At 44.5% G+C, this 134145-nt stretch overlaps 3 protein-coding genes across 15 annotated transcripts; 2 read left to right on the forward strand and 1 right to left on the reverse strand.

Moving 5' to 3' along the window:
* The first annotated feature begins 2798 nt into the window (after positions 1-2798).
* EXD2 (exonuclease 3'-5' domain containing 2) lies at positions 2799-21147 on the forward strand. 10 transcript variants are annotated; one of them, XM_039704792.1, is made up of 10 exons: positions 2799-2931; positions 4246-4303; positions 9602-10006; positions 10903-11159; positions 12203-12329; positions 13084-13409; positions 15876-15982; positions 16213-16348; positions 17083-17439; positions 18190-21147. In XM_039704792.1, the coding sequence occupies exons 3-10, from the start codon at positions 9668-9670 to the stop codon at positions 18404-18406; spliced, it is 1866 nt and encodes a 621-aa protein (XP_039560726.1). In that variant the 5' UTR covers positions 2799-2931; positions 4246-4303; positions 9602-9667; the 3' UTR covers positions 18407-21147. The 10 variants fall into 10 exon arrangements, with proteins under 10 accessions (XP_039560726.1, XP_039560728.1, XP_039560727.1 ...); XM_039704797.1 differs by lacking the exons at positions 2799-2931; positions 4246-4303 and adding exons at positions 7827-8413; positions 9372-9496; XM_039704794.1 differs by lacking the exons at positions 2799-2931; positions 4246-4303 and adding an exon at positions 7067-7613.
* Positions 21148-38207: 17060 nt separating this feature from the next.
* Positions 38208-112831, forward strand: GALNT16 (polypeptide N-acetylgalactosaminyltransferase 16). 4 transcript variants are annotated; one of them, XM_039704803.1, is made up of 16 exons: positions 38208-38569; positions 75634-75809; positions 77859-77957; positions 83894-83961; positions 86395-86460; positions 87511-87632; positions 89639-89726; positions 90737-90821; positions 91841-91944; positions 95975-96101; positions 97008-97100; positions 99181-99264; positions 100275-100416; positions 101634-101750; positions 109109-109248; positions 111640-112831. In XM_039704803.1, exons 1-15 carry the CDS (start codon positions 38366-38368, stop codon positions 109244-109246), a joined length of 1713 nt encoding a protein of 570 aa, XP_039560737.1. In that variant the 5' UTR covers positions 38208-38365; the 3' UTR covers positions 109247-109248; positions 111640-112831. The 4 variants fall into 4 exon arrangements, with proteins under 4 accessions (XP_039560737.1, XP_039560740.1, XP_039560738.1 ...); XM_039704806.1 differs by lacking the exon at positions 38208-38569 and adding an exon at positions 53934-53963; XM_039704804.1 differs by lacking the exon at positions 38208-38569 and adding an exon at positions 69267-69334.
* Positions 112832-127212: 14381 nt separating this feature from the next.
* Positions 127213-134117, reverse strand: ERH (ERH mRNA splicing and mitosis factor). Its single transcript, XM_039705403.1, has 4 exons — positions 133969-134117; positions 130889-130976; positions 129689-129809; positions 127213-127699 (listed from the first exon to the last, which is right to left on the reverse strand). The coding sequence occupies exons 1-4, from the start codon at positions 133969-133971 to the stop codon at positions 127597-127599; spliced, it is 315 nt and encodes a 104-aa protein (XP_039561337.1). The 5' UTR covers positions 133972-134117; the 3' UTR covers positions 127213-127596.
* Positions 134118-134145: the final 28 nt, after the last annotated feature.

The raw sequence follows: 134145 nt of genomic DNA on the forward strand, positions 1-134145 counted from the left end.
CCCCGCCGCCGCCTCCCCTCCCCCGCTTCCCCCCTTGTTATGGTTATGATGATTTTTCTTTAGCCAGCCATGGCAGAGAGGTGTTAGACACTCCGCCGCTTCCTGATCCCGCTGGCTCCTCCCCGCTTCCCTCAGCAGCTGATCCTCAGCTGCAGCCCGCGCCGCCCGGCCCGGCTCTAGCGTGGCGCCGCCGCCGGTTAACTCGCTGCTGGAGCGGCGCGGGGGACAGGCACCCTCGCCCCTGCGGGGGACGGTAACGTTCGCCACTCCGGGCACCGACGGACGCGTTCGCCACTCCAAGGACCTCCTGGGGCAAGGACACATTCGCCGCTGCGGGAACTTGCAGGGGCCGGACACACTCGTCGCTCCGGGGACCTTTTGGGCGAAGGATACGGTCGCCACTCGGAGGACCTGCCGGGGAGCGGGTACGCCCGTGCCTCGGAGGAGCCGCGGGAGGACGCGTCCCGCCGCCGCTCAGCCGGCCCGGCTGAGTGACCTGTGCCGCCTGCAGCCCCGCGGCCGGCGGGAGGCGGCGGCGGGCGGGCAGGTGCTCCCGCGGAGCGGTGAGTGGCAAGGCAGCGCTCCGGAGCCGCGGCCCGCCCGCCTTGAGGCAACGGGCGACGCACCGGAGGGAAGATGAGGGGGAAAACAGCTCAAGTGCGGGGGCGGTTTGCAGTGGGGCTTGTCTTCTGTAAATGCTGAGTGATTTCTACGGGAATTCAAAGCATTATGGCTTTAGAATTTAGTTTGGGGTTTTTATTTTGTTATTTTTGTTATTATAGTTATTATGGGTTTCATAGCTTCCTCGCTCCTGCTCCTTCCCGAGTAACACTGAAAACAGGAGGGCTGCCCCATCACAAGTGAGTCAGTAGACCCTTCTGCAGCCCTTGGAAGACTGCTTGAAGTACAAATGAATTTTCTTCTTTTACCCTGCAGTATCAACTAAACCCCAAAACGTAGCTGGCTAACCAGGTGGAAGTGACCTGTGTTATCCTTCACTGTTTAACAATTCCCCAACCTTTACCTTACTGGAATATCTCTTTCTCAGGACCCTGTACTTCTCAGGTAACATCTGATACCACATTAGACAACAGGAGTGTTATTCAAAGGGTGATGTCCCTGAGGTGCTGCACAGACCTCCAGTCCCACCTTGCAGCTGACTGCATGCTGTCTGTGCACAAAATGAGCAGCTTGAAACTTTCAGGTCTGTATTTCCCCATGGCACCAGTACCTAGGGAAGATACAGTTTTCAGAAGGTGAGAGGAATTAGCCTGACCATCCTGGCCATCTTTGTGTAGCACTGCATCTGCTGGGAATTAGGAGTCCTGAAACTTTAAAATAAGCAGGGGGGAAAACCCTCCCTGACATAAACTGTGATGTGGCAAGGTGACTGAGTGCTCTTAGACTGCTGCCATATTCCAGTGACAGTTTTCCATAGAAATATAAATTATTTCATTATAAAAAGTCAGTTAAGTGCTTTGGGTTTCTTCTTGATTAAGATTATAGGAAGAGCAGCAAATCCTGCATAGACCAAGCTTTTAATTTGACAACCCTATAGCCTTAATTTTAACATATAACAAAAGTAAATAAAAAACTTTCTCTTCTAATTTGGAATAAAAAAATAATGTAAGAAGTTACATTTACAGTGTTAACATTAACAGTGAAACAACTGAAGTGAAAACAAAGCAGTTAATCTCTTCTAATCTGAACTGTACATAAGGATGTTTTCTAGTTACAGTTGTTGATGGCCAACTACTGCAATGTAACATGTCTAGCCACCCCCCAAATAAAGAGGCAAAGACCCTGTCCATCATGGTTTGTGTTTATTGTCTTAGCTTCAGACACGGGTAAGCTTCAGACATTGCTATAAAATCATGTTTTATATCTTTGTTGTTTGCATGCCATGACATTCTGCACCATTGCAATTATATCAGAAACTGTTGCCCACTCAGCCAGATTTCACTTTTTCCCCTTTCCTAAAGTATTGTTCAGATTGAATATCTTTGATTACCTTTTGTTTCTGTACTGAAATAAATATGCAATATAATAAAATCTCTTCTCCACATTCTGGATCCAGTCTCTAGGAAAGCTGTGCACTGAAATGGTTTTGCATAGAAATAAAATTATTTCCTAAGCCCCCAGTTCCAGGATTTTTAAGAAATATTTAACTAAGTTTGTTTTTGTTTTGTTGGGGTTTTTCTGCTTGTTTTTGTGGTGTTTTTTAAATCACATTTCTAAGCAGTCAGAATTTAAAAGAAAAATAATAGCAGACTGTCAATCTGTTCTGATCAATGACATGACCATATAGGTTAAAAACCAGTACTGGTAAGCATTCTTTTCACTCTCTTGAATCCTTTCTTTCAATTAATTTTGAGTATAGCACCTAAGGAAGTTACCATAGCCAATACAGGTAATATCTTCCTTGGAAAATGACCAGTGTCTATGTTAATAAAGCCAGAGTGCTGTTATCTCTCCAAAGCACATGCACTCTTGTCCTGAGTCATACTGAAGTGGCATCAGTGAAGCATCTTTGTCTCCTTTAATGGGAACATTGTGCAGCTTGCAATGGAATCAATCTACTGGCAGTAGTTAGTCAAACAGATCAAACTTCATCAAGTTGCTGTTCTGGGCACATGTCAGCATGGGGGGTGCTGTACTGAGACTGGTTGTCACAACCAAATTGGATTGAACCTGGCCAGACTCAAAGGGCACAGGAAGCCAGAATCTGCCTGCGCACACTGCTTGAGCTGCCTAATTCTGTAGCATGTTCACAGTCTCCTCCATGTCTCAAAAGCAGCATGAAATCAAGCACAACAAATGTTTTGCCTGGAATTTCAACAAGTAGGCAACAGAGTGGAGGAGTCAAGTGGAAAGGAAATGGGAGATAATGAACACGGTGGTGACTTGCTGTAGATGTCCTTGGGAATGAAGGTAAGTAAATAATGTTTGATGCAGTACAGAAGAGGGAACTAGGAGAATCCTTAAAATAGAGAAGTGATGTAGTTAGAGTAATGATCTATGTAAACAATCTTGGGTTGCAGTTTCAGAGTTCTTAATTCCAAGGTTGTGCAGAGCTCAGTCTCGCAGCAGTACTAAATTGATCTGGATGAGATGTGGCCATGGTGTCACATTACTCTCATATTAGCTTCTGTCCATGCTACAGATTTCTTGTTCTGCCTCTGGAAGGACTGACAATAACTGATTGGGGTTTACTGTCTATAACAAAGTTATCCCTTCAACATTTTTCTGAACAAATTTGAATTGGGAGAATCAGTTAAATTGCATTAATTGTTTCCATTTGATGGCTGTGGTCATTAATTTGATCATTAATAGGAGGGCTACAGTCAGCTTTGCTCTGTTGTCAGACTGTGGCGTTTCCATTGGTCAATGGCTGTTGTGTTAGGAGCTGTGTTGGTTAATACTGAAGGAAGAGGTATTAGGGCAGTCTGTATATCAGCAAGAGAACAAGGGTCTTAGCTGCAAGGATGTTTTGGAGGGCTGTTTTGGAGCTGCCACATGGAAGTATATACCCTGGGTGCTAGGATCTACAAAGACATTTCAGTCAGACCTGATAGCTGACAAACAAGTTTGAGTAGCAGATAAACTGGTGATGCTATCCAAGGATACTCACAAAGAAGATAATAAGAGGGCTTTCAGGGAAGAGTTCTAGCTCTGCTGAGCTCTAATTTCCTGCTAGTCATTCACAGAAGAGAGAAGACTGTGTTTTGAGTTTGGACAGGGGGAAGTATCTCATCTGAAATACAAATAAATTAATATCTCTCTACAGATGATTTATGGATCTGCTCCTTTCCCAAGTGCTAATTCAGAGATAATGTAGGAGGGTAACAGAAGACCAAGAATACAGTTCTCTGAGAGTCTGTCAAACACTAGGAAGTCTTAAATAGGTAAAAAGTATTTAAGTGAAGCATGATTGATTGTGTCAGGCAAGAAAGGATGACATTTAAATACTCTTTTTGGGATACTGTTGAACTTTTGGTTAATCCAGAGTGGAAACTGAGAAGTTTGGACACTGATAGCTGGATGTCTGTGGAGTGAGTCAGAGAGACTGAATGCATAATTAGGAAAGTGGAGTTAAATCAAGGCTTTTTATTCATTTATTTATACCAATATTTTTTTATTTTTGAGGGGCAATAGAAAGAAAGAGTAAACCAAGAAGACTACACAATATTTTAGCCATATAATTTTTAAAAAAATAATTTTGCTTGTGTAATTTATTCCCTCTAGTGAAAATTTAGTGGCTGCTGGGCTTTTCTCCTTTTGCTTACTTCAATGGACCAGAAAGGTAGGAAAACCAAGGATTTTTTCCACAAATGTCTCCCCATAGGCTTACTGTTCTGCTATGTAGGTTTAACATACAGGTAAGCCAATCTAATGATTTGTGGCCACTGAAAGGTGGCTTTATTTTTTTGTGGCTCTGTGTTCTGTCCCTTTCTTTGTGCTGATGCTGCTACTTACTGGACCTGCTTGTCTGCCATGTGTTTATTTGGCTCATGGAAATGTCCCAAGGAATGCCAAAATCAGCACAAGCTAGTCTGGAGTGCCCAGCTGGGAGATGACTTTGGAGATGGGGGATGTCATATTCTTAGCAGCCATAAACGGTGAGGCTGACTCAGAATGCCTTCTGGACTGAACTACTGGGGTAAGCTAAGCAGCTCTTCAAGAAACGGAATTGTGAAATTCATCTCTCTATATAAGCAATGAAAAGAGTTGGCAATTAAGGAAGAAATACATTGATGATGATTGATGTTAATACAACTCATCCTCATGGGATTATCTGGCATTTTACACTTCTGAGTTTTTTTCAGATTCTTTGCAAAACCTGCAAACTCTGTCAGATCCCTTCAGTGAGCTACCATGACTCATCTTTTGGCTTAAGATGTAGTTTCACTGAGATCTGGCTGTATGATGAGTTAGTACCAGGAGTTAAACCAGAAGAAAACCCAGTTTTTGCTGTGCTAGCTTTCTGCTCACTTAATTCCTTGAATCAAGCAGGCACCAGTATTTGCAGAATTGAGGCTGAAGAAGAATGCAGACAGGGAGAAGAAGGAAGCAGAATTGCCTTTTCAACAAAAGCTAAACCTTCCATCCACCTGGTTGGAGTGTGAGACTCCATCTTTAGGATGGGGCCTCACAGTTGATTGAAACTGCTCTCATTCTGACTTCTTGAGGAAAGAAACCCTCCTGCCTTCCTGGTATGAACCCTGTTAAAACAAACCCTGCTCAAAATGGCTTGTTTGCATATGCAGTCATGGTGTTACCAGCATCGACAGAAGGAAGATAAATCACATTAGGAATTGAAATGTGAGTTTGGCTTTTTTCTATAGCTTGGGATGGAGCCCCAAAGAGAGTGTTATTAATGAGCTAGTGGGGACTACATGCAGCTCTCTGCTCATTGTCTGCTACCAGCAATTTAAGTCTTCACTGGAGCCTCTCTCCTTTGATATTCCACAATCATTGATTTTCCTTTGAACACTGACTCATTTACCATAGTCTTCTCCCTCCTAAAGGATGAGCTAATGTCATTATAAAAATAATTATTTTTTCTGTGATCAGCAGAACAAGTGAAGCCTGGTTTCCTATGGATTTCTCCTGATGTGGTACTGCTGTGTGGGTTCTCATATGTATACTAAGCAGCATCAGCACATGCTTACCATTTTATCAGTGACAGCTTTATCAGGACCTGTTTCATCCATTTGGCTTTGCATTTCACTTGTTACCTTTGTACAAATTTAGGTGGAATTTAGCAATGGTTTAAACATGCTTTTTTTGGCAAAGAAAGCAGGGGAAGTAATGGGACCTAGAGGCAGAAACAATAACATCGAGTCATTTCATAAGCCTTCTTTTCTTAGGAAATCAGGCTAAAAATTAGTCTTTTGACAGAGACCTCTGCAGAGATCTCATGTCAGGCTACAGACACAGAAAAGTTTACCATGTAAAGGCTTCCAGTTACCTGCTGTAACAGATTTCTTATAAGTAAGACTAAGCCAGCAGTTGCTGCTTATTCACTTGGTTATCTTACCTTCAGCAATGTCCCTATCAGGTTTTGGGAACTTGAGGTTTGTTTGGTTTTGGTTTGGCTTTTTTGTTTTGTTTTGTTTTGTTTTTTGAGGCTTTTTGTTTGTTTGTTGGGTTTTGTTTTGTTTTGTTTTTTTTTTTGCCAGAGTGCATTAATGAGTGAGTTGCTTTCATTTATTTTTAATTTAATCCTTATACCTGAATAAATGGCTATGTAGGTATAAGACAAGCTGTTAGAGACTTGTGGCTTACAAGACTCTGTAATTTCAGTGATGCCATGAAAAATAAAGGTTTTAAATGCAAGCAGGGATACAATCCTCTTACTTGGAGAAAAGCTAGCATCTTCTCTGTGACATTTTCACTGTGTGATAAATATTGGGGTATTTTATTGCATTTTTCTTTATTGTATCTTCACACTTCTATTGATTTAGAAACTAAAATAAACCATTTATTTGCAGGTTTGTTCAGTATTTTGTGCTTATCTTGAGCTCTGACAGAGTTCTCTTAAGGATGTTGCCTAACAGAGTTCTCTTAAGTTCTCTTGCCTACCCCACAGTAGGGCAGCTGGATCCTGGAGCCCAGCTGCATCATCCTCTTGGTTCTTTTTCCAATCACTTGGGCCTTGAAATATCTGTTGTGTCCCCAGGTGTTACCTTTTGTCCTTGAACTAGTTTACATGATCAGTTCCATGATTTTCTGACCCTGTAATTACAGGTATGTGGGTGCTGGAGCAAGGGAGCAGGGAGTGAGCAGCCAGTCACAGCTACAACAGGAAACGTGGGACTATCCATCCAAGTGGCAACACAGGTTTATTCTAGATTCCAATGACCATAGAAAACAAAGCACTCTTACTTGAGGGATATGTGTTGGAGCCCAGCTGCATCATCTTCTTGGTTCTTTTTCCAACCACTTGGGCCTTGAAATGTCTGTTGTGTCCCCAGGTGTTACCTTTTGTCCTTGAACTAGTGTACATGATCAGTTCCATGATTTTCTGACCCTGTAATTACAGGTATGTGGGTGCTGGAGCAAGGGAGCAGGGAGCAGCCAGTCACAGCTACAACAGGAAACGTGGGACTATCCATCCAAGTGGCAACACAGGTTTATTCTAGATTCCAATGACCATAGAAAACAAAGCACTCTTACTTGAGGGATATGTGTGAAGGGAAGAGAGAGAAACGGGCAGAACATGTCCATCTGACTGTGGGAACTCAGAAACCCTCCAGGTTTCTCTCCTGAGCATGCCCATGATGCACCTTTCCTCTGAGCACAAGTCATGTGAGAAACTTCAGAGCAGTGCTAGCTCCTGCTTGGTGACCTGCATTCAGCTGGGCAGCTGTGTTGGTGCATCGGAGCACAGGGGATGGATGGAGAAGCTGGGGCCAGGCTGTGACTGAAAGGGAGATGCAGACCTTCCCTCTAGAGGAGAACGAAGCAGAGACAAAGTGTGAGTTACTGCAGTGACATTGCAATGCTTCGTGACTCAGTGAATTAATACAAAAATGGATAAAAATCTCGCTGTACAGCAAGACTGAGAGGCTTTGCAGAAACACATATGATACAGAAGCTGTAATGATAAGGTATAAAGCATTTGTACATTCAAAATACAGATGCAATCTCGGAGATACTGGGAATTGCAAAGGAATTTGAAGAAATTGGGCGCTCAGATCCTCTCATCTGCAATGGAATTTGGGCTGGAAACTTGTTTGCTTTTTAACAGTGATGGCCTCAAACCTTGATGATGCTCTGGATACAGCAGCCGCCTGCATACTCAGTGTCCAGGTTTTGTGGTGTCACTCTTCTAACGTTCGTATTTCCCCCACACAGGGGGGAAACAATCTCTTGTTATGATTAAGTGACATGTTCCTCTGTTAATTTCTTAAAACTCTCCACTTGATGAGTTCCCTCTTTGTTTTCTTCCAGTTTGCCACTCTGTAGGTGGCTGCGATTTGCCATTTATTTTCCCGGCTACCTTTGTTCTGTGCTTCCCATTCTGCCTGGTCCCTCCTGCCCCAGGGGTTCCCCGGTGCTCCTCGTGTGGGTGACTTCACACCCGCTGCGGCTCGCTCCTCAAGCCCTCCCTAGTGGCAGACAACAAACCGCACTTTTCACTCCAAAAATCTCCTTTAAAAAGAGCTAGCTCTTCAGTACTCTTGACAGCATTTTGCCCGGCCGAAGGCACCTTGGCGCTTGCCCAGCGACACAGCCGCCCCGCCACTAGCTGCCGTACAACATGGCGGCGCCCACCGCCCACTCGCACCGCCGGCACAGAGGAAGCGTCCGCCACTCTAAGGCTCCCGGTGTGTGTGGCGACTGCCCCGCGGGGCGTTCCTGCAGCCGGACGCAGCCGTTCCGCGGGACGCAGGCAGCGGGCGGATCGGTGGGCGAGAGGCCGCGGCTGCAGGCGGGCCGGTGCGCGGGCCGGTGCGCCCGCGGCCTCCCGCACGCTCGCTCCCGGCGTTCGGGCCTCTTCCCGGGGTAGATAATCGCGACCGAGCCGAGAGCGGGCAGCGCGTTCCCCCTGCTGCCCAGCGGAGCCGCGGCCGCCCCCGCCTGCCCCCATCCCGGCGGGGCTGGCAGCGGCCCGGAGGAGCGCTCGGCTGGGATCCCGGGCCCGCCCCCGGGCCCTGGCGCGCCGCTGCCGCCGGGGCTGAGCCGGGCCGGCGCCTTACCGGGGCTTCTGCTGCCCCGGCGGGGGATCCACACAAGGATCGCAGGCAGCCCCGGCTCCCAGAGCGGTAGTGGCTGTTGCACGCAGGGAGAGGCCGTCGCTCGGGCGGGCTCGTTGCAGCCGGCGTTCGCGCTCAGTTTACGGGGGGGCAGTGAAGGACCTGTTGCTTCGGGGGTGCTCAGGCAGGTGCCCCGGCTGTGCTCGGGGTGTTGGGAGCGGCTGTGCAGCATCCATGCTGGAGCAGCACCGACACTTCTCCTTGGTGGGAAGTGTGCGCAAGGGCAGCCCTTTAGAAACAACGCGGTGGGTTGGGATGGAGGAGCAGGATTGCTTTCACTTTATTGAAGGGGTACTCAGCTTCTGTATGATGGAGGGACAGCTATGTTAAAAATAAGATGCTGCTGTTCTAGGGCTTTCCAATGCCTGAAGGGCCATTTGACCCTAGTATGGATGTGAATGTACTGGACAAATAAATGCCTGTTGTTTACTAATGCGTGAACAGACATGCTTATTCTGCAGCAATTTCATTTTGGCCTTGTTTAGGTTGATCTAGTTACAAACTGAGCTAAAAGGTGTTGATAATAACTGTGACTAGTTTATTTTTGGAATAGCAGAGTTTGTGGAAGCACCGAGTTGCACCAGTTTAACTGAATGGATTCCCTTTAAGGTTTTTAGTGGCGTGATCAACAGCAGCATTCAGTCTCCTCTTCCTGCCCAATCCATCGCTGCAGCTGTCTGTCCCCAGGCCCCCAGTCTACCAAAGTGGGAACCTTTTTTCTGCCAGGATTACCAGTTATGGCTAGAACCTTGTTATGATAGCATTGCATGTGTTTAATATCTCTAAACACATTTTATTAAGTTGTCTTTAATTTCTTCCTCTCTTATTTTTCTCGGCAGGCCATGATGAAATCCCACAATGCCGTTTTGAGAGGATGAGGTGAAGGGGGAGAAAGGGCAATAAAAATGGCCAAGCAAACAGCCGTGACGATTACTTTGGCGACCCTGCTGGGTGTTGCATTGGGGGGCCTGGTGTTGTGGAAAGCGACCCAGCATCGGAAAGGAAAAACACGCTGTCGTAGTCAGCAAGAGGAAGCAGCAGTAAAGTCAGGAGATGAGAAACTCGTTAAGGCAGAGGATAAGAAGGTGCTTTCCTTCTTCAGATCTCCCACTTTCTTCTGGATAGAGAGGACCCTTGGTGCAGACATAGTGATAGTTTCAGAGCAGGAGGAGTGGGATCATGTTGAACCATTGCTGAAGACGGAGCTGGAGAAGTGGCCGGTTCTTGGAATTGATTGTGAGTGGGTGAGTGATCAAGAAGCGCCTCTCCTTCCTTTACATTGCAAATTGCTTGGGGAAATCATTGAGGGTGGAGCAATTTGTTGCTTAAACAGATACCATTGTTGACTATTGAAACTGTGATTGTCTGTGAAGCAGATGCTAATTTTGATTCTTCTTACGTTTAAATATGCTAACTTTTTCATTCACTAGATGTATTTGTTTACTGAGTTGCTGTGATAAATCGACTACTATATATAGTAACAGTTGTATGGCTAAATGTAGCACTATGTGTTTTGTGTAACATCTCTTTAAAGGTGATTTACTAGAAGTAGCTTGGGCTTACACTATTTTAAATCCAGCTACATATTTAAGAAACAATATCTTAAGAATGTTAACTCCAAAAAGGAGGGTAATGCTGATACATAGATAAAATTCACTGGGACGATGAGAAAACAAAGTTCCTCTTCTGCTTGTACATTTGCATGTGTGCTATCTCAAACAGGCTTAAAGTAATTTATAAAGCCTGGCTTTGCCAGTGTTTTGACTGGAAATTTATTCACCCCACAGTATAAGCCACAGCTAAACAATATATTTGCCACACACATTTATATAGTGAGTGGCTTTATGCTGATGTGGATTCAAAAATGTTTCTGATTTCTTCCACCAGCTCAGCTATGAAGGGGAAGGGTGAAAGGGGGAAAGATTGTCATGTGGGAATGGGGCAAGAAGTCGCTTGGGCACAGTAATACTGTGAAAAAGACCATGTAATTTGCCGTGAATTTTTAGAGATATATAACAATACTTGACTGTGTAAACTGATAAGTGTTTCCTGCTTTCAGTGGCCTTTTTTGCAATTTGCTTCAGTTCCGGTATTACTAATAATACATTAACCTGGATTCTCATTTTTTATTTCATTACAGGTATCTGTGGAGGGAAAAGCAAATCCTGTATCCCTGTTACAGATGGCTTCTTCCAGTGGCCTGTGCATTCTTGTTCGGTTGCCCAGGCTTGTTGCCAGTGGCCAGACTCTTCCAAAGACCCTGGTGGACATCATGGCAGATAGTGCTGTGTTGAAAGTTGGTGTAGGATGCTGGGAAGATGCTTGCAAATTGCTTCATGATTATGGTCTTCCAGTGAAAGGGAGCATGGATCTCCGGTATTTAGCCATGAGACAGAGGTAGGTCCTTTTGAGGCACCATTTGAGTTGGAAATATATCTTTGGTGATTTGCATAAGCTGAATGATATCACGCTGGTATGTCTGGAATTCTTAGGGTGGCTTTAGAAAATGGGCATTGATAGTGCAGCCCAGGAGCATGTCATGCTTCTATTCTGTAATCTTAATGGAAATGAAATCTTAATGAGGATTTAGTTTGCTAATTGTGTCCGTTAGTCTTCTCTCACAGACTGATACCTTTGTGGACTTCTCTGTGTACCATGCTTCAGCTTTTAAGAAGTCCAGGCACAGTGATGTAATGCAGTAAGAATGAACACTGTGTCAGCAGATGTTTGAATACACTGCCAAGAAGTGTGAGTTAAGTGTGCACAGGACATGTAAGTGGAACTGTTGAATTTCAAGATTTCTTGAAAAATTACTAAATAAACCAGTTCCAGTTTTCTCTTTTAATAACAATTCTTCTATGGAAATGTTACACTTGTGATGCCATTTCCTTATCTTTCACTCTTCCTGAAACAAGATGTTTTACTTGCAAATATTCTTCATGTACAATTATATGCGTGCCTGGGTGTGGTGTTAGGGATCTGGGCTGTGCGTTTGCTGACCTATTGCTGACCTATTGCGTGCCTTCTTAGCACTGAGGATGGACTTGTTGTTTCTAGTGGACAGGATTCTTCTGAGTCATTCCTGGTTCTTGGGCTTCTCAGGAATCCCTCGGACAAGTAGTCCATCAGTGTATGATGGACCTCTTTAGTTCAGAAGGGAGTAGTTCAGAGCCAAACACTTCAGTCTTAAATGTTACTAACTCCCAGCCTCACCTGCTTTGCATATTGCAGGCACGAGATAATTACTAAATCTAGAAGGGACATTTTAATAGAGGGGAGGAGAGGGCCTGTAAGGCTGACAGGCAAACAGCTGTGTGCTGTTTGAGTCATGCATCATGTGCATTGTGTTCTCGCAGGTTCAGGCTGTATGAAGCCATCTGAATTTGCATGAGTGTATAGTTTCATTTTTGATATATTTGTTTCACTTTGTTGAATTGAAGGAAGGATCTACTTCACAACTGCCTTAGCCTTAAGTCTTTAGCTGAAAAAGTCCTGAACTTCCCACTTGAGAAATCTCCTCATGTGCGTTGCAGCAACTGGGAAGCAGAAGAACTGACACAAGATCAGGTGCGTTCTCCACTTCAACTTACTGCTTTGGGAGGAAAAGTAACCTTCCTAGTTGCAAAAGAGGCTTTACAATAGGGAGATGTGAGCCTTTTCAAATTATACCTCAAAATCTTATGTGTGATAGGGCCTAAAGTTAATTTCAGACTCACTGCCTGCATTTCCTTCCTTTTCCATGAAGATAGTTTTCTGCTATTCTCCTTGGATTCTTTACCCTTGTTTTGGTTTAGTCCTGAAAGATCTATGAGGCAAGATCCCTTGAAGAAGTGTTTCCAAAACCTCACTTTTTTATTATTTTCTTCAGTCTGTAGTAGTCAGTGCAATATTAGAGAGACACTGGAAATTTTGTTCACCTTCTTTAGAGTGCTGAGTTTTCCCTGCCTGCCCAGTTTCTTTAGTCATGCTGCACATGCCTGCAGAAGCCATGACCAGCAGAGGGAGTGACAGGACAAAAAACCCCATGCTGAATACTCTTAGCCAGTGGCCAAAAGGGAACATTTTGTGAGGGAGGGATTGGTGGGATATGAGGATGTCTGACCTAAATATATTTTCAGTTCCTTGCAGTTCCTGGGGGCATTACACCAAGTTAGTGGGATGTGGTGTTGTTATCAAAGTGCCATTCAACTAGCAAAACTTCATGTGAACTTCAAAAGGAAATGAATCCAGCTTCTGGTTTTACTGTACTGTGTGCTAAAGACTGATAATGTTGGGAGTATTTGCTGTTTGTCAGTATCTTAATTTCTGTGCTTTTCTGCAGGTTCTCTATGCTGCTAGGGATGCCCAGGTCTCAGTGGCTCTGTTCTTCCATTTGCTGGGATTTACCAGCCTCCCTGCTACATCTGAAGGTGAAAACTCTGTCACTGCTTGGGAGAAAGCACGGGGTAAATGCCAGGGTTTGGTGGATATCCCATTTAGAGGAAGAAAGAGTGGCAGCACAGGAGAGGAGAAGAGTGGAGAGGGACGTTCCCCTCAGAAAACAAAGAATCGGAAATCTTGGGTGAATGGCCAGCCCTCTGGCAATCAGCAAATGAGAGATCCACGGAGGCAGAAGCGAAAGCCTCTGGGTGTGGGATATTCTGCAAGGTGAGTATGTGAGCACATCTTACTCTTTGCATTGCATGTGGAAAGCCCTGAGTGTTGCCTCGTGCTCTAGTCATTAAACAAAGTAGCTCATATGAGCTCGGAAAGGGAACACAGGACCTAGCAGTTGTGGGGGTCAGATCCTGTTTCTGTTTTCCTCATTTTCCTCTAGGCGGTATTGAAAGCGGGTCAGCACTTAGATCTCTACTTAGATCATGAGCAAGTTGAGTTGTTGTCTTTAAATTTTACCCTTCCTTCCCCTGTGGAAGCATTAGCCAGAGTCCTAGCAGGAGGCAGTTGGCTTTCCAGATGTAATTCTTGGATGTCCAGGGTGTCCTGAGCAGGGCTAGGAGTTGGACTCTGTGATCCTGGGGGGTTCCTTCCAACTTGGCATGTTCTGTGATTCTGTGATTCTGCTGCTCAAACAGCTGTGCCCTGTCTGCTCCAAGGAAAAGGGGCAACTGCACAGAGCTTGTCCTTTCATCAGGATCTGCCTCATGGACTGTTGTTTTTCCTTTGCTGTCCCATGTCACCATGGCCCTAGAGATGGCAGGGCTGAAAGCTGAGGTTATCAGGAGTAAGACATGTTATGTGAGGTGCCAGAGGGCACAGGAAGGAACAGCCTGTGGTAGCAGCAAAGCAGTTGGCCAGGGGGTGAGAGGAAAGAATAGTGCTTCTTTAGCCTTGCAGAGAGAGCTATTGCTGGATTCAGGATTACCATCCTTGCAGGTGATTTTTTGGAGTGAATCCTAAATTCTTATGAGCTTTTGCTAGCAAGAGTTCAGTTGTTTTTAAATTGAAAACAAGTTTGAAAAGTTGCTTTAAGCTCAGTGTAGTGGAAGGTGTGGGGTATCTGTATGTTTGCTTTTGTTAAGATACAATCTAATAAAATTTGTCATTGGACATAACTAAAATTACATGTGAATATTATTGGGAAAGAAATAATTTTTTATATTTGTTTTCTTCTTTTTCAGTTTATTGGATTGGCAACAGAGAAATTTTAGTGTAGTCAATAGTATTGATTTCATTAGCAGTGATTAACAGTATAGTGTTTTACAGAGCAAGTCCCTCATATTTCTTTTTAATTTTTTTTGGAGGCTGTGTAATACAAAACAGGAGGACTGCATCTCATGGGAGGATTAAAATTTAAACAAAATTACATTCCAAGATAAATTAAGATCTCCTCATATTTGTTTTTTTGTTTTGTTTGGTTTTTTTGTTTGGTTGGTTTTTTTCCATATTTGTTTTTTTGTTTTGTTTGGGTTTTTTTGTTTGGTTGTTTTTTTTGTTTTGTTTTTTGTTTTGTTTTGTTTTTAACTGTGCTTGACTTCATGAGAGATCTGTAGACTCACTGCTTTTTACAGTATTTACTGCAGTGTGGCTCTGGTCTGTGATAACACTGGATGTGGTTTCAAAAGTCCTTTTTCACTTTTTCTTTCTGTTTAAGTCTGTTTAGTTTTAATGTTTATTCATTTAGAGTTGGGAAGTACTGAAATTATCATGGTGGCTGAGTTGAACTGTGGATGCTCAGTGGAAGGAGATATCCTATGAATCAAACTTTTTAGCTGGTAGAGCTCTGCTGGTAGAGCTCTCACTTTCTTCCCTGCAGTGAGATTGTACAAATCAGTACAATCTCACTGCAGAGAGGAAAGGAAACTTTTCTGCAGTGTATTGTGCCATGTCTGGCCAGTTCCTCCCACGTCGTCTCTGAGCCCAGCCTGCTCCACGCTTCAGTTTTGTTTGAAGGAGGTTGGCAGAGTAAGGAAATGTTTTCTGCAAAACAGAGCCCTTCCACACACTGCCACAAACTGCCAGAGACTGCTCACACAGGACTTCTTGTCACTGCCAAATGTTGGGACCTGTGTTTGAGGGTGTCAGCTCAGCTTTGTTGCTCTCCTGAACTCATCTGTTCGAGTTCCCAGTGCTGAACTCATGTGTTCAAATTCCCAGTGGAGGAGTGGTTTTGGACCATTTCTCTTGGGTGAATAAAGTAATTGCTATTCACATTAAATTTTAGAAAAGTTTTCATAAAAATCATTAAAATCCAGGCTTAGGCAGCTGATTCTTGAAACTACCTTGCTGTAAGTTGATGCTCTCTTTGAGCTTACTCTTAGCTCATCATCCTTTGTGACTTCAATTCTCTTTTGTTTTCTACTTCAATTTTTTTTAAAATGCTGTCTTCAGTGATGGCATCTCTTGAAAACTGGGATTCAAGAGTTACAATTCTGTTGACGGCAGGAGAGCAAAGATACCTTAGAGTCAGTTGGTGAGCCCTGGATAAATTTTCAGATATACTGTTACCCTAAGCAGCAGACTGTGGAGTCTCAGCAGCCTCAAGTTTGTGTTTGGGGGTACTCCTGTGATTCGGAGGAAGTTGCCTGAACTGCAGTGAGGCACTCAGGGCTATAGAAAGCTCTGGGGTTTTTTGCATGCTATTATATCTGCTGTAATACTGGCCTTGTTTCATAGAAAATCTCCACTGTATGACAACTGCTTCCTGCATGCACCAGATGGACAGCCCCTGTGCACTTGTGATCGCAAGAAGGCTCAGTGGTATTTGGACAAGGGGATTGGAGGTAGGCATACCAGTTTTCCTGTTGGAATTTTAAATGCGCCTCTCTCTCCTCTCTCTCTCTCTTCTCTCCTCTCTCTCTTCTTCCTAATGGAGCATGATTTTTTTGGTATCCTTTCTTATTGGAAGTACTGTTGGGAATTCACTAGGATGACTCTTACATTGTAGCATTGTTATTTTAGCTCTCCAATACAATTTGTCTGGAATATTTTCTCTTTGCCTTTATCCTTTTAGAGCTAGTTAGCACAGACCCTTTTGTTGTGAAGCTGCGTTTTGAGCCTTCAGGACGTCCCGAGTCCCAAGTTGATTATTATCTGACAGTCAAAGAAAACCTCTGTGTTGTATGTGGCAAGCGAGAATCCTATATCCGGTGAGTTGTTTAGCGGGTAGGGGAAACATGCATCTTCTAAAACAGGGCTGAGGTCTGCATCAAATTTAGCATCCAGAAGCTTGGTTGGTGACCTGAAACATTGTGCTTGTTCATGTCCTGGATGGGATACTGTTTGAGTGCTCTGCAGTTGTTTGGCTGTGTGAGACACTGATGAGACCAGCCTTTTCTCTTACACAGGCAGGAGGTATTGATCCTAGGAGAGACCAAAGCATATGGAACATGTATGTGCTGCAGTTTGAGTGACAGGGGCAGCAGTGTGCTGACACACACTGGGTGGGTGGCATGCCCTTCCAAAAAGGGCTGTACTATTCCTTCCACTACTTAATCCTTTATTTTTGAAAGATTTAGGTGAACCTAAAGCTCATGAGGTCATAAAGAACAAGATTTTTCTCTTTTTCTTTTTTTCTGCTACTGATTAGTTGAGAAGTATACTTCTCATAGCACATTACTTAATTATTTTTTTCTTTACAGTATGAATCTTTAATTGATAGTGGTGAATTTTTTGAAAGGAAAATAGAGAAATGCAGAAAATCTGACGAGAGAGCTACAAATGAAAAGAATAAAAATAATCACTTTCTGTACTACGCATCCTGGTAATCTTTGCTTACCTGGACTTTTAGTTTTAGCTGACCCTTTCTGGGGCAGGAAGAGGAGGAACTGGGGAGCAGCAGCTCCAGACAAATGCAATGAGCTGTCTGTTTTGTCTTCTCTAGGAAGAATGTTGTTCCTCATGAATACAGAAGACACTTCCCCATCCAGATGAAGGACCACAACTCACATGACGTGCTCCTACTCTGCACGTCCTGCCATGCCATCTCCAATTACTATGACAACCACCTGAAGCAGCAGCTGGCCCAGGAGTTTGGGGCTCCGATCGGCTCCGAGGAAGGTGTGCGTCTCCTGGAGGACCCTCTGCGCAGGCAAGTGCGCTCGGGGGCGCGCGCCCTGCTGAACGCAGACAGCCTGCCCGAGCCCCGCAGGGCAGAGCTGCTGCAAGGCATCAAGGACTTCTATAACACTGACACTGTCACTCCAGAGATGCTCCAGGCAGCAGCTGGTCTGGAAACCAGGTATAGCAAGCCCATCTAGGTTGGATGTAAGGTTTTTGGTTGTTTATATTGCATTTCTTACTGGTTTTGTTTTTGTTTATACCCATCTCCACTCAATTCACCACTGCTCTCTGAACTGCAGCTTTTGTTTCTTTTCCTCTTTCTCTTCCTCCTCACCAGTCTTCTGTTCTTGCTGTCCATCTTCCCCTCCAACATTTTTATACTTCTTCTGAAGGACAGGTCAGGAAAAGAGTGAAGGATAGTCAGATTGGAAGTCTTCTCTTCTTCACTTTCTCAAAGTCTCCCCAAATATCTTTTCTTAATAAGTGTCTAGTCTCTGCTTGAAATGAGTATCTTCTCCTTGTTATGCTCGCTGTTGTTTGTAAAGTGCAGATGTTGTAACACAGAACCTATCCAGGCAGGGAATTCAGTGACAGGCTCAGCACTCTGAAGGGTCATATAATTCTTGCCTTGAGAAATTTGCAGTCTCTTGAGGAGCTTGTAATGGACCTTAAGAGCTTTGTTCAGTGTTGCTCTAAAGAAGAACACTTTCTCTGTTCAGAGAAACCAGCTTTACAGTGTAAGTGTGTTCCAGAAAACAGTCTGGCATTGAAGCAAAGCTTAAAACTCTCCCTCTTGATTAGCTTACGCTTTGTCTGTAATTAAACTCTGCAGCTGAAAGTATCTTCAGTGTCTTGCTGTTCACTGGAGACAGATCTGGAGTCTGACAGCGGGCTTGTGTGAAAATAAATTGTGCTTGTGTCCTGGCAGGATCTGCAATGAGAGCTACGTGCCACATGGACTGAAGGTGGTGCAGTGTTGTGCAAAAGGAGGCCTGCGCTCTCTCATGCAGCTGGAAAGACGCTGGAGGCAGCATTTCTTGGACAGCATGAAGCCCAAACACCTCCCAGAGCAATGGTCAGTGGACCATAACCATGTGAAGTTGATCCAGAAGTATGGGGAGGATCTTCAGATCAAGCTGTCATGAAACTAACTTCCTGGACTCTGGATAGTGTCTGATGGACATGTGTAACTGAAGATGGAAAGACTGTTTTTATTTCTATGTCTCCACTAACACCTGGGGCCTGGCTTTGCAAAAAGGCAGCAGTAGATCTGCCAGATTTGCCAGTTAAAGTTTAATTTGGCAATTTATAGAATTAAATCCATTGACTCGAACCTTCAGGTAGTTTGGAAGTTTAATCCTAGTCTGTCACTTACTAGTTCAGGGCAAGAGTGATTGATATTAAGGGAACTTGTCTTCTCAAAGTGACTATGAAGAATCTTTTTCTTGCTCCCAGGATGTCTGATGCCTCCAGACCATCTCTCATAATAAAGTGAGTTCAGAGAAAGGCAACAAAAGCACAATAGATAAAAGTTTCTAGATTTTTCTGGCATACATTTGTGCCCTTGGCTTTACCTTGAGGCCGGCAGTAGCAGGGATGTCATTCTTCCCCTGTACTCAGGACTGGTGAGGCTGCACCTTGAATGCTGTGTCCAGTTCTGGCCCCTCAGTTTGGGAAGGACCTTGTGACACTTGAGCGTGTCCAGAGGAGGGAACAAGGCTGGTGAGGGGCTGGGAACACAAGCCCTGTGAAGAATGACTGAGGGAGCTGGGGGTGGTTAGCCTGGAAAAGAGGAGACTCAGAGGTGACCTTACAACTTCTCTGCAACTTCCTGAAAGGTGATTGTAGTCTGATGGGGGTTGGTCTCTTTCTTCAGGCAGCAACTGACAGAGCAAGAGGTCACAGTCCTAAGCTGTGCCAAGGGAAATGTAGGTTGGGTATTAGGAAAATGTTTTTTACAGAAAGGGTGATAAAATATTGGAATACTTTGCCTGGGGTGGTGGTAGAGTCACCATCCCTGGATATGTTTAAAAAAATTGAGGTGTTAGGGCTGGGTTGGATGTGATGAGCTTGAAGGTCTCTTCAACCTAGTGATTCGGTGAGGGTCTTCTTGATAAAAATCTTTCTTTGTTTTCAGTGCAATGGTATTCATAAGAGTTCTTTGTAGAGAAGACCCCTTGCCACAGAGAGAAATTCCTTGTATGGAAGAAGAAAAGAAGCTTTATTTTTTTTCAGATTCTGAGCTGTCCCAGCATTGCAGATAGGCCTCAGAAAGATTCCTGGTGGCAGGTGCCTGATGAGAAGTGACACTGGCAGTATGGAAATACCCATGCCAAGTCTTTGGTTAAACAGCTTCCAGTAACACAGCGTTTATAAGAAATGTTTTTCCTAATTCTGCTTGTTTGTCGCGAGTGCACTCACGCATGCAGGGCTGTTACAGAGATGGAGTGGCATAACTCCTGTGACTGGAGTGTTGGAATGGCAGGATGGAGGCCCTTTGGGAAGAACAGGCCCTGGAGGCAAGGAGGAGATGTCACCTTCTGTGTCAGTGATTGGTTGGAGTGCATGGAGCTCCATCTGCAGTGCATGGAGCTCAGCCTAGGGATGGAGGAGGAGTCCATCAAGAACTTACAGGTCAGGATTAAAGGGAGGGCAGGGACAGGTGACAGAGGGGATCTGCTACAGGTAACCCAGCCAGGAAGACTGAGTGGATGAAGCCCTCTGTAGATTTGAGCAACCTTGTGTTCACAAGGCTTAGTCTTCTTGGGGGACTTCAGCCAGCTCATATCTGTTGGAGAGGCAACACAGCAGGCCATAAGCAATTCAGAAGGTTCCTGGAATGCGTTGATTACTTTTCCAGAAAGCCACCTGCATCAGGGGATGCATCAAAAGAGGCATGACCAGCAGGTCAAGGGAGGTGATTCATCCCCTCTATTCTGCTCTTGTGAGGCCACCTGGAGTACTGTGTCCAGCTCTGTGGCCCCCAGCATAATAGAGCAAGTCCATAGGAGGACTACAAAGATTATCACATGGCTGGAGCACCTCTCCTATGACTTTTTACAAGAGCATGTAGTGATAGAGGTTAATGGCTTTAAAGTGGAAGAGGCTAGGTTTAAATTAGGTATTGGGAAGAAATTCTTTACTGTGAGGGTGTGAGGCACTGTAACAGCTGGCCAGAGAAGCTATGGATGCCTCATCCCTGCAAGTGTTCAGAGCCAGGTTGGATGGAGCTATGAACAACCTGGTCTAGTGGAAGGTGTCCCATTCCAGGACAGGGATGTTGGAACTGGATGTTCTTTAGAGGCCCTTCCAACCCAAACTATTCGGTGACTCTTTGAATAGCACTTGGTGAGTACCTTTTCATAACAGACTGAAATAAGGACAGGAGTCTTAAAAGGGATGAGAAGAAACAATTTAAATTAAAGACCAGAAGCTTTTAAGAGATCTGACCACACATGGCAAAAAATGGAAAATCTGGCATTCTGTACCTGGATTTGACGTGTGGTGGTGAGCAGGTTATACTCTCTTCATGCCTGTTTCTCTGTCTCTAAAATGGGACTAATAATGCTTAACTATCTCACAAGGATGTTGTGAGGCTTAATTAATTCATGTTTTTGTAAAATGCTTTGAAAATATAAGCTAGTGTGTGCTAATTATTGTTGTTTTTTAAGATGTGCTGCTGTCTAACTTACTTAAATATTCACGTTTTTTGTCCTGTGCTAGACCTTAGTTAAAGATAACTTTTTAAAAATACACACTCCTTTCTGTACAATCCCTTTTGATGATTTTGATTGCATGATATGAGTGTGTTTCTACTGAATGATGAAGCTATGCTCAACTTTTATACGCCTCTGTAAAGAAGTTTCAGTAAAACCCTTATCTTCACTGCTGTGTATAATGCAGTTGACCCACATTTTTTTATAACATTTCGGCAGAATCCCGGACCTGCTGTGATTGTGGCTGAAACTGGCCCTTATCAGGTAATTTAAGAAATTTCACAGGCCAGGGGTAAAAACCCTGTTTGTAGCAGAGACTGTTTGAGATAAGTAGGAGCCATGGAGAGAAATGGTACATTAATGCCATCGCAGAGGAGCTGCAATAACAGCATGAGGAATCAAAGATTCATGATAAATACTATTTATCACAGAGCTGCAAATGAGATAATTTTCATTATAAGGGCAATCTTTTCCCCTGTACCACTGGCAAGTCTTAAAGAAAAAAATCATCTAGCCAAATGTGGTATGTCTCTGTGCTCATTCACACAGCTGATTATAATCCCAGCATGACCTTCCTGCCTACAGCAGCAGTTTGGATATAACTTTTTCTCTCCAAAGCATTTAGAGCATGTGTTCAGATAGTGCTATATCCTGCCTCCATCTGATCAGGGTGTTGAGAGCTCTCTGCATGACTCAGAAACTCCTTTTCTGTCATCAGGAGTACAAGGTGTCCATTTCACCTCTTTGTTCTGCTTTGTTTTTTCTGCCTTTGTTCTGATATAGGAACTCCTGATCAAACTCTTTAATGGAACTGATTGGCTGACCACAGGGTCAGGTCTTTTCTGTTTGTGAGACAAGAAAGTAATGTGGAGATAAGAACTGGACTGCACATCCTCTATTTTTGTGGAGCCGGTAGTGTCATTGAAGAGGATTTTTTCCGAATCACTTGTTCAGAAATAGAAACTAGCAAGGAGAACTTCCTTCACAAATATTTTCTAAACTAAGATTCTTTGTTGTTTGTAAGATACCCTTAACCTGCATAATTTTAATTCAGTCTGAAAGAAGAGGGGAAGCAATATATTTATTATGCAGAAATAGATTGGCTTTATTTTATTATGATTTTAAATTTTCTACTAGTCTATAGATAAAACTTCTTTGTATGTCTCTGTTGCTAATTGTTACATTCCATAAAAATTTACTCTTTTACCAGACTTACCACTTTTGAAGTTCTCTTGTTCCTTTCTTGCATGCTTGCTTTTTCTCTTCTTTCCTTGTGTCTTACCCAGTCCTTACAGGTCCATTGTTCCTTACAGTAACACCTGGACCTCACCCTCTGAGTTTCCCTTTCTGGTGCCTTCCCTGATTTGTGTGTCAGAGATCAGCTGTGGAAGAGCCCATGCTGGCACCAATCCTGTACTTCTAAGCAATGGGATAGTGAGCTTGCTCAGGTATGTTTGAACAGTGGATTCAGGTGCTGTCCTTGCCTGGTCATTTTTGGTCACGGCTACAGGCCTACATTTGTTCAAATGAAACCTTAGATTTTTCTCAGCCTGAGCATTCATCTAGGTTGCCCAAGTATTTTATCTTAACTGGGACAGTCCTGCACTTAACCACAAACATCCATTTTATCTGTGCAGGGGGAGAATTGGCAATGCTCTCTGTATGGGCTGGCTTTCACAACATGGGGTTTTTCTTTCTGTTGCTTGTCACTTCACATTTTTAAGTTTGTCCAAAGTATGCTTCCAGAGATGGGGGAGAGAAAGTTTCCCTTTTGCCTGGTGCTTGGTGCCACCTGCCTCAAACTGGTTCTTGCAGGTCAGTGGGGAGCACACCAGATCTGCTGAGATCACCAAACCTGTCTTGGCTTATGAATTCCCTGCAGAACTTGCTTCCATCCTTTTTGTTTCATATGTTCTGGCCATGTGAAACAGATGTTCTTCTGTAAGAATACGACTGGCTACAAATTTCCAGAGGCATGCCTCAGGAGTGGGAGAAGCAATGGCTTTGAAGCCCTTCCTCCGTGGGCTACAAACTGATTTCTGTCTTTCTAAACTCTACAGTTTGTGTTTTTTCTTATTTTTTTCAGTCACTTAGACATTATTGCAAGGTGCAGGATTTACCAGCTGGGCAGCATTGTCTGTTGGAGGTGCAGTAGGTGCTGCATTTTTGAGCATGGTCATACATGACATGTTAATTATGCTGCTGACAGTCTTGGCATTTGGAGTGCCTTGGTTTTCCTCCTTTGACAGTCGCTAAAGGTCCCAGCTGTCACATCTGTGACTGACAGGACAGAAGACAACATATCCCTGTGGGCTTGAATTCTCTGTTTGGAATTCAGTAATGGCAGGCATGGGAAGCTCTCTTCCTGTTGCATTTCTATGGCTCTGGCTCCTTAGGGAGTGTTTAAACTCTGCACTGTCTGTAACATGGTTTTGGTGGGAGTTTTTCCATGAAGGCAATATGGTTGCCTCGAGAAGCACCTCACTGCCTTGGCCCCGTGCCTGAATGTCTTGGAGGAACTAGATCTTTTCATGTGCAAAGGGAGCCTCTGTAACAAGGAGTCACCTGCCTGTCTGCAGTGTTCTGTATGGATTTAGAGGCACCTCTAGTGTGAACCAGAAAGTCAATTCTCATCACCTCTCCTTGATCTCCTTCTTTTGGGCCCCCACAGTTGTCCAGACCTGTAAGACAGGCTGCCATCCCCTTTGATGTTTTTTTGGGTGTAGGGGCCATTACAAAGAACTTTCTTCTACTTAGTGCCATACTGTTGGTATAACGACTTTTCCTCACCCTGAGGGGTACATTGTTCTGGAGAAAGGCAGAGGCAGTTTGAGCTAAATGCAAAGAAGACAGATCCAGCTTTCCTTGGGACTTATTAAAGGAGACACAGTGAGCCCTCTCGTATTAGCCCTGCATCAAGGGGGTTTTGTTTAAGGCTTTTACAGGTAAAGAGGGTAATGCAAGTGACACAACATGGTTAAGCTTAGTAGAGGGGAAAAAAGAAAATCCAAAAGCCAACTAAACATACATGGAACATAATTTCTCTTAATCAAAACATATTCCTCTATCACTGTGAATTCTACCATGAAGAGCAGGCAGCTCTGGCAAGGATTTTCTGTGCCAAGGTTACTGCTGCATCCTCTCTTGCCGCTTGACTGTAATGGAACTTGTTTCTGTCTTGAATTAGCCAGTGTGATGATACCTGGGGTCTCAGTGGTGTTGGTCGCCAGGAAACAAAGCAAAACCATCTTTCTCTTATTACTTTCCTTTGCAAGCTATTGGATATGTTCAGCTTTGAGACAGGAGGGAGTAAGTAGAACAGAAAAAAAATAGGATGGAGGCTTTTACTGTAAAATAGAGATGTCGTCTTCAGATAACAAGAAGCCATTTCCTTGTGCAGGAAAAATTTTGGCTTCATCTATAGATGATAGGAAATATGGCTTCTATCTTTCTTTTCTTAAAAAAGTGAAAGATTGTGCAAAAAACAAGGAAAAAAGGAGAAGGCATTTATATATCTTGGTACAAATGTGACAAGCCTGTGAAAAAGGGTACTAGGCAGCTGTCAGAAATGCAGGCTTAAAGGAAAAACTGCCTGTCCAAACTCCCTTCACAAAAAATCCTGCTGCTCTAAGAAGCTGCTTCACATTGTATCATGCTCTGTGGGGATCTGAAATGTATCTGTTTCACAGTGATTAACAGCAAGTCCTTTGCAATTGATTGTTCTTTGAAAAATGTCAGACAGTACTTTGCATTAGCTGAGATCTGCCAGTTGCTTTTCCTTTTTCCTCTGTGCCGTGACTCTGTCCAGGACTTCTAGCCGTAAATAAAAGCAGAGAGACTGTCTGGCTGCTGGGGCGTGTGAAAATATGAGTGGGACTCCCTTTCAGTGAACTATGAATAAAAAAATCATTATCCCTACTTATCTAGCAAGGGCTGTGGAGAGTTCAAATATGAGCTGTAAGCATGTGTATGTAGTTTTATGTCATATTTTTGCTATTTAGATAATGTTTTCCATATGTTTTAAAGGCTTTATGCTATCTCCTGTCCCCCTCTGGTTCTCCTGTGATATATGAGTAGCAAGACTAGATGTTGTTCAGCTCCATGTCTCAAAGCACTGTGCTGATGTTTTAAAGACCAGCTCCATTTTACAGATATTTTCTCCACACTAGAAGTAGAGCTGGTCCAAGCAGTAAAACTGGAACTTAAGAAATCCTTACAGAGCTCTGGAAAACATCAGACTAGACTGCCTGTCTCTTGACAAAGTGTTTATGGGGGAGAAAATGCCTTCAAGTACATCTTCTGTGCACCATAGGTGATGGTGAATGTTAGATCCTCAAGAATATCCAACTATCCCTTTTTTCCTGCCTTGCAGATGGGCATTGGGACTCTTAATGTCACTGGGCTCTGGCCACATTGGCTCCATGCCCCAGTTATGCTCTGCTGCTTTCAAGGTTTCCAGTGTATAGTGAAATATTGGACTGTGTAAGGCCTGCTCCAATTTTGGACAAAGAAGGCAGGAGGTGAGGTAAATACAGCTAGATAAACATAAGAGCTAAAAAAGGTGGGTTATCTGTGTTTCACTCAATTGGAGTAATCACCAATTAAAACCAGAAAGACTTCCTGCTAGCCACCAACCTTTTGCTGGATGTGTTTCACTGCCAGCTGTGCCCAGTCAGTGAGTTCACAGCAAAAGCTTATCCTCATGGTGGGCTGTAGTAGGGGACAAGGAAGAGAAATGGCCATGGCTAGTGGGTTGGCACTCAGCTACTAACCTTGATTGTCTCTCAGCCTGCCTTGCCCTAACCTGTAAGGGAAAGGGGCAGAGGGAAGCCTGAATGGGTTCTTGCCCTCATCACTGCCTCTTTTGCTGAAAACTCATCACTCTGGAAGTGATGTGATGTGAGTCCTGTGCTCTGCAGGGAACATCAGTGGGGAAATGTGGCTTATGAGCAAAGTCTAGAAGAACTGAGTTTGTCTTTTTTAGGGGAAACAATAGAGGGACAAAGAGGTAAATCAGAAACATGTTGTGCTGAAGAGGAGGGGGATTTTTGTGGTGTGCCTTCTAGTCTAGCTAGGAAAGGAGGTTAGGGACTTAAATGTCAGCAAAGGAGATTTGTGTTAGTCATGAAGAAAAGCTTCCTTACTGTATGCACTGCTTCACAACACAGGTCACATTGCTTTCTTAGCAGCACACTGACTGGCTCCCCAGCTGCAAACCATCTGTGCTGCCCACTGACAGACCCAGAGGTGATAAAAACAAAAATATTTTTGCTAACTCTGTGTATGGATGTCCTGCTCCCCTACATGCTATGTGCCCTTCAGTCATCCGCTGCCAAGACAGGCACGCAGAGCTTCTCTCTGAACTACTTTAATTAATATGTGCCTGCTCTGTATTTTTATAGCTCTTAAAAAGTAGCTGTGAATGGTATCTTGTATCAGAGGGAGGTTTTATATCACTGCTGTGAAGCTTGCCATGGCTACTGCTGTGGAGGTGACCTTGGCACGTGTTCCCTCCCCTTCACTCCTCACACTATGTGTTAACATCACACTTGGCACTTCCAGTCAAACGCTTCAAAACAAGACACAGAAGCCAAATGAGGATTTATTTTTTTAAATGAAACTTAGTAGCTTTCAAAAAATCCCTACTTCCTTGAGAAAAATTACAAAAACAGACCTCCAGACCTAAATGAAATTCCCCTTCCCAAGTATGTACTAATTTTTTTTTTAAATCTCAGAACTTCACTTAGGGGAGACAATGGAGTCAGTAACCTCACCAGCCTTATTTTTCTATAAAATTTCTGAGAGTTTTCTGGGGAAATTTCACCACCACCCCCACGGCATGAAGTTAAATGGAACTGCTGTACAAAGAAACAAGTTGAACTGGAATCAAGATGGGAAATACATGCCAGTAAAACCAGCATGATTTTCTCACTTGCCTCCTGAATAAAGATGAAGGCAAAAGCCTGAAAAATACAATGAATTTGAAGGGAATTCCAAAAGCCAAGGGGTGTGTTAGGCACACTACAGGAAAAGTATCCCATATGATCCATGAGGGCAAGGATAGACATGTAGGAATTGCTGTGCTGGACTGAAGCCAAAGTCTAGTTAGTTCAAGACAGTTTCACTGACCTTACTAGTCAGTAGTGTGAGCTTAGTTCTCCCCAGATAGTTTGTTTTTCACACTTCATGTTTGCAGGGTGAAAACTGACTGATAGTTCCTATGGTAGTTTGAGGACAGCTAGGCAGAATTTTTTTAACAAGTCACCAAGATATGGGGCAGTCCCTGCTTTGCTGGGGCTGAGCTTTATGGCCAGCAGGATTTAATTTCACCTTCCCCTCTCTAAATACCCAGCAGTGAGTAGACTCTCAATGAGTTGCCTGTCTGAAAAATGTCAGCTAAAGTGACTGCACTGTTTCTGCCAACACGAATTCCCAATCTGCATTTAGGGTTTGATGAGGGAGGAGAAAGTCCCTGATGATACAATGCTGCTTCAGTTTGCTTCAGAAGGGCTCCTGCACAGAGGAACTGTTGGTGAGTTAACAGAGCGTTTTACAAGGAAGAACTTCAAAGTCTTCATGCAGAGTGAACTTTGAAGTATTCTATGCTGTAGCTGACACTTTGTTTCTTTCAAGGATGGGCGGATGCAGAGAGTAATAGTAAATATACAGTCTGTGGATGAAATTATGGTTCAGGCAGATTTGGTGGTAACAAGCTATTTTGCATGTTTTAATCCCAAAAATTCAGTGCTCGAAGTGTGTTGATTTGATAAGGAAGAGAGGGGCTTCTCCACCCTCCCTCCTGTATTTGTCAGTGAATTGTGGTGATAGTGACATAAAAAGATGTTGAGGAACATTGCCAGAAACCCATAGCCAGCCTTCCCAATTTCAGTGTGTGACACAGGAGTAGAAACTCATTCTCTGTGTGCAAAACTCACTGCTCTGCAGATTTGACATGAAGGAGACAAAAAAGGCATTAGATCTGCTTTTGTGGTCCTTATTGCCCCTGCTGAAACCGCCTGCCTATCAACAGCAGCTCTGTGTGAATGAGACACTTGCAAGGTAGCTGGACAATGAGCCAGCTGGGGAGATGGACATTAGTGGCAAGGAGACAGATGAACACGTACCCTTTGTTCAGGCTTGAGGAAATCTTGGCTGTGTTTTCAGCAGTGAAGTACTGAATGTCACTGGTCTTCACTGGCTATGGCCTGTTACTGCTCACTGAGATGCATCAAGGGCCCTATTTTCTAAGCTAGTACAGACCATCTAGAGAGAACCCTCTGGATGCATCTGTCTCTGCCATGATAGCCAGAAATTCAGACCTTGCATAGTGTTATTAGTTTGATTGGAAGTGCACTTCTGGATGGTCTTTTTGTTTATGTAACTGAAATGTGACCTGATGCTGTCAGGGGGGTGCAAAGGCCTGTTATGTGTTTATAGCTCATTTCCCTGGCAATGTCATGCTATAAACACCTTGAATCCAGCAGCTGGGACCATCCCGAGGAAGCTGCACTGGTTTAATGCTATCAGTATACTGAAGCAGTATTACTTTTGTATCGACAAGCTCCTCTCTATTAGCAGTGAATAGCAGTAGTAAGTAAATTACATTTTTCTGACAAAAGAGGATAAAAGGCATTACATCTGTGTGTCTCCACCTCAGGCTCCGGGCCATGTGCATTTATGCACTGCTGGCAGCCTGGATTCCTGCTGAGACACAGCAGCCTGGTACAAAGGAGCCTGCTAGGGAATTGGGCACTGGAGTGTTACTGAACTGAGGTGGAAGGTTGTCACATCACCAGGGGCCAGCAGGAGCAGAGGAGTAAGAGGCTTTAGCAGGGAATGGACCTCTTGACTTCCATCCCTGCAGACCTCACAATTTCAGCTGTTGCTCCTGTTCCCTGTTAATTTCATATCAAGGGGCCCAAAACACGCACAATGTATGTGGGAAATGTATCACTGCTCCTTCAGGCAGCTCCCATGGGGAAGGCTGTTCTTGTCATTTCTAAAACCTCAAGTTCTTGGAAAGGGGTGCTGCCTCAGTAGCTGAGCTCATACTTCAGCAGGTGGGGTGGTGGTAGGGCATTGCACCTCAAGTGCAGCACAGCTGGAAACAGTGTAACAGGCCTGGAAAAAATTATTCCCAAATGCAGCAGGATATTTAGGGGTTGGGGAGGATAAATAGAGAGAGATTGGGACATTTTGAGGAGACCAAGCTGCTGAACAGAATTTTCAGAGCCACAGCTGATCAGTCTTCAGAGACGGGAGGAAAATTCTTTCCTTAAGGTGTGCCTCTTGTGCTCCACTTCATCATTTCTGACCTCTCTTGCATCTATAAACTATATTCTGAATCTTGCTCCAAGCTGTGAAATGTTGACTTCAATAAATCTCCATCCAAAACATGATGTGTGGGCTGAGATCGAGAAATTACAAATTCAGCAGAGGTATAAAATTAAAAGTACCATCAAACCCTTCTAAATCTCAATGCACTGGCTATAGCTCATTTATTGACTTCTGCTCAGTCTGGGGGCAAAAAATGAATATGCACAGTCTGCCTCAGTTCAGTCCATGGAAGACAGTGCCAGGTCACTGATATCAATGTTTTATTAGTGAAAGAACTGCATATGAGCCAGAAATTAATTACAGGTTTTGTTATTTATACTGTAGTGGCTGGTGGTCTAACTATGGATGGAAATTTGGATGAGCCCCAGCTCATGATGAATGATGATGACCTAATAGTCTGATGTCATCACAAATAATTTCTGTTGCAGATGATTTAAAACAACTTCAGATTTAGATGTATATGGTGCTAGCTGCACCCCAGACAGCAGATGGGCTGTCATTATTTTTATTCTCCCATGGGACCCCAGATTCACCACGTTTTTGTAAGGCACTTTATTCTGTTTTCTTTGCAGTAAGAGCAATCCACTTTTTGTTCTCCCTCTTCTTCCTTATCATACAATAAACGTTTATTTGCTTTTGTAACTGGGCTCCTTCCTCTTTACAGCAGACTTGTTCTGAAGCAGCCAATGCAGTACTGAGTGTGCCTGGGAGAGGAACAGCCTCCTAGATTTTCCCTGTAAACTACAGGACACCTGACTGAGGAATTCCTAGTTTTCTCCAAAATCGCTCCTCTGGTGAACAGTGTCTTTTTGCACCTCCCTCTGGGACTCTGTGAGGCTGGACTTTAATTTCCAGATCCAACTGATATTTTTCATTGTGATTCTCATTTGACATTCTCAGCTTTACTGGTTGAGACTTTTGGTTTCCCACTTCCTTGCATCACAGAGGGCCTTCAACCTGTGATATATGAGTTTTCTATCTAAGGCTGGTTTTCTGCTAGCAAGCAGAAAGCACATCTCTTCCTTCACTGTTGATCACACTCTCAATTGGATTATTCTAAGCTTTTTTTGTTTGTTTGGTTTTTTTTTAATGAAGACTATGAGGAAGGATAAGGCAGGCAGAGGGAGACGGAAAGATGTGGAGCATGTGTTTCTCCCTGCTAAGGGAGGTTGCAGAAGTTCCTGAGGGCTGGAAAGGTATCAAAGCAAACTCATCCTTCAGAGTTTGTTGGGGGCCAAACGTCCCTTTGAATCACATCTGTCCTGTTGAGCTCCTCCCTGTACATGATGATAAAGAGAACCTGGTGCCTCCTTCCTTGTGTCTGCTGCACTCAGCTGCCCCTGGGGCTGCCAAGTAGAGAACAGCTGCCTCCCAGCTCTGGAGACACAGGTGCAGGGGCTGATGCTGCCCAGCTGAGGCAGGAACATGGTGTATAAGAGAGCCCGTGAAGTGCTGTGATGGTGGAGTCTGAGTTTGCTTTGTGCTGGAGTTCAGGCAAAGCCTGTCTGCCTGGCTGAGCTGGCTGCTTGGAGCAGAAACAAAGCCAGGCAGTGAAGCAGGAAAGACCAGTATGACATGTATGCATAACTGTTGGCAGGCTGAGACTGCATGTCCTGTGCATGGGGATTTAAAACTTGGACCTATTGATATGGTCATTTTTGTCTGTATAGATTTTACTGCAGTATGCCATTAAGCAATATGGTTATAATTGTTGCACAGAGCCTTTTCATCCTCTGTCTGTGGGGAAAGGTATGCTGCAGTGGACACATTTGTAAAGGAATTAGTTATTTGTTTGCTAGATATGGCACATTTCTTGGATCTTGCTGTGACCTTCAAACAGAAATGGTTAGGCTTGCAATGGCTCTTAACTCCTGTGGGAGATATTTTCCTCATCTTCAGCCAGCACCAGAGAAAGTGCTATCTGCTGCAAACTTGAGTTAGACTTGAAACAAATCTAAGGGTGTGGAACACATATGCATGCCTTTATATGCAGGTCAGGATGTATCTCTGCATCTGAAAATGGGATGTGCTGAGGTCTCTGCAGGCATGCAAGAGTACCACTTCCATTCACAGCGGCTTAAGCATTTTCTGCCACTTCTCACTCGTTTTTCTGGCTGCTGTGCTCACAGTGACAGCTCGTCATTGCCAAACCATGCATTCAGGTACTGAAGATAATTACAAGGAAAAAATTAGGGGTAATTTTTTAGAGAGTAAAATTTTTTACTTCATAATTTCCATCCCCCCTTCTATACCAAAATGGTGGAGGCCATTTTGTTCAGCACATCTAAAGCATTTACCTTTAGGAGGGGATAACAATATTTGTCCTAAAATATGAATATTTAAAGAAGTATTTTCTAAAGTCAGGAAAAGGACAACAGCTCCATTTCTGTGTGAGCTTCCAAAGAATTTAGCAGCATACTTGTGGAAGCTTAGCAATACCTTGGTTGCTGTTTCTAGAGGAATGCTGCAAGGCTCAGACTGTGCACCTTATTCTTTAACCAGAAGTGGTGTCATACTGTCTGTGTGCCGCCCTGTGAAGCCTTCCAGACTGACATAGCTGCTTGCTGGCCTGATGCAGGTCAGCAGTTCTTAATGGCTGCAATTCCACCACGGCTGTCATTTCAATAAATACTCGTGCCATCCTTGATGTCTGCTTCATCCACCTTCCTGGAAGCAAAGATGTTCCAACAGAACACAGATAGAAATGGTAGAAACTTATAAATATTTAATATTACATTGATCTGCCTCGACTGTGCTCCTGACATTTCAAGGATATCTGATGTCCTCTGAACTCCAACCCCTTTCCTGGCTTTTTTACACATTCCAGGTTCCACCTGGAGATGGACCTGGATCCCAGTAGGCAGATTATGGCATCAGGCTCACTGAAACAGCACTGAAGTGCCTCTGGAGTTGACTGATCCATGGCTCCTATTTCTGGCCATCCTTCAGCCTAAAGTTTCTCATGCTTAGTGCCAGGGCTGGAATGTTTTGGAAACTTTTCCATTAATTATCCAATCTATTTTCAGTGATAGAGCTTCAAAAATAAATATATTGCTGTGATTTTTAGGAAAGCTAGACATTTCTCATTACACTCTATTCAAGCCCAGTCTGCTGTGCAGGGTGCCAGCTCCTTTTATGGAATGTGTGAGAAACTGGGTTGGATGTTTTTCACAGGTTATTTCCCAGATTGTTGTGTTTTCACATGAAATTCCTCTGTAGTGGGAGACAGGAGTTTCATCATTTTGCCAGATGAGCATTTCAAACTGCTTCTCCTTTGCAGCCAAGAGGACTGTTACAAGCACTAACCTGGTAGCTACACTGAGCTGTAAAAGCTTTGAATTTCTATGAGGATTAAATTGCAGTTCAAGTCACAGTCAGGGCTGTGATGGGATGCCAGTAAAGGAGAGCAAATTGTCCTCAGATTGTAATAAAAAGATTTTTATTGTTAATTAATTCTGAGCACCAGAAAAAGTGCTACGTGCTTTACCATGAAGTTGGGAAATAAATCTATGTCCAAGAAAAGATGCAGAAAGGAAGTGAAGCAAATGGCTTGGGGTAAGAAAAGGAGGTAAGAAAAGTAGGTAGGATGGAGAGCAAAAATTTGTATCATGCTCATAAAATGAATCAGGTTGATTCTATGTGGATGTTCAAGTTAATAAGTTGTATTACTATGTAATTATTACAACTTAAATATGTATTTTGTTTCTACACTTTTAAAAGGTTATATGAACTTTGAACATTTTTCTGGGCTGTTGATCACTCCGGCCTGATTCTACCATAACTCCACTCCTAAGGCCCACCTTGTCTTGCGGTGACAGACAGGGGGTTACCTGGCTTACAGGGGATTAATGGCACCATCTCCTATCCTGAATCCCAGCCAAGCACTCTGAAGGCTTTCCTGGCTCTTACACACTGTCAAAGCAGATTCATCTTGTTAGTCTTTTGGCAGATTTTTTTTCTTCATACTTGAAGAGCACAAGTGCAACAAACTGTTAATTACAGCTTATTGTGAAGTCTTCTCTATGCTCTCATTTTCCTTTAAAAAACATGCTCATGGAAGTATGTTAAGATTACAGTGACCTTAACACCACTTAAGACAATGTTTGATTGCACAATTTAAAGCAACTGAAATCCTGGTTCCCAGTTAACTCTGTGCTGCTTGCCTTAACTTTTGCTGCCCTCCACCACCTTACTTGTTTACATGCTGGCCAGAAACAAGGGCCCAGAAGACACTTGTATGCTGGTCAGCATATGTGACACCCCAGACACCTTATCTTCTCTTAAATGTAGAACTAATTGGCATCTACCTGACTGGGCATCAGGACAAATTGAGGCACTCCTAGGGAGTGATTTATCTGACTGGCCTTTTTATGGTTCCTGTGGCACTAGAGGGCTGGAGACTACTTGAACAGTGTCTAGCTCTAGGCAGGACATGATCAAGACAAGCTTTTGGACCTTTGGTGCACCTTGTGGTTTCCCAGTGGTGTCTGAGGCCAGGGATGTGGAGGGTGATATATGACAGCAATATGGATTTTCCAAAGCCCACACACACACCCATGCCCTCTGACCAGTATAAGAAAGGTTTTTCAGACAAGGAGAGTGCTTCAGACAGTGTAGAAATTTGGCCAATGTAGATGAGTCATGAAGATTACATTTTTCTTTTTCTTTTCAACAGCTGTGTAGTGGAGGATGATGGCACACACTGTTATCTTGGCATTACAGTACGGGTGAATGTGTCTCAGAGGTTTTATAGGGGTAAGATCTGGATGAAGAGCATGGTGAGATGTCATGGTCAGACTGTCAGAGGTGCCTCTCCTCCATTAGGGGGCAAGAGCTTTGGCTCTTTCTGTCCATTGAAGCAAATATTTTCCCTTTTCCCTCTCTTTCTTGAATTGAAATCAGAGATGAGCTGTGAGTCCTCTCCCTTCATTTGCTTTCACCCACTCCTACCAACATCTTCCTGACCTGGAAGCAAACTACTGCCCCTGCTTGGGAAAAGATCCGGAGCTTCACCAGGAAGGGTGAGTGTCCAGCCTAGGGGTGGGCCAGAGGAAGGAGTCACTGGGTAGCAGCAAGTTCAGAGAAGATCATCCTAAGATGTCTCATCTCCTTTACATCCTGCTCTGCCCATGCAGGAGGAACTCTCTGAAGAGTTATCTTTTGTGAAAAATCCCTGAAAAGTCCCTGAACTGGGAGTACTCTTCCCTAGATGCAAGGTGGAGCTCAGCTCCTGGCTGGCTGTGGGGAGGCAGAGCTCCCTCTCTCTGAACAAGTCTTCTCATCCCACCTCATCATCATAACATGCTACTCTCATTTCTCTCTGGAGCATGACCTGCTTCAGTCCCTGAACTCTAATGCTAATTTTCTTCAAATGTTCTTAGCTAGACTCTGGATGAATTTATTCCAACACTTTCCAGAGTCCAGACAGACCTTATGTTCCTGTTTCAGACAGCACTTCCTTGCCTGGAGGCCACAAATCTCACAGACCTGATTTCTCAGATCAGAGTAGTGCTAAGAAAAACCTTTTGGTGTTCTCCAGATGTTTCATAGCTGAAAGCTCAGCCATGTTTTAAGTCAGATGACTGCAAAAACATTCACTATGTCTCACCATAACTATAAAGCAGCCACATTTCATTTTTCTGAAGACAAATCTGGATGATGCTTGTCCTTTCCCCTGCAATAACAATCATCTCAATTTTATCTGGGCAATTTGAAACACTATGTGTGTTCTTCTAGATGATGTGACCTGATCTGTCAGCCAAAGACAAAACTGGCTTCTCAAGAGCACCTTTTAATATTCATAGCCTTAGGAGATCTCTTTTCCCCAGGTGATGCTGGTTAGGGCCTTGGTGTTTATTTAAAAAAAAAAGTTCTCAAACCTCACACAAAATTTTCCTTGTAGTTGGTTATATTCCTCCTCTTGTTCTCTGTCTTTATTATTCACCAAATACTTAGTTAGTGCTTATGCTAAAATCCAGCCACCCGGGTTGTCACGAGGTCCCTTATTCCACTGTACAAAGTTTGTCACAAAATAATAAAAGAGTTAACATTTCTATGATGGAACTGAAAAAGAGCAAACCCCGTAATTCTGCTATGGGCTTTGAATAATCTTGATTTGTTTAGTTTATGATATTATGTTTCTCAGGTCACTCAGGGCATATCTTGAATTAGTTGATGCTTTTGCAATGATCATCAATGAAGTATTTGTTATCACTGTTAATATTCATTGTATGTCTACTTTGCCAGTCGTGTGGTGTAGAGATCTCCATGCCAGACTATTTCTGGCATTCTTTTCTCAGATGGGCAGGTGCTAATATCTGCATGCAGCATTGCAGCTTACAGGATAGCTATACCTGAACAGGACAATTTATATTGTCAGAGATCCCTGTAGAATAAAAGGTTAGAAGTGTGCTGTCTTTTAAAAGAAATATGAGATTCTGGAGCAAAGCTTGGTGGTCAGAGATTAAATCATTGCAAGTTCTGGCTGCAGTAAAAGGAACCTTCAGTACCAATAGCTTGGACTTGCAAGCTAGTAATCCTACAGTGAAATATGTGGGCCCTGGAGTTGACACATTGCTGCATTACTTTCAAAGCATGTGGAAGCTTGCTGGTAGGGAAGTACATGCTTTTTCTTCTGGAGCTGTGTTGAAGGTCCTGTCTCCTTCAGGTCAGCTAGCTCTAGTGCCCCAACCAGCACCTCCCAACACTCTTCAGCTCAAATAGGTACCAAAGCTCAGGCAACATAAATCAAGGACCTCTGCAAATCAGGTTTGTCTGTGCTGAACTGGATCTGCTGGCATGGTGAGCTGCTCTGCCACCAGCTTTGAGGGTGGGTAACACAGTCCTTGTGTGCCCTTCACTGTGATTGTGGGCTTCCCTGCCCAGCATTCTGAATGTGTTTCTGCAGGAATAGACCCTGCCTTTTACTGCTGATTCCTGCAGGGAAAGGAGAGTAAAAACATCTTCCCCCTAGGAGAAAGACCTCTTGACCTGGCTTCTGTCTGGGACCCTGCTGAAGCTTGCCTACAGAGCACTCTGCTCGTTTCTGAGACTTCCCTACACGCCACCCCTTAAGAGGCAATGGTGATTGCATGGCAGCTTATAGGGTGTGCTAGCGGGGTGGGGGGGCAACACAGGAAGAAAATTAATGGCTGCAGTGGAAAAGGGAAGCAGCATGCTTGGAAAAGCAGGAGAAGGCAGTCTGTTTAGTTCAAGTCTTGGGGCAGAGGATTTTCTCCTATTTCAGACAAAAGTCTCCATTGTTGTTTGTGATTTGCTTTTCTGTAGTGAATCCCATCAAAGGTGAGAAAAGACTAAGAAGGAGTCAAGCATAGTCTGGTATGGTCTGCACTGTGTGAAAGAGAAGACACTCTGCCTGGCTCTGCTGTCACATGGATATGAATACATCTTACTTCCTGTCTTCCTCTTTTCTGATTTCTTGGTACTGCTCCTCTGCCTCTCTTCATGTGCCTCTGCAGCCCAGGCAGCTGCTGGATCCAAACCCACACAGGAGAGCAGATGCTCTTTTTCCAGTAAGACTGTGAAAGAGATTGAAAATAGTGGGAGCCCAGCTTCCACAGGATGTGGACTGGACAGCTTAGACTAGTTATGTTTTTTTTTGATCCCTTAGAAGACTTAGGTTTTTAAAGGTCTCAAACTTCCCCTTGCCACTGACTATGACTAGTCAGCCTGGGAAACTGTGTGTGGTTGACAGGTCATTGGGAAAAGTATGTAGGAGGATGTGAGATGCTTCCTAACATTTTCTACATCAGGGCTGCAGTGTGCTTTGCAGGGAGGTTGATGTGGAGCTGTGCTGCAGCCCTGGGAGGTGGTGGTCCTGGAAACAGCATTCTGAGTGCCCACAGAACGAGTCTGGCAAATGAATTTTGTACTGTGCTGTACTTCAGGAAGCAAGCAGTGTGCAGATAAATCTCAAAGGGCAATTTAGCAGAGCAGGTTGCAATTACACTTAGAGGCATGTGGTCAGGAGGAAAGTAGGGCAAAATGTTATTTAGAAGCCCTGATGACATTTTCCATACTGTAACACAAATACTCTAATCCACTCATCAGGTGCCTTGGAAGCACCCACGTTTTCTATCTAGGCCTGTTATCAGGTGCCTTGGAAGCACCTTTGTTTTCTAAACATTTGTTTTCCCTGTAAGTTTTCTCGGTACCTCCTCCTGCTCTTTCAAACCTTAAAGCCATAGTTGCTCAGTAGCTGCACTGTGCCTAAATGTCACTTGGTTTCACAAGCTGCATGCTCTGTTGTTTAAGCTGCCCGCAGGGCTGGATTCAGTGAGCTTTTTACCGCTACAGCTTTAGCAGTGCCCTGTAATGTGGAATTGTACCATCGCTGCCTCTCCAGTGCCATGCTTGTCCTCCCGCACGGCTTGAAAGGCCTCGAGGCTGTGGCGCTGGCCCGGGTGCCAGCCCTTGTGCCACTGTGTGACTGTCGCGTGTGGCAGCGATGGCAGCGGCTGCTCGGGCAGCTCCAGTGTCAGCCCAAGAGCCTTGCTCCCGTCAACCACCACAGCTTCAGTGGCAGATGGGCTCATCTCCATGGAGTGTGCCTACATCCCGTGTGCCATGGGCCGCCACGGTGTATTCGCTGGCCGCCTGCCTTACGGGCACCACTGTGGCAGCACAGGCACGAGTCCCACCGGGGCAGCGGTGCGGAGGGCAGGCCGGTGCGCTGCCATGCCAGCAGCCATCTCCCGGGCTGAGCCCGTGCCATCCGCTCCCCGCCACCGGGCCCAGCCGCTCCGTGGCCGCCGCAGCCCCTTCGGCAGCCGGGCCCCGCGGCCCGCGCCGGCCCGGCCGGCAGGAGGAGGAGCAGGAGGAGGCGCGGAGCCCTCCGCCCCCTGCGGCGGAGCGGGAGACGCGTTAGGACCCGGCGGCGGCGGCTGGGCGGTGCGGGCCGGGGCCAGGGCCGGAGCGGGAGCGGTGAGGGGCGGGGGAGCCGCGCCGCCGCCTCCTGCTCTCCTCTTCTTCCTCCCGCAGCCGCCCCTGCCCGTCGAGGCAGCGCTCCCAGGCTCCCCCGGGGCGCTCGGCATGAGGAGGATCAGGGCTAATGCCATCGCCATCCTGACCGTCGCCTGGATCTTGGGCACTTTCTACTACTTATGGCAGGACAACAAGCCCCGCTCGGCGGCTGCCGGCAGGTCCGCCGGGGGCGGTAGCGGCGGCGCCCGGAGCGGGCAGAGGGCGGCCGGCAGGCTGGAGCTGCGCCGGGAGGAGAGGACCATCCCCCTGATCGTGAGTGAGCGGCGGCCGCCTGCATCCCGTCCTGCCGCGGCCGGGAGGATGCTCGGGGAGGGAGCCGCCGGCGCGGGGCTGCGCTTTGCCTTCGGGTTGCTTTCTGTTTATTTTAGCATTCGTGCTTGTCACCATGGCAGCCGCTACAATCGGGGAGCAGGGTGGGCACTCTCGGGGGAATAGAGTAATGCTGTGGGTAAAGTGTTTGCGAGTTGTCTCCGCCGCTCTCAGCCCGGGCTCTGCTCCTCCGGCTGAGAGCGGCTGCCCTTGGCCGGGGAAAAAGGCGGGTGAAACAGCTGGAAGGATTTTAGTTCGCGTTCAGAAGGTGCTCCCATACAGATATGTATCACAACGCATGCATGCGATCACAGTGCTTTCCCGTCAGGAGCGGCTGAGAGCCATGACCTCTCACCAGCCCTTCCTCCGGCCAGCCGGGCTGCGGGCGCCGGGCCGGGGGATGCGAGTGACCGCCGCTGGTACCAGCCTCTGCCTCGTCCCTCCGCTCGGCTGCCAGCGCGGGGACCGGGCGCCCCTCGGGACTTCAGTCAGTTTCACACCAGAGGCAGCAGTCCGAGGCGGGCTCAGGCTAGATTTGGGCAGGGAGATGGCGAGAGCCCCCAGAGCTCCATTCCTAACCCGGGGAGAGGTAGCAGTGCCCTGATGTGCTACTTCAGTTTTGTTGAAAGCACCACACTCTGCCCTCCTTGGGTATCTGTGGGCTCAGTAGGGGGATAAAATTGAGCTCCTGACTTGAGGATGATGACGACCTTTCTGCTCTGTCCGTGGGGGTGATTTGTTCTCCCTTCAGCTTGTATAATAGCACCAATAAAGCTTTCCCAACTCTAGGCAATCGCTTCATAAAAAATAAATCAGCCCCTGGAGCAAGAAGTGGCCCAGCAATACCATTTCCAGGAGTGATCCAGCTGAAGCTGTTCGGGAGCTGCACTGTGTGTCACTCTTTGGCTGTGAATCCATTTGTCAGCTGGTTACGCACACATGGAAGCGAACAAAAGCAGCAGCCCGGTCAGAGTCGAGCAGGGGCCAGGCGCCAGGGCTGCCCGCCTCCCTCCTTGGCTGGCACTGGGATTTTTTGGCCCGTGTCTCGCTTTCTTTCACCTGTAAAGCGGGGATGGGAAGTGTTTATAGGTGTTTGGGAAGCCCTGTGAATGTTTGGAAAATGCTGTCAGAGCAGTCCCAGCCCTGAGGCAGCAGGGTGGAAACTCTTCAGCTGAGCCCCCTGGCCATTGCTTGCAGCTGCTGAAACTCAAAAGTCAAGGCTGAGGCTCTTGGACAGAGCACTCCTGTTATTTGCTGCTCACTAGGGCTGGGGGCTGCCGGCAGTTCAGGCTGCTCTGCTTTGGAGCCTCTGTGGAGCAGGACTGTGGAAGTGAACACGGTGAGGAGCTCTGTGCAAGTGCTGCTGTTGCTGAAGCCCTTTGGGTGCACTGGGAAATGCTCTTAGGCTGGCCAGGGCTGAGTTGAGGATTTGGAGCAGTCCTGCTTTTTTGATTCCACCTTAGTGGCAGAGGAAGCTGCCCCTGAGCCTCTGATTTCTTGTGTGAACTTGAACATGCTGGTGTAGCAGTTTTATTTCTCTGTTCCCCCGCTTATCCCTTCTGGTTTTTTATAGCATTTACTTTACTCCCTCTCAGAGGGCTTGTGAGGTTACATGAATCCATATTGTCTGCCAAGCACCTTAAAATCCTCATGAGGAGGATGCTGTGGCAGTGCCACACGTGATTATGTTGCTGCTGTTTGAGGGGGCAGTATGTGCTCATGGCTAACCACAAAGCCTCTCCTTACAAGATACACTGCTGCACAACAGCCACTCCAAATCTGGTCCTGCTCTCCAAACTGTGTAAATCATTCCAGTGCTGCTCCATGCCTGAAATCCCTTAGCAAGGAAAAGCAATCATCCTTTGCATCTCAAGCCCCTCTGTAACTGGGGTCCTAGGATGTGCCAGCCCTCCCACCAGGGCTTTCAGTAGCAGCTGAGATGAAGGAGGACCATCTCCTTATGCACCTGGTAGTGGGGCATGGTGCAAATTTCACATCCTGACCTGCCATGATGTATTTGGATAGAGAAGGAAACAGGAAGGGTTTGTGGTGTTTGGGTTTTCCCTCTAGCACGCAGGTTTCCCAAGGGTTTGGTGGGTTGCTGTGAGAGGCAAGGTGGTAAAATGCAGTGTGTGTACTCATGTAACTATGCAGTGCTATGGCTGTGGGAGCCTGACAGGCTTAGCAGTGATGAGGCTTGCACAATGAGCTGTCCCAGCCTTGGCCTCTGCCAGCGCTGCTGGGGCAGGAGCAGGGAGGTGACTGCGTGTGGGCACAGGGCAGGAAGGTTGGTGGAGCTGTGGGGACAGCACTGTCCCTCGGAGTGTGGCATCTAGCAGGGTCTGAGCAGTGAGCCTGAGGGCTGGTCAGGCCAGGGCAGTAGCTGTGCAGACTGTCCTCAGCATGTGGCCACCTTTGTTCCCCAGCTCAGTGCACTAGCCTCTCCCAGCCAGCACAGGAAATGTGCCAGTTCCATTGCCCCAGTGGAGAAATAACAAACCTAGAGAAGCAGCTGTCCTTTGGCAGCAGAGCCCTCAACCCCGAGTTCGTTCCCCTCAAAGTCAGATTATCTGATTAATGTACGATGGTGGTCGTGTATAAAGAGCACGCTCGTGCTCTGCGTGCTCTCTATCCCCTGGCTCTCTGCAAAGCCAGAGACAAGCTGCCCATTTGGATTCAGCTTCTGGTTTCCTCTGCTCTGCATGAGTGACGATGTTGGAGTTCAGGTTTGGGCTCATCTGCAAATAAGGGTGACTCATGTGACTTATTGGTCTCTGGAAAAATATTTTTTCAATTTTCTAAAATTGGCTGCTTTTCTGCCTGGGAAAAAGAAAAAAATCTTTCTTTTGGATAAGTGAGTCCAAGAGTTCTGCTCTTGTATCCATGCTATGACATTTCAAATCCTGGGCAAGTGAAAGTGTATTGCATGGGTTTAAAAACTGAAGTGCTTTCTGGGCTTCTGTTTTTCTTCTTTATTCTCTCTTAATGTGAAGAATAAAAATCATCTCAGGTAAACACTGTAGTCAATTGCAAGTCTCAGCTTGAAACAGTTTTTTATTTGTTGACCTCATATTTATTAGCACAACTTTGAACTTAAAATCTGGATGTCTGACTCCTGGAGTCAGCAGGGAAATCTTTGAATATTTAAGCTGAGGCATGGAGCTGTCAGAGATCAGTGTCCCAGAAACAGCTTGTGCATTAATAGTGATCCTACAGATATCTGCTTTATAGATAGAAATCTTGACATGTGGCCTCTCTGCAATAAGCTCTTCACAAACAGGCTCTACAGATGCTTGAAATGAAAATTCAGATATTGGCAAATGGCAGGGTTCTCTTGGTGACATGACAAGCCCCTGCATGCTTCTCCTTCCACTTACCACGGAGAGTAGAAACACAAGTGAGTACCACGTTTTTTTCTCCAGAGCACATCATAGTTTCATATAGATTAGAAGGAGCCCTAAGACCTCTGAGAGTTAGCTTGTGTGTTTTTGGAAGATGAGCTTCCTCCCTGGACTCTTTTCTGTCTTTTCTAGGCAAAAGGTTGTTTCCTGTCTCCAGGAAATTTCCAAAGGCCAGAAGCTGTGCTATGTCTTGTTAGAAGGGCTTTGGCATCATTCCTGCACTATGTACAGGTGGTTCATTGTTCACCATGTGCTGCATATTGCTTTAGGATGGCAGTGATGAGCAGAGCCCAGGGCTCTGTTCCTCCCTGTCCAAAGACTGCAGCAAGGCAGGCTCGCCCAGCGCACTCGTGTCCCAGTGAAGAGACGAGGCCATTGCTGCAGCGTGGGCAAAGCTTGTTAGCGCGAGGGATGGTTGGTAGGCAGCTTTGAAAGAGGGATTTTTCTGTTGGCTGACTGTGAGCTGAGGGTGGGAGTATTTTCTCCTTTTCCCTAGTCAAATGCAGGATGTGAGGTTGCCCACAGGGTTCTCCAGCTTGCTGACTTCTCTGGGGTGGCAGGGAAACAGCAACATGCCTGGAAGGTGGAGATAAAAGTATCATTATTTAAATGCTCTGAATTGTGTTAGGCTTGTGCCCTGTTGCTCTTTGGAGCAAGTATGATGCCTCTTATCTTTGTAAATTGCTCTTTGGATTTTGGTGTGTTGTCTCTTGTCTCCATCCTGCCAGCTTTGTGAGCTGTGTAGCTGCTCTGTGAGCCCACTGGAGCCAGTCTGGCAGTGGAGAGGCCCTGGATTGTAATGCTGGCTCAGGTGACCTGAGCTCAGCCCTCCTGGCTGCTCCCTACCTCTGTGCTCAGCCAGGTAAAATGAGCACTGGGGAGATGAGATCAAGGCACCCTTTTTCCTTGTAGCTAAGGGTTTCTAAATGCACTGCAAACAGCACTGAACTGTGTGTCACAAGCCTGTGGTGAGACAGCAAGCAGGAGACTCCACTGGGATGCTTGGCTCAGAACAGGTGGTGTGTGTAGGCAAAGAACAAGTTGGCGAGGAAAGATGTCAATTGTTTAATTCCCACATCTTGTTTAGCCAGAAAACAGGCAGTGGCTGGGCTTTACCTGCTTCTCTGAATTGCCAAACTGGCACATTTAGCCATGCTTGTATTTGCCATCAAGTAAGACCACCTTGATGTACGCTCTTCAGACCCTGGAACATCTAGTTAACAGCACGCTCTGCTGCTTTTGTTTCGTGTTGCCTTTGGCTCCTGGGTATCTGAACCCACAGAGCAGGTGCTGGCTGATGTTCACCGCTTGGTCATGCATGAATTTATTCTCATCCCTTCATCACATTTCCTCTGTGCACAGCTTTCAGAGGATGCTGTTTTCCTCACAACTGGGATAAGCTGCAACTTTAATGGTTTGCTAAATGATACAATTTTTCAGGGACCTGTATCCCATGAGGCTCCTGCATGTGTGCCTCCCTGGAGGCAGGTCTTCTAGCCTCAGGCATGTAACTCCAGGTGGATCCTTAATAAATAAAAAACCCCAACAAACACAGCAAGAGGGGGATCAGCACTATTTCCTTGCATTGGCATATTGTCAGGCTTAATTTCATGACCTGCTGTTCTGTGAAGAGAAAAGGCCTAATTTTTAATGAGGTGCCACAGTTCATTTGAACAGCTTCCTTACCATTTTACTCACAGCAGGTTGGTCCTTCTGGAGTCTCCTGCCTTTTGGGGTAAGGATCACGCATATGGCTCTGTAGGTTTCTTTCTGCTCTTATGCTGAGTGTCTGTGTTTGAGTTTGCACACGTGGGCAGAGCACGGGAGGCTCTGTGGTCTCCCCAGGGCTGTGATGCTGCCCGTAAGCCAGACCACCATGGCAGCAGCAGCAGCACACCTTGAGGCCAGGAAGGTACAGTGAGCAAACCAGTGAAGTTGCCACGTTCAACAGCTCGCAAAATTGCATCAGCAGCACACCTTGAGGCCAGGAAGGTGAGCAAACCAGTGAAGTTGCCACGTTCAACAGCTCGCAAAATGCTCTTGTTTTCTTGAAACATCTTCCTTTCAAGTAAAAGGAAAAGTGGAGGAAACTTCATCTCTCTTGTCCTACCATCCTGCAAAGCAGCTCTGCTCCCTGTGGCTCTGCAGATATCTGGGCTGTTGGAAATGAGATGGAAAAGAAGCTGCCAGTTGCTGGGTTTGTCTGTGCTGTTCAGCCTGGCCCATTCCACTGCCAAAATCCAGCACCTGCCTGGCTCTTCCCAGCACCTGTATGGCCTCTGCTCTTCCCAGTTTGTATCGGGGTGGGGGACACAGCCCTTAATGCTTGGAGTTTTGTGCCAGCCATTCATGCTGTGGCCAGAACTTTGCAGTACTGATTTTTTTTTTTTTTGGAACTCTGGCATCTCTCTTATGGCACATGGGGCCTGTGCCAGCTCCCTGGGAAAGGATGACTTGGTAACTTTTCTCTAAGCGTATTGCTGCAGGAGGAAGATTCAGTGACAGCTTGACGGTGTAATGTTTTATTTACAATGTTTATGTTTTAAAAATGTGGGAATGGCTGCTGTTTGCCTAAGTGGCAGAAAATTATTTTATATTTAATTTGTCCCAGGGGTCCTTGTGATGCATAAAAATGAAATGAAAATGAAGGAAATTGTTCACAACAGTGATGTTAATAAAATCCAATTGGAACCACTGGCCTTAATTGTTAATCAAAATGATGCTGTAGCTGCAGTGAGGTAGCTGGGGCTTGGGGAACGTGGTGGTCTGGGCAGCCTGGGAGGGTGTGTAGAGGTGAGGGGAGGGCCAGTGCAGTGCTCCTGAACATGATTTATTTTACTAGAGCCTTTTCATTAAATCAGTGGGTGAAGCAGTTGCAAGTTTTAGCGAGCTGAAGCATTCTTTAGTATGCAGCCTCTTCCTCAGTTAGATCTTTGCATATACAAAACTGTCTTAAGATTTAAAACCTAAAAATGTAATGGTGTTGCTGGAAACAGAAAGCTTTGATAGATATCTCAGGTTGCTGTTTGCCATGGTGAAACTTGGTCCAGACACTTTATCCCAAAGCAGGCAGGTTGAGAGTCACTTAAAAGGCAAGGGGAGAAGATGTTTTGTTTCTGTGGCACTGAACTGGGACCGTCCATTTTGGAGCACTGAATACTGACTTAATTATTCCTGTTAGAAAAGCACTCAGAGCACAAAGGCAATGAAACAAACAGAGGCAAATGTACTGGGGATGAAGGATGGGACAGCAGGGGACCCTGGCTCAGCTGTGCACTGTCTCACTTCTGCAGGGGAAGCCCAGGGCAGAGCCCAGCAAAGTGGGACCTCTTGCTCTTCCTTGGCTCCCCATAGAATGCCAGCTGGTTGTTCCTATTCCATGTCACCTCAGTGTGAGTCCCAGGACCTTGCTTTCTCTTTCCTGTTTTGCTCGTGGATGCTGCTCTCATGTGCCACTCCAGCCCTGTCTGCCAGCTCCTGCAGTGGGCTTGTGGGCTCCTTGGGGCTGTCCTGTCAGCTGGCACTGCTGGCACTGTGTCTGGTGCCCAGGCCATGATCCACAGCACTCCCCATACTGTTGCATTAAGGTAAAGATTGAAGCACAGTGAGACCCGTGGAGTAGGAGCTGAGCTGCATTATTGACTGAGCTGAACTCATCTTCCTTACAGGCTCTTCATATGCCTCTGTTTCCCCACAGTCTAAAATGAAAATTTTATCTACTTCACAGGGCTTTTGGGCAGCTTAGCTTGCACATTTTGTAAAGGGCTGGAGATGAGAGAGATAACCTTAGCAAAACATGTGGTTGAGTCGTCCCTTTGTATATCCTCTGAACAAGGAACAGGATTAGCAGAAATGTAGCAGGTCAGGGCCGATCTGCTGCAAGAGGAAGGTGTTGAAGGCACAGCACAGGCTGCTTCATGCACTGAACAATGGGATTTGTTAGAAAAGGCTGTGTATTACACACTGCTGTCTTTTGCCGTGTCTTTACAAGCACATATTCTTGCAACTAATAAAAATGATAAAGGACTGCAGGTGGACTGTCCGCTTCAGATTTCCATGTCCCAGTTGTGTCTGGGGCTGTGGAGACAAGTAAAAAAGAATATAGTGGTCTCTTGGGCCCTGTCTCTGCAGAGAAATTACCCATGTTGTGATGTGCTTGGAGCATATGGGTAATTTCTCAGTGTTGGTAGAGACCAGGTTTCTGATAGGCAGCTGCACGCTCCCTTTGGCGCTGCTTTCTTTCGCCTCCTTCAGGGGCATGGTCCCTGCAGGGACCTGCCTCAGCTGCCTCTGCAGTGCCACTGTGTCCCTGTGCATCCCCAGGATGTGAATGAGGCTGCCACATGCGGCTGCCCCTGGGCTGGGAAGCTGTTCTGGCTGGTGAGATGATGCTTGGTTGGTTGTCCTGCCATGGTGGAGCTGGAGGGTTGACTTTGCAGCTCAGGCTTCAAGGCTGCCATGGTTGGGCTGGGGCAGTGCTCTAACTTCTGACTGTTACAGCATGGTCACTGATGACATTCAGCTAAAGCCACAGAAAATTACCTGCTTTAACCTCTTGTTTTCAATTTTCCCACTTTACAAATTTTTCATCTGTAAGCTGTAATATGATCTTTTTGAGGAGGCTTTGTTTAACAGTAGCAAAGAGAGAAAGCACCTGTGCTGAAATCTGTATCAGACATTTTGTGAGGAAAAAGAAGGACTATTTTTCTTGCCTTTATTGTTTTGGATAACTGCCCTGAAACAGCTAGGGCTTGGCTGGAAAAGTGCTTCTAACCAATGAAAGTGTCTTCAGAGGTTCTCCGAAAAAACCTTTCTGCAGCACAAAACTGGAAAAATAAAGCTTGCTTGCCTGCTGAGTACCCTGAACAAAGTATTTGGTGCCAGAGAATGTCATGCCCAGTAATGCCATGCTGTAACTTTGTGCCTTTTGGTATCAAGTATGCAGTAAAAAGTGTAATGAGTAAGGAAGAGTGTATAAGAGCTTTAAGAAGCAGTGCAGCTCCTTGGGTAACTGCTCAGTTAGTCTCTGAGTACAGGAATCTGGATACAGTGGCAGTAAAAATGGGAGCCATCACATCCACACAATGAAATTGAAATAATTGTGTGCTTCCTATGTAGTTCCCTGTAGTCTTTTGAAATTGTGAAAAATAATGGTAAAGTATTGGAGTTAAAAACTGTGAATGGTGCAAGGGCTCACTGCCAAGTCCTGGTGTGTGTGATCATGCTGTATTTCCCAGGTGCTGTAATATGTCTGTCATTTTTGGTGGATTTTTTTTTCTTTGTACCTTTCAGTGAGATTGATTCACATCTGGTTGTGTGGTAGGAATTACCAGCCACCAGACTGCTGATGGAGTAGGCTGTGTTTGTCTCCCAACCTTCTGAAATGTCTCCATTTGGCTGAACTACTTGTTTTATGCCTAAAGATAGGGAGCAGCCTCTCACAGTGACCTCTGAGGGGTTGGCAGGAGCAGTGAAAAACAGGGGGCATAGCCCTGTTTCTGGCCTAGGGATGCTCCGTTGCCACATCCCTGTTGGTGCTTCACTTGCAGAGCTGGCTTCTCTGTCAGGGGCAGGCTGGGGTGAGCACAGGGTGTTTCTCTCATTGCCCAGGTGCAGGGTGATGTTTATACTGAACTTGGGTTGGCAGCAGAAGGATGGATGCTCTGCAATGAGATAACCCTTCCAAAAATTCTCTTGGAACAAATCTGAATGAACTTGATGTCTGTTTGTATCCTCCCTGCGTTTGGTTGAGCTGTGCCTTGGAATGCCACATTGCTGTGCCATGCCTGCTAGCTGAGTGGCCCTATGGGACATTTCAGGGCATTTCCAGTCTGGGAAATGCATTTCTGGCTGGGAAAACTGGCTGGCAAAACTGGACCACACTGGCTGGGCAGCCCAAAAGGAAATTTGGGAAGGGCTGGGAAATCAGTATTCCATCAGGACTAACTGAATCTATCAGGCCAGGCAATGATGAGATGAGGTCAAGCGAGGTCTGGCCTTGGAGAAGCTGCGCAAGCACCTATCAAAAGCTGCCTTTGGCTGAGTGTGAAAGGATTTTAAGTGAGCAGTTGGGCTGCTGGCTCAGGTCAGGTTCTTGAACAGACATCAGTCTCATGCTGCATGTTAGGTGAGCCATGAGGAGGTAGCTAACAGTGAAAGCAAACACTGTCCTTACAGCACAAGATACAGATTGAGTCACATCAGGTGATAGGAAAAATCTGCTGATCTGCCTGCATCACTCTCCTGACAGTGTTATTAAAAATTATGCATTGTAAATTATTTACTCATTAATTTTCCTGGGCCTAAAGCTTCATTTTCAGGGAAGACATATTGGAGTAGAAAGTAAACATGGTGGGGTGATACAAATCATTGTGTGTGGCAGGGCTAATGTGAAATACAAGTTATGGCTATTCTTCTCTCTGCTGCTGTTCAGCTGTTAATTGTGCATCACTGCCCTGGGTGGCTGGTACCTCTGCTACCCCTTGTATCTGTTGCTCAAAAGGGCTACCTGCGTGCTTCTGCCACCCCCATGGGTTTGGATGCATCAGTCATGGCATGGTAGTGTCATGGCAGTAGTGTTCTCTTGCCCACTGCCAGCATCCTTGGGACAGTGGGTCTCCACTTGCACTGAGGAATTGGAGGGGACAGTGTTCTTGTGAGGATTTTGTGAGACATTTGATGTGTGCAAAGCTGAGCCCTTTAAATCTTGATGCCCTAGTTAACGGGGATTTAGTCCTTCCAACCTGTCACAGTCCATCTCATTTTTCCCCCTCTTTCCTTTTAGTTAGAGGATTAAAATTGTCGCATTGAGCTTAAAGGGGATTGGAATGCTCTGTATTTTTCTTCTGCTTTTGCCCAATAGCTCCTAAGAGACATCATAAAGAATGGCCAAGAATGGATAAACAGGTATTAACACCACTGCAAGTGCTGAAGAAAAGGTGAGAAAACTCTCCCTACCATGTTGTGCCCGCATTATTGCAGGGTCTGAGCAGGACGTTTTCATTAGTCTGTGTCCACAGACTGCCGGGGGCAGGAGCACAGAGCTGGGCAGGACCAGCAGCTGCAGCAGGGGAGAGTGGTGGTGGGAGCTGGGTGTATCAAGGAGTGCCCTTCTTATTCTTCTGTGCCTCCTGTACCCATGGAGCCGTGTAAGGCTGCCCAGTTCACCAGTGTACAAGAGGAACTTGCTCCTGCCAGGGGGCTGCACGTTCAGAAACCCCAGTACACAATTCTGCACAGCTCCTTCATCTTGGCTTCAGAAGAATCCAAGATCTAAACTTTAAATGAAGAATCTTGACTTGTTTTTTTGGGGGGCACAGGAGGGAGGGGTGTGGCTGGCTGGTGCTGTTCACCATGAAAGAATACTTGAAAGTGTTACAAAGTAGAAATGCAGGGTGACCATTTGGATTCCCTAGTTCATGTAGCAGTCAGTCTAAGAATTTAGGAAATAATGCTGCACATGGTGTTTTTTAAACATCCAGGAACTTGCTAAACTAAGTCTTGTGATAGAGTCATAAAGACTAGGTAGATTTTGAGTATCCACAGTACGTCATCAATTTTCTTGTCCAGCTTTCTGCTGGTACTTTTATAATTCTGGTAGAAATACATCTCCCACTGCTGCATTTAATTTGCTGGCCCTGTGCAGAGCTTAAAGTGTGGTCTTCACCATTCTGTGTGGCAAGGACAGCCATGAAACATGTTGCCAGAAGGTTATTTTGAATCATTAGAGACAATGTGTATCTTTGTGGTCTTGAGCAGGTGAGTGAGTTGAATTTGAATGGAAAATATTTCCATTGAGGAATTTGCTTTAAATTTTCTGTTCAATATTTTTCTTCCCAAGATAAATTCCCATATCACTGTCCCTTATCTGAAAGGGATAAATTTAGACGCATTTTGATCAGTGCCTGTCAGTTGTGAGCCATTTGAGTCAGGTGCTGCTTATCCTGGGGTGGGCTCAGCATCTGTGCAATGCAGAGACCAGATTTGCCCTGGGTTGCCATGGGGGTGACTCCAGCCATTACCTGGAACTGCTTGGTAGGAGTTGGGTGAGGCTTGGCAGTGTGCTGAGGGTTCAGGTGCAAAAGGACAGACCTGGGGAGAATCTGTTCTCCATGAAAACTCCTTTTCCCTGCCCTAGGTGTAACTCTGTGTACAAGGGGAGTGCACAGCTCACAGCTGCGTGTGTCTCTGTAGCAGGGTCTTTCTGAATGTGGGGGACATGTTCTGTGAAGAGAGAGTGAGACAGGGAGACCAGTTGAATAATTAAACCATTAGGGGCTACCACAAGCCTGCTTGGAGTTACCAGTTGCCTTGCCATCCTTTTTCAAGCAATTTGCATGTAAGAGTTGTGTGACATCTCTCATTTGTCTTGCTCCTATCCCAGACCTCACACAAGGCCTGTACTGCTGGGTGCTTCCTGTTTATCTGCAGATCGCTTTGACTGTCCAGACTGCAGGCTCTTTTGTGCAAATGTGGACAGAAAAGACAGCTTCTGTCCTGGAGTTTATAACCTCTGTACATGAGTGAGATAAAGAGTTGGGGATATAAAACATTCTTTCCCCCATTCCCCTGATGGAGAGCTGAGGCTAAGCCTTGAGCTCTGCTGAAAGGAAACAAAGCATTATTGAGAGCTGCTAACCTCTGGTTATTAACTCTGATGAAAATACCAGTGAAGCCAAGACAGCTTGGATATTAATTGTGTACCAACATATTAAATGAATTTGCTACTGGATTCCAGTTACTATCCCAGAGACAATTAAAACTCTGTCCTGTGGTAGCTCCTATTGTAACTGGCCATCCCTCATTACATTTTGCATTGATAATATATTTGGATTACCTCCCCACCCCTCATAATTTCTGTGACCAGTGATGTGTTGGCCACCTAAAACCACTTTGGCACATATTTTATGTAACATGAGTGAACTGAGACACCTTGGGGGGAAACAAATATGGGTTGTGGCTGGAGGGAGCATCCTGGGAAATCCCTTCTCCCTGATTACCTCAGTTACCTCAAATGCCACCTTGTGTTTTGGTTGTGCATTTCTTTTTGCACGTTCATTTTCAGGGAAGAAGTAGCATTTGAGAACAAGCTGCCAGGACACGAGACAGGTTAGAAAAAACTTCCTGGTGATGTGTAAATGTTAATCATTAAACCTGTTACCGCGTAGCAACATGACTTCTCATAATGATTAACTTCCTCACCAGGCTGTAGTGGAGTAAATCTCAGGGTGTTTGCTGAGCTCTGGAAGCTTCAGCTTCTCCCACTGCAGCCCAGCTGCTGAATGGGGTTGAAACACTCCTTGACTGGCTGGGGTGATGAACAGCAGGGCTTCTTGGGGCTGATGGTGCTTCTTCATTTCAATTCTGCTTTTGAAGACTTACATTCTCAACCTAATCAGGGTGAAGTGAGGTGCCTTGTGTTACATTGTTTTTAATGCCAAATTACATCCTTAACCACGTGCTTAAACCAGTATTCTGTGTAATTCGCTCTTCTGAGTGGAAAATACACTGTAACGCTTTTAATCATTCTCTCTGCAGGAAGAAAAAAGAGTTTTCATCAGGGAATACGTTCCTGGAGTTTGCAGCACGCACTCGTTCATTGTCTTGCTGCCCTGTTCTTTGTGCAGATAAAAGCAGAGTGCTGGATGCTGAAATTCTTGTATGCCTGGTTGGTGGCATGTGGCACAAGTTGTCACGGGCACTACCATCTGACTGGGCATGTGGCCTTTTCCCCACGGGTTATTAATAGTCAAATGCAAGTGCAGCAACATTGTCTGCTTTTGTAGGAGCAGAATTTTACACGGGTGAATTAGGCTGGTTGTTCTCATTTTCCTTCAGACAGGAGTCTGAATGTCGGGCATCTGCTGCTGCCACTGCAGAGCCAGCTTTGTGCTGAGAAGGGGTGCTTGCCCAGTTCAGGCTCCAGCAGTCTGGACAACATCAGCTGGAAGATGGAGAGTTACAAATGGATGGCCAGGGCTTTACCACTGTTGTTTTGGCGGGTGATACTGGGTCATATTGCCAATAATTCTGTATTGCAGGCAGGGAGAACTTGGCACTCTTAAGTGAGGGGCCCCAGGGTACAGCCTGTACCTGAGCTGGATAACCCGTTCTGCAGCATGCTGGAGAGCACCTCTCCTGATCAGAGGGGTGAGGAGTGATGTTTCTAGGTCAGCAGCACTATGCCACCTCGAGAAAGCTCCTAACAAGCACAAGCAACTCAACATCCTTCAGTAAGTCTGTCCTGTTTGACACAGACTTGCTATTGCTTCTTGAATATCTCCACATGGTGCTGTTGGGGTAGTGGGAGTGGGACAGAATTTGTTCTGCAGAATTGGTTTTTCAGAATGGCTCTGCACTGTAAGCAGAAATGGGCTCTTTGGACTTACTTGAGGGGAAAAGATGGCCAAAATAGACCTAAAGCCTGATCTAAAAGAAATACCTTTGCTTCTGAAAAGGGTGAGTAAAAAATCCCCACCTGTTTGGTAGTGCCATCCAGGCTCCCTAAACGTTGTGCTTCTAGAAGAACTGTGTACAATTCTCCTGCCAGTTCAGTACCTCCAGTGTTACCAAAGTGTGTGATAAACAACTGCATGGGAATGTCTTCAGTGTTAGAGGGCAGCTCAGTGATCTGTTTTCAGGACAGACACCAAGGCTGGCAAGGAGGAAGGTATTTATACTGTGCTTTAGTAATTGTTGACCTGAAAGAACTTGTCACTGTCCATTTCTCAAAAACATGTTTTAAAAAAACTCCATTAGCTTTAATGAAATTGATTTGGTACATTTCTCAGAGTGTGATGGTGTAATGGCAGTATTCTCCTTGATTTACTGAACTAGCTTATCTGAATTGGAGGAGTTTGCTTGGTGCTTCTTTGGGATGAGAAAGATGTTTGAAGAAGTGTGGAGTGCAAGACTTTTTGGCTTTTTTGTGTTCTCCTAGGATAGAGAAAGTGTGGAAGTATTAAAATATATTTAAAACTATTTTAATACATTTTAAATATTTAATTGTTCACTGAAATGTGGACTCTTAATATTGCCTTAAAATAACTGCAGCCTCCCTGCAGATGCTGACTGCCTCCTGCAAAAATGACACCATGGCTTCTGGCTTGCTTTGGGAGGTACAGAAACTATCTGATAGCTCTTCCTTTCCCCTGTTCCATTAAATAGGTTGCCAGTATAAAATGCAGTAAGCACAATGCTATGGTTTTATCTATATTAGTGTATATTGAGCCAGATTGGAACCAGTGTCTGGAACCAGCAGGAAAGATTATCTGAGGATGCTGGGGTTACAGAGCAGAATTCAATGTGACCGGGCTGGAGCTGGCTGCCCTTTAAAGATGTGTGGTTTGGGAAGAGAGGATTGCTCTTAGAGAGGCCTGTCTGCTCCTTCAGAGGTAATTTAACAGCCTGCCTTGCATTCAGGCAAGGGAAATGCTATCAGTGGATTTTTTCCTATTGTATTAAATGACCTGTCTGTATGTCATGGCCTAATTGTGTTACCCCAGAGAGCAGTGGATAGAGGATGATTTTCTTTGGAAGTTTTCTTTGCTGCATTGGAAAGGGGCTACTCCCATCTGATTCAGCTGCCAGGCAGCCAGATTTCTCTCTGCTGGTCAATAAACAGAAACTGTGGTTTTATGCACCAGAAGCTGGGATACTGGCTGCTGTAGTTATGACTTAATTGCTGTCAGAAGTGTCAGATTAGTAGGAATTGGATATTGCATCAAGCTAAGGGTCTATCTACCAGAGAGGTACACGTTGAAAGTGAATCCATATATCTACATTAAACAGACTTGTAGTGGCATCTGTTCTGCCCAATGGTTTTTACAGGGAAAACAGTCCACAGACAATAAGACTGAAACACTTCTATTGGTACTTTCAGTAATAAACATTTTTTGCATTGACAGGTCATGTGCACTTGAGTCTTCAGAAATGTGGTAAGTGTTTAAGCATCTTCTTTTACAGATCAAGAGTCTGAAGGAGGCTCAGAAAGGTTAAAGTCTTGATTTACACTGATTGCTCAGGCTCCATTGACTTTCTCTTTGAATGTCTTTCCCGCTGGGCATTTAACTGACATCCCCTTCCTTGGAGCTTCAGTGCATGTTTAAATAGTCATGGCTCTTCTGCAGGGAAGGCAGGGCTAATAAGGAAAATTGAAGTGAATACACCCTGCTGATGCACAGTGCCAGCATGCTTTGCCCTGAGGATGATGCCTCTCCTCACTGGGTATCTTTAGGAGGCAGCATTCAGAGTGCAGGTCTCTGTTTGCAAGTGGGACATCTTGCAATGCTGCGAGGTGAAGGCCCTTGTAAAAGTGGCTCAAATGAGGCAGACAGTAACGAGTTGTCCAGGAATGGTTCATTGGCTCCTGCCTGGCAGAGGGAAGAGTGTCCCTGTGATTTGTGCTTACCTTGCTATGCAATTGAATTTTATCCTTGAACTTGGTTTCTGGTTCAGACAAAAGCCCTCATGTGAAACATATGCCATTTGCACAGGGTTCTTGATTAGAAGAATTCATCATAAACATGGGCATCTTTCTCTTGTTGTTATGGCAGGGGATAGCGATTAATCACATCCTCAGAAATTCCTCAGAAATGTGTCTGTTCTTGTTTACTATTTCTATATCCTTTCAGTCCTTGATGTCTGCAGAAAGATGAGGTCCCTTATGACATTGCTGTGCTACCATTTAAAAATGTGGGTGTTAGAATGGTAGAGAATTCATGGGATACTATAACCATTATTGTGCTTTTAATTAGTTAATGAACAAGTGACTTTTAAGTTGTGGTAGTTCCACAAGGCTTGCTATCTGTTGATCAGCAAATGCTTAAAACTTGCATATTCAAAAATATCTTTATCTGCTGGGATAAAGGGGGAAAATCACAGCATGCTGAAATCTTAACAGCTGCCCTCTCCTAAAACATCTATGTGCTCTTCTCCCATACTGCCACTAGAAAGGAAGGGATAGAGTGCAAAAAAATAATTTGCTATGATAATTTAAAATTGAACAGCTTGGCTTGGGGTACATCTTGCACCCTGCTTTTTCTCTCTGCCCTCCCTCAGGTGGCCAAGGCATGCCATTTTGGAAGCATTCAAAGAAGAGAAAGTCCATTTTCTGTGCAAAGTTCAAGAATTAGAGGTTCAAAATGGCTTATTAGGTTCTTCTGTGTGAATACTAGCTTCCAGCACCAGGGATTAATTGCTTACCTTCAGGTTTTGAAAGGTCTGTGTCTTTTTTAAAGAATAAAGCAAGAACATCTTGCAGGCTGCAAAGCACATCAGCCTTATTGAAATATTTGCTGGGGGTACAGCAGGGCCCTTCTCCTAAGCTAGGAACTATTGGACTACTGCAGAATTGATTTTGGTGGGTTTTTTAGCCAATAACCCCCATTCATCTCCTTGGGGAAATTTTCTTTTAGCTGGTTTGTCTCCTTTCTTCCCCTCCAGATGGATATCATGGTATTAACAGATGGCTGAGGAGAAATGTTTCCTTCCCTGACTAAAAAGGAAGTGAACGTATGGAAGCTGTCTCAGACATGAGTTTTGAGCCCTCTTCTAACTTGGCAAAGACTTTGTCCTCAGCCCTGGAGCCTTGAGGACCAGTGTGGCAGGCAGAGGCAGATGGGGAAGCCCACCCACAAGGGCGCTTACAGGGGGAATGGAGAAAGTGTGTTTTGAGAAGGCCAGCATTGTAGCAGGTGGGCTCACTTGTACTGTACTGGGCCAAATCCTACTCTGGCTCTCACAGTATGTCAAAGCTGGTATTTTCAGCTGTCCTTTAAGCATAAAAGCTAGGTCAATGTGTTTCATGAAGACCTGCTCTTCAGTGGCTGCTTTGCGCTGCTGGAAGCAGTTAATTAAATCAAACACTGTGGGTTTCAGAATAGCAAGGTCTTTTGGGTGAAGGACTTGGGTAGATCTGGAAGCAGACGTTTGATGAAGCCATTTTGTGCTCTGCAGTGTTCCCTTTAAGCTGAGATGGAAAGGGAGTGTTAATCTATTTCTCAAGGGCGCTGGAAGAATGACTGCAGTCTTGTGAACATCACTGATTGTGTCCTCTAAAAGATCTTTATGGGACCACACAAATGACAGAAGCAGTAGATAGGTGTGGTGGCTTGCTGAAAGAAGTGAGAATATTTGATTTGAGATCCTGCAGGCAAGCTCCTCTGGCTCTGAGAGGGCACAAATCTTATATTTTGCTCTGCAGGTTATGATGAGCAACCTATGCCATTCCTCCAGATTTTGCCAGGTGCTGGTAGAGACACTTTTTGGATGGTTGTGAAATGCAGGAGAAACTATTCTTACCAAGATATCCCTCCATCTGTCTGCAAATAATGCCTGTATTACCTTGTCCCTGGGTACTGCCTCCCCTTTGGGCTGTAAGAGAGGCAGAGGCTGAGCCAGTGCAGTCCTATACCTGCAGGAGATGTGGGCCCTGCTACGTCTAGAGACAGAGGTCATCTTCCAGTAGCTGGACTGAGAAAACACTGAGGGATGTTAGTTGTATTTGGAAGGAGTGTGGGGGGAAACAGGAGAAGCAAAAGCCAGGTTATCTCTATCAGATGCTGGCTGTGGTCCCTGAGGAAAACTGCTTTTGCTCTGTTGCCATGATGTTTGTACTCAAGGTTAAAGCACTTGGGTGGAGGTGAAGACACCATTCTGGTAATGTTTTGCTTCAGGTGGGTTGACTGCAAAGAAAACTCCTGTTGTCAGCCTGGTATTCCCAGGGGGGTATGGGAGGCATGATGTCTGTTACCTGCGTGGTAACATGAAAGTGTGCAGTGAAGGGTAACATAAAGTCATTATTAACTAAAATAAGTTGACAGAGTTCTTCCCCCTCTTGGTTAAAAATTTACTGCTTCACACAGGTTAACACAGTGCTCTGGGGAGAGATTGAAGGGATGAATGTGTGTAGGAAAGCAGAGGGTGGGGATGGGTGTTCTATATATGCTTTTCCCACTTGCTGCTTCCCTACAAAATGTATCAGTCATTTGGAAATTGGTTCTGGCAATACTGCTCTCTATGTTATAATAGGAGGAGTCTGTTAAGGGCATATCTGGTGGGTGAGGGAGTAAGCGTAGGATCTTTCATGTGTGGAGGTGTTACCAGGTTAGAGATGGTTGTTTGCTGGGGCAGTTGCTGCAGCCCCAGCTCCAGCTGAGTGCTGAGTGGAGGACAGGGTGGAAAGGTGCCCCAGTTGGACTAGGCAGCTCTCAGTTCAGCTCCAAGGACAGCTGGAGCAGCCTTGCTGGGAATATCCTGCAGTGTGAGCCACTGGCCTACAAGGCTCCATAACTGAGAGAGAATATTAACCTGTAGATGGAAAGTCTGACAGCCTCTGACTCAGAGCATCTAAGTGATGTGGGATGGGAAGAGCTTGCAGGGGGCCTGGCAGGATGGATAAAGGAAAATAATTTGGAGGGGAAGTACATTGCAAGTAGCGAGATAGGACCAACTTTGCTTTCTTTTGCTTTTCCCCCTGGCTCTAGACTGCAGATAACAGCAGCTATTTAACATTCCTGTAGATCTTCCTTGCTTTCAGATGAGGAAAAAAAAGAACAATTTTTTTTTTTTTTAGGAAACCAAAGATATGGCTACATTCACAGTTTCTGAACTGAGTTGTGTGGGAGATTTGTACATGTTATTTGTGTCTGTATATACTGAAAGCCTTGAGGTTCTTGTTGCAGAGCTTTTTTTCAGTACAGAGGATTTTTATTATCTTTGTACTTACTTTGCTGTTTTGTTCAAAGTACCAATTCAGTTCTATAGTTTCTCCTACTCTTTGAGTGGTACAAACAAAATACTGGCAAGCAATTTGGACACCTGAGCCAAAGCACTGGAGATCAGAATGCCTCCCTGAATTTAACAAAATAATTGACATACCTAATAAGATGCCAAACCTGATCAATTTGGCTGATGCACTTCCATCCCCATCAAGCAGAGGTTTGTCTTGAATACCTTTAGTTTAAAGCCCCAGAGGCATCCTGCAGAAATGGATGGTGGAGCAAGCAGCTCTGGGACCCAGCTGCCTTCCTTCCTCTCCAGCTTCTCTTGTCTTGGGCACCCGTAAGCAGGATTTGGGGCATCCCAGAACTGGGGACAAGCCAGGTTACCCTCCTGTGTGAGGGTGAGCTTGCTCAAGATGGGATCACTCACACATATATCTTTTGATAAAGTCACCAGTGGCTTGCAGTGGGTAGACCCCTCTTTAGCTGGAGGTGATCTCTGAGCCTTGCAGCACCACCAGCCAAACCAATGAAATGCTTTCAACTCCACTGATTAAAACCACAATGAATGAGCATTTACTTGTGATTGCTATGAGAGTTGCAGTACCTCTGCCCATGAGATTTTAATGGATTTTTTAGTGTTCCCAAGTTAATCAGCCTCCTTGAGATAGGTATCTTTTCTCTTGACACTTATCAGCATGTCTTAGACCTGGCACAGTAGAATTTGAACTGTTGACACTGCTTAATGCAGAGATATAAATTGCTATTGCATTGCCTTCACCACAGTGCATGGTCCGTGTCAATTGTCTTTCTCAAAGGCAGCCATTTCTGAAGCAGTCTTTCTCATATTACAATTTTGCCTTCAGTGAGGAAAATCACTTTTCTGCAATGAGAAACATGATTCCTTCCCTAATCTCTGACTAAAGATCAGTGAACTTTTGAGAGGTACCTTTCTGCTGTCTTGTAATGAAATTATTCATTTTCTTGTTCTGCATGGCTGACAGATATCTATCAATTCCAGGCCTTTAGTGTTGCAGTACAAACGTGTGCTGCCTGTGTTTAAGGAATGATTCTTCATTTGCAGGAGCCGTACCAGGCAGTTACCCTCTGTGAACTGGCATACACACGTGGGTTGTGTGCATCAGCAGGATGGGTGTGCAAAAATTGTTCCATTTTATGATGGACATAACTCACAAGGTTTGATGGTGAGAGACAATTTTCTGTTGTTTAACTTCACTGGTTTCTAATGAAGTGTGCTGCTAAGCTCTTCTGCTCCACTAGCTTGGGGCATTGGTTGCTAAAGTGCCAGCTTTCCAAAATTACCCAAATGTACCAAGTGTTTGACTCTTAAAAAAGATATAATAAATCTGCTGGCAAAAGAATGTATTTCTTTCTGCTTCTGGAAGGATTCTCCTGTGGATAGCCTTGATTCTGAACATGACTACATTTACTCCTCTAATTATATTAGAGGAGTAAATAGCTGTCAGTCAGCTTTTTTTGTCTTTTTCACATGCTTTGAGTAGCCTGTAAATGGTATGCTGAAAAAAAGCTGTTGTCCAAGCTGTGTGTTGATATGGCAGGCCTGGAAAACAGTCTTAGGGTAGCTGTTTTAAGGCTTCTGTAGATCACTACCAGACCCTGAAGTAAACTCTAGCATTGAAGAAAAAGTTGGCTTTACGTTATTTGTGATGGCCTTGTAAGCTGCTTTTGGCTGAGCTGTTTGAGTAAGAAGCTGAAAGTGGATGCTCCTAAGAATCCGATGGGTGTTCTGAGAAAAGTTAATCACAAGAGCTCCCCAAGAGGCAAGAAGTGCAGTGATGTGGTGCTGATCAGCGTGGGTAGGAAGCGACACCATGCTGGGTGCAGGCGTCAGCAATGGCTTTGGTGAACGAAGCACACAGAGCCCTGCAGTCACAGTGGGGCTGAGGCAGGAGCTGAGCATCTCCTCCCAGCACCCTGCTCCCAGGCAGGAGGCTCTGCCACATCCACAGCACACTGTCAGCTTTCCTTCTCACACAACTGGGAATTGGCTCTGTGTGCACCGGATAGGGACTTTAAAAAACCCAAAAGCAACAAAACAAGCTAAAAAGCACTGTGGTATTGCTATGGTAACAAACATCTAGAAATGCAGGCAGATCTCTGTATTAACTGTAGGCTTGGGCTTTATAGCCTGTGCCCTGGTGGTTGTATATGCAATCAGAGACAGAAATGTGCTGTAAAGGGAAACTGCAGCAGGTTTATGATGTCTTGGGATCTTTCCAAATATGAGACCTACTGTTCCCTCTGCTTGAGGCAGGCTAGCAGCAGTTGCAGGCTGTTGGTGTGTCACTGTTGGTGTGCTTTTGGTCTGTCACTCCCTGTCTGCTACCCATCCAGGCAATGAGAGATGAGTGGTCAAATGCATTCTGGAGCATTGGAATGTCCTGCAGTTTGAGTTTAAGAGTAGCTTGGGTCTTTCATCTGACATTCAGAGGGCTTAGACTAGTTGGAGGAAATGGGTATCTCTTGTTACTTCCAGCAGCACATTCAGTGGCAGGTCTGGGAGAAGGCAAAGGGAGTTCAGCTTCTTCCCTGGTGTGGTGCTTATTTGTGTGTGCAGTAGTTCTGGGTTTTGCTGTGGTTTCAATCTTGTTTTCCATTTTTTCACTGTTTTGGGCAGTGTTAAAATCCTTCTAGAGGGAAGGTAGTGGAGCACATTGAGTTTCTGGCAGAGATGGAGCAGGCCCTTCTACAACATGCCTATGGCATGGGGTTTCTTGGTAGCTTGGATAGCCATTTCCCTCTCCACAAGCATCCACTGGAAAATACTGCAGGACTGGGCAATAGATAAAGAGAAGGGAAAGAACTTCCAGAATGGCAATTACAGAGGTGTAGGGGACCCTGCTATAATTATGGAGGCTGATGTTAGAGGAGGAAAAGACCTGTCCTGAGAAGGCCTGGCTTTGAAGAGGAGAAAAGACCTCAAAATGACAAAGACAATGAGGGAACTGGACCATCTCCCTTGTGAAGAAACGCTGAGAGAGCTGGGCCTGCTCAGCCTCCAGAAGAGATGACTGAGGGGGGACCTTTTCAGTCTTGAGGACTGTGTCAAAGGCTCTGCTCGATGGTGCAGAGGCAATGGGCAGGAAATGATGCACCTAAACAGGAGGAGGACAAGAGGCAATGGGCAGGAAATGATGCACCTAAACAGGAGGAGGACAAGAGGCAATGGGCAGGAAATGATGCACCTAAACAGGAGGAGGAACTTCTGTCCTCTGTGGGTGACCATCCATATGGAACAGATTTCTCAGAGAGGTTGTGGAGTCTTCCTCACTGGAGATATTCAAGAACCATTTGGCCACAGTCCTGTGCCCTGTGCTCTAGGATCACCCTGCTTGAGCAGGGAGGTTGGACCAGATCACCCACTGTGATCCCTTCCAATTTTACCCATTCTGTGATTCTGTGATAATGCTGCCTCCTAAAATAGAAAAGTCTTGTTTCCTGCATCCCTTCCTAAGGGTCATGCTGACAGGATTCTAGCATGTGTAAAGGAAGCTGCCCCTTGGAATGCAAAGACTTCTCTGGCTTACTGATGCTCTGGCTCCCCTTGAGACCAAGTTGCAGGCCTGACTATGATTTCAGGCTTCAAATTTTTTAAAGCTACAGTGTGTGAGATATCAGTGGGGCCTTGATCTGGACACTTTTGGCATGCCACTTGTTTCTGTTGTACTTTGCACATGATTGCAGGGAAGTAGAGGAAGAACTCCATAGAGTTCAATCTCCTGCATGAGGACACACATTGGCATGTAATTATGTGCAGTCATGCCAGGTAAAGCTTTTAGTGGATGTGCATGGTAGAAGTAGCTTTGTATTGACACTTACAATTCAGGATTGCCCTTTTTGTTGAGTCTCTAACCCTACAACCTTAAATATGGCTTTTTTATATTGGCTTGGGGAGGAAGGGACGAGAGAGAGAGCTGTAAGCTGTATGAGTGACAGCTCTATAAAAAGCTGTATATATTGACATAGGAAGGTCATGTCCTTCAGTCCTTCATCAGTAAATGTTGCTTAAATATCTTAAATAGGGAGAAAGATTGAAGAATGCTGTCCTGGCAGTTGGCTGGAATCTGAGCAGTGAATGCTACTGGGCATGAGAGCTAATGTTCATGTTGTGGTTGCAGGGACCTCACTGGCAGTTGCCTTTGTGCTAATCAAAAATAAGATTTGAGCAGTTAAGTCTGTTTTGTTCCGTACAAGGTGCTCTGCTGAAGAGTGTTGCTCTTTATTGGCATTTGGGTGTGTGGCTGGTCTGACCAGCAGAGAGAAGCTGCCTGGAACGGGGCATGGAGATGAATACACTGCCTGTGTGCCATTGGTCCACAGTCTTGCCATGGGCAGACTCATACAGAACACTTTTCACATTCAACCAGCTGAGGTAAGAAATGCTCATTCTAGACTGTGATGCAGAATTATAAGCTAATTTCTCTTTCTCATTAACCTTTTGTAATGAGGGACAGGCCTCCTACTCCGTATCTATAACAGCCCTTTCAAGTTTTTGTGGGTTTTCAGGGTTTGGAGTTTTTAAAGTTTATTTTAAGATATCTTTGATGCTTGAAAAAACAGTTCTGCTTTTGGTTTTATGATTTTTTTTTTTTTTAAATCTACTTTGAACAAACCTCTAAGCACATTTTTTTTGTTCATGTTTGTTCATTACCCATGTTCCTTTGTGGAGCCAGAAATGCTGAAACCCAACAAGAGCAAGATAGAAATGTGAAGAATGTCTCAACTGTTTTTTTCTGGTTTGGAGAAAAAGCTGTTTTACAGACTTCATACCTCAAGCTGTTTTGCTTTTTATCTTTACATCACCACCACAACTTCCAGCTAGAAATTTATACATTATTTGTCTTCTAGGTAATGAAAGCCATTTACAACATAGTTAAAATGGTTTTAAACAAGAGCCATTTTCCAGAGCAAATAAAGAGTTGTAAGAAAGGGAACCTTAGTGTGCTAAGCAGTTTAATTTTTCTAAAATTCTGAAAGATAGCAGGAAATTGGGTCCTCTGTGAGTGCTCTGTATGTGGTTTTTTTCTCACTATTTTTATTTTTGTTGTAGCTGAATTTCTGCTGATGTCACTGGCAATTTTACCACTGAATTTAGCTAATAATTTACAATCACTCAGACTTTTACACTGTGTTTTTCTGAAGACAAACAATGCCTATGTGCTTCATGCATCTTTGTGTGGAGAGGAGAAAGCAGAACTCACCGAGCAGTCCTCATCCTCGTGAGCAAACCTGTGGGTTTCATGGAGCTGTGACAGGACTGGATGTGTCTAAGTTTATTTTTCATTCATATTTAGGAAGGCTGCTGAAGGCCTGGGCAAGGTTCTTTGACCAGTGGCTTTTTGGAGCTGTTCTCTCTCTTTGGTGAAAGAGGTCTGTGTGGTGGAAAATGCACCTGCCCAGTGCTCCTTAGGCTGTGGGAGGTCAGTGAGGCTGTTGTGTTGCCCAGGGCTGTGAGTGGAGATCACTCAATCCTACTGGTTATACTCAGCCGTCATACTTTGGAAGAGGAGAATTTTTAAAAAGATCAGATCTTGAAAAGGGAAAACTGCCTTCTTGGCAGTGTTGGTTATACTCACACAACACCCTTGAGAAGCCAAAGGCTGGGATCACAGCCCCAGCTATTCTTGCTGTGACCCATACATGAACTTTGAAAAGTGAAATCTTGCTCACAGAGTGGAAACTGCTGAGCTGATCACTGGGTGAGCTGGGTGGCCAGGAGAGGAGTCTGGTATGTCAGGAGTAGTTTTTGGGTGAGAGGGAATTGGGACTTGGTTGCATGACTGAAAGTTTTTAAAAAATGGAATTTGGGCAAAATTTCATTAATTAAATAAATGGAGAAAAATTCCAGATATACCTTTTCATAAATGAGCTCAAAACCAGCAGCTCCAAAATCTGCCTGATCATATGGTTAAGCCAGGCCAAAAGAAACTGCTATAGCCCAAGGTTTCTGTAGTGGTGTTATTGCTGACAAAACATTCAAACATTGCTTGGTTTGAAAATCAAGTTCTGTGTTCTTTACCTTCTGGGTTTTGAATTTCTAGGTATCCAGTTTTTTCTTTTTTGCAACTTTGACAGCAAAAATTTGTCCTATCCATAGAAAAGCTGTGAGTTGTCCTAACAACATAACCCAGGAGTTGTATCTTTACAAGATGTTCTTACAATTCAGAACTTTGAGCATTGTGTGTGGACAATCAGATGATGCCCTTTGTATTGGACAGGGATTGATTGAGTAATAGATTTTAAAGATCCTCACTATCACTGACTTTGTTTTGCTGCAGTTTGCACCTGCAGAATGAGACAAGGGGGTGTGTGAGGGGCTGTGTCACTTTGTGCATGGATGGAACTGTATTTCCATGAGCAGTGGTTGTAGCCATACCTGTCCTGAGTGTATTTTTGTGATGCTTCAGTGTTTCTGCTCTTTCTTATGTGCCCAGCTCTTTCCTCATTGACAGTGACTAAATGCCAGAGCTGAGGGGCTGTTGAGGGAGCCTCTATTATTAGTGTGATTGAAGCCTAGAATGACAGAGGCCTGCATAGCATAACACAGGTGTTTTTCATATTTGACAGGCATATATGAGCCCATTGCACGGTTCTTCATTGGTATGCATCCTTGATTAAATTTGCTGTTGGGGAGGTGAATTTAATGCCTTTGCAAATGGAGACCCAAACAGAAGCAGAGTGCAGCTCTGAGGGTTTTGTCAGTTCACATTGATTGCTAAGTCCTGGAATTGGAGCAATGCAGTCACTGAAAAATTAATCAATTAAAATGGAATATCATTTGGCTCCTAAACAAAATGGCAATGGCCTGATAGTCTCAAATCTTCACGGATGAATAGGCAGTGAGTTTTTCCACTATTAGAAAACAATGTTGCATACCTCAGGGCTGAATGCCTAGCAGAGAAGATGTCTGAGTGAAGAAGGGCTTATACGAAGGGACTCATTTTTGTAATAAATCATGGATTTATTACAAAATAATTTATATTAGTATATGCACCATCACTATTGTCACTACAGAAGGAATGTCTGTACAGTCTTTGGGAGTAGATCTCATAGCTTTAAACCTCCAAAATACAAGTTTACATTGTGAGCTGAAGGTCATTCTTGAAATTCGCTAAGAAACCAGGTCATGATTCAGCAGTGACATGAGGAGCTATATTAAGTCACTCTGCTAAATGTCACTTTGGTTGTTGGTTTACAGACAATTTGCATTTTCATCTTGGGCCTGTCTGACTCCCAAACAATATGTCCTGCCTAAAGTCTTTCTCTATGATGTTCAAAATTTAATGTGAGGAGGAGCTGTGTGTGGGGAGCATTGTGGTAAATTACTTGGCTTGTCAAGGTCAGAAGCTGTTCAGGTGTTATCTCCTGGGAAGACAAGGTCAGTGCAGGCTCTGGGGCTGTGGGCCAGTGTGGTACTGGGCCCAGCTGGCACAAAGGCAGGGAGGAGTGTGGCTCCTGGGGCCAGACTGCACCCGGCTCCATCTGCAGGATGTGCAGTGCTTCTCACCTGCCTGGTGCAGCTACCTGTGAGAGGTGTGACAGGGTCAGTAGGGTCAATTTGGAGCAGAATTGGTTTATATTTAAAATCATGACTGTTTGAGCAACACCTGCTAACAAAAACACATTAGAAAAAAATCTTTCCTTGTTGGAAGACAGGGAGAAATTCCCCCTCCTGCTGTGGGGCTGGCTTTGCCCCTGTGGAGATGTGAAATCTCCTGAGGTGTCCCTTTGTCTTCCTGGCTCAGCTGTGCATGTGCACACTATTTTTGTGGAGTGTGAATGTTGGCTAGTTGCAAAACCGCACTATTTTATGCTTAATCTTCTAATCTCAATTTAAAGAGATTTAATTCATCCTCATCTCTTGAGGATGAATGATTAAAGAGGTACTTCAGCTTCCTTTCTCTAGCCTTAGAAAAAGCCCTTACAGTGTGATCTTGAAGGCAAAGAAAATGAGCTGCAAGCTTAACATAATTAAATACTTTAATACTTTGGGTGAGTGGTGCCCACTTCTCAGTGCCAGCTGACCTCTGCTCATCTCTTAGGTAACCAGTTCACTGCTTACTGTGTTAGCAGCTTAGGAGGCCTAAAGTTGCCTTCTCCTTTTCTGTGAAAATATCTGTGGTGGCATCTGTCACTCCAGACAGTTGTGATTCACTGGGAGGAAAGGACTGAATGTAGGTCACTCGAGTTCAAAGGGAATAGATTAATACCTCAGCAGGCAGGCACATACACATGTTGTGCCTGTGCAGACAGCGTAGGTGGGGGAGTGGGCAGAGGGAGATGCAGTTTATGTGACTGATGATTTATGAAGACATGGACCACCCTCATTTGAGCTGTCTTGTTGGCTTTTTGGCTGTTACCAGGGGGCCATGGGGGCATCATCTTGATACAGAATGCTATATGTGAGTCTGTCTTGATGCAGGTGCTGTAGATCAGGGTTCAGGTAACACCCAAGTGGCCACTGAGTATCTAAGAATTAGAAGACAAATAACAGGATATTGTTCCTTTTTCTTCTTTGTTTTCCTACTTCAAAACCACTGGGAAATCAGAGGCATTCTTTGCACATTTAAATGTCTATGAAGACAGGGATATATTTCCAAAATAAAAAAATGCTTCTTAACATAGCACCTTTTTTACTCTGAAGGACCTCAAAACACACTTTTAAAGATTGTGTAGGTATGACCTTTAGCAGAGCAGTATTCCTGCCTACAGTAAGTAACCTGGATGGCTTTTGCTGAGTAGATTTCCTGTGTGATACTAAACAGATGTCTGAATGCAGACAGCTTCATGTCCGTGTGACCATCTTCTCTGTGCAAAACCTCCATACCCAGAGGCGCTGTGTCCCAGCTACCTGCTGGGATCTCTTTCTGACAGTGCTGCTGCTTTGATGTGGGTGCCAGCATGAGCAGCCTAGTCCCTTAGGTATTCAAAAAGCGTGCTGTCCTGTCTGTCTTCTCCCTGACACCAGATGTTGTCATGGATATTTATGGATACAGGGGAATGTGCTTGGAAAACAAGTGCTGTTTCAAGAACAGCAACCCTACAGACCTCACACTCCCTGCTTGTACTGGTAGTCAGCAGTTTTGAAATCTGTCCACTCACTATTTCTCATGGGGTTTTCTACATTGTTTTTCTCCTGGAGTGGAATACAACAGCATAAAGGTTCCTATGAGGAAAAGTGGCAGCATTCATGTCACAACAAAGTTTGCTGAATGGGGACCAATGGCATTATTCCAGGGTATGAGATAAAGACTGAACAAACATAGAAGCCAGATGTATGTGAGTGCTTTTTATACAAAATCAATGTATGTAAATATCATAAGTATATAAAACCAAAAAATTATATTGTACATTTGCATAATAGACATTTGTGTGCATTAGACTTCAAACTGAGGGAAGAAAGGCACCTTGGCAACTGCATTACCTCATCTGGGGTCTGAATTTCTGTGGTTCTGAGCAGCCTTATTTTGTCCAAGCTGTTTGGAAGAGACTGCCCTTAGGCATCTATCTTTGAAGCCCTTTTTGCTTCCATTGCTTTACTTTATTCAACACTCCTGGAAACAAAAGGCCAGAAGGATACCTTAGGGCATCATGTCCCCTCCCTCCAGCTATGGGCAATGTCTTCCTGCCTCTGGGCATCTGGGCCAGAGCACTGGTGAGGGTGTAATCCTTGTTAACTGCTGAAAGGCTCTTCAGGATTGAACAGCTGGGTCAAAGATGGACACACTTGATAGAAGTCATCTCCTTATGCTGTATGTTATATCTATATATACTATATCTGCCTTGGCCAGCAGCAGAGCAGGATAAAGAGTAATATTGTGCACCTGTCACATGAGAGGTTGTATAATAAATTCCAGATTCTCAGGTAATCATTCTCCAATGAATACACATCATGACTGTATTCAGAGGGGAATCCACATTGGCAGGGTGTGTGCATTGATTGTTGATCTAGGTGGACGTGAAGAGAGCTTAGTTGGTGTGGAAGCCAGTCACTGCATGTGGCAGTAACTTCTTTGCACACACTGTGATGCTGAGCTCGTGTAAGCAGCACAGCAGCAAGTATCCCATGCTCTTTGGGCTGCTGTTTGCAAAATGAGTGACACTGATGTGTGCTCTCGTGCTGGCACTTGTGCACTCTGTTACTTTTGGCCATCCTCCAGTTGTCAACCCATGCTGCATTGCATGTCCTTGAGGTCTGGGCAGAGTGATCCAGCCAGGCTTCCTGGAAGCATCTCTCCCCTCCCAAGGACATGCAGGATCTGGATGAAATATTGTGGGAAGGATGCTTCTCCACAGAGACACTAAAGAGATGGCTAAGTAGGATCATTAGACAGAGGCCACGTGGCTGCCTCAGAAGCCAGACTGTGAGTACTTACACAAGATAGCAAGGAGTTGGGAGTGTGGTGGGACAGACACAACCCTTCTGTGTGCTGAGAAGTTGGATGAGGGTATCAGAGAACCACTGCTCGTGATAGAAGCAGTAATTTAATTACTCAAGGGTTTTTTTTGCTGCTCCCCCTGTAAACTTCCCACACACAGTTTTGCTCTCTTGTGTTGCTTTCTTCCCTTAAACTGCCCAAAAGGCCAGCTGACAAACCGTGGCAAGTCTGCTTGAAGGTTAGTGACCAAACCTTGTCCATCAACACACTGTTGTGACCTGTAAGTCAGCAACATCCTGTTTCTGAATTCTTCACACCAACCACCCATGTCTGCTTGTGGCAGACATCATAGAAGCCTGTGATGTTCACACAATCCATGCTGTAGGCAATAACATGGAGTACATTGTGCCATCTTCTGTATCTCTTGGAGGAGGGTCTGAACGTTGCATCCAAAAATTGCTGGTTGTGGGGAGATCATTGCTATGGAAACCAAACACAGAAATGTAATTGTTTCTCCTTTCTTATCTTGTACAGAATTTCTATCTTTGCAGGTCAGATTCTTGAGGATACTTTCTTTGTCAACAACTCAGTGTCTGGCAAAACTGTGAGGGAAGAAGATAACAAAATAGAAAATATTTGGTGGAATGGCATGACTTTCTAGTCATGAGGCAGGCATAGAGATCTCAGGGCAAAACCAGAAGAGAATTGAGATGCAAGTCTTTCAGAGCTGTCAGAGAATTGCCTCTGCACGCACAGAAGGCAATAAACGCCCAGAGACTATAGGAAAGAATAAGGAGGTAGAGAGGCACTTTGGGCAAACATCAGTACTGGAAAGCAAACCCCAGCAGACAACCTTGGTTTCTCACTTTCACCATCCCATGGCAACTGCAGCTCTGTCACAGAGCCTTGAGTGTGGATGGATGGAATGTAGGAGAATAGAGATAGTGATGAAGGCAATTTCACCCCTAAGGAGTTACAGCTGCACTAATTACCAAGAATTAGGGACAGGCCTGTCCTTAATAGGCCACAGCTAGGTCCAATTAGGATGGGTATTATAAAAGAGTAGGTTGGCTGGTTGAGAGGTTAGTTAGAATTTGTTGGCTGTGCTGTGAGGAAGAAGGAGTCAGTGCTGCAAGGAGCTGCCTATAAGAAATCACAGAGAAGGTATGAAACTTTTGAGATAAGAGAACAACAGTGGAGAAGCCCTGTGAGCTGGTGACTGTGGACTCTTCTCAGAGGGTATTGGAAATAGCTCCTGCTGGGCATCTGCTGCTGGTCTGCAGCTTGGAACTGGCAGCACGCCTCAGGATTGCCCAGTGTTAATGGCAGTAGAAATTCTTTTGTGACCAGCTAAGTGCCATGGGAGCTGATCAAGTTGCTTTACTCTTTCCATTGTGTTACTCCAGTATGTGCAAGCTACAAATGAAACATTCAAATTGGTCTCTGGGCTCTGCTGTCAGCACTTGCACTTATCAAAGAACAGTGATGGTTCTATTTAATTGTAGTAATTTTTTTTTTTAAATTTCATAGTATAAGTTCCATAAGTGCATGGTTCCCAAACCACATTTAAAGTGCTTTACACAGTTTAACAAAGCATGAATAAAATAGGCCCTGTACTGTTAGGCACAGGCTTTTGTCTCTGAGGACTAGGAGCAGTCTTTTGGAGAAGTGTATGGATTTTTCATGAGACATAACAAAAGCCATGTGCACACTGGGATTCCTAGTGCAAACTGGAAATGCAACACACCCTCTAAAGCAAATGCTTTTGCCAACAGGCATTTAGCTCACGTGATCTTGCAGGTTCAGCCCATAGAGAGTAGCTTGCTGCCTTGGATTTTTTGGGAATTTCTGCAGCTCTCAGTCCTTGCCCTGTGATCTGTGCCAGTCGTAGCCCATCGTGTGCAGCGTGTGGGTTACAGAGCTGAGCAGCAGCAATCTCTGTAGCATCCCCAAGCACTGCTCTGCTTCCCAGCATCTCACTGTTGGTGCTTGTGCTGTGCTGGCTTGTCCTCTCCTGTGGTTCAGGTCACTGGACAGTGTGTGGAGCATGTGGAATGAGCCTACAGAGAAATGTCACACCATGCAGGCCCCATCAGCACCAGTGGGGTTTGCAGAGGTGAACCTTTGTCCTGAGGGATGGGGATTTGCACAGCCAGCAAGCTTGTATCTCAATATGATGGGTTGAATTTGGCATTAAACCGGTTCAGAGGAGAGAAATCTGCTGGAGGGTGTTGGACAGGCAGGGCTTGTTGCAAGGGAGGTGCTGGCAGGGTTGTGGGTCATGGCAGTGAAAGCGTGTGAGGCTTGGCAGAGGGGTAAATTGAAGGGGGGCCTCAAGAGGTTTGTTGAAGTTGTTACTCCCTGGCTTGCTTTGCGTCGTATTGGTCAATTAGACCTTCCTGGTCAGTCAGGTCTTCCATGGAAAGACACTTGATGGGGATGGCTTGCAATTGGTGCTTTTCACTTCTGTGGTTTGGCAGAGCTGAGGCAATTGTGAAAATGAGCTTAAAACAAAGGAGAAGCATGGCACCCCCTGCTCCATTTGTTGTACTGGCACTAAATGCTTGTAAGAAGTGCAGGAACTGCAAAGTGTATGTCCTGTCACATAAAACTGCTGCTGGACTAATTTCACAGTAACTGTAAAATGATTAATTGCACTTACCTTTGAGAGTTTTACATACTTTACTCTAATTAAGTAGTGGTTCCTCATGACTCCTGGAGTATGGTTATTCTTTTTGAATTTGGCCAAGCCTGCTGTTAAAAAGATGCACCTTGGGGTCCTGAATTCCCCGGCTCTGGTTTTAGTGGCTGTTAGCACGAGGTGGCAGCTGGTGTGCTTGTGTCTGATGGCAGACTATGACAATGCACAGAGATGAGTGGCACTGTCTCAATTATAGTCTTGCTGTTTCACAAGGAATCAGACCTAGAGGAATATCCCTGTGCTAGTCGAAAAATGAGGCTCTCAAGTTTTTGTAGACATGCATGGCATTAATTCTTTTACCTTAATCCCACGCTTACAAAGTTAATTTTGCTATTTAAATAGTTTCTGGTCTCTTGAACAATGTCAAAACACAAATCAGAACATGCTTTCAACAGCAGAAGAGCATCTTAGTCCATTCTGTCAGTGAAAGGGAAAAGTATGCGTGAAAATGAGAAATGGTGAAATAAGATTAGAAGGTTTACAATATTTCCTGAAATTTTCATATGTGAATTTTTTTGGAGGTCTCAGCAATGTTTGGGACAAAACTTAATTTGTGCAAACTGTTTGCTAATCCCTAGTCTAGACACTCACATTTCCAGTGCCTATTCATCTTTATCTCTGCTTTAATGTAGGGGGTGTGGTTTTTTTTTGGGTTGCCCTTTTTTCTTTTTTTTTTTTTTTTTTTTTTTTTTTTGAATCTATCAGAGAGTAGCAGTCATAAGGAGCTGGACTCTTCCACTGTGCTCTTCTGCTCCCCCAACTTGCACTTGTATTTCCAGCCCCAAGCATGGGGTGCAGGGTGTGTAACTACATCAAGGACCTAGGGGATTGAACTGTCCTGTTGGTATGGTAAAAGTCTTGACTCTGCATCCGCTGTACATAATGTGCCTTTAATACACTAAAGCTAATATCTGCTTATGTTGACTACTTCCTGAAGTGAGAGGTATTAAGGTGAGGAGACAGGAAAGAGGAGGGTAGACATTAGTCTGCCTTTCTGACGGGGTTTGGCAGGTTTTCATAGAGAACCTGTGCTGTCCCTGTCAAGTACCATTTGATTTCACAGCAATAAATGTCCTGTAGTGGAACATCTATGTTCTAGGAATATAATCTGATAAAGCAAGTCAGACCTTACATAAGCTCTATATTCACTTTGTCAGGCTAGTTCATAACTGTCTAGGCTGCACTCAGGATTGTGTTTGCTCTGCTTTTTTAATCTGACTTTTCTGTCGTGTGGTTTGTAATGAGCTGTAATGTCTAGGGCTTTTCTGAGGAGTTTCTACTGTGCTGTCTCTGCCATGTTTTGTGTCAGCACAGACCTGGTGAACTGTAAAGCTCTGCAGTGCCCTAATTGAGTTGCTTTTACTGTTTTCAGATATATTTTCTATGTGTTGAGATAATAATCCTGTTACCCAATGTGTCGGGCATTTTTTCTGGATTTCCTATGGATTTGACAAACTTACTGTGTTTGAATCCAAGGTATTTATGAAAATACTGAATAGTGCTGGATCTGGAACAAACCCCTAAGACCTGTTCTTATCCCTGTGCTCTGACAGTGAACAGCTAATAATTGTGCTCTGCCAGCAGCTTTCCAACCACTTTCACCCATTCTGCAGTAGTTTCACCCAGACTATTACTTTTCTAGCTTGCTAATGACAACATCTTAACAGCCCCTACCAAAAACATTATCAGTGTCATGATGCATCTGTCTCCTCCTTCTCCATACCCTTGAGCCTGATTATTCCATCACAGAAGAAAATTAGAGTGGTCTGACATGACTGGGTCTTGACAAATCTCAGTTAGCTCCAATTTATTACCTTGTTATCTTCTTGGTGCTCATAGATGGATGTTTAGTTACTTGTTGATTGTCTATCGATTAGCTGCTTTTCTGGAAGCTGAAGGCAGGCCCTCCTAGCTATCATCCTCTGAATCCTTCCTTTTCCCATTTGAAGAGAGCACAAAGAGATACTGTCTAAGATAAAACTGCAAGTGGGACTTAACTCTTAACTGACAATCATTTCCTAGTGCTCTTTTACCACTTTTTGAAGTATAAGTAATGTGAGAACCATAGTATCTAGAAGAATTACCCCTGAGAGTTCAAGTTTAAATAGGTCATGACTTCTATGGCAATAAAGGGCCTTCCTGTCCCTGCCCACTCCCTGGGACTGGGAGGAGTCTCCACAGGGTCTCCAGCTGATGCCCCAGTGATGCTGCAGCAGGGATGGTCTCCAGCTCCCAGTAGCCTTGTCCTGCCCAGCCAGGGGTCCTGTTAGGGTGGGCCCTCATCCTGTTCTTCCCCAGAGAGGTATGGGGATTCCTGGGGGTGGGGCTGCCCTGGTGCCCCTGCCCTGGTGCCCATTTCTGGCTGGGGTGTAGGACTGTCCCTGGCTGCCAGACCCTGCTCTCCACTATAGGGATGCCCAACCCTCACACTGTCCTGGAAAAAATGTCTCCTGAAGATATGTTGTCGTTTCCAGCATTTTCTAGTATGTTCCAGGCAACATAAACCAAAACCAACTGTTGCTTTTAGGGGACTTGGAGAGGCAAGAGATGAGTATTTAAAGGTGTGTGATAAGTTGGGCTTCTGCTTCAAATCAGCATTGTTTTCTAGGGCAAAAGGAAAAAGAGAAATGGAAGCTGAGTTCAGCAAAACTCCTTGTACGAATTAAGGAAAGAAAACATTTCAGTTTTTAGAGGTATGGAAGTAATTCTTTTCTCATCATACTGAAAATATAAATTCAAGGAAGATTCTAGGCAGCGGGCTGTGCAACCAGCCATAAAAGTAGCCAATATGTTCCTGTAACCCAGCACCATGCCCAGGTGATGTGGTGATGGCTGCAAGGGACAGAGGGGATGGCAGCAGCATCCCTGGAGAAGGGGTGGCAGAGCAGGACACTCTCTGCCTGGAGGAGCAGAGCAGAGGCAGATTCACCCACTGGACTGTGCCAATGTCTGTCCTACACAAGGGCAGATCCATAAACATTGGCTTGGTTGTGCAGTGGCTGAAGGAATTTCTCAGTGTTGAAAACAATAGCTTTTTTTTCCCCATGAAAGTGTTTGCCTCATTCTTGTATTGTGAGAAAGGGAAATCTGAGCATCAGGCTAACTTTGTCTGTATTAGACATAATTTCATGGGCCTCCTTCATTTTTTTTCGACTTAATTAATCTTCTCTCCAGATGCAATAGTCCTAACCTCTAATGTCTCTTCATACTCCAATAGTTTCCTTCCATACGCAGGTTTGACAGAGCTTGTGCTCTGGCCACAGCTGCTGGGCTGCCACTGATTCCATATAACTGCTCACGATGCTTTCAGTTTTCTCTGTCCCATTTGCAGTGCACTCAATTTGCCACATTTCCCATCTCGGCAGACTGAGTGCAGGGTTTCATTTGAGCTGTCCACAGGGATGCTCAGATTTGTAGCCTGAGTGGTCACGGTTCATTTGAAATCCATCAATGTACATGAGTAGTTCAATTTATTTTTTCTAACGTTCATTGTCTTGCCCTTCTTTATGCTGAATTTCATTTGCCATCATCTTATCTGACTGTTTGGTTCTCCTAGGGCTGTCTGCACTGAAGGGTAGCCCTTGTCAGAGAAAGTTGCAGAGATGAATGTTCTTCTAAGCGCTCTCCTGCTTAATGAGTTTGCTGTGCTGTTGGGTCTCTTGAATTCTTTCCCAGCCCGCTAGGATGGCTCAACCAACATGCTGTGTGATACTGAAGACCATTCTCTGGTCTCTTGCCCTCTGTAATTCCTAAAAGGAGACCTTTAGCAGAGGGAGGAAGTGATCAAGCCTAGTAGTAGAGAGCATCCAAATTATTTTACATAGAAGGATCTCAAGATCTGGAGATTACCCAGTGCTTTGAATGAGATGTGTAGGTGCAAGTATCTGCTTCTTGCAGCAGTTTTAGAGAGCTCTAGCATTCCCTACAAGGCTGGGAGTATTTTGTCTTCATGATTTAGTCTATCAAACCGCTACCACAGGAAATTTGTTAAACTACTTTTATAGTATAAACAGTCTTGATTGCTTTTTAAGCAAGTATTTTAGAGTTTGTAGGTTGTTTCCAAACAGAGTCAGGTACCCAAGAGCGGGCCAGAGCTGTGCCTGTCCGCTCTCCTGATGACCCTAGTGAATGCTTTTCAGGTGCTGATATTGGACTGCCTCTGTGGCCTAGGAAAGTTAGAGATAAATAAGGAGAGGAGAGGGACAGCCCTGGTCTTTTACCTCTTGGGTGGTGCTGGGGACAGTCATGGGCAGCTTTTAACTATATCAAGGACATCTGTGGGACTGGGCAAGTCTGAGCAAAGCATAGCAAGGAACCTATTAAATCAGCTGCCACTCTGTTTGTGTGCAGTAGTGATGGTTGGAAGGCTGAAACTGCTTTTCCTCGAAATATGGTGTCTCAGCTACCTTGGCTGGAGACTGCTCTCAGACATTCATTGCCTGGAAGGGTTTCCAAATGCCTGCAGTCTCACACATTCTGTGTAACATGTGCTAAAGGGAATTTGGCTCTGCCTGTGCAGGAACAGCAGCTTTCATCCCAAGCTCCATCAGTAAGGATAGCGAAGCCTGCAATTTTCCTCAGAGATGGCAATTTAACACCCTGTCTGTGAAGACTCCTGCTTTCCTTTCCAAGCTTTTGACTATCCTGCCTTCACCTGTACCTGAGCGATTTCCAGATGTGTGCCAATGTCTGAACTTTCTACCTCTGTTTGAACATGGGCGGGCTGCTCTCCCTGATGCTCTGCTGCTTGTCTCTGCTCTAGATGACGAGGGCTCCCCCGGGAGAGAAGAGCAGCCGGCGGGGCTTTGATGAGAAGGCTTACTTGTCCTCCAAGGTGCTGAAGGCTGGAGAAGACCCCTACCGCCAGCACGCTTTCAACCAGCTGGAGAGTGACAAACTCAGCAGCGACCGACCCATCCGGGACACCAGGCACTACAGGTACCCTGCAGCCCTGCTTCGTGCAGGGAGCCCGCTGCTCTCTGCTGCTGGTCTGTAATGCTGGCAAAGCATGTTTTGGGTTTTTCTTTAGCAGCTGTGGTCCATTGTTGCACTGGATTTCATGGTTCAGCTGGAAAGGTCTCAAATGCTTGGAGAGCCTTGACAAATTCAATCCCAGCTTGAGACTTTTTGAACACCTCTTTTTCCAGGTCCAGGCATCAGCTTGTTTTAGCACAGCCCCTCCTCTGCAGCTCCGATTGCTCATTGGACAGCTGTGTTTTGCCCAACTGCCCCACACTCGCGGCTTCCCTCAGCATCCTTCTGTACTGTCTGCAAAGTACACCTTAGTTGCAGTCTTGCTTTAGTCTGGTGTTCCTCATCTGCTGTGCCCTGTCTATCTGAAGCTGGTTTGGTGCTTCTTTCCATCCTAAACATCAGCGTGAGGGCTGCTGGGGTAGGGATGAAACTAACGGTGTTCTGTGGCTTGCAAAGTGTTTGTCATTCTGTCCTGGTTTCACTGAGGGTGTGTTTGTTCTGTGAAAAAATTGTCCTTAAATTGCTGATAGTGCTTGGGTAACTATTTTGTAGTTTCTGGAGGACAAAAAGGTAATTTAGTAAAAAAAGATGCTTGAAAACTGTAGTAATAGGATAGTGTAGAATAGTCTACTTCAGTCCTAGACTCCACCTAGTATTGTGGTAGCGGGCCCTGCCGGGTAATAATGAGTATTGACTTAATGATTGTAGAAGGTTGATTAAATACTTTATTAAGCTATACTATATTATACTATTAAGAGAAACCCATTGCTCTTGCCAGACAGTCTGATACACATGTGGATTTAATTGGTTAATTAATTAAAACACTATCACCAAAGTCTAATTAAGAAATCTCTCTTTAGTAAATAATCTCTCTAACATGTTCCACATGTGCACAACAAGTGTAGTAAATGAAAATAAGAATTGTTTTCACGACTTTCTCTGTTCAGAGAATATGTAATTACCACAGCCTAGAACTATGTATGGTTCTAGGTATGGTTTCAAAGCAACATTTCACAATTCCTGGGAGCAGGAAACCAGGCATCTAACTTGATTGAAATTGTGAAAGGGATGCCAGGAGACATGGAGCTTTGTGAGCCTGCCAGCACTGACAGCTCTCAGAGTGTTTTTCAAAGGCAAGCAATCAGGACCATGGTTGTGGGATCCAAGTCTTGTGCTGAATTGTATTCCCTGTCTCCTGATGGAGATTCAGTCTATGCAAAGTCTTGAGTTGTTAGAAGTAGGTGTGGATTCTTCATCAGACAGGAGATTAGAGCACACTGACTGCAGTTTGACACCATCTGGAAGTTAAGAAGGCAGATGCTTTGGAGGAGCATGTCAACCCAAATCAGCTGTGCTTAGCATCTGCCAGAATTGGATTCAGCATTCTTGTCTGTGAGTTGCTCCCCTCACAGAAACTTTGCTTTCCACAGGGAGAAGCAGCCTGGTGCAAGTTAATTCTTGGTTCTGAGTGTGAGGGTGTATGTATGTATCTAACATTACAAAGTCAGATGAGAAGATAGAAAGAATTGCTCTTCATTGCCAGCAGGTCCATTAGTGTTGAGCCTCAGCAACTCCCCAACACAGATGACAGAACTAGCTGGTGTTTTTCTTTCTGTGAAGTTTGTCCAAAGAATTTGAAGTGCTTTATACAGCAATGCCTGGGTGTACCAGCTCCATGCATCCTTAGCATGTCCATGTCCTGTGCATGAATAAACAAAATCTTATATGAATTTATGTGAATCACAGGGACTATGACTGAAACCCAGGGAATCCATGACTGAAACTTAGTTTACTATAAAACCCACATGGCTTCCTTAGCGTGAGTTTGGGTATCACAGCCTCCAAATGTTGCTTTTCAATAGGCACAGTTCTTTTTAAGCTCTGCCAGCCTTATTGCAGCTCAACTGTGCTGGTTCTGATTTTAGTGTATTACTCTCTTTTAGAAATTGCAGGTACACTGTTGCAGTACTACTGCTAATGTTTGGCTTGCACTTGTGCTCTCCTGTGCTGCAGGTGCACTTCTGTACGCTATGACACTGACTTGCCAGCCACCAGTGTCATCATCACCTTCCACAACGAGGCGCGATCTACCCTGCTCCGCACGGTGAAGAGGTGAGTTCTGCTGGGCTGCTGGGCCTACATGGTGGAGTCTGGGAGTGCTCTGGGGGAAAACTGGGCATTTTGCAGCAGCTAGACAAGCAGGGTGGCTGCAGTTCCCCAAGTGGTAGCATTCTGCTCTCAAGATGGCCCACTAGGACAGGCCAGAGGCTTGGATTGGCATTGTGGGCATATCTTCAAATGCAAAGAGTATCTGCAGCTAGCCACTGTATGGCTCCAGCTGGGGGAATCTTGGGCAGCAAGAAAGGGTAGCTGGGCCTGCATCCACAGGTGAGAACAGTCTCAAGTCTCAGCCAAGTGTGAGCTTGGTTTGGAAGAGTGAGGGGGGACTAAAGAGAACACTGTGTTGCTAGGTGCAGTGTCCAAGCCCTTGCTCATGGTCCCTTCAATGGCTGAACCTGGTGCCCCACCAGGTGTACCCTGGGCCTTGCACACAGCTCCTGCTGAGCCTGCAGGACACTTGCCATCTTGTTCCAGTGTCTCCTCATATCTGAGTGTCAGAAGTGGCCAAATCTAGCTAAGTAAATAGGTGGCATAGGCCTGTCAGCAACCCCAAATAGATGGAGGTTTGCAATCATCTGTACCACAAAGCGATGTTCCAGCTGCTCCTTCACTGCCCTCTTCCATCACCCCCACAGAGCCCAGGGAGGCTCTTTTCCTTTTAGTTCCCAAAGAAAAAAATGCCCTCTGACTTACTTAATTTCTCAAAGGGTACTTAATTTCTCAAACGGTCTCTGAAGCCTGCAAGCAGGCCCAGGAACAGCCATTGAGGCTGAAGGGAGAGTGAATTGTCAGTGTAGCAGTTTGAGCTGATGGTATCACTAACAGGAATGCATTATTCATCATTGCCACTTCTTCCCTTGACAGGTCCTGTGGACCTAAGAAATGTGCTATATGAATAAAAACCAGTTTTTTTTCAAATTGGCTTCCTATCTAGAAGGCCGGGTTTCTGCCACCAAGTTTGGTGCTATTGTGTTTCCAGAGACCTGTATATATTGCATTGACATGTTATGTCTTTTTATCTCTATAATTTTTCTTTTCATGTGAGCCATACAATGAGTTCTGCAGAGTCACTGTCCAGAAAATGGGCAGACTTGTTTGGAATCATGGTGCTGCTAGGGCAGCTGGGGGAGATTTCTGCCTTTTCAGTCATAGGTCAGACAGTAAATAGGTGCTGAGAAACCATGGTAGTATGTCCTACTTTTTCTTGCTCTGGAAAGCCAGAACTGGACACAGCACTTAAAATGTGATATTACCAGTCTCTCAGATGTGGTCTCCTGCAACCAGAGCCCCCAACAAAGACCTTAAAAATGGGTGACCCATCTATTCAGATTGGTCCCTGCAATGCTGCTGCCCCTGGAGGACTGTTGTTGTGAGGAACTGTCTGCACGCTGCTGTGAATGGTGTAGTGGATGGAATTTCCTTCCAGACCTCTGGCTACAGCTGCGGTCTTCATTGCCAGATGGTTTACAGCCAGTGCATGTGATGGATTTACACTTTGCTTAAATCCCATCAGAAGTGTCAATAATTTATCCCTGTCTCATGAGAGATCCTGAAGGCTGAGTCCTTCTTGGGCTCTACAGTATCTGCAGTGCCACACTAGCAAGCATTGGCTAGTAGCCTTGTCTTTGAGCACTGAAGGTTTGACAACCATACACAAAGGTAAAGGTTCACGTCATGGCTGCACTGCTAGAACAGGCATAGGCATAAGTCTGACTTACAGGTTGACACTGATGTTATAGAGAGATTTCACAGAGCTCTTCAGGGCCTCTTCTGTAACCTGAGAGCCCCATCTTTCAGCAAAACTCATCTGAATGTGCCAGGCTGAATTACTGCTGAGAGAGTAATTGTTGTTCAAGTCACACACACAGTCAGTGCACCAGTGCTATGTAATTACTTTGCATCCCTGGCACTTTGGGATAAGTCAAGTATCAAAGGGACAGGACTGTTCTGTTCTGTTGGGTTTATGGCCTGGCTGTGAGTCTGCTGAGGACCACAGTAATATTAAGCAGCAGGAAGCATAAAATTGCACTGCCTGCTTACCTGCTGACTAGTCAGGCTTGCAGCTTGTCATTATTTCTATATCTGCAAGAGCTTTCTTAGACCAGGTAGAGCATGATTATTTGGATAATTAGAATGAACCATGTGAGATGCATCTGGTGAAAGTTAAATACGATTCCACTGTTATTATGGGCCTTTTCCCAAGTTCAGTTATCATGATTACACTGTGGGAATGCTGTAAGAGAAATGGGTGTGAAGGAGGAAAACTGATGAAAATTAGCAGCACTAAAAGCAAAATTTTCTATGCCTGAAAACATTTTTAGAGGCCTAATCTTTTGAGGTGAGTAGGAAATGTATTACCAGTTGAAATTTTCATATGTGAGGTCTTTGCAATTGTGGCTTTTGACTATCTGAATTTGGGTACTCAAAAACCAGCCATAAGACTTTTGGAAATTCTAGAATGAAATACATGAAAAGGGTACTGGGATTGAGCTGATCTTAAACCCAGAGGGAGCCCAAATGCACTCCCCTGAGCCAGATACTGGCTTATTGCAAGGTAATTCAACAAAGTGGCAATGCTGGTGCCAAAAGATCTTGGGATGTGACCCAGGGATGATACTCCTGCAGCACAGGCTTATTTCAGGGTGATCTGAACCTGGCAGCTCTAAGGGCCAGGTCCTGATCTGTATATCCTTCTTGCTATCCTCACATGCACATGTGAACACATGGACTTAACTGCTGAGCTGCCAGAGGTGTTTGCCTTATTCTCCCTCCCTCTCTGCTGCTGGGTGGAAGCAACAGGAATGATGTGCTGTCGTTGCTCCTTGAGGATGGGAGAAATGTTTGTGTATGAGGGAGAGGGGGAAAGAGAGGAGTGACCTTGCAGAGGAATAACATATTCCCTCAAGCACCCTGTTGCTTATCCCTCCTGCTCTTCAGAGGCAGCATGGGCTGCATACCTGCCTTCTAGTGTGGACTCCAGCCATATGTTTTCAGTGTAGAGGGAGACAACTAGTTCAAAATATCCAGCAAGAGTCTAAAGAAGGGGAATAGGGGAAAAAATGGGAAATGGGATGTCAGACAAAACCTGTGAATATGCCAGTTCAAATGGCTTGTTGCTGGCATCCTCAGTCCTGCAGGAGATGTGTGTCAGTCAGAGCTGTTTGCCTGCTTTGATCTCTTTTCTTTGTTAGGACATAGCTGTCACTCTCAAATCAGTCACTTGCTTGGCATTCTATTCTCCTTCAGAAACAATTGTCACTCAAAAGGCATTTTATGTGATTGATGTCTATGCATGATTAATCTTTAAGCCATACCTTCACTCTGCTGCCATGACCATTCTTGCAGAACAAAAAGGTCAAGTGCTTTGTTGTTTGGCCCCTCTTTCTGATCTCAGGAAGTCAGCATTGCAGGGACCTTTTGGTTTTGGTGCAAATATAAAGGTGACTTGTGAAACTCTAAGTCACTGGATTTGAACAGCTGTCAGTGGTTCAGTGCCTATGCAGAGGGCCTATGAAAATTCTGATTAAGAGGATGCTGTTGTAATGCTGGAGCATTTGGTGTAGCATCTCATTACAACAGCAATTTAAATAATGGCAAAAAAATAATATTATGTTAGAGCAAAGGGAAAAAAATATACTCTTCTGCTAACATGAGCATTTGGTGTAGCTTCTCATTACAACGGCAATTTAAATAATGGCAAAAAGTAATATTATGTTAGAGCAAAGGGAAAAAAATATACTCTTCTGCTAACATCCAGAATAAACAAGATTATCTGGGAACTTAGGCAGGGATGGACAGAGGAGAGGAGCTCATTGGCAGTGCTGATGTCATGTTCATGCAAGAGAGTAAGGACTCTGATATTGAAAGAAGAAGGAAGCTGTGAGAAAAGGCAAAGGAAATAGGGAAACCATGAGATGAGGGGGGAACAGTCCATGTTTCTGCTGTAAAAGGCAATTGTCACTTGGATTTCAGAATTCTAATAATACATTTTTGTGCCTGAAAGTGTTTGTCATGGCATTCTCTGCACCTCAGTGAGGGGAGATATTAGGATTATTGTGCTCCTTGTTAAAAAGACAGGGGTGACAAAGTGCAAAGAAGATTAAGAACCTTTCCCAAGGATCTCAGCTATTGCAGAGCTGAGAGAAGAACAGGGCACTATACAATGACCTGTGAACTCCTCAAGGGATGTGTTCTCTCTATAGGGGAATCAGTAGACAGGTAAAGAACAGAGAACAAAATGGGGCTTTTTTCCCAGTTATGTGGGGTTGAAACACCTGAAACTTGTGGAGAAAATGTGTGTATTTGCCATAGTGAAGCTAGTAGAAGGTGTAGAATACCATTTTGCAGCCATTATATTGCAGTCTGTCTGGGTTCTTTTGCATTGTGTTTGCACAGACAAGAATTTCAGTGCAGGGCAGCCTTGTCTGTGAAATATGCAGATGGTGGTTGTGCTGGGAGAAGCTGCACTTAGAATGGCACAGGAACATCCCCCCACCTCCCACCCCACCATACTAGAGGATCCAGAGAGATGTGAGCCAAGAGAAGCAAATGAGATTCAGCTTTGGAAAATGCAAGCTCAGTCATCTAGGGACATGTCAGCTCAAAATACAAATACTATGAGAGGTGTATAAAGCAATGTGAATCTGAAATAGAGTGGGATGTGATGCTGAGCAGCAGAACAGTCAGAATTTTGCTTTTTTGCAGAAAGCAGAAAACTCTTCCAAACTGAGGGAACTTTGGTTCTGTGTGCAAAGCCATCAGTAGTGTTACTTAACAAGATGGCAATTTATTTCTCTAGATCTTCATTCCTGGGAGTATGGGACTATTCCTGTTGTCTATTTCCAATATCAAACAACAAAAAGAATAAAATCCAAAAGAGAAAAAAAGCCAGAATTTTTTCTCCAGTATTGCTCAAAAGGCAGGTGCCACTGAAATGAGACAGGTTGCTGGAACTAGGAGAGCAACGTTTGCCTCTGCTTTTAGTATTAAATTTTGCATAACTGCCATCTTCATTGGATGCTTCAGCATTACTGAGCAACCTTGTTGAAGGTAATGAGCACCTGCTGTGCACAGAGGTGTTGAAGGAGGCTTGGAGGGGGAATATGCTGTGTGATGGTAGTAAAGCAAGAGAAAGATTTGAAGAAGTTCATGGGAAAAGAGTTCAAGCATTTTAAATGAATGAGGCTGGTAAAGAGGTCAGAACTGAACTGCTCAGACTCCAAAGTACCAGAATGCTTTGACATCTGAGGAGGGCAGAAGCTTTTCTCTGCTTTCCTCATTTGTGTCCTGCAGATGCAAACCCATTGCAGACCCAAGGGTATTACACGGTATGGTGCAACCAGCCTGATGAAAGGGGATTCTTTCAGCAAGAGTGGTGCTGGTGTGAAAGACAAACAAAAGAAGGGAAAAAATCCAAATCCAGAATATTGACAATGCTTCCTTCCAAAGAAGGGAATCGGTGAGAAAGTGCAACAGGTGCCACCTGCTAAGGCTGAGGTGGAGGAGCTCCTTGCTGGGGAAAGTGGCAGCTCTTTATGCCCTCCAGCAGTGATGACTTTCACCCAGAGGCTGGCAGATGGGAATGGCCATTGGGCTGCCTCAGGGCAGGTGGTTCTCTCCATTTCACCTCTGTTTAGTGGCAGAGCATGCTGCAGCATCCTTTGCTAGCTGTCCCAGGCAAGTCTCAGTCAGCTGCTGGCTGTGGGTCCTTGTAAGGCCTGGCTGAGTGCCACAGCTCTCTGGGATACTCTTGCTTGTAGCTTGGTCTTGCCAATGAACACTGTTACAAGGGCAAGGTCACTGCTTCCACTTCACTGGAGTTTGGTATTCCTGCTGTAATGCATAGCACAGCAGATTTCTATCAGTCCTAACATTGTCATTGTTATGGCAGCTCACAAAGTGGCTTTTTCTTTCCTGGGTCCCTGCAGTGTTCTGAACCGCACCCCTCCCAGTCTCATCCAGGAGATCATTTTGGTAGATGACTTCAGCTCAGATCGTAAGTTTGGACCTATTTCCTTTACACTTATTCCTTTCCTTTTGTTTTCCCATTTTTTGTTTGCTCTGTTGAGTCCCCTTCCCTCACAGGTTCCCTCTTGTCTGTATGCAGGAGAAAAATAAAAGAAAGTAAGTCTGTGTTTAATGTCCATGCATGGCAGAGGCCAGAGCTTCTTCCTCTCTTTTTTCTTTCCATTGGGTCTTCCATTTCTGTCAGTGTGGCAGTTTCTGCTGGGTTGCCAGAGATCTCTGTCATGTTTCATTATGCACCATTTGGTGAGCTGTTTAGCACAGATATATGTGTAGCAATGCTGTGCATGAACAGAGCAGGTACTTGCAGACCAAGAGGCAAGAAGAGATGTGGTGTAGCATATGGAAAATTGCTGCCTGGGGTCCTGCAGGCAGGCTGAGGCGAGTCTGCCTCCATGTGCCTGGGATCCCAGGTATCCCTGTGGGAAGCTGTGGCAGAGTTTCTGCTTTGGACAGCACCATACTTTCTTCTGCAGCTTGGCACAGGGGTGGAGTGTCTACTGCATCAGTTCCACCAGAGCTGCAGACTGGAGGCTCTGGAGTCTTTCCCTCTGTACAGTTGCTCTTGCTCCTGGCTGTTGTGTAGTAGTAGTGAGGTGGTGGGCATAGAAGACTTCTTGCTTCTCCCATGATGTGTTCTAGACTCAAGGACAATCTAGTTATGTACCATTTATAATGATCAATAATTACTCCTTCAGAGCACTTTACAGATAGCTGCGAGTGCCCACCTTGGCCTGCTGAGGTAAGGAAGCAATGCTATTTTGATTTTGCAGCTAAATGCTTATGTAGCTTTGGCCACAAAAAACCCCCCATATTAAAGGTGGATGCTGAGATGAGGGATTTGAGTTTCTGAGGGCCTTAGAGTTTCGAATAAGTACTGAGCTGTGCTCAGCTGTTTAATTTCAGTGTTTTTGAGTACTTGTCACAAACAATCCTTTGTGTTCCACATCTGCACCTAAAAATTTCAGTTCTTAAGGGGCAAAGTGTTCCAGATCAACAGTGATGGATTTCTGGTACCTGTTCTGCACAAGGTTCAACCATAAACTCCCATTTAGGCTCCTCAATAAATAGGAAGATTTTTAAAAGGCTCCATCCTGTCACAGCTGTTATGTTTTTCACTGGCAGCCGGCTATTTGTGGATATAGCCACTTCCCTGAGATACATTCATGAAGGCACTTCAGCACATGTTTGAGGTCTGACACTTAGCTTTCATACTGCCTCAGTTTCTCCAAATATACTGAGAGTTTGTCATCTCTGGCAAGTATCTACAGGCAGAGCCATGTGCTCTGCTCCTGCAGAGTGAACGACTGAATAAGGATTCTCATAGCTGAACTTGTGCCTTGGCCAAGATAAGAGCATTGCCTTCCCTTGTAGCAGAATTCCAGCAAAATCTCAATGCTCTATAATTCAGAGCACCTGCCACTTCCCTTGGATGATGCAGGATCTGCCAAAGTGCCAATGTAAGAGCAGTATTTCAGATTGCACAGATCCTAGAGAATGGAAATGCTTGTACAGGAGTGTGCTAAGAGGTGTACTTTGGCTAAGGGCCTTTGCATCCTCCCCAGAGTGCTCAGTCTGTGCGAAGATGACAGCAGGAAAGAGGGGACATGAGACATGTAAAGGAATACGGAATAAACAGGGAAATTGGAGTGAATTTGATGGAGCGAGAAAAAAGAGCAAGTTAGAAATTGCTGTTCCTATGACATCTCCTAGGGTGGGAATAGAGGGGATGACAGAGAAGTAAAGACTCAGTGCTCCTTGGTGTCTGGCTGGAGCAGGTAACTGTTCCTCTCCCTCATCTTCCCTAGGTAGTGTAAATGAGGGATGCCAGGAGTTTCTAGCAAGCTGCCAGCAAAGCCCTTGGTCAGGCATCCATGTGTCAATGTGCTGGTGTCTCTAAGGAAGCAGGTTGCATCCCAGTGGCCTTTATTAAATAAAATCAAGCAGAAACTGGCCTGAGAATGAAAGGCAGGAAATGCCCAGATGAGCCACTGAAGGCAAAGAGAGTGGATAAGATCACGTTGTTACAGAACTCTCTTTTCCTTGGCACTTTGGTGGTTTGCAGTCCTGCTTCTCTGTGTTCCCTCCTTTTCCTTAGTGCCCAGTGCCATGCTGCCAGTACATGCCCATTGTTCTTGGGAAATGCTGAGCAGGGGAGATGGAGGCCTGGCTGCTCAGAGGATTGGGAAACATGGGCTCAGCTGCTGAGGACAGCAAGCAGGCAGGGCTCTTCTGTGTACTCTGTAGACAACAGGATTGAGGCCATCATGCTGATGAATGTCATGTTAAGCGAAAGCAGAATTTCCCCTCCCATGGAGAAGCAAGAGTACAGTTAGTTGGGGCTTTCTGTTGAAGCCAAATAATTCATGCATGTGTGCTGAATGTCTTTTTTGCCTTTCCCAAGCTGAGGACTGCCAGCTCCTTACCAAGATCCCAAAGGTCAAGTGTCTACGAAACACCCATCGAGAAGGTGAGTGTGGAAAGCTTTCAAAGCACAAAGATCTTGCCTATTTTTCCACATGACCCTGGTGCCTCCCAGCTGCTTACATATTGTTTCCTGTAGTTAGAGTTTATTTTTTCAGTATAAGCATTTGGAAGTTCTGTGGAGGGAGAATACAGCTTATCAACTCTCAGGCTTCGGGGGTCTCATTTAATACTTAAATAATAAGTGGTGTCCAGAGTCCTTGGCTGGAACAAATATCACATTTTAAGATCTTTATGACTAAAGATCCAGGTGCAAGTCTTGTCCTTTTCAACACAATCTAACTCTTGCACTTTCAAGTGCAAGAAAACAAGCTGTGTAGGAGACATGGGAGAAGGAGAAACAATCATGTATCTATCAAAAAGAGATGCAATTAAGGAAAGTTTTTTGTCATAATTCTTTTACATGCATAAATTACTTTCCCAGCTGCTCTTTAGTTTGACCCACATGTGCTGGCTTATTTCAAAAGCTGTCAGTGCACAGCAGGTTTGGAGCAAGGATCTAGAAGGAGAGACAAAAATCACTGTTTAGTTGACAAAGAGCATCCCACATAGTGGGATGGTCTGTAAGAAAGTAAGGAGTCATCTGAGAGCCAGGCTGATATCTCTGCAGGGCAGAATAAAGGACAAATGGAATAAAGGAGATAAGCACTAAGGAAGGCAGAAAGCAGAGAGTAGAGTTTGGCCATGGGGAATTGGTGATGAAGGCAGCAGGGTACTCAATGGGAGAGAGGGTCAGCAGCCAGCAGCCAGGTGTCTGTGGGGAAGGCTGGAAGGGAAGAGCAAGGAGCCAGGTGGAAGTTCTGTGTCATGGACAGAAGTGACAGGAGAGCTCATTCATTTTGTGCTGGGAGGGCTCATCTGACTGTCCCAGGGCATGCCCTGCTCTAAAGCTGCTCTCTGCTCCTGATGGAGATGTGATACAGGAGAATCATCTGCTCTTTCCTGCAATGGCCACATAAAGTATTTTTTCTGAAGGAGGCTCAAATGTTTCCTTTCCTAACCTTCCTGCTCCTTTGCTGTCCTTTTCTCCTCGCAGGGCTGATTCGCTCTCGGGTGCGAGGGGCTGAAGTGGCAGCTGCTGACATCCTCACCTTCTTGGACAGTCACTGTGAAGTCAACAGCGAGTGGCTGCAGCCAATGCTTCAGAGAGTGAAAGAGGTGAGCACCGTGTCCTGCTCTGGGATGGATGGAGCTGGCCTGGCCTGTGCTGTTGGATCCTCTGCTCTCACATGCCTTGGCAGAACTGGTGAGAACAAGGCCTGCCAAGGTGCTCCTCAGGCAGGCTGTTACAGAGGGAGGTACAGCCTGGGCTAGGTGGGAAAGAGATCCCTGATGGGATTCTGTTCTGGCAGTGTGACAAGGCAGGAGGTGCAGAGTGATGGGATGCAATGCTGAGTGCTGGAACCACCAACTTGTACCTCTTGCAGGCATTATGCTTCCTCATCCTGTTCACCTGTATGTAAGACAGCCCCTTGGGCAGCATACATTGTGCAATTTTTCCATGGTTTCCATCTCCCCTGCTGCTGGACCCTCCCCTCTGCCTTGTCACTGCCAAAATTTTCTTTCTATTAATGTTCCTACTGAGCTGCCACCATACATCACCTGCATGCAGGCAGTTTCCTGTCACAGAGAAGCTGCTTGTGACTGCAGGGATGTTCCCTTGGATGGTTCACTTGGCAAAGGATTGATGGAAGGCTGGAAGAATGAAAATGAGGCAGAAATATGAGCAGCTGTCACCCTGACTGCACTGCAGAGCTGGAGGGACAGATCATACAGCTCTACTGCAAGAAAAGGCAGGGGAGAGGGGATGGGAAAAGTCCTGCTTGCAAATGGCTATGATTGTTCCCCTCTGAAAGGAGGATCCCATGAAGTAATGGACCTTAGGAGAAAGGGTGGAGTCTTTAATTTTGCTTTGTAAGCATGTCTGAGTAGCTTAATATGAGGGAGCAGAAGAAGGTGAAACTTCAGAATTGACGAATTAAAAGCTTCTGCTTTTTATTCTTGTTCAATAAAGCCCATAAATGTTTACTTTATTTATTGATCTTTAAGTCAAGCAGCAGCAGCAGAAAGAACTTCACTCATTACTTTAGGGAAGGATCTAAAATGTGAAAGCCTGTGTGCTAACTCTAGTATACAAATGTTTTAGTGAGCAGATTTCAAGTCAGCCTATTTCTGACCTACTTTCTACATTTCTGATGTACATTCTATTATAGATTTCAGTCTTGCCCTAGCCAGTGCTGGCACTGATTGGTTGGAGTAGTGGCTGGCACACCAGGCTGCCAGGTGGGTGCTGGAGTCTCAAGCTGTGCAGACACACTCTGGCTGGGCCACCATCACAGCTCAGAGGGGAAAAACATGAATCCTCTTACCAAGGATGTCCCATCCTAGCCAAGTGTGGTACATCATGGAGAAATATTGCAAGGCACAAAATGAAGGTTCGATAGGAAAGGCATGGGTGCTGGCAGCTATCCAATAACAAGGTGCTGTTTCTGGCATTGCCAGCTCAGTTTCATCTTACATGGCAGCTGTCACAACACTGTCTTTTAATGCCCTGTCTCATGATGTTGAAAAATTGTTCAACTTCTGTGAACTAAAAGGATTGCAAAAGAAAACTGTAAATGTCTGTAAGCCTTAATGGCAATAAAGTACTCACAATATCTTGATATTATAATGTATACAATGTGTCATATATATTATAAAGTTTGCACTATGAAAATTAAATGAGGGTTCTTGATTCATGGTGCTTCATAGGTAAATGCATTATTAGGGGTTTGATAATTTCTAGGCTGATGATAATGAGCTAGTTTAAGGATGGCTAAGCAGGTGTGCTGTCAATAGATATCAAAAGCAAGCACAAGACCCTTGGGACAGTGATTGATACCCTATGACTCGGGCAGGAAATAAAGAGCTGTTTCTTAGCAGCATTCCTAGGTGTTGGAGTCTGACTCCACTCCCCTCATCCATGGAGTTTTGCTGGCTGGTACCCACCATCTCCGTGTTTGGATTTAGTGGCCACAGATCCTTTGCACAGCTGCCAGAACCATAATGGAGAAACCAGACAAAGATTTACATGTTCAGCTTTGTGTTTCCTGATCTCTGGCAGCTTTGCTGGACATTCAAGAAAGCCTGATCCCTTTTTCCCCCCCTTTCTCTCTCTCCCTCAGGATTATACCCGAGTGGTGAGTCCAATCATTGATGTTATCAGCCTGGATAATTTTGCCTACCTGGCAGCATCAGCAGATTTGAGGGGAGGTGGGTATAATGAATGGCTTATGTAAGTTGGCCATAACTGAGGGATGGTGCGTGATAAATAAGTTGTGTTCTCTTCAGCTTTCCAAGAAAATAGAGTGATGATCTTTCTGATGGGTTATCTGTCCCTTTTTGTCTGCAACTTGCAAAGTCAGATCTTTTGAAGAGTTAGAACAAAACTCAGCTAGTATTTTCCTCTTGACCTTGAATCACTGTCATAACATTTAGCAGTTTCAGGACTCAGTTAATTGATTAAATATCTCAGCATGTTAATTGATTAAATATCTCAGTGTGCATGCAGCATCTCAGTATGCTGCATGCACACTGGAGTCTGATGGGCACTTCCAGTTGCTGCTTTGATCTGGCAGGCTCTCTCGTGGCATCTTCTGAAAAGCATTTACACCTCTCCCCTCACAGCTGAACCCCCTGCAGCTGTTCCTGTCTTCACCCTACCTCCTGGTGCCCTTCTACATCTTTTATGGCTGGGGCTCACTTCTGCACTGCTTGCCAGCCAAAGGCTACCTGTTCTTTGGCTACCCTTAACAATGGTATAGTGACTGTGCTGTGCTCTACTATCCACCATGGGCTATCTGTAAGTACGTGGTAGGCTTGAAGAGCATGGTGGGTACAGTGCTCTGCAGGCCTTTGTTCCCAGAATATATCACATCCTGCAAAGGCCTTTATTAAAGCCTCATAACTTTAGTGGCTGACAGGGTTTGCCTTTGGTAAAACAAACTGGCTAGAATAGAATTACATCTCAGCCTGACAACACTCTCCTGAAGGTGTGGAGTGAAATTGAGGAGACATCTGTAATGCTAAGGAATGATGGTGCCAAGACAGAAGCTGGAGAGGTCTGCGTTAGGATAGGCTATTGCCATTTTGGGAAGACTGTGAGGGAGGTCAGGGAAGGAACATAGGGACAGCCTGTGATATAACAGTGCAGACTCACTGAAAGCTACTAGTACTGTTTTTACAATAAGAAAACCAATTTGGCATGTGTTTTTCCTTTTCAGGGTTTGACTGGAGCCTTCACTTTAAGTGGGAACAGATTCCTATAGAGCAGAAGATGTCCAGAACAGACCCAACTCAGTCTATAAGGTACAGTCTGATGGACACTTCTCCAAATACCTTTACTAAGCCTTCATCAGTGGCAAGGAGAGTACAGGGAATGCCTTGCTGAGGACAAAATGCCACAGTGTTGATGATGTTGATGATGACAAACTCTTCATGTTATTTTCTGAATACATTGAGGTGTATACCCTAAGTGTGAGAGAACTGCTCTCTGAATATTGTAAGAATATTGATTATTTACTATCATGCACACCTGCCTCTACAAGCCACCTCTATGTTTGTTCTTGTGTTCTCCCTAACTCAACACCCTGAATGCCTCAGAAATCATTCTGGGTTTTTTAATTACCTCCATCTTTCAGATGAAAACTTAAAGAGTGAAGCAGATAAACAGTCCTTCCACATGTGTAAAGCAGATCAGAAAACTGGATCTTACCTAGTAATGTGGGCATAGAATTACTCCCACCTACTAAATCTGCATGTCCACAGACAAAAGAGGTTCTGTTAGCTGGAAGAGTTGTTGCCAGCCTCGCTGCAGGATACATGGCTCTGAGACATGTAGAATGTAACAAATCCTGATATGAGCAGTTATGGTGCTTGTCTTTATAGGCAGACAGCTCCCTGTTTGTAATATGAAGGTATCATTTAATTCCTCTGTGTAATTTGTGAGCCTTGTTTTGCACTCCAGAAGCAGCCAGCTTGCTAACAGCAGAGCAGTACATGCAGCAGCTTGTCACACCATGTCTAATTGGTGAACACAGTCATCAAACAGTGCCCATCATTCCTTCACACTGTGCATATTTGTATAAATGCAGAAGGCACAGCATTACTCTTGTAGTGCTTGCAAGACCATCTAACAAAGGTGGATGATTTAGTGAGAGGCATCTCAGAAACCTGCAGCAGGCTCACATTCCAGCTCTACTAGTTTTCTCTTTTAAATGAGGTATGACTTGTGATGCCTGGACAAATTTGTCTGCCCTTTAAAATTAGCTTTGTGGTGCTACATATATGTGTGATTATTTTTTCTGGATTTCTCTTTTCTGTTCCAGAACCCCTGTCATAGCAGGAGGCATCTTTGTGATTGACAAGTCCTGGTTTAACCACCTGGGAAAATATGATACTCAAATGGACATCTGGGGAGGAGAAAATTTCGGTGAGTTTAGGATGTTTCAAGGGAATAACACACTAACGCAGAACTGCTTCCCTGTCTTCATTGCTTACCAGAGCTTTTTTTGTGAGAGATCTGATCAGCCTGTCAGTGTAATGCTGGGGACATGGTCAGGTAATCCCCAAGGTGGTCAGAGCTGTGTCACTGTCAGCATAAAGTCTGTGTGGTCAGGGCTACACTCTCCTACAGGTATATGTGCTATTATACAGGAGCTTCCACGGTACAAGAAAGAAAGAGGAGCCTCCTGATATTTAAATTGTTGCCTGCTTTTGGAGAATATTCTTCCAGATCTTCACATGATATTCTGTGTAGTTCTGAAGTGGGTAGCCACTCCTGCAGCCTCTGCTTATACCTGTTCCTCTCTTGCAGATAAGTCTGAATTGCTCTCTTAGCTTGACAGATCAGAGAGATATTTTTCCTAATTAAACAAGCCTCTTTGTAAAAGGAATTTGGTTACAAATATACTCAGAATGCAAACATTTAGAAGCAGACTAGGGCATCAGAAACATCTGAGGACATCAGAGGCCCAGAGTAGTCTGTCCACCCATGTGCTGGATTAGGGCATGGTGCTTAAATCCATCTCCTTGCATTTAACAGTGGCACAGATATGCCAGGCATTTCTCTTTGCCCCCTGTGAAGGGATGCTGCAATGTCACCAGGTGTTAATGACAAAAGCAAGATGAGTGTTAAAGAGAGGTTCATGGAGACCTCAAGTGTTTGGGACATTAATTTTGAAATAGTGCAGATGGAGCTGAGAAGATAAAAGCTTTACTTTTTGTAACCAACTTAAGAAGACTTCTCTGTAGCTAACACTGCAAAAAAAAAAAACCTATCAGTTTCTATAGATTCCATAAATGTCACAGATATGTAAATAAAACCTTTCAAAGAAGGATTTGTATGGTGTTTCCTAACACCTGGAGAACTAATTAGAAAGAATGAAATAGTCGGGAAGAGGAAACCTTTGTTTCTCTGAACACAGTTGGGAGAGCAGCCTCGTTCTGAGATGCTTTCTAAAACAGTTAAATAATATTTTGGGCTGATCATAGACTCTCAAGGTACCACATTTTAAAAATAAAATCTAATAATGAGTGTTCTGTTTTCCCAGATCTTGATTCAGTTTTATGGTATTCATTATATTAAAAAGAGATATTAAATGGTGCTTGCTTTGGAAAAATAGGAAGAGGAAACCTTTGTTTCTCTGAACACAGCTGGGAGAGCAGCCTCATTCTGAGATGCTTTCTAAAACAGTTAAATAATATTTTGGGCTGATCATAGACTCTCAAGGTACCACATTTTAAAAATAAAATCTAATAATGAGTGTTCTGTTTTCCCAGATCTTGATTCAGTTTTATGGTATTCATTATATTCAAAAGAGATATTAAATGGTGCTTGCTTTGGAATCTCAGCAGTCCTAGCAGCATCAGCTAAGCACTGTGGCAGAAGTACAGGAAGCCTTTACCCAGGCATGAAGATTCCCTCCTTTATGTCCCTCAGGAGCAGAGTCAAACTCAGCTCCTTGCCATCACTAGCCCTGCTCCAGCTGCAAAGCCAGCCACTTGGCCATGCTGCCAGCCTCTGAGCTGTGACTGTGTGAAATCTGTAGACCCCAAAGATGGAGAAGGAATATGTCTCAAGGCTTTTCTCTGTCAGCTTCTGCCCACCTGGGAGTCCAGTGTTGTAGTTTGGTCCAGATGTCAGTAGCATGATGCTAAGTAGAGCTCTCTGCCATAAGTAGCAGTACATTATTTGCATGCTCACAGCCATTCTTCCACATAGAGCTGACCAAAAGCACAGAATTGCTCCACAGAATTTGCTTCATTCTCCTTGAAGTAGCTCTTGTAAAGCCTGGCAGTGGCTGGGCCAGGCTGTGTGTGGCTCAGCCACATGTACAGGGCTTGCAGTGTTGCCTTGTTAGGAGGTTTTTCTGTAAATTCAGTGTCTTCTGTCACTTGTCCCTCATCCTCCATGAAGTCTGTTGCTGCTGAAAGCAGAGGGATAGAAACCAAACTGGGTCTGACAACAAAATGTATTCATTTTCCTTGAAGAATTCAGAATGGTAAATTTAACCACTTAAAAAAACCGTTTACCATACTTACTTGTAAACTGGGTTTTCTGATCAAGGAAAAATATTGATAATGTTCTGAAACATTATTTATACTAAATACTACAATTTTGAGTAGGAATGTACTGCTTGAATTGGGTTCTCATTTGTAGGTGAGATGAGGGAGTGGTTCTGTCTAAGATGGTGTGAGGAATCCTCTCTTTGGAAATGAACATCACATTCAAATTACGCATGCCAGACTGAGTTTTGTTGTAGGCCAAAGTGAGTCAGAAACTCATTCCAGGAGAGCAGATGTCAGCTGGACACATCACCAGACAGAAACTTAAGTCTTAGGGTTTTTTTATTTGTTAATTTCTAAAACCCTTCCTCTCTTCAAATCTGGAACTCTTGTTAAAAAGAATCTGAAAATAATTAGCTCTGGATAAGAGTCAGGAGAGAAAAGCACTAGTAAGAAATACTACAGAATGCAGTCTAATCAAATGAGGTTCTTTACTGAGAAGCTGCATTAAATACACCATCTCCCCCAACCTTGCAACTCACTGTTTGAACTACCTGAACTACCTCTCAGTGTGCAGAGAGGAAAGCTGTGGAGAAGGATGAAGGTTGGGAAGATGTTAGTGTGTGTACATGGTTTCAAACATCCATTAGATCTGGATACATAATTTCTTTTTAATTTCTAAGCATCAGAGCTGCATAAATTGGGCATTACTGGAGGGAGATCCCAGCTGAGTAAAGTTTTTGAAGTAATCAGTCTATACAATCTGAAGCCCTTTTGGAAAAGGCTACCTAGCCACCCAGCTAATTTTCATTTTCCTTCTTCCTTCTCTTTTCATCACCACATGAATTGAAAGTGGAAAACCCCTCTGGTGTGGCAGTGATTAAACTTGAGGACAGACCCATAAGCTTGAGAAAGGTCACATACCTTCTGTGATGCAAATAAGTGCCTGCACATCAAAGCTCCATGCTCTTGTAATCCTTTAGCAAAATGTTGCATCTGGCTTCAGGATAGGGTGGATTTCTTCAAGTAGTAGGATTCTCTCTGTATTTTCATAGTCATACTATATGAGACTGGTATCTGCTCTGAGCAGTTCCCCCAGCAGCAGCAACTGCAACACAGGGAGTTGCTCTAGTTCATTAGTAATGGATGGATGAACTAGAAATGTTCATTACAAAATGAGAAGGAACTGTTGGAGGGTAGATAACATTAGAGGTATGAGGGAGAAGACTTAGCTCTGGACTCCCTATACCCCCATCTTGTTCTGTTCTTTCCCCTTGTCTTATAAACTCCCTTTCTTCCTCACATGATTTGCTTTACACAGTAAATTCTTCCTTTCTAGGATAACATAGAGGTAAGAGGGAGAGGACTTATCTCTGGACTCCCTGTATTCCTCCATCTTGTTCTGTTCTTTCCCCTTGTCTTATAAACTCCCTTTCTTCCTCACATGATTTGCTTTACACAGTAAATTCTTCCTTTCTAATTCCATCTGTGTGTGCGAGTGGTCTCAGTCTGTTGCCAGATGCCATCCCAAGGGTCTGACATCCTGAGCAGCCTTGAAGACCTGGTCTTTACACAGTAAATTTCTCCTTTCTAATTCCATCTGTGTGCAGGGATGAGAGTAACAGAAGTCCAAAACGGGCTGTGTGTGGGTCTCAGTCTGTTGCCAGATGCCATCCCGAGGGCCTGACATCCTGAGCAGCCTTGAAGACCTGGTCAAATGCAAAGGTGTCTCACTGAAATGAGACCAAAGAGGAGCAGGACTGGAGAAGGCTTGGAAGTCTCTGAGCTGCAATGGTTGCCTCCATTTTAACAAAGGGAGGACAGTTTTTCTGCTCTCACCGTGGCATTGCTTTCCCTGATTTTGCTGTTGCAGGCAATAGACCTAGAGCAAAGAGGCAAGAAAATTGCCCTTCTTGGAACTGTTGCAGCTGAATGACTCTTGGGGTCTCTTCCAGAGCTCTCTTTCCGCGTGTGGATGTGTGGTGGCAGCTTGGAGATTGTTCCGTGCAGTCGAGTGGGACACGTGTTCAGGAAGCGCCATCCCTATGACTTCCCTGAGGGCAACGCGCTGACCTACATCAAGTAGGTGTTGGGTAGTTCCTGGTAGCAGCCAGGCCACCTTTGTGTTGGGCATGTCTAAATGAGTCTGAATTCTTTGTTGTGCTTTTCCCTGGTAATGGAGAACAGCTTGTGGCTGAGCATGTGTTCTCAAGGGAAGGATGAGTGGTTGTTTTCTGTGGACAAAACCTGCTCCCTTCTCTGCTGTTTGTATTAGTGTCTCTTATTCCTTCTCAGTCTCTGGTGAGGGGGGTAGGGAGCAGTATGCCAGAGAAGACACCCTGGCCATTCACAGATGCTGCCCTGTGACATATGTGGGAGTATGAGCAGCCCTTGGACATCTCTGTTGTCTCTCAGCTGTACATGCTCTAAGATATACCCTGGGGACAACTTCTACTGCAGGACAGATGGGAAGAGAAAAGAGATGAGATGAAGTACTTGACAATGGAAGTGGTCAAGCACTGCTTCAGGGCCCCAGAGAGATGGTGAAATCTCCATCATTTGAGATTTCAAAACTCAACCAGTCAAGACCCTGAACAACATGAAGCTAGTCTGATTACAGCAGGAGATTAGATGTTAGACACAGCTGTTTTCCAAACTGTATTATCCCATAATGTTAATCAAATCTGGAAAAAGGGGTACTGGAAATGAGCGTGATGGTGACAATCAGGCCCGGTGTCTCTGCAGAGAAAGTATGTGTGAAAAAGTCATGGTAAACTATGGCTAAGAAATTTTTAATTTCTGAAGTGTTCTTGCAAGACTTTGTAGATTTAATCAATCTCTACCCATCCATACTGCCTGCTGGGTTTCGTGTTTGGGGCTGTCCCCCACTACCTCCTAGCAGACAGGCCTTGGGTCTGCCTGCGCAGTGCCTGCTGGCAGGGAGGGCAGGGAGGAGGGCAGGTTCTGCAGCATGTGCTCCCCGTGCAGGAACACCAAGCGCACAGCAGAGGTGTGGATGGATGAGTACAAGCAGCACTACTACGAGGCCCGGCCCTCGGCTATCGGCAAGTCCTTCGGAAGGTAAGCTGCCCCAGACCTTGCTAGGAGGGCTCTGCTAAACCCCTTGGTAGCAAGAAGTAGTTTTTAGTCTTCTCTGGGGCTAAGTGTGAGAAATAGAAGTGCTCTGAATGCCTGCCTTGCCAAGGAGGTTGTAGCTTGATTGTCTGGCTAATGAGGTTTGCTTCTAATTCACTTAATTTTTTCCCCGGTAACACTGCATAAATGATTTGTTAGCAGAAGACCAGAGGGATCTGTAATGAAATTAAAAGACCAGACATTTGAAGTGGCTAGACAGGAATATTTTCTATCAGAGCATGCAGCTGTTGTGGAAATATGAGCTGTATCTTGAGCTTGAGATGAAGTTCCTGTGCAGATGCAGAATCGCAGGGCAAGCATGACTGGCTAGCACATGTTACACTTGGGCACTCCCCACTTTCCTGATGGAGGGAGGGTAGTTTGCCTGGTTTGTAGGGCAGGGGAGAACATGGCTGATGGTAAGATTTAGAAACGCAGTCTGCAGAATTGTGCGTCTTACAGCACCTTTGCTAAAGCTGTTTTCAGGCCGCATGGATTCATTGTTATCACTTAACAGTTCCCTGTGACGCAGAAATCAGTGACGGACACCAAACCTGGAATGAGAGGAGAGCTTGCTGTCTGTGCTCTCAAACTCCTATGACTCCCAAATCAATGGAAACATCCCAGGAGTGCTGCATTTCTATGGGTTTTTTCTGCCTGTGAACAAAAGGCTATTGTTGTATCAGTGTGAGGACTTGGCAAATGTGGTTGTATCTAAAATGTGTAGCTGTTTGCACAGGATAATGATGCATCTCCTACTTATTTATGACAACCAGGTCACTTTTCTTGCTGTACACTTTGTTTTATTATCATGATACATTACATATCTTCATGAAAATAGCTTTGCCTACCTAATTTATCAGTCCTTGAGCTGACTGCAGCAACTGGGACCACATAACAAGTAACCCTGCTGCTTGTGAAGGAAACAGACTATTGCGTATTGTGTGTGGATATATTGCTCATGTGTTTTAGTGGCAAAATCTGCAGTTCTTGTTTGCTCAGACTTCCTAGTGACTTTACTGGCAGCATTGGCTGAATAAAAGCTGGAGCAGAGCATAAGACTTTGACTTCAGACAATTTCCAGTAGTAACAGCTCAGTGAACCTGCATTAAATCTAGATTTTAGGGTGCAAATGCCTTTGACATCATCACTGATAATATGCCCTAAAATGGACCCTCCTTCCCCTCAATTTTGGTGTGGCTATAAAATCTAAGAACGTTCCCCTGAGATGTGTGGCCTCATGTATATGTACAGTGGCTTCTGTGGGCTGAGGATGGAGAGGTGCCCAGGTACCACTGAAATGCCTTCCCAACACACAAATATAATTTTATAGCTTAAAGACAAGAGTTTCTGGTTTCACTGCTCAGTGGGACTGCTGGAGGGAAATCCTCTTCTTCAGCCAGCTAAAGCCAAACAAATCAGCAGTGGAGAACTGCCACAGCAGACAGCTACTGAGATGTTGAGTTAAGCTTCCCTTTTACTCCCACCTTTTCCCAAAGTGCTTAAGAACAAATAATTAAGTTCTTCAGGTCTCAGTTCCCAACCTGAGCCTGGATCTGATGCCATGAGCTGGACACATGCTTTAGCACACACAGATTATCATCTGTATGTACCTGAGCACAAACTCTTCCTAGGCCTTTTCAGCAGCTGATTGTTGTGCAGCTTTCATGGTATGCTTCTACAGGGGCACCCAGAGGCAGAAACACTTTCCTGATCTTACAGTAGTTTTGCTGCACTGTATTATTTAACAAGGGAGGACGTGGGCCCTGCCATTGCTCTAAGCCAAAGGAAGTGCAAGAACAGCTCTCTGAAGGTGTTCATTTTCCATTTCTGCTTCCTGCCACTTGCCTCTCTCCTTGTCTTCACCTCAGGTCCCTGCTAGTGCTCTGACCCCAGCAACAGTTACGTGGGAGAATGAGTAATGGCAAAAAGAAATGTAATTTCCCTCAAACCTCCTGGCCAGTCTTCATTGTTCCCCTCCCTCATGTTCACTGCCTTATTCTCAGCAATCTGCCTGTGTTTCCAGTGTTGCAGACCGAGTGGAGTTGCGACACAAGCTGAACTGTAAATCCTTCCAGTGGTATCTGGAGAATGTCTACCCCGAGCTCAAGTGAGTCAGTTGTTCACTTGTAGAAATTTCAGAGGGACTGGGAGGTGGGTCACAATGGGAACATGAGCCTTGACAGCAGTGGGCAAAAGAGATTTATGCTTGGAAAAGGTTTTGTCTGTTCTTCTTTTTGGTGAGGAACCTCCTGTGTTTTCCTGGCTTGTATTATCATAGCTCTGCAAAAGGTCTGCCTTCTGTTCTGCCCCACACAGCTGTCCCTTGGAGATGTGCAACACTGGTGTTTTCAGAGATGTGGGGTGCAGACAAATGCCAGTGTGCTACACCCCTCCCAGTTTTGACTTGGCCTTTGCCCACTGGATGCTCTGTCTGGAGGGAGTTGAGCCAAGTAGAACTGGACAGGCTCAGTGCAGAGGTTTGGGTGGTTCAGAGAAGGCTCTGAGGAATGCCAGAACCAGCTGTCCCTGTGCTTCCCCTGCCCTGGGTCAGGCCACAGTGGTGTTGAGTCCTTGCTCAGCTGGGAGGCAGCCTGGGTAGAGCTGTGTTGTTGGCCTGTGCAAACCAGCACACATCTGTACAGCTCAGAAAAGGCAACACATCTTTACACCTGTCTGTGGCTGTGAGTGGAGGCTGGAACATCCAGCTGTAGTGTGGCCTTGACAGAGCTTTCCTGCATTCCTATCAATGAGGCAAAAATATGTGTTAGCTGGGGAGAAGACTGAAAAAGGGGGAGGAAGAAGCAAAGCATATCAGTGTGGATATGGCTTTTTGCTGGAAACAGCCTCTTTCAGAATTTCAGTCATCACATTAAACTGCTTAGGGTCCCCTAAAGATCCTGGTATTCCTTCTGACACAAAAGTACTAGTCTTCTGACCAAGTTCTTACTTGATTTTTGCCTCTTCCAGATATTTCCAGTGGATAGCATGATATTGTTCATTTTCTGTCAAATATAGGGAACTGTGTTTAGTCAGGGGCCAACTAAGCCCTTATAAATGTAGAAGTACTTTGGTCATTTCTGTATATGAAGTACCATGCAACTGTCATTTTACTTCAAGGATTCCTGAAAAAGAGTTGATTCCAGGAATAATTAGACAAGGAGGAAGCTGTCTGGAATCTCAGGCACAGGATACCACAGGGAATGTGTTGGCTGGCATGGGAAACTGTAAAGGGACAGTGAACAATCCACCTGTCACTCAGGTAAGGCAGGCTTCAGTTTGGTGCTTTGCTCCTACCCTTTTAATTACCTGAATGAAGAGGCATCTCTGGCCTTGGTGGGTTGATGTGGAGGTGAAGGAAGGAAGAATTTGACCCTGTAATGGTTTTAGTAGTAAACAGAAAAAGAAGCCCATCTGTCAGAACTCTGTTGGCTCAACAGACTCAGCAGTCAGGCACAGAATGTGAAGGTTTTCATCTCTCAGGGACAACAGGTGCTTAGATGCTCAAGGAGTGACAGACTCACTGAAAATCATTTTGGGGCTGTGCATGGCTAGTACTCTGGCATGTGGGTATGAGATTTTTTTGGTATTAGAAACATTCCTTGCTCTGCCAGCTCAGCTGTAGCTGCAGATGACTTGAGTTGTGCTGTATTGCAGATGTGCTCCAGTATAAAGCACAAATAGAGTTTAAATAGCTGACCCCAGTAGCAGTAATGTGGTGCAGTTCTCCTAACTGCAGTGGAGCTGTGATGGTACATACAAGCTGAAGATCTGCACTCAGACTCTGTTGGGAAAGCAGCAGGGAAGCAGCTTGAGAAAGCTGGGTATTTTATGCCTGAAAATGCATATGTTGGAAACTAGTTTGCAGCCAGCATTCAGTGTGCCATTTAACCTGACTCGCTGCTCTGTGTCATTACCATTTGAAATCTCTGAAACTTACTGCATTTTGTGTTTCTTCCTTGGGGAAAGTATAGTAGTAACATATGATTGGATCAGGAATCCATCTAGTCAGAGGAAGGAAAAAACTAATCAACTTGTCCCTTATGCACGCTGGTGATATATGGATATGTTTGCATGTGTGTTGCTTTGCTTGGCAATCTATAGGTCCCAGATACCTGTTAGAGAATGTGTGTGCTGTGTAAAATACACAGAAGCAGTTGCACATCAGGTGTGTCAGGGCTCAGGATCCTCCTTGCTTTGTATCTGAATCTGTAAAGCTGCAGAGCTGAGAATTGCATGGGCCCATGGGTTAATCAGACACCTTAGATAGTGAGGGGAGTCAGCTGCAGGCTTTGAAATGGTGATGATGCACCAAGCCTGAGCATAAACTTCTGATCAGGTGACATCTTCCCAGAGAGCCTTTTGTAGGAAGACAAGAAAAGATGGAGGTTTTTAAAATATCTGATAGAAAAAGCTCTCTCTCCCTCATCTGATTGCTGTTGGAATCCTAATGGAACCTTTCTTTTTCTTATTCCAAAGGAGTGGATATTCAGTGACCCTTTAATTAGACAGCAGGACAAGTGTCTTTCCATTGCCTCCTTCTCTACTGGTTCTCAAATCACACTGGAAGCTTGCAATCAAAAAGATGGCAGACAGGTAGGTAACTGTGCACCTTTTCCTAATGCCTTCCTTGCCACATGCCAGTGTACCTGCATCAGTGCAGCCAGCAGGGGCAAACCCAGCACTATCAAAGCACATGGAAGTCCTTCCCCTCTTCTGCATCTCCCTCTCTGGTGTGTTTTGTAAGCTTGGATGCGTGATAGAGTGTGTGACCAAGCAGGAGGTGCAGTATGTGGGTGTGTGCTCTGCCTGGGCCCTTGGCAGCATGGCTGGCTCCAGCTCAGCAGCACCCCAACTTTGCTTCTTGGATGAGTTTATGTGCAGCCAGATTGGTGCATGGATGAAGCATAGCACCAAAGAGAGGTAGGTGAGGCAACTGCTTTGAGATACCTAAGGGAAGGATGGTGTGTGCTATAATTTGTTTATTTAATTTGAAGTGAGATACCTGTGTTCTTTGTGCTGTCTTTGGACACGTGAGCAGACCTTTAAAACTGAGTGCATGCATCCATTTAAGTGATACTGGCTGACATAGAGCACTGTATGTTCCACCTGAACTGCTCCCTAGAGATAAAACACACAGCAGCAATGTAACCAACAAAATGCCGCTATAATTTATTTAATTTGAAGTGAGATACCTGTGTTCTTTGTGCTGTCTTTGGACACGTGAGCAGACCTTTAAAACTGAGACATGCATCTCATTTAAGTGATACCAACTGACATAGAGCACTGTATGTTCCACCTGAACTGCTCCCTAGAGATAAAACACACAGCAGCAATGTAACCAACAAAATGCAGCTCTTTGACTTATGCTGTTTCCAAGATGTGCATCCCTGATCTGTCAGGATAAACCAATCCTTTGCCTTGCAACACTAAGTAAGGGATGGCCTCTGCAATGGCTGGGGTGCCCTCAAGAGAGATGTGATGTGCCTTTTTATCAGAACTGGGCAAAGCACAAAAGGCAACAACAGAACACAGGCAGACAGCAGATTGGACTTGTTTCATTCCTAGTTCTCATGCTTCCCTCTACACCAAGAGAGATCACATTTTCTGTCATCTAAGGCTGTGCTGACTCTGCTTTCTGACATGTCTGTTGTTTTGGTAGCCCAAAAGTAGAAGATAGCTCAGCTTTGACCAATTCTCAGCAGCATTCTCTTTTTTCAGTACTTTCTAATACTATATGAATTCTTGAAATTAGTTTTTCCTGAAAGAAAGCACTGAAATCCAGTCCTGCCCATTTATGGAAAACCTGTGTAGACTTTCCTCTGCAGGGCTGGTTAATGCAGAAATGTCTTGAAGAGTTGTCACCATGAATACACTGGGAAAACTCTGAGTTTGGATTAATCTGCAAGGGTATCCCAGGTGGGCTGTGCTTGCCTGCTCCTTTTTCTTCTTGGCAATCACTCATCCCATTGCTGTGTAATTAGGTCACTTAGTTTCTCCTTATGTGCAGTATTTTCCTCCCTGGAAGCAGAGAGGACTTCAGCAGCTGCCAAAATCAGCTGTCTTTCCCTGCTTCCTCTGTCACGGAAGGACAAGGGTCCCTCAAGGAGGGTGGAGTCCAGGCTGCATCAGAAGCCAGAAGAGAGATTAATCCACAGTAACACAAGCAGGCATATTCTGCTGCTGGAATAGGATTTATTGAGTCTTCATGTGTTGATTGTATACAGCCTCATTAAAAAGACATACACACACTTAAGAGTGTGAGCTCTTGTTTTCCATTACCTTATGTGAGCAAACTGCACTTACACCAAGGAGTTGACCTGGCAGATGATTTAACCAACTGACTCTAAGCAAGGATTTGCTTAAGCATTTCAAATAATTAGAGACTGATTTGAATTGCAGATGCCATTCTAAACTGCCTTGCAGCTGAATGGATAAGGTGGGGTAAATACATTTGAATTTTTAATGTAATTTGGGTTTAAATGCTCTTAAACGTTGGGGTCGTTTTTGTAGTCCCAAACTCCCATTTCAGATTTCTGGTTATAAAGCCAATTCTACTTGCAATGCTCAAGTTTGTTGTGTTCCTAGGGAATGTTGTTATGGTTCTTTCCTTCCACAAACACAACAGTAATTGTTGTTAACACTGACATTAGTTTTTAATTAGCTAGAAGTCAGTCATCTTGTAAACTATTCCATTCTCTCTCCTCCTAATATTTGAGAGGTTGATTTCCAAGAAAGAGCAAAGCTGGAAGGAACAAATTCCCTCAGCTGCCCTACAGCTTGCCTTGTCTCCCCATGGATACTCACAGCCCCACGTGCAAGTGCTGGGGGAGAGCAGTGCTTCCAAACTGTGCATGAGTGTACCCACTTCTCTGTTCAAGTGGGCTCCTCAGAAAGTCAGAGGAGCTGAATGGAGGTTGGAGAGAGGGCAGCTGAGCTGCTTTGCAGAGCTGGAAATGACAAGCAGGAGCCCTGAGTATGTGATGTGGTCTGAGTGGAGGAGGGTGAGCGTGGGCAGCTTGCATCACACACATCACATGTACAGTGTCCTAAGTAATGGAAGTCCAGCTTTGAACATCTTTCCTGTCACTGTCATCAGAGATCTGTGGTGAATGCTGTTTGGATTTGTCTGGTTGTAGATTTCACGTCTCTGTCTGACTCATGAAAAAGCAGCATTTCTGACAAAAGATGATATATGTGGTACCTTTGGTTTTTAATGTCTCGGGAGTAGGTTGGTTACATCATTATGACAGCACCACACGACTCCTAAAGCTGGTTTCTGCTTTCAAGCATGCTGAAGCTGTGCCCATGCTACACAGCTGTTCTGCATTAAGCATGTCCCAAGGACAGATAATTTTTTGTTTATTTTCAGTGCTAAAATCGGTCCATCTGACAAATAGGTAATAGTCTAGCAAAGGCTTTAGAGTGTTGTGATTTGTGGTTAGAGTATTACCTCAAAATAAGTCTCGAATTTTGCAAGCAGGAGGATATGAGACAATAGTCACACTTCAGATGATTTTTGATGCTGTCAGACTCCCTTGGGTTGAAAGAAACCAGAAATGAAATCTATTTGGCAACATGATCCTGTTGATCATTCAACAGCAACAGCTGGCACTGCTAGCAGAAGACCAGCCAAAAGCTATTCTGCATAATCAGAACTAGATTTCAAAGCAGATGGATGTTATCCATAATGTTATTTGGAGAATAGCATTTTTAGTTGAATGCACAATAAATTATTGCCTTCAGCTTTGTTTTTTGGCTCTGACTGACAGTAGGAGTGGTGTTTTAATTTGTGTTATAGTGAGGACAAATAGAAGGCAAAGTGAGAGTCAGACCCTAAAACAAGAGAATGAAAATGAGAAACATTGGCACAATATTTCCCAACAGAACAAGAAATGCTGAGAAATCCTATTAAACAGCTATATTTCATTAAAATGTTCTGAAGGCAAGTGACCTCAGCCTGAAAATTAAGACACTGAATGTTCTTGTGAGACAAACACTATTTGAAATCCTGTGTCCCTTTGTATGCCATTGGGAAATAATTCCCACTTTACTTCTCAGTGAGTATTACCTCAAGATGAATGCAACTTTATATGGAGTATCTGAAAAGGAAAGCAGAGAAAGCCTGTCTATTTTGAAAGCACCTGGCTCAGCACGTTCATGAAAATAAGTAGGTAAAACAATACTGGCAATGTGCCATACCTTAAAAGTAGTTTTCAGGAGACAAAAGTTTCTCTTAGTTGTGATTTAGTTTTACAAATGTAAGTGCTCAAGGGAAGACAGTACTTGCTGGATGCTATGTGAGCTTTTCCATCTTCTGTCTCTGCTCATATATTTAAAATTTAGTGTTCAGGACCAGCTTCAGGCTGCCCATGGCTGTCTCTGCCAGATACACTCAATTACAACTTAGAACATCCTTGGCTACTCCAGTTATCATCTCTCCATACATTTCTGTTTGAAGCATCTCAGTTCTCATGAACAAAATTTGCCTTTCTCAGCTGTGCCTCCTGAGCTTGGCCAATTCCATTGTTTCACAGTTAGGATTTTTGAGAGAAACCCTGCACTGCCTGGATTACTGGGGGTTAAAAGAAAACTTTTGTTTGCCCTAAAAAATTAGACTAGTGTAAACCATTTCAGCTCTTGTATATATTGGATAGAAGGAGACTGGCTATTTCTGACTTTTCTCTTTGTTATTACATGTGGAATGCTTCTATCCAGCCACCTAAAACTCATTTGAAATGATAGATGAAAAAGAGGGAGAGAGAGATTCCCAAAAAAAAACAAGTGGGGGAAATTTTGGGTTGACACTGGGGAAGAGGATCAAGACACAATATTTCAAATTAAAAATGGATTCTTTTTTTTTCTTTCTCCATCTTCACTCCAAACCTACTCTGACTAGTAAACTGTACTATCTCCATCTGTACAAGAAAGGGAGACCAAAGAGGATTTTCAAGCCAAAATTTCTCAGATTGCGCAATCTTCCAAAAGCTTTCCTTCCATGTACAGTCCAATTATAATGTCTGGGTGTAAGAGAAGAGAGGACTCTTCTCCTCTCTTATGCATACTCATAATGTGTATGCAGGAGATGTCTATCCTGTTTATTTTTTTGCTAAAGATGGTTATTACTGCTATCATTCAAAACTTACTAGTCCAGGCTTCCCTTGCAGTCTGTGGAGAAAGCTGGGCCCTCCCAGAAGGGGTTTGTACCTTGGACCCCTCCATAACTACATCACCAGGCAACTAGTTTAGACTAAATTGCTCCTTTCTGAGGTGGCTGACAGTGGGAGATTAGTGTCCTCTCTCCTGTTCCCATCCCTTCCTGCTGCCCACCCCCCTGAGAGCTCTGAGATATGATGTGTCCCTGCAGGGCAGGATGCTGGGCTGTCTTTGGTAGTCCTGTGGTCTGCAGTCAGGCCTTGTGAAAGGTTCAGGTGGAGTCAGGGGAGTTGCTTTGGTATCTCATGAAGGGCAGAAAAGCAGAGTGTCTGATCAGAATAGGTAAAATTTGTCGTTCTGAAAATAGCCCATGCATTTGAGATGAGGAGCCCTACTTTGGCTTTTATTGTTAGTGTGCTTTATAACAGCTACATACCTGGCACCTCCCTGCAGCCCAGATGAGCCTCACCTTCAGCTCACCTTCTCTCCTCCTTCCCTTCCCCATCTTGTCCCACTTTGCTTTGAACAAAAGGATCTGGGGTGACTTGACATGCTGGGCTTTCCAGTGGTGTGACTCCCTGAGAAGCTGACTGACTTTGTTAGCAGCAGTAGATATGCTCTGGGGAGTGTTTGCTGTGTCCTGCTGAGCCTGTTGCTGCAGGCTCTCCCTGCAGATGTCACAGTGGGTCCCTGCTCAGCATGGCTTGGTGCCACAGTAGCAGGTCTCTCATCTGAAGGAATAACATGAGCAAGCCTCCAGTGGTGCTAGTGTTCTCCTGAACAGTGAGGGGGGAGAAGAAAACCAGTGTCTCTTGGTAATTGGCCTTGTCCTCCATCTCAAATCTCAGCATATTCTTTTCCAGCAGGGTCTCTGGTGAGCTGTGGGGTGTGTGGGAGGGGCAGCTGGCAGGCTTCCTCTCACTCTCACACAGAACACAGAGAGTGGGAACTCACAAATACAGAGAGGCAGTGGGAGAGTGGAGGGCAAGGAAGTAGGTGTGCTTTGGAGAAGGTCAAAAGGTCTTCCCTGGGGTGTCTGTGACACTGGGAGATGCTGGTGGGGAGGCTGCTGTGCGGCAATGGCACCAGCCAGGCACAGAGCACAGCTTGCCAGGGGAACAGACCCCCTCCTTTGCACTCCATCATTACAGCTGCTGCTTTATGACATTAACTCTTCCTCAGCTCTTTGTAGGGAGGCTTCTGCCAGATGGGAGCCAGATGGCTCTGGGAGCTGTGTAGGCAGTGGGTGGCAGCAGCTGGTGAGGGCATTGTAGTGCAAAGACTGCATGGTATCTTCCTGTCCACCATCACTGCATTCCTCTGCCCCCTTCTCCGTTAAAACCAGCTTCTTCCTGCTGCACAAACAGCTCTCCTTCAGTGTTGTCCTGTCAGACAGGGCTAGCAATACTGCAAATTGATGCTGCCTCTGGTATTTAGACTTGATGAAATACGCGATACAGGAGCAACAGATTACTCTGGGCTGTGCAACTGCCCTGCCCTCCAAGACACATAACAGCTGCCAGCAATAAGTGGACATAACTGAATACCTTAAACCACACAGCATGTGGCAGTCCTTTTGCTATGCTACCCAATAATTGAAATGTTTGTAGGTTTTGGCATTGTCCAGATATTGCAGGAAACTCTAAAATTCCCTTTGCATATCTTTTCTGCAATACTTTTGAGGTCCATCAGTATGGTCAAACTGGTTTTTTTTTCTTCATCAGTCTCATGACTTAGCCAAAACATCTTCATAATATTCCTAAGCTCTTTACTAACTGAGCACCCAGACCACAATTCTAGCTGGGTCATCTGTGTGACTGAAAAGAATAAAGGGAAAATCCCTGGAGCCTGGACCCCTCAATCTTTTCAACCTCTTGAGCTCAGCTGTGCCCCTCTGAAGATGAATGACACTGCTTCATCTGGGAGATCCCAAATCCACAGATTCATTTCTAGTTTTCATTATTAGCCACAGTGTTCCCTGGTTTGGGTTTTTTTTTTTCCCAACAGGGATGGAAGGTACAGCCCTTTCCCAATAGAATTTTAAATTCAAGGTTAGGACGTACTTTTGTTTCCTGGTAAGTATCACTACTGAAGTGGACCTTCAGGAAAGGGTTCTATATGAGACTTTTTGAATTTGATGAAAGAAGAGATGAGGGAACAATGGATAAGAGAGAGATCCAGTCAAACATTAGGAAGTGTGATTTTTGCTTTATGTGGACATGTTGCTTTCAGTGTTGGGAGACATGTCAGTGCTTTGCTTTCCATGGATTGGAAAGCAACCATAGGAAGGTTTCAAATTTTGGCAGGTATCTGCGTGCCCAGGACAGAGAATGGCCTGGAAACTGTGACTATAATATGCTTTGAAAATGCCATTACCTGCTGATTTTTGTGTTGATAGCATTGCACAATCATAGAATACACTGGGTTGGAAGAGACCCATCTGGATCACTGAGTCCAGTTCCTGGCCCTTCACATGACACCCCAAGAGTCACATCCTGTGCCTGGAAGCATTGTCCATGTGCCTCTTGAATTCAGCCCAGGCTTGGTGCTGTGACCACTACTGTTGTTTGCTTTCTAGATGATTCTGAGTATCCAGCCCTGTAACTCAGCTAAACCCTAACCCTACCTAACTGCAGGTATCATTTGTACAGGAATGCAGTGATTCAGAGATGCTGCCCCATGCTCAGGTTTTCATTGTCCCCAGCTGTTGGAATTTACTTGAGATTACCCTCAACTTGAAGTCACAGTTCTGTAGGGAAATGGAAGTAACATCCTGTTTTTTCTGTGTCTTCTCACAGAAGTGGAAGATGAAAGGCAGCTTCATTCAACACTTTGTCAGCGGTCTCTGCCTGGAAAACCAGACTGGAAGAGTGGTGACCAACCCCTGTCAAGCAGGTGTACCTGGCCAACAGTGGGAGCTGCTACAAGCAACATGATGGTAGCACAGAGATCTCCTTGTTTCTTTGTGCATGGGACTTTGGGAGCAGAGGGGGATCAGGAAGGGAGGAATGGTTCTGTATATCTGACCCTAAATGTTTTCATTGTGCTCATCAGTAAGCCACTGCTTCAGCTGAGCACTTGATGTTTTGAGCTTTTCAGAGAAGAAGCTGGGGATGAGAGGAATCAGGACAGTTGTCAAAATCTTCCCATCTGTTGTCTTAAGTTCTCCTTTGTAGCTGATACCTGTGTACAGCTGTACCTAGAGATGGAGGAGGACCCAGCCCAATACTTGTAGCTCTCCCCATCCTTTCCTCTCTCTGCATCCAGAGTCCACGACCTTCAGTCCAGCAGCTGAGGTTGTGCTTGTACTGGTAGCTCTTTGGCCTCCCTGACTTTTTGCTCTAACATCATGCATCATTTATGCATGTGTCTCTCAGTGAGGACTGGCCAGAAGCATCATCATGATCAGTGGAGAGGCTGGGAAGGAGCTAGCAGATCCCGGGGGCAGATTTGTCACCTCTTTTTGGTGGGCTCCTTCCTTCCTCTGCCCACAGAAGCTGCCCTACAGCCAAATGTGCTGAGGTTGGGCAGTGCTGACAAGAGAGATTGAAAAGGGACAGTCTGTTTTACCAGCCTAACCAGGGATTGTTTCAGGGACTATTCCCTGTTGTAGTCTTCCTTCCAGCTTTTTCATGTGTGGAAGGCCAGCCCTGCCTTCAAGAGTGGCCCAATCCTGCAGGTTCAGAGTACCATGTTCTGATGGAGCCAGTCAGAGACAGGTGCCAGCACTTGGGGATGTCAGGGAAGCTGGGGCTGTTCTCTGGCTGCTCTTCCTGGTGCTTCCAGCCACTGCCCACTGCAGCCCACACCAGAGGTGGGGACAGAGCTGCGTGGGCAGCACACACAGACAGAGGTGCTGCACATGGCTCAGGCTGTGCAGGAGCCCACCCAGATCCCCACTGTGACAGACAGAAGGGGACAGCCCCTAGGTGGTAGCAGACTTCTTGCTGCTGGCTGGGCAGGGCTGCAGTTCTCATGCTTGTCTCTCCAGCTCTGCATAGCCCCTGTGAACAGAGCCTGGCATGACAAACCACCCACTCCCTTGTCTAGTTGCTTTTCCTTCTCTCTATGAGAAAGATGAGGCAAAAGGGTTGAGGCTGCTCTACTTTTGACACCTCTCTCACTTCCCAGTGAGCACCTTGGGGAGAGGTGAGCTGGTGAAGCTGAAACTGCCCCCTGCACAAATGCTGCCTGTGTGGGCTGCCCTGAAAGAGGCTCCTTTGTGTTCTGGAAATACTAAAGACACTGGTGGTCTCTAGCTAGCATCCCAATCCTGCTCCCAGTTACCAGTCAGCTCTAGCCACATGTGGGTTTTCAAACCTGCCAAGGGATGCTTATGTATTCAAATAAAGTCCCCACAACTTTACCTTCTCCTAACTAGATTTGTTAAATTTTCCTTTCGAGATAGATTTTGTAAACCAACCCTCCTTTCCAAGAACCTGACAGGGGAACCAGATGGTGGGACCATCTTCATTGGGCAATTGTTTGCCTGGTTCCTTTCTGATCTGTGTAGAAGAAACAGGTTGTTCATTTGGATTCTGAATAGCTGTTTGCTTTTGATCATGTTTGTATCTCTTTTAAATTCTTTCTCTTAGCTTGGTGTTAGCCCAAACAGTTGACAAAAGAACAGATAATGTTCTTCATACATTGCATGTGCTTAGTGTGAAAACTGGACAATGTTTATTGTTCTTGCTTTAAAAAATGAAATCCATCATGTGGCAGGAGCTCTTATCCTGTCTCCCCCTTCACTTTGATATCAGATCCCCATCTCAACCCTGATTAGCCAGAAGAATGACCTGCCTGCACTGTGAAAACTCACTTTTGATCCTTACAGAACGGTGCAGCTGCTCTTCTCTGTGGAAATGAGGGCACTGACTCTGCAGTGATTTCTCTTTCCCTGTATAGAAATGCTTTGGGCCAGAACCACTGAGGTCAGGAGAGGGCAGAGAAGGAAGGAAAATAGCCTAGGAATGGAATGAGAGCAGGTCAGACAGACCCATTGAGGGCAGAGATGCCATCCTATTAGCTACTGCATTTTTAAACAAGAATATACAAGAGATGGTCCTTTCATGGTCCTTTCAGAATAGCATCATTATACAGTAGGAGACAGGAACAGTCAAGTTCTTACCTAACTGGCTTGAAAAATATTGATGCAAAGACAGATGAAGGGCCACTGAGCAGGTACTGTTTGTAAGCTCTGTATACAAGAAAGTGTGAAAAGATTACATGTTTTCATCAAAACACAGCCTAAGTGGACCCTCTGCCCTCCCCCCATTTCTCTCTCCAGCAGCTTGTGTTGCAGCTAACAGCATGTTCACTCCTCTACCAGGTACTGCCTCCTTCCTCCCTGCTCCCACCGTGTGTGTGCAGCTTTCTTGCAGTTCCTCCTCCATAACCACTCTGGGACCAGGACCCAGCTCCTCTACAAACAATGCTCCTGACTGCTGCAGACCACAGAAGCTCTGCTCATTTACAGTCTCCAAGCTCTGGGCCAGCCCTAGTTCAAAGGGCTCTTGTCAGCACGATGACTGCTGCCCTTGGCTGTGTGTTTGGCCCCATGCTGGAGGCTGCTGGCTGCTCCTGGGGCACACATACCTGGACTGGCTGTGTTGATTCGTGCCTCTCTTCCTACTGCTCTCCTGGCAGAGTGTGAACTGGCATCCTTTTGGGCTGTAGCTGGGGCTGCTGAAGATGGGACACTGCTTCAGGTGCCGTGGGCTGGGGGAGGAAAGGGCAAAGGTGGACATGTGCTAGATGTCAGTAACTCAAATTGCTTGTGGAGTTTGGAGCTTCATTTTTTTAATTCTACCTGGTTTTGGACATGTTCACCTGAGGTCACCTCCCAACTGCTCACTCTTCTGTCAGCTAAAGCATTGCTTTAGCTCAACTCAGACCTCCCCACACATCATCTTTTGGAAGCTGTTGGTTTCCACTGTATTTTAGCAGTTGCTGAAAAGGAGGTACATTACAAAAGGCTGCTGTCAAGTGTGGGCAAACTGAACTTCTTCTTGGAATAAACAAAGTCTTGTTCAATCTCAGTATTAGCATACTCTACATTTCCCTTGCACTGAAGGGAAGGAAGAACAAGGTTATCTCTACTTTTTTCCCCATGGTCCACCCACTGCCATGTTTTGTAACAGGTGTCAGGATTTCTCCAAGCAAACTGACTGTAACAGTCAGACCAAGCAGCTGCTCACCCTTGTTTTCCTGTTTACTTTAAACAGCCCCCTAGACTGTCAAGACAGAATTTGCATTGGTAATACCCTAAAAGAAAGCTGTTACTGTATCAGAGCATCCAATGTAATTTCCTGTGCTGTGGACCAATGGGAGTTTATTTAAGAGGAGCTGAATCTACTGTTGTACAGAAATCAGATTCAAAAGGTTTATTTTTCCCACTCACTTGTAAGTTGCACTTTGCCAGATGTAATTTATGTGGAACCCAGATTTGTTTTCCTTTTTCTTCAAAAAAAGCATGTGCCAGAATCTGTTTAATGCCTGGAATAAAATCCATTTTGAAATAAGTGTTTCAGCCTGTTCTTATTCCTCTTTTCTTCCTCTACTGGAGAAGAGCATCCTTTCTTGCCTGGTCCCCTGCTCTGTCTCTCACTGGGGCTGTTCCCAGATGCACATACTCCAGTTCTCTGCATGGGTTTATGGGCTGCCTCGGGGGGATGCTGCTGGAGCAGGCAGAGATCCTTCTAGGGTACAGGGGTGTGCCAGTTGAAAGGGACTGGAATAGTCCTTCCAGCTGGGTAGGGAGACAGGTATCCTTCCTGGCACTTTATGGGCTGACTTTCTTGCTGAAAGAAATAGCTGGGGTTGTGGGGAATTAATTCTTCCTCTTACTCCCTCCTTGATATTTTCCTTAAGCTAGCAGCCTGCCTATTTTTTATGTAAGCCTCCCAAAGACCTTTCTTCTGCTTCTGGCTTGAGGGCAAAGAAGCATCACCACCCACAGATGTTTCCTAGCGTGTGCATTGCTGACTTCAAATGTTGTGACTCCCCAAGGAGGCTGGTAAGCTTTTCTAACCTCATATTATTTAAAACAAAAAGAGAAGGCAAAAAGAAAAAGAGGTAGAAGAAAAAAATGAGAGAGAAAAGAAAGTCTAGCCAGCCAATTTGGAGACTTTGAGTTTAAAATTAGGGCTTAACAGCCTGCCAATTCACCTGGCAGAGGCTATTTCAAATTAGGATCAGCTGGGTCTGACTGTACAGAAAGCAGCTGTGCCAGAACATCTGTCTGACGAAGGAGGGTGAAGATATGCTGGAAATCAGCTGGTGTGGGGGGAACCACTGCTTACCCATGCTGATGTTTAGTGGGAACTCAATAAAAAGGAGAAGAGTTGGGGCTTTCTCTCTAGTGCTGCTCTTGTAGCAGGACATATTTGGGCTGTGTCCCTGGAGCCCTGCCTTGCACCCCCTGAGTGATGACCACCAAAGTGCCCTAGAAACCAGGAGGTTCCCAGGCTGTAATGATGGCTGGGGAGACTTCTTTAGTCCTGCCTAGGAAAATGATAGGGTTTTGATCTTCTGAAGAGCCAGACTGGGGGGGTTGGGAGGGAAGGAGAAATGGGTGAGGGGTGGGTTACCCTCTGAGGAGGATAGGGTCAGACATGCAGTGGTCTGACACAGAGAGAAGAGTTTGGAGTAGAAACAGGTGCCTCAAAAGAGACTAGAACATCATGTGGGAAGAATTATAGGGGAGTAATTTCTCTGCTGGAGGCTGAAAACCTAGAAACACCATGTCCACAGCAGTCATACAGCTGGGTCAAATGCAGGAGATGATTTTAGTAAAAAAGGAAAATCAAGTGTTGTTTGGATTTGTTGTTGTTTTTTGTTTTGTTTTTTTAAAATACTCAAATACTTTATTTGAGAGCTTACAAAGCAGATTGTTTTCTTCGAAATAGAGGTATTCTCCAGGCTGCATTCAGTAACAAATCTAGGTGCTAAGGGTCCATCTTTTTCTGCAATACCTTTGTTGAAAGGTATTTGCTTGATACAGAGCCCTTATGGGAACATCTCTTAATTCTCAAGACCCTCTGCTGTTGAGCTGCAGGGTGTGTGGAAGGGGATATCTCTAGTCCTCTAACTGGACTTCTTCAGCATTTTGGAAGTACATTCTAAGTTCAGAAGCGTCTGGAAACCCGACTGCTGCTGTTCCCTCGGGCAAGCATCCTAACATATTCCCTGCATTTTTTCTCTTAGTCTCCACTGCTTGGTGAGCGTTCAGACAGAGGCTGAAAAGCTCCTGTATCCCTCCCTTTTAGGGGGCCTAAGATGCATTCCTTCATCATGACTTGTGAGAACTTTAAACAGCAGCAGATAAGTCCTGGAGAACTGCAAATATTGAAATTAGATGTTTAGATCTACCTGAAACAAAACTTGTTTTCAATGTCTTTGTTTTGCTTCTATAGTGGCAAAAACTCAGCAGTACAGTGCCCTATGAAAATAAACAGGATATTTGCAGCATGCTGGGCTTCTGGCTCTGCTTCTCCAGTGGAGAACTCTGTGCCCATGTGTGGACAGGAGGCATTGCCTTTCCATCACTCTCCCAGCTGGGGTGCAAAGTAGCAGCCATCCCCATTTTAGGGCTCTGTTTCTGTAAGGTGTTTTGCAAACAGCTGTGATATAGTCTAGAGCTGCGTTAAAAAATGTTTCTTTGCTGCAGCATGTTGCAAAAGAGCCACTGGGCAAGGGAAGCCTGGGGACATGAGGGAAGTGAACAACCTTTTGGTTTTTTGACTGATCTGCATCTGTTTGAGAAATACTGCTTAAATCTCACCAGTGACTGACCAGTAATTAAAACCAGGCCAGAACAAGGTAGTATTTCTGTGCTGAAAATGACACTGGTGAAGTGTTCAGACTTGCCTTATTTTCAAACATCCCATCTGAATGGAAATAGCAACTTCTGCTTGACTTATTGATGAAACTGTGCTTTACAAATCTGAGTTGTTAAAATAAATTCAGTTTCATCTGTACTGCATGGTAGGAAAAAACAAGAATGAGAGCAAAGATAACAAAATAATCCACTTGGGACAAAATTGTGTTTTGAATGTGATTTTGGTGGAAACCAGCTTCTCTCTCTTCGATTTCCATGGAAACTAGTACAGTTACCATTGCCTGCAGCAGAGCTGAGCTTGGCAGTAACAGCAGCAGTGTGCTGGCTGATGAGCTGGCCAGTGCCTGGGGGAGGCACAAATTCATGAGCCTGAAATGAACAAAATGGGTTCACTGACCCAAAAGGCCACCCATGAATCCCTCTGCACTTCCAGGTCTGTCTACTTTCTTTTCCCAATGGCTCTTCTCCCTGAATTTTTTGTTCAAGAGCTCAGGGCTGCTTTGCCTTTCCCCATCCCAGTCTCAGCTGATGGGTGGATTTCAGTGTGCCCTTCTCAAGCAGCCTGAGCTCCTTGTGAGCATAGTGATTGTGAGCATTCCAGGCTTCATCCCAGCTTTTGAGGTCCCTTTTCACCTCCTGCCTTGGCATTTCTTGTCATTGCCCCTTGGGGCTGCCATGGGGTCTCCTGGTGGTTGTGTAGTTCTGCACTGTGGACCTGCTGCTCTCTGCTCTTGGCTTCCCTCCAGCAGCTGGGTACAGAACTGGCCCTGCAGCAAAGCTGTAGTTTGGAAGTGCCCACAGCGTTTCAAAGAGGGACACCTGCATACAAAGTACAGAGAACAGTTTATTTGAAGAGATGACATATTTTATAGTTCACCAAAGTTTGTGTGAATTTTTTACCCACCAAAACACCTTGTTTCCCAGTCCTCCCAACATATAATGAGAGCAAGCCAGAAATCATGTCAATGCTGGTGTGTTTTGAAGGCGATGGCTGGCATTTCACCCCTGCTGAAGACATGCAGTGTTGTTCCCAGTGTTGTGGCAAGCAGAAAAGCAATAGACAGGGAAGTGCTGAAGTAGGTCTGAGGTTTGTTTAGGCTAAATCACTCAGCGTGTGAGAGCTGATGATGTGGCAGCCTGTTGATGAAAATGGAGAATATTTAATTCTTATATATATATATATATATATATATAAAAATATATATACTTATATATAAATATATATAAATAAATGCAACAGGTGTGGAAAAGTCTAAAAATGTACCAAAGGGTCTTCTGCGTGGGGTGGAATTACGGTGGGAATGTTCAAGCTGGTACTTTCCCAGCTCCTCTCAGAGCTTCAGTGCAGATTGTTCAATCTCTCAATTTTATCTCTCCTAAACGGTTCTTTAACTGGAGGCTGCCTGTTGTAACGCTGTTTACAAGGACAATGATGTCAAAGTCCCTCTAATTGCCCCAAGATGAAGTGTCTCCTCTGCTTTCTTTCTGAGGAGATGAAAGCAATGTTCAAAGAGAGCCACTTGGTACCGGAGCATTTTTCAAGGCAATCAACTTTTCCAAGCTCTTTTCCCCCCCAAGCAATCTAAATGCTAAATAGATCTTTTAAATAATTACCATATCTAAGACGAGGAGCCATTTTTCCCTGCAAACACCTGATGCTCATTAGCAACATTTAACGTGTCACACATCACCTCTGCTTACTCTAAACTTTAATGGCAGGAGTTTGTCAGATATCTGCAAGGACTGAGCTCATGCTGAAGAGTCTGAGAAAGCTCTAGAGCACAAATCCTGTCCTGAGAGGGAAGAGGTCTCTATTTCTTCAGAACTCTTCCACTTCTCCCCTCCCAGTTTCATGTTGATCTTGTCGAAAATAACTAGTGCCATGACCTACAGCAGCCTGGCACCCGTGTAAGCCAGGTACCCAAATCAGAGACGAGCTTAGCCCGGGGCACGAGGGTTGTAGAAAAGTTGGCTTCTACCTGTCTTTGCAGCTTCTCTTTCCCAGGTTAACACAGGATACAGCTGGGTCAGCGGTGGGTGCTTGCAGCATCCCAGAGCTCTTGGCAGGACCAGCAGCTGCCAGCGCAGCTGGAGCCCCTTTGCCCAGGGACATCTGTAGCACCTGCTGCGTGTGAATCCCCCAGGGCTGCCACAAGGCTCGTGCTGTGGCTTTCCTGCTAGGGAATTCCATAGGAGGGGGCTGCTCACTGTACCTCGTGTGGCTGGCAGGAATCTCCCCCACCCTTGTACCAGTGCAGTGTATCAGAACAGGAACAGACTCTTTGGGAAACTGGGGTTTCCCAAGGTGGAGCTGTTAGCTCTGCCTGCTAAAGCTCTTCTACTTCGGATTTACTGTGACAATAAAGCTTGGTTTGAATAAAGGATGTATGGTTCTAACCTAGTGGTTGAAGAGCTTTCAGTCTCTGGAGCAAGGCCTGGAGCCCAAGATTACTTCAGGAATTACTTTGCATTTTTATTCAGCAACTATTTAATTTCAAGCTTATAAACAGCCTTTGGAACAGTGCCTGCAATGAAAGACCTTCCTGTAAATATCCCAGCTGCTACTAGAAAACTGTAATTACTTTCCCTCTGGTGCAGGTCATCCTCAGATTTTCCACACCAAGGATTTCAAAAGAACCTCATCATAAGACATTCAATATTTTGTCCTCTAATCCCTCTTGCCAGTCCCAGACAAGCCTGTACAGATTGGTGAAACAGAGAAAGCTTTGGCTCTTGTCTTTCTATTTATTTGCAATGGCTGTGTTTGGAGGATGCTTATCAAAGCAAGCAAAATGGAGGAACACTTTGTTTCTGAGTTCCCTTAGCACTTTCTCACACAGGTGGTCTGAACACAGCTGAGACTGGAGTGCTTCTGTGAGGGTGTTGAAGCAGATCCTGAATTGTGAAGACTGAAATGTGCATATCTGACGTGTATCCAGCTTTGGACAACAACTGAACAGAGACTTTTATAATTCCAAAAATCGAATGATCCAAATGATTCAAAGCCCACCTATACCCTTTGGATACAGGCTTCTGGACACCATACATCATCTGGGGTGCAGCCTGGAAGAGTCTGAAATCATCTGACTTTGAGTGGTGTTTTGGCTGGGATGCCACAAATCCCCTTTAATGCACACTTCTTAAACTCCTTATTCAAATGTCTCGTTTGAATAACATGTCCTTCATTACCACAGGGGTTCTTATCCTGTAATGTACTGCAAACAAGGCTGAAGGTTGTTGAGTGAGGGCAGTTTACAGGACCCTTTCATGGGTGTGCTTTCCATGGTAATGCTGTCAGCTGTGACCTCTGTGAGCTCAAGAGCCTCCAGACACCATGTTCATTAGTAAAAAGGATGGTAAAATCTCAGATGGTTTTTTGGTGCTGCTCACAGAAAAAGCAGGCACTGCTGTACGAATTCCCTATGAATTAGCAGTAAAACCTGAACCCAGAGGACTGTGAGCATGTGTGAGAAGGGTTGTCAGGGGCTCTCCCTCATACCCCAGGGCTCCCACCAGCTGATCTGTTCAATCACATCTTAATCTGACCATAATCCTAGCAAGAGAGTGAAAGGGAACCAGCAGGAAAGGGCCAGTGCCTGCTGCAGTGATGAGTGACCAGGCAGATCCTGAAAGCTGTAAAAGGTTTTAAGGAGATCAATATTCCCTGTGCACTCATTTCTAATTGGGCTTTATTGCAGGTCTCTGATTCATGTAGTTCATTAAATGGACTCAGATGGAGTTTCTATAACTGAGTTTAAACTCCTAAGGCATAGGATCAAAATAGGAGCAGCAAGCAATTGCCAAGGCCCCTAGAACTCATCTGGAGAAGTAATTGCAGGAGTGCTGAAGCATTAGACTTCAAAGGAATGCAGATGTGGCTAAATCAGTATTATTAATTACATTTAAGTTTACAAAAAAAGGTTATCTGCCATGTTAAGGGTCACTTTAAAAACTACCAGTGCCATGAAGTATATATTTAAACTAATTTATTGCACCACTTGTGTTCTGGGGCAAGTATTTTCTGAGTTTTCATGAAGCCCAAGGGGAAGCAGCTCCTAAACAGTATCAGCTAGAGTTACATCATCACCGGTCTCATTCTCAGGACGTCATGCCCAAAACATCAACCTTGTGGAAACAATGAGGAAAATATATGGAAAGGACATGGAAAAAAACACTACCTTTCTACCTTAGTTTGCATAAACCTTTTCATCTTCCCTGAAAAGTATCTGTGGGAGATGTTTGCCAAGTGAATAAAAAACATCCAGCAAAACCCCCCCAACATCAGAGTTCCTCTGAATATCTGATGAGATACAAGTGCCACAAAGCCCATTAACCTGTTCCTGTCAATGGCCTACACCAAGTGTCTAGGGAAAAGCCTAAGAAAAGGGCAATTGTAAGGTTCCCTCTCCCAAAACACTCTCAGGACCCTCAGTTACTTCTGATGCACTGACATGCTGAGGCAAGGCTGTCATCCTTACATTTAACAGCCATAATGGATTTCTCTTTATAAATAGGCTTAGCTAAGTAAATAGGAACAAGGTGTGTTTCCATTCTCTGAGGATGCTCTGCATTAACTAATTAGCACTACTTATTGCTAGTTAGGGTGAGTATCAGATTTTTGATAAAGGTAGAGCAGGAGATTATCAGTTAGGTCACTGCATGAGTGAGGAGGGAAAAGGAGGAACTGCATTAAAGTGCTTGTTAAACTGCTCAGCTGGCATGGGGCTGAGACCTGCATTTTACTCTCACATTCTTCCAGGAGTCAAGGGAGAGTCTGGACCAGACATACAGGTACTTTTTTCCATCATAATATGTGTCAGATACATTGAGGCTGGATCTCTATTTTCCCTGCAAGTAGGTTGGAGTGATGTCTAACTTCTAAAGACAGCATGCCTGGAGGTAGTCATGAATTTTCTATAGAAATAGTTTAAACAGAGAAGTCAGTTTTATGGAGCTTAAGTTGTGTTATTTGAGGTGTCCTTGGGGGCAGCTGGAGGCTGATAAAAGCCCTGCTGGCTGCTGTTCCCTCATGAGAGGCATATGGGGCTCTAAGTGAGCTGCTGAGGCAGCAAGGAGAAGGGAGTCTGAGGAGTGAGACAGACAGTGAAGGCAGTGAGCAGAGAGCTGCCTGGCTTATGCAACATGCTATCAAAATGTTTAGTCCATTAATTGTAAGATGGAGGGAGGTGCCTGTTTTTCCTTGGACTTTTCGGAAGGGAAATACCTCCTGGAGCTATGGCTGACCTGATTTGTGTCCCTTTCTGCCAAGAAACAGAGCAACACAGTTAAATGTAGCTCTTACTCTGCTTACTTCAGACAAGCTCTGCTTATTTCAGACAAGCTTTGAGTTCCCTGGAATATCTGAGGTGAATGTCTGCATTAAGATCAAATACTTGGTTATTCTCATATGTTTCTTTCTTAAGCTTTCTAGTTGAAGTTATTGAATTTTGCATGAATAATGAGTGCTTTTACTTGGATATGATAGAGGCAAGGAATAGAGGGTACACTGAACAATTGTGCTGTAAACACAAAAACAAAACATGCAATTTTGCGGGGCAATGAATGATTAATTCCTGGTTAAGACTAAAGCAATATCATTACCATGGTATGAAAGACTGGTAGTCTTCATTTGGAGCTGCAGGGGCAGCTGATGCAATGGTTATTTCATTGAACTAGGTTCAAAGACAGACAGGAAAACCTGGAGAAAACTACTAGCATTAGCAGAGGAGAAACATAAATTAAACAGAAATTGAAATTAAACTGACTTGGCCCAGAATTTAGAAGGATACTAATGAAATGAGTTCAAGAAGACCCTTGCAAGCCAGGCAAGGAAAACAGCACAGATTTGGCACTGGCTAAATTTCTAGAGACTGTGAGGATGGAGAAGAAACAATTCTGGATTTGAGGAATGCACTTTGAAGAGAAGATTTGAACACTGACTCTGTTTGCTATGTTCTGGTCAGTGCTTCTACTGCCTTCCAGTGGAATAGATGTACAAGCTAAGAATTCTCTTGGGGACCAAGCTAATGTATTGAGAGATAAAGAAATTACCCCCTGCCCCTCATTTCCTTTTTGAACCTGAAAATAGCCATAGTTTAAAAAGAAATGTGAAGCAAGGTTTATGTTTATCTCTGGCAGCATAGACTTTCCACTTTCCCTTGCAAGTACACGACTTGATACTGCAGGAAGATGCCTTTGCCTCAGATGAGGGGCTTGGTGTGGAAGCACAGGTGCAATTGCTTTTGTCTCCATTGCTATGTATGGCCTGCTTCTTACTTTTCCCTGGCATTTTGCAGTGCCTCTGAGCTTTCCATAATACTACATAACATATTTCTGAGGCCTTTTATATATTTTTTCCTTCTTTAACTTGAAATCTGGAAAGGTGTGGGGAGTATGGAGGGCTGCATCTGGGTGGCAAATCTGATGACCTCTAGGAACTTAACATCTGTGGCAAGGCATTATTCTCAGTGTCCCATGTGAACCTTCATTCATATGAAGAGAATATGAGAACAAAATCAAATTTTACTCTTATGCACCCTGTCTTTATCACTGGGGAGCAGTTATACTTTCTGTAGCCCAGTGAATGCTACTCCTGTCACCCAAATCCACTCAGGAATACATGATGGCTTACCATTTTCAGCACTGTCCTCAGTGGCCTGGGGAATAATGAGTTTGAGCAGCTGGGTGAAACTGGTCAGCGTAGGGACTCAGATTTCTCATTTTTCATGACATGGGATTTTCTAGTAGTGACTCCAATAGCATGATGGATAATTTAGATTGGAAGAGAGGTCCAGAAGTGGTCTAGTCAAATGTTGCTCAGAGTGGGTCTAATGGATCTAATCAGATCAGTGCTCTGTCAAGTCTTGAATGTCTGCAAGGATGGATATTCCCCACCTCTCAGGGCAGCAGATTTGTGTTGTATGTGTGTAACCCAGTGCCCATGGTAACTAAGAAAATAATTTAAATTTGGGAGCGTGTTTCCTGCATGGCTAATGAAGTGATGCAGAAGCAGCAATGAAATGCACCAGATGGAAGCACCAGTGCATTAGAGATCAGGGCAACACAAGTGTTGGATCTAGGCAGTGGTAGAGCCCAGACACTACAGCCTCCAAGTACACTGCCACATTTTTCACCTCTGAGGTTCTTGTTGACTTACCTGGGGCAGCCACAGGCAGGCAGCAGCTACGGAGTTCCAGAAGATGTGTGCATGTCACTGACACACACAACAGCTCACAGTAACAGTCTTGGCTGGGCACTGTGGGGACACTGCAGGGGTGCAGCAGCAGATGACTCAGGTGTGTACAAAATTGGTAACAAAACCCTTGCTAATGCTCACCAGGAACGGTGCAGAGCAGGCATATGCAGCATGCAAGTTTTACTTGTGTGTCACTGCAAACTCAGCACAAAGACTTTGAATAAAACCTATGAATTGGAGCTATGCCTAAACTTCATCCAGATAGTGTTCCTACAGGCATAGTTCAGATTACCGTAATGAGAAAACTAATTCCTACAATCTAATGCTTTCCTATGACAAATCAAGACAGGTTTTACCTTAATCCTTTCAGGTATAGAGAGGAAGAAGCATATATTAGTGGGTGATAATAGAGAGCTGCCTTGTACTATGCAAAGCTGAGCATCTCCATTCAGTGAGTTTCAGTGGCAGATTCATTCCCCTGCTGGTTCCATGAATGGTACCTTGTGTTTGGACGACACTGAGTAAAAATATAGCAGACAATACACTCATTGTGGAAAACTTGAGAGAATTGACTGGTACGACAGAGGTGCAAAATTAATTTTCTATTTTAACAGATGTACTCTTGTTGATTATCTATAGCTAGTACAAATTATTTATCATTTTACCTTGAACTCCACACTTTTAGACTTCAAAGGCCAATGGGTACTTAACATGAGTGGCTCAGATGCTCACTGAGGCTGAGAATCTTTAGCCTCACCCACAGCCCATCTCCTGCTGGACAATCGCTAACTGAAACTCCCTGCCCCCCTCAACCTATGATAATGGCAAACCAATTTGTTTCAATGCTCACCAGGGTCTAGAAAACACCACATTAATAGCAACTGAAAAACCAGGAGGTTTTAATTATTTTGCACTTGTAACCCAGCTACTCTTGATTTTTCTGTTTATTAGGTTTTTTTTGATGGATTGAGTTTTCAGTGTAGCTGAGTTCCAGTACAATCAGACCCTTACTCAGTGGGGATTGTAAATGTACATAACTGTTTGTATACGCCAAAGTCAGGTAGCTGGAGCTTTCCCCTCTTCCCTCTGAGAGTGTCATCCTAAGAAGCAACCTTGCTTTCAGTGCATCATGAACCAGCACAAATTGCTTGGAATACGGTAATGAGAACCCAACCAGCAACCTTACAACTTACCCTTTTCTAATGCAAGTCAAAAAATATTTCAGCCTTGAAAATATTGTGGGTAGTCAAGTCTCCTCTTGCTGTAAACAGGTTTATTAATTACTAAGGAAGATAATGAGGTGGTCTTGACTACTACTTTTTCCCTCCACTGTACATTGACAATGGTGATAAGCACAAGAACAGACCGATCTAGCAATGATGCTACTTTCCTGCTGCGCTTATAATGCATTGTGATGGATGTCAGGATTTCAGTCTATTTTAAAAGAACTTGATGATGGAAGCAATAGCAGACAAGTATTTTAACTACCTAGCTTATTATTTCACCCTCAGAGCAGGAAAGCAAACTCAATTCTGCTTTTCACAATTCTCCTTCAGCATACTGAAGGAGGCTGCAGAGTGGGATTCCTGTAAGAATGATCCTGGTATTATTGTGGTGTCAAACACGACTCACATTCTAATCTTAGTGGGATTACTCCCTGACCCAGTGCACTACTGACATTGCAGGAGCTTGCAATGGTAGATAAATGGGTGCTTTATATACACACCAATTTATCTACCATGCTTGTCCTTGTTCTCAAAATATCAGGTTTTGGGCTTTTTTAAGTGACCAGCTGCTCTGCTTGTTGGTGCTGGCTAGCAGTCCTGTTCTCCCCTTCCCCACAACACCCAGTATCCCTTTTCTACAATAGTGTGAAGTAGCATTAGGCTTTTCAACAGCAGGGAACTGCTACTTCAGCTCAGTCACCTCATGTAACTTCACCCTACTATTTGCTTAGTGAACAGCCCTGCCAAGAAATTACTTGTGCCAGTCTGGTCATGTCTCAACTTGAAGTCCATGGCAGGCGGTGCAGAAGCTGTGGGAGGACTTCCCAAGTCTGTAATTAGCAAAGAAGCAGCATGGCTCCACAAGGCAAGGAGAAGTCAGGCAAGCACCCTCAATTCCTCTGCAATCCTGGCATACAGCTCATTCAGCTCCTTGGTCTGAGGCTAGGCTTCCTTAATGGACTTGCTTTAAAAAAAATTAAGTATTTCTACACACTTGAAATACTAGGTCTCTGGATTCCATTCTTAATCCCTGTTTTAAAATACTGTACCACTCTCCTGCAGAAGCAGCCAATTAATTTCCTTTGTCATTTACTCCCACACTGCGGCAGGCATGACCAGCACAGTTACTTGTATCTATCCATACCTAAGAAGCACCAGATAATTTGCTTCAGGCAAAGCATGCATGGGATGACAGATTCTTTTTGACACACTTTCTGTAATCACACCAATTTTTTATTGCTTTCCCTGCAAAATGCTGCTACTGAACCTCACTTTTATAGTAATTGAACTTGGGCAATTATCAGTCTCTTGCTAATAAAGTGCAGATGCCTCTGAGGACAAGTGCAACTGCAGGAGATACTACATGCCCTGTGCCATCCATTACTCAGTAGGAATAAAGAAGCCAAGTGAAGTCACTGCTCAGAATCTGCTAGAACAGCCTACATTACTAGAGTGCCAGCCTACTAGCATGTAAGGAGTTTCCAAGTGCTCATAACCCTCTCTACTAAATTTCTGAAGGCACCAGGTGGTTAGTGGGAGACAACTTTCCAGATTCTTCTTTCTAGCTTGTTGCACATTGGATACTGTAGCATTTTTTCTCCCTTCCAGTGTATTTGGTCAGCTGCTCAGCTCAGCAGCAAATCTATTGCTTCATAAATAGTTAATAGAGTAAAATGCAGTTAAGGATTATGGAAAACTGCAGCTCAAGAACTATGCACTAGTTTTGACTAGTAGCTTACTTCAGAAAAAGAAAAAAATACCTGTAGCTGGATGAAAAGAGATGATGCCCAAGTCCCTTCTTCTAAAGTGGCTTACAGGCCACACTTTTCTATCTGCAGAAGGCCAAATCTGGCTCCAAAGGTATGAAAGGACTACTTACTTGTATTTTCCAATTCTGTAAAAACTTCCATTAGTGAAATGACCACAGCAGTTTGTATATTTTTAAAAAAAAAAGTTAACTAACCTTTAAGTTAAAGATTGCAAACCTTCTGCTTTCCAAAACACTAAAAATCCTATCTTCATGAAGTCCCTTTCAAAAAGCATCTCCTTTAAAGTACTTTCTTCCTATTTTCTGCTCTAATATAAGAAATTTGTATTTTATACTTGGTTACTGGTCTGAGTTTGCAGAGTTATCATAGTAGAGCCAAAATCAAGGAAGAGGAAGATTTTCTTAAATTAGACCAAACATAAGGTACCTTTGAAGGAAGAGCTGTGCTGTGTTCCAGTGCCTGATTACTAAAGATTCAGCATACTCCTTTGTGCTTTTCACAGTAAGGAAAGAGATCACATTGCTGGCTTTTCTTAAATTGAAAGCAAGCCCACAGAATGAGGTAAATGCTTATTTGTCTTAATTTAAAGACTGCAAAATTGCATCCAAGAGAATATTGGAAATTTTACAAAAAAAAAAAAAAATTGAAATTAACCTCAAACATGTTAGCAGAAAACACACTATTTTAGTATGTGCTATTCAGGAGCATACACTATAAAAGCTTTTAAAATAACATTGCTTGTATTAAATCTCAATGTTATTATATGGGCAATAGTGAATATTCTAAGTATTACTGTATTTAAGCCGGACATAAAACTTATATGCCCCAAGTATTTTCAGATTTAATAATCTTAAGTGTACTAATATATTTCTGACCTACAGGGTTTTGAAAATCACTATTCATTACAAAGGAAGCATGTTTTGATGTTAGCAGATTGAATTTATTTCTGGTCACCATAAATTCTAGAGCTAGTAGGTCTAATCTCCAACCTGTATTTGTGCTGACAGGTTTAACATCTTTACCCAGTTTCTTTTTAAGAATTTATATCCCTGCAGTGATTTGATTCCCAGTCTTTGGCAGCTATTACTTATCACTTAAGTAAAGCTATTTTCATTAAAGCTTTACTACAGACAGTCAGTTTGCCTCAGATTCTTTTCAGCCAGTGCATTTGCTGTGAGGTTCAGGAGAAACTATTGATGTGTATTAGGAAGTTAAGTGCACTGGAGAGAAGTGCATTCCTCTGTCAATCCCAGAACTGCTCTTGGTCAAGGGTAATTGGTACAGTCTGTTCCTACAGCAGGCAAACTCTTAAGGCACAGAGTACCAATCCAGCCTTTCCTTTCTACCTGCTCTATTTTTTGGCCTGATGTGTCCTCCAATCCAAATCTTTTCAGTACAACAAAATTACAACAACATCAGCATTTAAGATAGATGGAGGCAGATATAACTTATAATGTGGGCAAACAGTTAAGTCTTTATCTTCTGTACAGAGAAAATTAAGTTGGGGCAGATTTTCATGGGAGCAATCTGCTTTGCCTATTCCTTTCTTGGGGGAAAATGGTAATCAGGCTAATTCAAGTGGCCTGTCATGTCATACATTCAGCCTGCTCTTATCCATCACCAATTCCAGAGCAGACATACCTATATAAAATGCCTCATAGAGAGATCAGCTGTGCAGTGCAAGAGGGTTCCTGTGTTTCCCAAAGATGCTCAGGGAAAAACAGTACCAAAACTAAGCCAGAATTTGAGCTGTTCTCTAATACAGGAAACAACTGCTGGTTCAGTCCACATGACCTTTCAAGCCATATCCTTTGAATAACAGGGAAAAAATATTTGTATTTTTTGTCAGGAACCACAAAATTGAGGACTCAAGTTTAACTAAAGGGTAGATTTTTATTTCCCATTAAGACATCTCAAGGACATAACTGAATGTAAAAAACCCACAGAGGGGCACATACAGCAAATGTGGTGAAGTACAATGTGAACAGCCCCAGGGGTTCAAATAAGGTAGGACCATTAGCAAACTGGAGGAAAAAAAACCCAAAACTCTGCTGAAGATGTTGTACTTTCTTTCCCATTTACACCGAAAAAAATCCCAATCCAACAAAATCCTTGTATCTCTAAAAATACACTCAGTCCTGGCTAACAAGTTTATCAAGATGGCAACAGGATGACTATAATACAAAACGTTCACCACTACACTCTGTACACACCTGTTGTCCAAACCCCCCAAACCCACGCAGCAATGGGGCCCCCATTATTTGCTGGCTTGCTGGGCCTGCCTGCGGAGGAGGACGTAGATCTTCTCCTTTATCCAGTCTTTGTTGTACGGTTGGTACGTCTGAGTATCAGCACGGTAACTGCAGAGGAAACAAGAAATGTCAGCCTGCTCTGTAGTACATCTACCAGAAGAACTTCACAAAATTGTCCTTAAGTGTGTGAGGTAGAAGGTAGGGTCAGAAGTAGGTGGGCATTGCCACTTATCACATGGATTTATCCTGTTCTCTAAAATACAGTTGTCCAGCAGATCAGACTGAGCCTGAAACAAAACGAGATGCTCCAAGCACTACTGAGTGACCAGACCACTGTGTTCACATTTTAATTCATGCATTTAAATACTCAAGGGAGACAGCAAGTAGTGAATCTTAGTATTCTAGACCTCAGCCTGCAGAAAAATAGTTCCACCAGGAAACAATCTAATTTGTCTTAATGAGTCAATCACTACTTCAAAGATTTATTTAAGTTTTCAAGTGTTCAACTTCTGTGTGGAATTTTTTTGAAAATTTTTAAGATCAAATTTTTGCAGGAGCAAAGGCAGACTCACAGATGGATGACAAGGGATTCTTGCCAATTGGCACTGAGGACAAGCTTACATTTAACACGGATAGCTCAGCCTGCAGAAAATAGTTCCACCAGGAAACAATCTGTCTTAATGAGTCAATCACTACTTCAAAGATTTATTTAAGTTTTCAAGTGTTCAACTTCTGTGTGGAATTTTTTTGAAAATTTTTAAGATCAAATTTTTGCAGGAGCAAAGGCAGACTCACAGATGGATGACAAGGGATTCTTGCCAATTGGCACTGAGGACAAGCTTACATTTAACACGGATACTTCATAAAAAGCAAACTGAAAACAAGAACCCACAGATGCATTTTCTTTGCTATTCAAAGATAGTAGATAAAAGCAGTCCACTAGGAAGGGCCAGAGAATTCAGTTACTGAGGGCATGTTGAATTAAAACAGACTGAGACTGAAAAATGAAAGCAATCTGAATGAACTTCTGTGTAGGTTCATATCCTCCTATGTAATATTTTGTTCATGAAGATGGTACTTTCAGTGAATGATTCAAGAACTACTGAAGTCCTGGTCAGTCTTTAAATCTTGATATACTTTTATTTCTGACAGAAGGGTGAGATGGACAGTGGTAAGAAGGTAAGTAAAAATCCCCAGTTAACTCATTCCAGAACAATTCATAGTTCTTACCTAAGGAAAAAACCCTAAGCATGCTGTTTCTAAGGAAGTCTTACTATTTAAACCCCAGCATGACTGGATCAAGGCCAAACAAAGAGCTTCAGTGTATGTTCATACAGCAGTAGTTCTAGTGCAATGTAAGAAATGCTACTTTCAGGAAAAGTTACTGATTTCTACCCTCCATCCCCAAAGCCTTTCGTAGTGCTACACAGCAAGAGCAGACATCAAGTACTTCAGGAAATTTCTGTGAACAAGACACGTCTATTACACCTTGTGCTATGTGTGCCATCTGGTGGAAAACTATAAGCTGAAGTAGAATTTGGCATGACACTGCTTTTAGAAGCCTAATTAAGAAAGGCACAAGACCATCCTAAAAAACAGTTGCTACCTCCTAAAACAAGTAGCTAGTTTCAGTCTGTTAGATAAACTTTCATCTTGCTGTATCTTGATCAAAACAAACTTTTGGCTGCAATGCACTTCTGTAGCCTTCTACTCTACCACAAGTACTGCCCTCAGCTGAAAAAAATCTGTAACCATTCTGCCTCTTGAGGAACTGTACCAACAGCACAAAGGGAAATTTAAAGAGATCCTCATAGTAATAAAATAGTCAGCTGTAGTTAACTGTTGGATTTCAGATGGCTTTAATGTGAGTAAAATCAAAGTGGAACTCTTGGTTTCCAAGCCTTCTTTAGAGGTACCTTTTATCTATGCACTTAATTGGACCAGGCAACTTGCTAGGGCAGCTGCAATACTGCTGCACTACAGTTACTGCTAAAAACCACACAAAACAGCATCATGTTAAACTCACACAGAAGAGTTTAGAGGGAAGACTTGTGACTTTCCTAAGTCACTGAAATGGACTTGTACAACTGAACTTACACAAGACAGCTGAGGTCTGCCAAGTCATCAATGAAGTCAAACAACTGGCTGATATCATATGTAATGGATGGACTGTTGGGATTCATTCTCTTCAGATGCTCTTCATACATTTTACAGACTCCTACAGAGAAACAAGATTAACCATGCAATATTAAAAGACTATGAGCTGAAACTTTTTCAGCTCTTGATCCACAAATAAAAATTTAGAGATTACCACTGTAAAAGCAACCAAATTTTCTAGAGCTGAAATTCTTTTGTTCGTAGCAATTTGCACTGAAACATAATACTACAAAATTAGGTAAGATGCACAGAAAGTAAAGCTTTCATCATCTAGGGGAAAAAGGTTTAGTTCTGTCAAATATGTAACTTTCCATGCAGTAAGCTCCAAAGGACATCTGGAACTCCTAATAATTTTAAGACAGCAATTAGAACATATACTCTTACTGCACAAACACCTGAGAAACAGAAGAACTCATAAGAATGACCATTCTTGATCCAAGAGTCAAACTGGGTAGTGAGGGAAGAGTGACAGCACAAACCTGCATATACATTTAAAGCACTTTTATTCATTTAAACTACTAATAATTCAGATAGATTAGAGAAGGATGTAATATTAAAATGAGCACAGAGACTTTGCATGGTCTTGATTATACTTTTGTTTGCCTCAGAAAACCTCCTGCAAGATTAATATTAAGTGAACTACAGCTCTAATATTTCAATCTTCTTTTCATGCTCATTATGTGTATCTAAGTTTTGCAGGATCTTTACTCTGGCACATGGGCCATGAGACTGCAAGTTATGTATCAATTGCACACAATCCTTTATTTAATATAGTATTTTCAGCAGCAATCTTTGCCTTACAGTGCTAGGAAGAGTGAGAATTAAGTGCTGATCCTGCAATGAAATGCATTGCAACAAGTCTGCTGCATGGGCCCAGAAAGAATATAATCTAATCTCCCAAACTGGATGTGGTTTCATCTAGTTAAATAAAAACCAGACATTTAATAGAAAAAGGAAGTTTTAGAAACAAATAATAACTAGTTTTAGTTTGCTAGAACATTAGTAAGCTAAAAGCATGAGGATTTTTGTGAATTACCTTTGAAAAACATGAAGAGCAACTTATTTTCTTACTAAGTTTGTGAATATGTCAAAAATAGGATTTAACAACAGTTTTTAACTCCCACGCCTGCATCCACCCACCTTCCATGCATTCATTCACCGACTCATAATCAGCATATGTTCTGCCTTCTGGCCTCTTGGTAGGCTGGACAAGTAGAATTGTGTGAGACTGGAAAAGAAAACAAACACAAAAATACAGGTTACTTGCACACTTTGAAAGATTTTTGAATTAGGTTATTTATATGAAAGAAGGAGTAAAAAGAAGCATAATAGTAAAATACTAGACTAGCAATCAAGGACACAGGCATTTTCCACATAGCATTTACTATTTATATAAGCTGTGTTAGTAAGTTTTGTTTCCAACAGGTCCTATCAATCCTTATGGAACTTTAAAATGTGTAGAATCACCAGGAAAGCAGCTATTGTGTTGAAAAAAAATACCACAGAAACAGTTTCTATTTAGACAGACAAGGAAAGCTATAAAGTCAATGTATAAGAGCTGTGGCATGAGTTCATTTAATTATTTTTTTCCAAATGCAGTCTGTTAGTAAAATTTTCAACGCCCAAATTAAAGAGCAAAGAGGGAACCAAATTTAACCACACTGCCAGTCTCACCTGAAAGATTTTAACTAAACTAGCTGTTTTGAGTTATTGATTTAACTTCAAGGGAACATCAATGATACAATAAATCTGCACTTAGCACTCAAGATTATTTCTTGCAAAACAGATGTACTGGTTTTTCCCACTTCAATGAGTTTACTTAAACAGTAATTACTGCTCAGAAAACTGTTCCAAATGTTGGAGTCCATAAGCTTGTTCTTCTGCAGGGAAAGCTTAGATGACTGTACACTCTGTGGCTTCCATTATTTCCATAACATTTTTCACTTGGCTGCAGCAAGTAATTTGAGCAAAGAAGCAAGATTTTTGAAGTGTACACAATCTGTGATCTAATTAACAGGTTGCACACCACAGAAAGTTTGCAAGCATGCTCCAAATGGCCGTCTCCAGAGCTGCTAGTTGGATCCAACATTTTCAGTGCCAATATATGAGGTGAGCACTCAACTCAGGGGCAACTGCAGGGTAAGACATCATTTGGCTTAGATTAATCAGTGCCTGACAGAAAAATCCTGACCCATACTTTGGAAATCAGTGAAGATTATGAATTCAGTGCTCATGAAAAGCAGTGACAGAAAATAGAAATGGCAAATGTTAGGATGTAATGGAAAAAAACCCAAACAACAGGACAAATTCTTATCCCATAACTGACAGTGTTCCCATCCTTGGAATAGTTTTCAGTTATTTAATTTGTCTCAACACAGCAGTAGCAGATTCTGAGAAGTTCAGGAAAACATTACACAGAGAAAAAGAAGGAGCAAGACTTTTACTAATCAGAAATAGAAAAAAGGGGAATTCTGAGCTGCATACTGTAACAACAAAAATCATATAAAGGAGAGTAGATAATTTAAATCCACTTTCACGTATGCCAGAGGATGATTGATTTGAAGGGAATTCCCCAAGGAGGGCTGGTATCTGGCTGTTCCTAAGTGCATTGTACTTGAACAGGCATGTCTTGGCAGGGAGTCCAAATACCTGCCAAAGATTACCATAAAATCATTTTTGCAGCACCATCATTTTAATTAGATGGCCACTGAGGAGTGCTAAATGAATGTATAAATTCTGAAATTATCCAAGTAATCAGATTATAGAAAAATCAGTGAGCCACACATGAAAACTGTGGCACAAATGAAGTTGCTTTAGAACTTCACAGCAGAAATCATTTAGGCTTCTGGCTTTAAACTATTTATCACTTCAGACACCATACAATATCCATTATCAGATACTGGCTCAGAAAAATATTAAAATTAATACCCTTGGATCACAGGTAGTGTAGAATTAATGCTTTTCAAACATTTATTTGGGAACTTGACATTATTTTACTTTAAAGGAAAAAAAAATTGTTTGATTTGATAAAATTGCTGGTCCTGTCCTACCACATAGGTACAAAAAATGACAAGTTCAGAAGCCTGAGGGAAGTCTCCTCTGACTATTACCTGTCCCGTGAGCCTAGGTGACATTACCAAAACACGGGAAGATCCACAAACCTTTCCACACAAGCACCAGTTACCTGGAGAAGCCCAATATGGACAGTTATTATGATACATATGCTGAATTTCTTTGCGTTTTCCTTAAAAGCACAGTTGTACTGGCTGCTTTTAAGCAGGACACAGAATGAGACACCACATGCTTTATATTATACCAATTTCAAACTTCTAGACAGCGCTTTAGAATTGCTCCTGCTACTGAAGGCAGAGCCCTGTAAAACGGGTTAAGGCAGTGCCAAGAGCCAAACCAGCAGGACTTAAAAGCCACACTGCATCTGCCCAAAGAGGCTTCCACCAATTGTAGTGTGCGTGACAATAAAGCGGAAAGAAAAAAAACCGCTCTGAAACAATAAAAGTGGAGGATAAACACATAGTGTAAGGGTAAGACGTGCAGTGATGCAAATACCACCCGGCAGCACGCTGCAGACATCTACAGGCCAGGCAGAAAGGGGTCTAAGGACCACCCCTCACTCTGGCCAGCAGGGACAGGGCTCATCATGGCCGAAGCCACCGGCACCGGAGCAAGGACAGGCAGACGGGAACTTCTCTGCAAGCCGACAGGCAGCTGTCCTCCCACCGCACAGCAGCGACTTGCTTCAGCACCTCTTCATTTATTACACGAACGCAACAAACCGCGTGGATAGCGAGGCCTTTGCGCTTCAGCGTGCCATTCCCGGAGCCCCCCGCAGCAAGCTCCCGCCTTCCGCTGCTCCGAGCCGAGGGGAGGAGCGGGGAAAGCGGCGCGGAGAGCGCCAATCAGCCATTTAAGGCCGCACTCGCGGGAGAGCGCTGGGCTTCCAGCGGCGCCCAGAGAAGGAGCCGAAGCTGCCGGGGCGAGGGGCGGGAGCCTCCAGGGCGCCGCTGCCCGAGCGCCGCCGCCGCCTTTGTGCCCCCGCCCCGTCCGGCCCTGCCCCGCCACAACGTGCAGCCGCCCGCCCGGGCCCGCGCCACCGGCCGCCGCCTTCCCGCCCGCAGTGGCCCGGGGGACAGGGAGCGGAGGGGAAGCTGCCCTGGCGTGCACAGCCCGCGGCGATCCGCCCCGTCCCGTCCCGTTCTCACCATGGCGGCTCCGCTCCCTCAGCACCGCCGGGCAGAAGTGGCGCGCGGCGATCCCCCACAGGCCCCCGCGCCCGCCGGAAGCGCCGCCGCGCCAACGGCCGCCACCATAGAGCCGCTCGCGCCAGAGCGCCGCGCGCGCACGCGCCCGCGGGGCCGGCGGCCAGGCTTAACAGGTTG

This window comes from Passer montanus, unplaced genomic scaffold (genome assembly GCF_014805655.1).
Source record: "Passer montanus isolate IOZ18808 unplaced genomic scaffold, ASM1480565v1 scaffold18, whole genome shotgun sequence".
NCBI classification, from domain to species: Eukaryota; Metazoa; Chordata; class Aves; order Passeriformes; family Passeridae; genus Passer; species Passer montanus.

Coding starts and splice junctions, on each gene's coding strand:
- EXD2 (XM_039704792.1), top strand. CDS start 9,668: ATGGCCAAGCAAACAGCCGTGACGATTACTTTGGCGACCCTGCTGGGT. Junction 11,160..12,202: donor TATTTAGCCATGAGACAGAG/GTAGGTCCTTTT, acceptor GTTGAATTGAAG/GAAGGATCTACTTCACAACT. Junction 12,330..13,083: donor AAGAACTGACACAAGATCAG/GTGCGTTCTCCA, acceptor GCTTTTCTGCAG/GTTCTCTATGCTGCTAGGGA.
- GALNT16 (XM_039704803.1), top strand. CDS start 38,366: ATGAGGAGGATCAGGGCTAATGCCATCGCCATCCTGACCGTCGCCTGG. Junction 89,727..90,736: donor ATCAGCAGATTTGAGGGGAG/GTGGGTATAATG, acceptor TTTCCTTTTCAG/GGTTTGACTGGAGCCTTCAC. Junction 96,102..97,007: donor AACGCGCTGACCTACATCAA/GTAGGTGTTGGG, acceptor CTCCCCGTGCAG/GAACACCAAGCGCACAGCAG.
- ERH (XM_039705403.1), bottom strand. Junction 129,810..130,888: donor GGTGAATGAATGCATGGAAG/GTGGGTGGATGC, acceptor GTTTCTCTGTAG/GAGTCTGTAAAATGTATGAA. Junction 127,700..129,688: donor GCAGACCTCAGCTGTCTTGT/GTAAGTTCAGTT, acceptor TTTCCTCTGCAG/TTACCGTGCTGATACTCAGA.